The sequence below is a fragment of the Magallana gigas genome, chromosome 5, assembly GCF_963853765.1.
Source record: "Magallana gigas chromosome 5, xbMagGiga1.1, whole genome shotgun sequence".
NCBI lineage: Eukaryota > Metazoa > Mollusca > Bivalvia > Ostreida > Ostreidae > Magallana > Magallana gigas.
In genome coordinates this window covers 50,758,452-50,866,029 of record NC_088857.1, presented here as the reverse complement: position 1 = coordinate 50,866,029, position 107,578 = coordinate 50,758,452, and the positions used below count along the sequence as shown (strand labels likewise).

Below are 107,578 nucleotides of genomic sequence, written 5' to 3'. Positions count from 1 at the left end.
CCATCTACCAAGGACGCTTAGCATTTACTATAGTATATTCAAAGAGATTGATCTTGTGGTTCCAAAGTATACTTTGATCCAATTGAGCCAGTCTGATTACGTATACCCCTACCTTCTTTTAACACCCCTCTGACAATCGTGTATCTTAAATTTGCACTGTCCTATAATATTTTTTTGAATTCCTATAGGAATTTTCATTAATTGTTTTATTCATATACCGGTGTTTTAAAAACCATTTGTGGTTCCAGTCAATTGAGCCAGTCTGATTTTTCTTACCTTCTTTTTACACCCCTCTGACAATCGTGTATGGAGAAGATGATGTTTTCTTTATCAGTCTATAATTGAGCGAAACCAGTTTCAAGAAGTACCCAGAAGTATCTTAAATTTGCACTGTCCTATAATATTTGTTGAATTCCTAAAAGAATTTTCATTAATTGTTTATTCGTATACCGGTGTTAAAATCTATTTTCCTCTGGATAAAATGACACAAAATTGTTTATAAATTGTAAATGTATGCACAATATTATTTCCTTTATCATCTCGAGCTTACGGAAGTGTATTATTGCCACCTTTAACTAGGAATTTTTAATTTTCATGTTGGAATTTCCATAAAAATTGAAATCAATGATTTTAGTTGTAAAGTTTAAATTTCTAACATTGGTCTTGGAATTTCCGAATTTAATGTTGGCATTTTTAAATACTGTTTTTAAAGTAGCACAAATTAATGCGCTTCAATACAGACGTATGTTAGACGTATCAATTATCCTTGTGTGCCCAATTTCGACGGTCCTCTTTTCAGATAAAATGAGCAATAGTTTTGAAAGCTAAGACATTTGTCATGAATATCAATCATAGCTTGCTGTGTTAACATAATTTGATTAACCTTTTTACATTTTGTTATTTCAATATACAAAGTATAAATTCATCAACAAAATTACGGGGGTCGCCATTACTGGGTCCTAAATTCGACGATTGCTTTACATTGTCTTGTCAGTTAAATTTATCCTCACAACATTACTTGTTTTTCATTAATGAATCTTCGGTCCTTGCAGACGATACACCATGTGTTTCGTCATAGTGTTTATATTTTTGTGTTACTTCAGGGTAATGGTGGATTAATAAAATTTGCTGTTTTTTGTTAGGAAAAATTCATAAATTAATTTCTTACTTGTTCGAATTGCATTTTAATAAATACTAGGCCAGTTGATTGCTAGTCTATCATAGTATCATATGCATACAAAATTTCTTTTATTCCTGCGAAAACGAACGAGATGTAAACAAAAGATAAACACCGTCGAAATTTGGACCCTGTTGATTTTAGGACCTTCGACCATAATTTTGTTTTTTAGCGAGCGACCTAAATTGAATATTATATATCTCAAGCATTATTGACTACAATTCTCGTTAGTTTTATTCATTTAACTTGCTCGACTGTTGGTTTTATTTACATGTAGGTCTATTTTGTGTACATATGAAATTGATGAAATTAGTTGACCGAACAATCGAAATAACGTGCCAAAAAGAACAAGCCCGGTAAAATGATGTCAAGTGCTCGTGTACGATATCGATTCACAAGTGTTTGAACGAATTCAATCATTTTTATCGAGAAAAAAATTAATCAAAATTGAAAGTAAAAACATAATAAATCAAGCAAATCAGGGTTTTACCAAAGAGACAAGGTTTAATTGCAAAATTTGTGCGTTTACATACATATCGCGAAAGTTTCGTATTACGTAGCAAAGTTTGTTTAATCGCAAATTTTTCGCGTTACATCACTAAAGTAACGCATTTAAATCGCTAAAATTTCGCGTTTATTCTCGAAAATTACACATTTTCCCCCTATGAAATTTGAGCTTCATAATGGCCTTTCGTATGAACGTTGATCACTCAATGAGGGCAAAAGATGAAATGGGACCGATATTAGGATATTAATGATGTCTTATAATAATTTGTAACACATTATTTCTATAAACAGACCATCTTCCTTCTTTAAGTATTTTACTCTGAAAGGGAGAAATCATGTGGTTTACCCAACTGTCTTATCCAATTAAAAAGAGAATTGTGAATTTCGAATTGACGTCAACATTAAGCGAGCGGGTGCATGTCGTTTGAATTTCGTTTACAAATGAGAAAGAACTACCCGATACTGCTTTAAAATGAAAAAAAGGAATCTCCTTATGAAACGCTATTAGTATATGATGATTTAATTCAAAGTCTTTCAACAAAGTCCTATAATACACAATACGGATCAGTAAAATGCACAATAGGAAAAGAGCTGCACAAAATGTACTATAAAAAAATATAATAAAATGAAATAAAATAAAAATTAGCGATATCCAGTATTCCTCGTACCTACGAATTTATAATCTTGCAATCCGATGTTATTCCCTTAAGAAAAGATTGGTAAAGATATGCATAAGTTACAATTCCCGTTTTATAATTGATTATTTAAGCATATGTTTATAAATATAATGCATATCTAACGCACGACCCATCAGTCATTTTATATACATGTATATCTATTGCAAAGGAATATCAAGATTCCAACTCGTTACCACGATTTGGTCTAGACTAATAGCGTTATAACAAAGCAAAGTATAAAGATTAATACTATTGACTTTCAATCACGAAAGAGTTGTCCTCCATTAAAATGTTGGAATTTTTTCCTTGCTTTGCTAGCCTACAGTTGATTACTTAGCTGAACATTCTCAGAATTAAGAAATAGACTTTGTAATGCTTTAAAATATTGCATGGTTTAGAAAGCATGCAAGCTTTCTGCATGTAAACTGCATTTCTTCCTGGCGGGGTGTTGGGGGTGTTCCAAGGGATAATTTTGTTTGCCAGAAGGGTTCTGATGCCTATTTACGAAAAAAAAAAATTATGTATGAAATTAATAAGTTTGAATCTGGGAAAGGGGGGGGGGGGGTGATATGTTGTTAGGGTTATGCATGTACATGTATGTAAAAAAAAATCTGATCATTTATTTTATTTAGTATCAAAGTATCTTTGCCTTTGAATGGACATGCTAATTAAATATGAAAAAGAAACCAGCTATTTATCTTGTAGAATTCAAACACAAATAAAGTTCATGTATGTACCTTTGTTTTATCAATTACTAGTATATATTTTTTTAAAGTAAAGAGAATTGTTTAAATATAGCAAGAAAAAATCAGCAAAAAAATCTGCATTCTACACAATTCATTATTTCACTTTCATGAAATGTGCAATCACTGAACACAGCACCAAAACTTTATTGCAATAAAGCAATAACTTTCTTAGAAAGGATATATTTCTTTCCTTGTCCGTAATTTAAACACACAATCAAAAGCATAGTTCTTTAGGGGGTGGTTTTGTTGGAATCTTCCCAAGAGTGAAATGATTTGCCTGGAATTCTGCCAATTCTTCAGCAGTCAGTTTGTCCATTGGGGTGTATGTTTTGGAAGCAGCAGCTGTTTGCTGAGGACTTTGAAAGGAAGCACCTGCACTTCCTGTGGGATTTCCAAATGGATTTGCATTAGCTGTTGGTGTTGTGGTCGCATTGCTATTTCCAAATGCATTGTTACTGAGATTTGCATTAGCAGGTGGTTGAGAACCAAAGGTAGCACTAAATCCACCACTACTTGTTCCTGCACCAAAGCCTCCAGAATTTGCTCCAAAACCTCCACTACTTCCAAAGCCTCCAGAAGAACCTGAATTTACACCAAAGCTTCCACTACTTCCAAAGCCTCCAGAGGAACTGGAGTTTGCTCCAAAACCTCCAGATGACCCTGTGTTTGCTCCAAAACCTCCAAGAGATCCAAAGCCTCCAGGTGACCCTGAAACTCCAGATGACCCATCACTAACTCCAAAGGCTCCCATTGATCCAGAAGTGGTCCCAACACCAAACCCTCCAGTTGATGAAGAACCAGCTCCAAAAGTTCCTGCAGATCCGGATGCTCCAAATCCTTGTGTCCCAGTTGAACCAAAACTCCCTGATGACCCAAAACTGGAGGAATCTGCTGAAAAAAACCCCATGTACATGTATATGTTCTTGAGAGAAGGTCAAGAATGTGTAATTGAAATTGTAAATTACTTCAAACAGGAGGCTCATGGGCAGCATTGCTCACCTGGAAAACTAAGTCCAACATTGCAAACTGCAGCATAACAATTTTGGAGAAAACATGTCAGGATTTATTTTTTCCTGTTTACTTTAATGATGCCATCGAAACATCTTTAGGACCCTTCTTAGCCCCTTCAGGTAATGGTTTAAACAAACTTGATAATACCATATATAAGAAACCTTGTGTTTGATTTTACATGCTACTGTAGATTCCTAATCAAACATGAGGGGTAATTCTGTCTGCAAAATAAATCTAAATCCCCCTTTTCCCCAACAGATTTGCACATGCCACTCTTTTTTTATCATTTCCTGATAATAATCTACACATTGATGGGGGTCTGACCTACGATTTAATTATACAATAAACTTCAAAGCCCTTCACCCAGGGATGATTTGTACAAAGTTTGGTTAGAAACAGGCTGAATGTTTTTAGAAAGGATGATTGAAAAGTGAAAACTAAATAAAATGCCTTGTACAAAGGCAACAACAGACAATGATAGGAGGCCAGACAAATTTGATCAAAAAACCTCATAAGCCTTCCACTTAGGTGAGCTAAAATGTTACCAAATGAGTTTTGGCTTGAACCTCCTCCAAATGATGCTCCAAATCCAGATGATGAATGTTCATTAGCTGAGCTGCTGAACAGGGACACTGTGTTGTATGCTACAAATCAAGATTAAACTACAAAATTAATGAAACCCCATTTACTTATAAAACATGTAAAATAAACATCCATCTTTTACCAGAAAGATAAATATTGTCCTAGGGTTTATTGAGAAATTTTTTTATGTTTAACCAGATTTAAAAAGAAAATTAAATTTGTCCCATCGTTACTTGGACATAGGAGTCTGAACCAGGCCAAAAGTTAATCTTGGGATAAAATGTTGTCAGATGCTAAACTGACAACATAATCTAGTACATGTATATCCTGGTAATTACTGTAAAGTGAGAGTTATATAAAGGTTTACAAATAAATATCATTTCTACTTTGATTTATAAATTCTGTGATTCATAATCAGAGTACAATGTATAAATTTCTCTATGTTATGGTAAGTGATAACTTGGATGGACAAAAGAAGCTTAATTTTCAAATACTTACATCCACTGTTTCCTGACCTGTAGAAGTAAAAAAAAATGAAAGGGTAAAAAAAACACAAGGCTAATAAAGGTTTGTTCATTAATTAATACACATCAATTGACAATATCAAGGTATGTTCATCACTACTCCAGTTCCCAACACTATATGCACAATCTAAACTCATATTCTGTCTGGATATTAGTACATATACAACCTTTGGTGCCATCATAAGCATAGAAAGGCATAGAAAACAAAACTGCTTATTGGCATTCAATTTAAAGTTATGAAAAATGTAATCTGGATACCTAAAATCAACTTTATATTTTCCTTGAATAGATAATTCTAAAACTTACCTGTTTTTTCTTAGTCTATACTCATCAATTAAGGATAACTGAAATACAATAAACAGAAAATCCAAGTTATCATCAATATCGTAAATGCTTACAATTGAGTTTATTAAGATTCAATGCGACTGATACATACCAATTTCTGTTTAGTTCGCATATTTGCATTTGCAAGCATCTGTCTTTTTTTGCTGAAATCTGCCATCAAATTCTGAACATACTCTACCTACAAAAATAATCATTGTTAATAATAAAAATATATTTTATGCTGATTCCCCTTTTAAATTTGTTCAAAATTCCTGGATAAAATTGATGGAAACTTTGTCCTTCATAATAATGATATTTCAATTTTTTTTCAAATTAAAGAATTTGCTGCAACCCCTTCATCTCAAGATCATTCAAATGCTTTACAGTAAACACATCAATGTGTACAACACGCGAAACAATGTACTTACATATCCTTGAAAGCTGTTGGATTTTTGAGCCTCATAGGCAAGATGTCTTAGCTCTTCTGGAGAAGTGTCCTGAAAGTCTATCAAAATATAAAACATCACACTTGAACAATAGAGTGTTCTGTACTTGTGTAAAAGACTTTGAACTTGTCATTGTACAGTTTATCCATTATATTCTATATACTGTACATGTAATCGACTCGCAAGAAAATACTTACCAGGAACACAGGGACTGTCTTTTTCAAATCCAATGCAGGAAAATGGCCACATTTTATTTCTTTCCCATTCCTTTACTTCTGATATTAATGTGTTTCTACCAAATTTTTTGTAGAAGATTAGAAATGAAGATTTTATATAGATGAACATGATATGAAAATCTACTAATTTAAAAGTGAAAAACATGTAATCACATTATGTGCAAGAAAGCACTAAAAAAGTTTTTAAACACTAACAATTACGCTTCGGACAAAGGCAAAAATCTTCTATACTTAAAAATGACAGACAAAAGAATATTAATATAAGATAAAGCATGCAAGACAATTCTATATAATTCTTCATAGTCCCTGGAACTGTTTTCTTTGCATTAAGCATTTACCTATTAAGTAGACACATAGACGTTTTGTAGTATCATAATCACATGAATTCGTCCCCATCACCATCTATCCTTTTGATACTTACATTAAGTCATTTGGGGACACCTGCTGTACCACTGGCTTGTTCTGTGTTTTCTGATAGTCGTTGGCAGTCCATTTAAATGGATTGGTTCCACCCCCACCCCCACTAAACCTCGAACCCCCACCCCCTCCTCCTCCCCCTCCCCCAAACAACTGTCTCTGTGCAGCATACGCATAGCCTAGAATAGAAGATAACGCAGGTAATGCAGATAATAATTTTATTATCAGAAAGAGAGCAACAATTTTCTTTTATTTCAATATTTGAAGAATATAAAACAGCAAGAATATTGATAAAAGAGAACTTACCGGCATTCCCTCCTCTTGGATGTTCAAATTTGCAGTTATCACCGTACCTACAATATCCCTGCATGAAAAATTTACAGACAACCATTGTGCAATCGTTATGTTCCCTAGCTTCTTCACAAAGCTGCGAGTTCAAGCTCAATATCCACAATTCCTAAAAAGGGAACTTGGTGTTAAAAACTTCGTTGTAAGCTTCTCAAGTCATAAATGGTTATATCTAACATATGTTCGTTGTAAGCATGGTAAGGCATGGTCTATAAACCAAGCGAAAACTAAATAGTCTAAAAACGTTCACGTTTAGTTCGTGCACTTTCGATTCGAATTTGTTCACGATCCGGAATCTAACATTTGGTTTTAAATTTAGTTTTGTTTATTTATATCCGATCTCAGTAGACAATACATTTTTTATTGTCAAGATATCAAGATAAGGTAAGATTTAATTAAAAGCGTGCTTTTGTCACAGCTCAAACAATCTGCTGACAGCATGCATACATTTTCAATTGTTTTGCAAAAACAGAAATGTTCTTTTCTGTCAATTTTATCTCGTCGTTAAGCTTTAGGCTAAAAGGACCAATGAGTCATATACCAGCTTTAGCACAGATTGCTATTTCTTTCTTGTATATTTCATTTTAAGCATAAAAAGTCTGATTTATGCTATGCCATTGATGCTGATCCAAGTTTTCACTTATGGCATATGGAAGCTTTGTTTGTCTTTGAGATGAAATTAAGCCCTGTTCATGCTTTTTAGGCTGTTAACCAGTGCATATAAAAACTCATAGATATATCATGGTAGCACTAAAAAGTACAATAAGTTATTGAATGGATTTTTTCTCTCAATATGATAGCCCATATGAAGGCATGGACAGGGAGTGGCAACTTGGTAAAACCCTGGCGGAGTGCAACAGGTATATGCTTGACAACCAGATAGACTGTGATGTCACCTTCAGGGTGGGGGAGACCGGGGAGGTGGTCATGGCACACAAGTATGTACTGGGCAGTCGTAGCTCTGTGTTTTATGCAATGCTGTATGGACCTCTGGCAGAGAAAGGAGACATTCTTATCACAGACATGGAACCCCACACATTTCAATGTCTTCTTAGGTAATTGTTAAGATTTCTTTGCGGTAATAATTGGAGAATTTCATATTGTATGCAAGTTCATTTTTATACAGAACGCTAAGTATTTTAAATGGGAATTTTTATTTTATAATGTTCATGAATTGGAAATAATTTTTTTACTCAATTTACTAGTATTTAGATTTTTGATAACTAAAGTAAGTTTGAATCCAGCAACATTTTTATTTTTTAAATGAATTAATCCAAAAACAAAAGTGAATAGACATTAAAAGGTGCAGACATAATACTGTAAAGGTACTACATTTGGCTGTGTATTCTATTTAGCGCAATATTTGGCGGAATGCGGCTTCTGCTAAATCAAGTACATCGCTAAATGCCTTACAAATATGTATAAGAATAGTCACATTCAGAAATACGCTAATTCAAATCCACGCCAACTTGTTTAAAACTAACGCAGTATATCGCATACGCCAAATATAATACGTTTATAGTACATATAACAAGCTCTCATGGCTATAATTAAAAAAGATGTTTGATTTATTCATGCAGCACTTGCCAATAATCTGGCATTGATGTAGATTTTTGAAATGAACAAATTCTGATTTCAGGTACATCTACACAGAGGATGTGACTTTATCTGGAGATGATGTTCTGGCTGTTATGCATGCAGCAAACAAGTACGCAATGGTAGGATTAGAGGACAGGTGTGTCAACTTCTTGATGCAGAATTTAACTGCCGAAAATATTTGCTCTGTCTTGGAAAGTGCTCACTGCTTCAGCAAAGAGTCCGTCAGGAGCCACTGTGTGGAGTTTATTAAGGACTGTCCCGGGGCGTTTGAATCCGAGAACTTTCTCTCACTCTGTGCTGAATGTCTTCGCAAGGTGTTGTTGTTGGATGACTTGGTGATGGATGAGGAGGAGATATTTCATAGAGTCATGCATTGGGCTTCAGTCCAGTGCCAGAATTCAAACTTAGAGGACAATGGACCCAACAGGAGGAGTGTTCTAGACAACTGCCTCTACTGCATACGCTTCCCCATTATGAGTATGCATTTTTTCAATGAAACAGTTTGTAAGGCAAATGTGTTATCAGAGAAAGAGACAGAAGATGTAACAAGGCAAATGGCAGAATTGAAAATTTGTCAGACCAAATTTTGTGTTCGAAAACGTAGAGGAACAGACCAATACAGCTGCAAACGATTCTCCTACGACAGAATTGATGTGAAATGGGGACGAAAGACTGGGAGAATTGACTTTTATGTTGACATTCAAATCCTTCTCACTGGGCTCCTACTGTATGGAGGCCATCACACAAACACCCAGTCTCTGTCTGTGTATGCTGCATTGGAAGATAGTGATAATGATATAGTGTTGACAGATGTGACAAAACAAGTCCATGTAGAACCAGAAAAAACCATTTTCAACCTGAAATTCCCGAAGTCCATCCGACTGGAGCCTGATGTAAGGTACTCAGTGTTTGTACAGAAGGACGGTTGGGAGAGCCACTGGGGAGATGCAGGGATGGCCAGCGTGGTCACACAGGACGTCAACTTTTACTTCTTGACAACATACAAGTCGGAACAGACCAATAGGGCACGCGGGCTCATTCCAGGTCTATTGTTTACCAAAGGGTATAGAACAGATGTGGACCAAGAATCTCTGGGGGTGAAGAGAAAGCTGGAGGATGTTGTTCAGTTCAGTACTTGCTAGGACACATGACACAAATTAATGTTTTGTTTAAATTGCCTTAAGTTTAGCTTTTGCTACAATTTATTCTTCAAATTTTATGGCCAGACAGGTATATATGTATAATCTATATAATTTAACATTTGAAATGGTTGTATTTTTTAAATGATTATTTTTAATTTTACTTACTTGTTGTGAATGACATTCAATGATTTTTCATGGGAATTTCCTTTGCATGCATTAATAACATCACATTTTACATGTATACTCTTAGATTTATTGACAAGGGTCTCTCCTTCTGTATGTTACAAAGATGCTTTACACATTTCTCTACAATATTATAGATACACCAAGTAGTGAAAGAAATTCATTATACCAGTAATATAAATACATGTACCAGGAGATGTGTACATGATGTTTTCATTGTTGTTACTGAGGGAGATTTTAGAAAAATTAGATTTATATGATTTAAAATCATTTATTCATTAATGATACAATGTACATTTATCAGGTGGCCACCCAGTTTTTTTGTTTTTGTTTACATTTTTTTTCAAGTGCAGTAACGAGATTACTTATTAAGAAATACTTTTTTTTCCTAACTTTAATATAGATTTTATATCCTACATTACAATGATATTTTTCATTTTTAAAAAAACTTGTAAATTTGCTCATACTAAGAAATACTGTAAACACCTGTATCAGCTTTCTCCATATCATGCAACTGATTTACATGTCTGTTCTAGTATAAGGACATATGGAAGAGATAATGTATAAGGCACTTGCACCAATGGGAAGGATATTACCTTTTGCAAAATAAAACTCAAATGTCTAAAGTTATAAAAGATTTTATTTTGTAAAATGATGGAAACAAATAAAAAAAAATCAAATTCTTAGTACATGATGTAAATATGCAGGGTTAAGTAAAAAAAATTCATTGTTACTCCACCCTTTCTCAGGGATTAATGTTATTTGCTAGGAAATAAAATGCATACTTAACTTAAAACGAACTTTTTGTTGTTAATGAAAATGATAATTCTTCACAAAATAAAATTTTATACAGGGATCAATCAGTTCAGCTTATATTTACTGTACATTCATGTTTTAACAAATGTATTCATGACTTGAATACATTGTATACAATGATGTGCCTATTAAATGCACCAATCTCCATAAGAATGCGTATTGTGAACAAATATAATGAAGTCAGTTGCACACAGTCACTTGACCATAAATTAGTCCAAACAATGCATTCCTCATTTACAATTACCTCCCTTTCTCTCTTAAAAGAACTTTCATTATCATCTACATTTATCTTGTGTGCAACATTTACACAAACACAATGGCTGCTGTACATCATAGACTTTCACTTCTTCCACTTCTCTGCATGCTGAAAGGAGGTCATGGGACGACCCCCCTGTCCACATGTTCCCACCCCCACTTTACCGTTGACTGCATCAGGGGTTGCAAAGATGCTCTTTTTAACTTTGCCTTTGTTCGTTTTGGAGAAAGTCTGGAAACACGTGAAACAAGAATAAAAATACTCATAAAACAGGATAAGTTTTATTTATATAATGATAAAGTAAAACAAAAATAAGAGATTATTTATATTAAATAACTCAATTTATCTGTAGCCTGTTGTATACCACATAGGATGAACCACTAAAGTACATGATACACACCATGAAACTACATGTACCTGATGCATATCTTTGTTTATAAATAATTCAACTCAGGATTTTTTTTACATAGCTATAACATCCAATTCATGGTATTCAACTACATGTACCTGATGCACATCTTTGTTTATAAATAATTCAACTCAGGATTTTTTTTACATAGCTATAACATCCAATTCATGGTATTCAACTACATGTACCTGATGCATATCTTTGTTTATAAATAATTCAAGTCAGGATTTTTTTTACATAGCTATAACATCCAATTCATGGTATTCAACACTTGAATCCAAACACCACAGTGGGTGGGTGTCAGGAGTTACTCACTTTTGTATTGAAGTCCAGCCATTTGTTCTTCTCTGTCTCCCTCTCTTCCTCCATCTGCTTGAGGCGCTGAGCCTTCTTCTGTTGCTTCTTTCTCCTGTATTCCTTCTGATCTGCTATTTGATCTCGTCTACAATGACCAAAAACAACCGTTCCACTGGACATTTGGATTTTGACGAACAATTTACCGGTATATAGGAATTGTTAAGACTTGCAGAAGGAAAATGGATATTTAAATGAAGTGAAAAATGTATCTATTGACAAATGACCCATCAAGAAATAGTTGTTTCAAATCCATGCACTTCCTCAAATATAGATCATTCTAATTGGTTCAAAAGTCAAATAGATTGCGTGCTCATACATGTACATTTTAATTTTTACTTACTTGGACTTGGGCTTCTTATCTGCATCTTTTTTCTGTTGAGATGGATCAATCTTCCGTAATAATTTGACCTTAAACGAAAAACGATAATATGATTTAAATAACCCGGTAGCTTGTTTAATCTTTTCTCAAATCATATGTGGCCTTTAATTAATTAAGACAAAGTATATACATGTATCCTTGGTTATTCCTGGAAAATATATTTGTGGAACATTGAATAGCCAGATCATTTTAAGGTTTTCGATCATCAATCCGTTACATTACAAAGTACATGTGCATGTACATATATTTTTATCATCACGAAGATGTCATCTATTCTTTATACTTCAATGTCCTATATGTCACACTTTCTTAATAAAGAATGTACCATAAACTGAATGAATCTACAACATCATCCAAGACAACTGTCTTTCTCATTACCTCAGTTACATCTGTGTTTCCATAGCTGTCAAAAGTGATGGCACAAGTCCCATCTTCCAGTATTTCATCAATCTTTGCTTCATACAACCTTTAACAAAGAAGAAAATGAAAAGGAGTTTTAAAAATCATACAAAAATACAGAGATATATTGGTGGGGGTTTTTTGTGTGTAACAAAATTTGAGAAAAAAGGGGGAAATGTGTAACATTTTTTATTCACATCAGTTATTTTATCAACTTATTTAAAGAGTTTCCTATAGCAAATAATACCGGATATACTTTTTGTGTATTTCATATTTTGTGATGTGAAAGTGATCTAAAGTAATCGACCCCCCCCCCCACTCCCAAGGAAAATTAGATAATTGCTAAAATTATCAGATATACAGTATAGCAGTACAGTAAACAAAGGCCTTTGCTGGAGAATGTCCTCTGATAGTTGATATGTTTTAATATACGATAAAAGACTTCGACTTACTGTCCATCTTTGGACCACACAGCCAGACAGGGGTCTCCCACCTTCCACTCTGCGGGCGCAATGTCCTGTAAAGATCCAAGACCACTTCCTGAGGCACTGGCATCGACTGCGATAGCTGTCAACTGCTTGTTTCCGACTAAATCCTCCGTCAGATCAATGACTTCCTACAAATTATACAGCATTCTGAACATATTAACACACCGAAAATGAAATCTGTTTTATTCTATACAAAGATTTTGTACAAAAGTATCTCTGTTTCTGATATTTTCTTTTTTTATGCAATGCCAAACTTGACATTGCTAATTAAACAAGTACCATGAAGCCCTAACTTTGGTACAGAGTTGAGCCCCCTTCTGTACTTACTCATCAGGTTTCTCTTGACACAACGGAATTACAAGAAAATCCATGAAGAACTCGTCTAAAAATATAAGACTCTATACACATTAAGATGTTTTGGATTGATAATATATCCACTACTTTAGCACTTTTATTGAGCCCAACCCTCTTTAATTAAATCTGATCTCAGGTCTGGAATTTCAAATTATATGAATATTAATTAACATTTGATTTAATCAGTTTTATTTTCTTTTAAATGACTTTAAATTTTATTAAAAAAAAAAAATAAATTGTTAATTTTTGCCACTGCTCAAAACAAAAATGAAAAGAAGTAACAATTTTCATGAAACTGTGTCTAGAAACTGTCTATGCACATATCGATGAAAAAATTGAAATGCTTGATAATACTTGTAAACTTGTATTACATTCAGACATACTTCAGACAATCATCTATTTTTTCTGATGGATACAATATATTATAAGGTAATACCCAACCCCACCCACTAACACCTTGAGTGAGAACAGGTGTGTTCCACCATTGACTCACCTGGAGATCTTTTTTAAGCTTATTGAGATCCTCATTATCCGGGTCTGTTGTCAGTGATGCCTCCACCTACAAAAATAAACCTGTAGTAATATCTCATATATTTTGTAAACACAATAAAATACAGTCTAAAACTCCTGTTATAATTTCAAATCATGTCCTGCAAAATGGTGATATGATATTCTCCAGTACATGTAATATGCAAAATTGAAGCACTCATTCATGGTCTACTGACATGATAGGTACATGTACAGATTAAAAGTATATAGTAAAATCCCATGAATTTTATATTGTAAGATACTACACCATCATACATCATGCATATTATATGTCATACTACTTGCATACATTTCAAATTCTGTCCTGCACAAAGGCCTAATGGTAACGTTCCAATATATCATTAAGTATAACTGTTTAAGATAAAATTTGTGTAACTAACAGTATAAAACAATTCACAAGATTTTTTTACTTGCATGGTCCAATGATGTCAAATCAACAAACTCAAACTCTGATTTTTTTTCATTTAAAATTTTTTTTTAATTATATTAAAAAACCCTACTTTTAATAGAAAATTTTGTTAATTGTAAGACTAGAAACAATTCTTTAAGTCAGAACAGTCTATTTTGTATGGGACATCTAAATATCCCTGATTTTGTAAAATAAAATTGCATCACAAAGCACTTCTTGTGTGAATTTTCATATGTAAATAGGACTTTATTAAAGTATTTAATAAACTTCAAGAAATTCTCATTTGCAAAAAATTGTAAACCATAAAGAAAAATGATCTCCTTTCAGCAAGATACCCCTCCGTATATCTAGTATATATAAGTCGGGCATCTGTATATTAGAAGACTAACCACACAAACCCTCATATAGATCTCTCCCAGGCAGATAGGATCATGGGAGCTGAGGTTTTTTTGATGAGGGACTATGTGATATAGAGAGTAATCTATGTGGTTTCAATCTATAACAGCATGCACAGTTACTGTTTATAAAGATGAACTTTATAAAGAGAAGCACCTAAGTGGGTGAGCAATCATAAATTGTATATACACCATCTCCTCACCTACATGTACAGTCAACAAAGTAATCTGAGATTCCTCTGACTCTAAACTCCACTTTTATATTGTGACATGTGTGAAGATTCCATCTAATTCAAAGTGATGGTTCAAATGTTGGTGTTAAGGCCATTTCATAGAAGAATGCATCACATTGACGATATTAGATACAATATAAAAGAGTCGTATTTTAACCAACTGCTTGAGGATAAGGTTGTAAAAGGTGGGCTAAGTCACGACACCAACTGGTGTCACTGAATTCCCACTTTTTAATATGGCATTTGCTATGACTCCCATACATGTCATGATATAAGGAATAAGGAATCATTTTTTGAGTATAATGAGGTGATAATTTCGGTCGGGGTGTGATCAAATCCAATAAAGCCCGAAGGGCTTTATGATAGATTTGATCACACCCCGACCGAAATTATCATCTCATAATATTCAAAGAATGATTCCTTATTACTTATATTTATATAATATTAAGCCATCGTACGATTATATATTTAAATATAACTAAGCAAACCCCGCTGGCGCCTCGATTTGGCGTCATTTGTATTATGGGTTATATAGTACAAAATCGATACGTAGTGTTATCACAGGCAAAGACACTGGAAAATGTAAATATATAAAGTTAGAGTCAGAGAAACTCATATTATGATCCGGTTGTATGATATCGCAGTAGTTAAATCATTAAGTCAAAAAATCTATCAATACGGAAATATTTTCAGAAACTAATGTTATAAATATTGTGAAATTCCTCTATCATATACCTCAGTGATACCGAGTGCAGCAAGAGAATTAATGGTAACAAGTACGTGTATATATTAGAAAATCAGCAGGTCCAGTACAATCACTAGATTTAGCTACGTAGCTTGATTTACCTACATAGCTTTATTTACCTACCTGAAGTAGGTTTATTTAGCTACTCAATCATACTTTTGTCTTAAATGGGCATTTGAACTAAAGTTGCACTAAAGTGCAGCAGTAATTTTCAACTTTCAACTGATCTGAAAACAATTCATAAAAAAATCACTCTTAAAACTGCTGCTCTTTTTGCGCAAATGCAGTCAAAGTTTTAAAAGTTTTAGGGCTATGTATAACTGTTTATGTGTTACCAAACAGCTATTTTCTAAATGGAACAACAACGAAGAACAGTTCTGGTTAACATGATGATTGATTGGTAATAATTCAGCACAATATGAAGTAATCACACTTATCCATGCCTCATCGCATACTAGGTATCATACAGTTAATCAAACAATAGAAATGCATGTGTTTCTTAAAACTGCTCAAACGCAGCGATGTTTTAACTATTTTTGCTCTGGTTTGCTTTTATAAAACTACACAGTACAAAAGTCTGTTTTACATAAAATGCGAAATTGTATAAAGGTAGCTAAATAAACCTACTTCTGGTAGGTGAATAAAGCTATGTAGGTAAATCAAGCTACGTAGCTAAATCTAGTGATTGTACTGGACCTGATCAGTGAAAATGAAAGTTGAACAGGGTTGGCAAAAAAGCGGGAAATACTCATATTTCCCAGGACGGTGGGAAATACTGGTAATTCCCGGGAATTACTGGTATTTTCCGGGAAATACTGGGAAATAAAGTACAACCACATATTATAGTACTTCATACTTAAAACATTAGTCTTAATCAAATCTGTAGGGATGTAAACAATAGTACACCTTGTCAGCTTTATGACATTTTACAGTGTTCTTTGATTTTAACAAGTTTTGACTGGTCAGTAATGCATTAATTATCCTCTTATTAATACTCAAAACATGGTTCATTCATACACAATTGTTATTTTAATTGTTTTTAAGGCTTTAGTCAGGTATAGGTGCATCTGTACAGTTATCATAAACATGATATCAAAAGTTCCATTTTCTGGTTATTTGATAAATGTGAAAATGGGGCAAGAAAATTGTGAAAAATAAAGTGTGACCGTGTTACTACCTCAGTATGCAACACACCTAAGAAGAAGCCAATCAGCCCCACTCATAGTATATATCTCCTCAAAACAGGAGCACAAAACTGTCAAGTGTCAATTATTTGTTAAAACAACATGTGTGATTATTAAATTTTTACTTGTAATACCAATACTAATTATAACCAGAGGCGTAGCTTCCATTGTGGCAATGAGGCAACTGCCTCACTAGAATTTGTTTTGCCCATCAATGGGATTTTTCCTCCCACATAGTAGAAATTCCTTCTTTTGTAAATTTAAGAATTAAACAATTCTAATACATAAAAATGTTGATAATAAACTTTCATCTCAATGTGTTTGGGATGAAAATTTATCAGATTGGGCTCTTGATCCAATAAAATCTTCGAGTTGTTTATGTTAGTTGACAATATTCTCACAGAATTTGCAAACTCCAAATAACGCTAAATCGGCCCATTAAAATTTTGAAGTAAGACAACGATTAAAATAAAAATGTTCATTCATCTAAAATATGTTGGAAGTTTATAATTCAAAAATTTGTATACGACAATACTGTGAATAGATGCTGGTCTGAAATGTAAAATAATAAAACTTCGTTCCGGACAATGTGTTTTTTCACATTCTAAAACTCCCAAATTCATTTTTCGTAGGGGGGCTTCGCCCTCTGAACCTCCCACCAGGGCTCATCCCTGGACCCGCTGGGGGCCTCAGGCGGTCCCCAGGCGGTCCCCAGGCCCCCTGTCGCAATTAATTTGCCTCACTAGAATATTATCTCAAGCTACGCCCCTGATTATAACAGTTTATTTTGTGCTTTGAATTATAAATCTGTAAAACACAAAACTTGAAATTCAAAAAGCTGGACTAAAATTTGTACATTAGCAGCTATAGCAGCGATTGGGAAGGACCTGCGCCACGCGCCATAGTCGCATTTAAGAGAAAAATGGCGCATTAAATCATTTACTCTAAGCGCCGAAGTGCGCATTCAAATTTCGCATCAGTAATAAAAGTTTTAGCGATGTCCGCTGGAAATTTACTCTGTACTACTTACCTAATCGTCTTTCAATACATTCGTTTTAAAACATCAAATTTCATTGGTCGTGTTTGGTAAAACAGAAATAAACAACCAATAAAACGTTTCCACTCATTTATGGGTGGTCTTAAACATACCAGAATTTCCTCCGAAAGAGAAGTTGAAGTCGCCCAGTATTCTGAGTTCTCAATAATATAACCTAACCCTAAATGCAGTAAAATGATGATTATCTAATTGAAAAGACATTTTCATGGCATCAATTAATCCCTGTTGTGATTATTTAAACTCGCGACTGTCTTATCATGCTTATCATGCTTATCGTTAGGGGTTATAAATAATGGTGATGCAACCACAATGTTCATTGAAAATTACAATTGATGTTTATTAATTTAAGTGTTGATACTACCATTAGTTGTAACTTGTAATTAGTTAATAACTCACAAATATAATGTTTAGATAATAAGAAAAAAACTGTTTCCCTTTAGTTATCTTCAAAAGAAAGATTCTCTACATAACGGTAATAATTTGGTCAAAGGGTTTGACTAATACCTCCAAAAAACACAGAAGTACAGGGACTGATTTTATTTATCATTTAGCAAACACCATTACAAAACATTGCATCAATGAAATGTATAAACACATCAAATAGATGAAATTTAACCAATTGGTTAAGTTTTAAATTTTTTTAGAAGTTGTTTTGCTCTAAGTTTGTCCATGAAAATTTCAATTTTACAAAATGGCCCCAATGAATAAATAGATGGCCCTTTCATTATGAAAATGGCCCATTAAAATTAATAACTGGGGGGGCCATAGTCCCATTGACATTTTTGGCCTTCCCATTCACTGCTATAGAAGTCTTTGAGAATAGGTGATCTGGTGAATTTAAGATTCATAAACTGACAGTGAAATGGGAAAGGAATTACAGTCAAGTCGTACCCAACCCGACTCGCACCCAAACCAACTCGTACCCAAATATTTGAGTACGACTTCACTAGTCAACTCGTACCCACGGGGAAAAAATATATTTATACTAGGAAAATAAAATGAATGGCTTTTATTCGTATGTTGTAATGTTTTGTATATTATCGATAACATTAATATGCGAATTGTATAACAAATTTAAAAGAATTTGTTATAAAAATCTGGTATACTATAGTTTTGTACTTGAATGCGGACGGATCAAAGAATGATTATGAGCAGGTTAACTATCATCAATTAAAATTAAAATTAATTGCTTTATGTGATTCCGTTCAACCGATCAACCAATGAGTTTGTCAGCACAAAATAAACATGCTGCTCATAATTAAGAAGAAACACACATTTTCATCACTTTTGGAAGATCAACATGGTTCGAGAGAGGTGTGTTTCCTGCAATAAAATGGTAAGTAAATCACTAGGCCTATATTAGATATTGTTTTATAATTAAAACATATTTTTTTGAGTAATCAAATGGATTAGGCAACAGGCAAAGTTAATTTAAAGTTAAATAAAACATAAATAAAAAACATAACATATGAATGAAAACTATTGTATTTTATTTTCCTAGTATAAATATATTTTTCCCGTGGGTACGAGTTGACTAGTGAAGTCGTACTCAAATATTTGGGTACGAGTTGGGTTGGGTGCGAGTCGGGGGTATCAGGAGAAAACGTACCCAGGAGAAAACGTACCCAATTTCTAGGGTACGTTTTCTCCTGGAGAAAACGTACCCGGGTATGTTTTCTCCAGGAGAAAACGTACCCTATGAAAATAATAAATATACTACTTAATAGTTTTTAATACTTTTAAATACTATTTTACACTAAATATTCCGGAAAGTATGAATTTTATAGATATATGAATTTAATACTTTATATATTTAAAGGGTTTGGACATATAAGATAGTTTTCAAATGCTACTTTTATGCATATTTTAATGCATAAATATATAGAAATGCATTCATTTATTTTAGTACGAATGACCTGTCATACATTGTTATCTGTCTACTTCTTCTAAGTTTTCCAATTTCCATTTACCGTAAGCCTTACATATTTGAGTATTTTTATGCGAGATCCCGTGATTGCCTTTTAATTATAGAGATAATCAATTAAATACCTGAACAGTTATTATTATGTAATGTTATGCATTGCCTCCCCGCGCTAAGGAGGTAGAAATATTCACTCCCCACACATTATACATGTCAGTGCCATCGGAAGCAAATTGAAAGTGGGGGAGGGAGGGTAGGGGCTAGACTTATAAGGATTATTTATTTATGATCAGGAAATCACATATTTACTAAGACTGACTGTTCAGTGTGTTGTAGTTCATCTCGTAGTATTTTTCATATATATGAATCAAACAAATATTTAAAAGACTTGGACTTGATTTGAGCTAAAAAATTTCAACTTAGTTTTATAAATAATTTTCAATAGTTGATAGAATTTCAATGTTCGTTATAAGTAATCTCCTATAAACCTTTGAGACTTTCAAAGTATGGTCAATTCTTGAGACATTTCAGCAATGAAAACAAAAACTCTGAATATAGGTGACATATTATTTTTTTCGTTTATTTACAACCTATATATACATAAAACATGTAAAACGCGCTATCGACTTCTTGAGATATCATCATTTAGTTCTCCAAATTAGATTGCAGTAAAATTCATTATTTAACGGTTTCCTTTATTGTGGATCAATTGCCGACTCAGGCGATGTTCGTGTATGTGAATGTAACAAATTATTGTCTAATTAAACAAAATTATTATCTTAATAATTTATGTACGTGTTATGTATTTAAAAACAACAGCAACATTTGAACAATGTTTATTGTATATTTTATTTTGTTTCATCCAAGAATATTTATGAAAAATACAATTTATTATTTTCACAGGGTACGTTTTCTCCAGGAGAAAACGTACCCGGGTACGTTTTCTCCTGGAGAAAACGTACCCTAGAAATTGGGTACGTTTTCTCCTGGGTACGTTTTCTCCTGGGTACGTTTTCTCCAGCATTCGAGTCGGGTTGGGTACGACTTAACTTGATTCCTGGGAGAGTATGATAAATTGGTTTTTGATGCTTAGTGTTAATATCTTATATCCTAAACATAAGTTTTACGTTGAACTTACTAAAGAGATTAAGATTATAAATTTGTATTTCCCAGTTTAGTGAAAAACAGTAGTATTTACCGGGACGGGAAATACCAGTATTTACCACCGGTAATTCCCACCACTGGTATTTCCCGGCCAACCCTGAAGTTGAATCAGGGGTACTAAGGCCAAAAAAAAATTCTTTCTTGTATTTTAATAAATAACGTGTTCACCTCTGACCTAAAGATTAACATTCCACTGGCTGACTCCCTCCGCTTTTTCAAAAGCTAACCTAGCTGCAGGACTGTAGCTCCCGGTCTGAACAAATTCGGATGGACGACCTGGGAGCTACAGTGCCTCCCATAGTAAAAAACTGCAATTTACGGCGCACAAAAAAATGCGCTAGGTTTTGACTGATTAATCTCATTTACGATCATATTCTGTACAAATATTTAATCCCCAAAAATTCCTCGGACATTTTACTACAGATATTTTCACTTCACTTGCCTCTGATATTCTTTTAAACACCATCCCCAGCCCTGTCAATTAAAGTGGTGCAAGTTTGTTTACATTTAAAAATGGCGACTCTCGATCTCGACGTATATTAACATACTTCATTTTCCGAGGTCGGTTATCAGAAAGAGAAAGTCTGAGGTAAGTAAAGTGATGATATCAGTAGTAAATTTGCTGAAGAATTTTATGGTTCTAATTATTTTTACAGAATTTGTGTGAAAATAAGGTTAATAAGTCCAAACTTAGCGCAATTTTTTGTGCGCCGTAAATTGCAGTTTTTTACTATGGGAGGCACTGTAGCTCCCAGGTCGTCCATCCGAATTTGTTCAGACCGGGAGCTACAGTCCTGCAGCTAAAGCTAACCTTGTGTTGATATTTGGCCAATGACCCCATATCTTTTAACAAAGATCTCTGCCAAATCTGAGTTATATTCAATCCAATCCAATTCTACACGGTCATTGGCACAGAGAGTATTAACAAAGCATTCATAATCATTTAACCACATTATCTATTAATCTGTTTTTACCTGCTGTAACTGTAATTTATATGTTGCTAAATTTTCTTGAAGTTCGTCAGCCATTTTTGTTTCAAAGGAAATAGAAAATTATTAAGAACCAAATCAAAGTTGGATCATTCCCGGAATTCTAATGTTATTATTTTTGATTAACTTTAATCATTGGTCTTTTTAAAATAAATAACAATAAACAATGAATGCATGTAGGACCAATAATAATTTTTAGATTTATTTTTTTAATCGAAAAATCGCATTAGATCACGTGATATGTCAATTTTTTTTCAAAATGGCGGAAGTGTAAGTGGGTGGGAGATTTATTACGAAAACATTGCGATGGGAAATGTGTTTTGTTAGGTGCGCACTAACTACCAAACGAAGATGCATTTTTCAATACCAGATACACAAGATTTAAAAGACGAAACTGGATCATCTTACACGGTAAATGACAATATATCTTTGAACAGTGAGATGGTACAAGTCAAATGACATATACATATCTTGCGGATCATTATGACATATGTCTATATGGGCTCTACTTGAATATTTTAAGACCTTGGGAAGATAATTGCTGTTATCGTGTTTTAGTAAGTGATGTGACACCATGTCTACAACGATGAAATCAATATGTCTTGTGTCGAAATGTGCTTGATCAGACTGTTGATTGTAAAAGTAGCTTTCATCTTTAACTATAATTTAATAAATCCAGGTGATTTTTTTTTTGCTTTAAAGATAGTTGTTTTAAAATGTTAGGATGGGTAGACAGTTTTGATCGCAGGCTCTAGGGAGATCGGTTGGTAGAGCACAAGACTATAGAGAATTCTGGGGGCCAGGATTTAAACCATAGTCTGTCCCATCAGTGTTTCTTTCAATACATTCCATGTTGTGATCATGCACCTCTGGATCTGAAAAGGGAAGGAAATGGGATTTTGGTCTTTGAGGGCAAAGGTCATTTATTTTGGAGAAATAGGACAGACCAATTTCCATTGCTTGCACTAAGTAGCTTGATAAGTTGGTACTAGAGCACCTGCCAGAGATTTAGGAGGAGAGGTTTTGATTGGTTGATCATTTTTCTCTCATCCAGTTATAATACATGTATTGATATAACGCAATCCAAACATAATAGATCATACTTTATACTGGTATTATGATATTAATAATGTTGAGTAATTTGTATTTAGCCAGTTGTAAAATCAGATTTTAATATGCTATTGAAATCAGATTGCTCATTAGACATTAATAAACTCTAAAAAATCATAAACATTTTATTTTTCTTATATATGACTGAATTTTAATCCCATAATTATCAATTTATTCTCGTACTTTTTGCAAAAACAGTTAAATTTGATAAAAATAAATTGGTAAATTCCACAGGAGCTTGAGGACAGAACCGCCCCCCCCCCCTTCCTCCATTCCCTCACCGTCAAAATATAGACCCTTGGGCCTTTACTCTTCTTTTCATTAAATTATTCAAATACATTAATTGCACAAAATTAAATAGTATGAAATGTTATCCCTCAGCCACTAATACCCCTTCCTATTTAACAAAATCTAAAATTTACGGTGTTTTCTAATTAATGATATTTTGATATATAATTTGACATTGTTTATATTATTACTTCCTTATCAGTTTTTCTATCAAATTGAATTTGAAGCATAGAACAACTTTTTTAAGTATCTTTGAGAGCACCTCTAAGATTGACAGTTTTGAGATAAATCACTGGACCACAACTATACAAATGTAAAATTATTTAAATACTGGTAATTATTTATTCATTTACAGTGATTTATAACTGTTAACTGATCTTGATACAAGAATCTTACGGACAGGGTTTGATTATTAATCAATGAGGATTTAAGTGAAGATTCTTAGGAAATATTGATTTATTATGATAGCAATTTAGTTGATTTGCTTTCTTATTTACTTTACAGAGCTTCAACATTCACATCAATGGAGTGTTTCACTGCAGTGTCCGGTACAGTGCTCTGCACCAATTTCATGAACAGGTGTGTAAATTTGTCCATTAACATTTCAGTCTGAGCATTTCTAGATACAGCAAATTCAGAGTTTCAGAGTACTCAGGAGGACAGCACTATTTTCAAAAACTTTTTTTTAATCAGCTCAAAAAGGAATTTGGTGGACTATCAATGCCACCATTCCCTCCCAAAAAATTTCTATCATTGACGCCGGCCAAAGTTGACGAGCGGCGACAACTGTTGGAGAGGTTTATTCAAATGGGTGAGTAAGATCTCTATGAATGAATTAGATACACCTGTATTATAATTTGTATCTACCCCAGCTGTGAACACAGTCAATAAATTTTGGAAAATTACCAACTGAAGATAGTTTATTAACTTATCAGAAATGCATGCTTAGAGCAAGAATTATCATATACATGTATTTTAATATGAATTGATGGAAAGAAAATTATAACAGAATTAACTTATATGACATTGTTCAGAATTACAAGTATTATGTAAATACCATAATAGAACAAAACATTAAATATCAGTAACATTTATTATTAGGTATTTGAGCTGTATTTGTTTTACTTTGTAGTAAGCCAGGATCCTCAGATTTCAAATTCTGACACATTTAATGGATTTTTCCTTAAAGCTCAACAGGTACAGTGTATATTTATTATTTCATTGTAATTGTTATTAAATCTGTGACTGTCTGACCAGTCAACCACCGACACCTAATAGCTCAGTTTTTAGAGCACCTGACTAGAGATTCAGAGGGGCTGGGTTTAAATCCCAGTCTGGTCTGTCATAATTTTTCCCATCCCTGACTAAATAAATTGTGCAATCATGTGAATTTAAGAACAGTTTTTCAAATTCCATGTTTTGATATTGTGACATGAGAATTTTATGAACATAGAATTATGAACATAAAATAAAAGTTGATGGAAATGCAAGACACAATTTTAGATCAAACAAAAATGACTAATCCACCATTTCCCACAGACATCATATATGATCACAGTTAAACCCAATGCTTAATTCACCTTCCTAACTTTTATGACACAAAAAGAATATTGATGCTTTTAAAATGTATAATTATGGTAATACTGCTGATAAGGGCACAGTTCTGATTTCGTTTGTACCTATTGACATTGTGAGAAGCATGCAATTGAGGAAGTGTAAATATTAAGTACGGATTTCCAATATACATGACATAGGCAGGCCAAGCCAATAACATCTTTGTGATGTCTCAATCAGATTTTAAAGAGATGTTGTATAAAGATATTAATGAGATAAAGGGTTTTTCCTGGTTTTTCGTTTGTAATAGATTACAAGTGGAAATCCCATTATGCAGCTGGATTTGAAAAACTTCCTTTACCACCACCACAAATACCATTAATTACATTAAACACACTCATAAGCTTGTTTTGAATCCTTATAAGTAATGGATGAAATATATGTAATCTCAATTTGGAAATAACTCATACAGTATCAAGACGATTGGTTTCCTTCCCATTTCACTAGCTTGTAGTCTGTCTGTCTGTCTGCTGACCTGGTTTTCTGCTCCTATTCTCTCTATGTCTGAAACTTGCTAGAGAGCTTCGTAGATTAAGTGAAATCATTAACAATGAGTTGTTCATACTGACAAACTATGGTCATATTTCCCCATTAGTGGCGTATCTTTATAATTACCTCAATCATGGTTGATACCACCGGTACTTGTAAATAAATGGCCAGTACTTGCTATAGAAAACCTGTATTAATGACTATGTTAGGAAACATGCTATAGCTTTAAATTTATAGAAGATGGTATTCAAAATTTTAGAACTGCAATAAACCCTAGTCTTACCATAATATTTTAAATGCAGTTTGTGATACATGTGTCTTTAAAGTTATTTATCCATTGTTCTTGACTTCTGCAGGAGACGCAAAAAGAGGCCTCAGAGGCTACATCCCTGGATGTGTACCTGATGAACGGCCACAAAATCACGATCAAAATAATGTCAACAGACCAAACAGAAGATGTTTTAGAGGTAATCCTTATTAAATAGGATACTTTCCCATTTATCATGGCATGAATTCAGATTCTTTAATCAAAGGAGGAAGGAATATCTCACACTAAGTTAAATGGTTTACAACTTTAAATCAGTTTCATAAGATATACATACTAACAGTAGGTTTGTAAATGTGCATGGCCAAAAAAATTACCGTATCTGTACACGTAGATTCTCGCGCCAAAATGTCAAAATAAAAAGGGATAAGAAGGAATTATTTAAGTTGTTATTTTTGTTTGAGGAGTAAATCGACTCTGTTTTATCCATTAAAACTTCCAGTGTAGGGCATTATTCTCATGCCTTTTGGTAGATAGGTTGAGCCAGAGAATACTACTGTCTTATTTAGACTTTGGACTCACAGACTGAACTATGTGATGGAGTTGTATAGTACTAGTACATTGTACCAGTATTTTGAGAATATTAGTTTCTATTTCAGGATTTGAAATCACAGAACTGTTTACAGAGTTGTGTAGTACAACAGTCATTCTCAATGTATGACTTCATTTTGAAATATCACTGTCAGTCACTCAATTTAGAACCATTTTAACAAGAGCTTGGACTTTGGGTAGTTGGTGTCAAACAGCAATGTGAATAGACTTGTCTATTTCATTGTATGACACTCAGCCATTGCTCTTTGATATCAACAAGATTTGTCTGGCTATTGAGCTAAGACTTCGAAATCGATGTATATTTCACTCGAAACCAGTGTCATTTTAACTTGTTTTGAGGCAAGAAATAGATAGTAACATTTACTGAAAGTCCAATGGTTCTAAAATTATTATTTTTTGAAGTAACAGGATTAAATTATGCATATATTGCAGTTATTGATTTAAGGGGTTCATATCCTATTTATATACAATAAATTGCAGTGTATTTTTTATAGGCATTAATATTATGAAATATTTTAACAGCTGAATTTTTTATGTCACAGTGCTTTCCATATGTCGCTTATATGGGTTTTTGAGAATGAATGTCCATTTTTCTGCTATTGAAGTTGGGAAAGGAAAAAAATAAAAAACATAGATTTTTGATATAATACAACCCTAATATATCATCAATATTTTTTTAATCAAGGATTGATAAAACCTGTGGCAATGATAGCATCAAGCAGGGTTACCCAAACTTACCTTTGATAGAAATTGAGCTAAAAATGATTTTATATGAAACTTGAATTTTTAAGAGGCAACTTACTATATTTTTCTCAAATTAAAGTAATTACCATATACCCATTTTTGTTCGCGTGTCACAAAATTTGCGAAAATGGGGAAAATCGGTAACATTTTAAATTTGCGTCAGTCATTTTTTGCGATTTAAAAAGTTTAATTGTTATAGAAAATGATACAGGATATAATTTTTGCATATTGAATAATTTGCAATTTAAAAGAGATATTGAAAAAAGCCAAAATTAGATCATCGCTAAATTTTTAAAATATACGGTATCATACATGTATAAAGACTTTGATATGTTCTGGTGTCGATAAGCAAATTTGCCTCAATTTTTATTCATGCTGTACACTCAAATTTTTGGCAGTTTTATAAAAAAGAAAAATGTCCTTGCTTTTCAAGGTTTTAATGATAAAATTCTTTATGATTTGAAATTGATATAGAATTAGTTAATTTTTTTTACTATTTATTGCTTGAATGAATACCGCTTTTTTAATAAGATTAACATCAGTTTAACCCCCATGCAATGAATCTGAGCTAGATTAGTAAAAACAACAGGTATGTGGGAATAATTTTCAGTAAAAGAATCATAGATGATGTTCTTTTGGAAAACTACCGGTATATTATTTAAACAGTCTGGCAAACTTAATTTTTTAATAGCATAACCAGTGCAATGGAGTAGCAATTCTGAGAATGACTAACATGCACTATCAGTATATAAATAGTGCCTGTTTGGGAGGGTAACAGTTGAAATTGACACCCCGAGAAAACCATTGTCAACCGACGCGAAGCGGAGGTTGACAATGGTTTTCGAGGGGTGTCAATTTCAACTGTTATCCTCCCAAACAGGCACTATTTATTTTGTTATACTGAATGTCTTTTTTAAAAATTTTAAGAAAATTTTACTGCTTTTATATAGGAATAACGTGAATTCTACAGCGAACCGTACGCGCATAATTTTCGCGCATGTAACATTTTTTAATATTACCCGTTGCCAAGTGCGTTGCTAACGCTGAGGGTAATAGTAAATATTATTAACTGCGTCTTAACCAATCAGATTTCAGTATTTAACATGAAAGTATAACAATAGTATTTAGCAGAGAGATTGCCAGATAGAACTGTGTGATTGAATTTAGTACAACCAGTGATAGTAGTAGTATATAAAACATAATGTGTCCTTTTCAGGCTGTAGCTTCACAGATAGAACTGCCAGATGAATTTGTGTACTACTTTGGTTTGTTTCTGGTTCAGAAGGAGGATGGAGGAGATAATTCTAGTAAGTATTAGAACAAATTACTATATACTGTAAACATATTGTTTTTGGAGGAATTTGATTTTTAAAGGGGCATGGTCACGATTTTATTCAAAAATTATTTTTTCTGATTTTAATGTTCACAATGCTTCAGTAAGGCATTTTTAATAGGCAACCAAAATTTGAATGTCATTCGTTGAGTTATAAGCAAGTTACAAAGCTTGCAATTCTTTGCTATGTAAACACAGCTTTTGTTTACATTTTGAATGTTGAAGTGAAAATTCCAATTTTAGACCTAATGAATGTGTTAAATGTAAAGAACTGTTAATTTATGCTTAAAATGAATAAGAAGATAGACAAATCAGCTTGAAAAAGATTTTTTACTGGTATGTTGAACCAATGTAAATAACAACAGGGCACGAGCTTTGTTTACATGACAAAGAATTGTGAGCCCTGTATCTTGCTTATAACTTTACAACTGACCCTCAAATTTCATTTGATCAGTAGAAATGCTTTCCTAAAGCATTGTAAGTAATGAAAACAGAAAAATAGAATTTGCCAAAATTGTGACCATGCCCCTTTAAATATTTTATCATAGACTTAATTTAGTACATTTCGAAATGTGCCTATTTACATGCATGACATTTAGAATTGTACTTAATTAAGTAAAAGCTGTTTTCTTCTTTTAAAAAAAACCCCCCAAAAACCAAAAAAAAAAAACCTAAAAAGAATACTCAGCAAATGCCAAAATGTATAACATTTACGGTATGTCATTTTGTCAGTGGTAAATCATTAGCTTTACATTTGTTGTCATTGAAGTACTGTAGATTCCTTATATGACACATGTACTCAATTTTGCGATTCAACAGTTTTACATCAAATTAGGAGAATTTATAATTGTGAATGTCAAATTTTTATCATAGTTTCATTTATCGAAAAATAAAAAAGGAGATTTTAAAATCTGCGAGATATGCTTTAGGAATCTACAGTATTCTGTATCCAATCAGCTATGAACACCTTTAATGTATGATTTCTAAATACATGTTCAAGTATATGATGTATCGCAGATTTACTGAAGTATCTATTAACCTTTTCTTCTTACACAGTTGTGAGGAAACTTCAGGAGTTTGAATCCCCGTACATTTCTCTGAAGTATGCCAGTAATGTGGGCACCCACAGAATAGTCCTACGCAAGAGGTATCGTCTCCAGCTTATCACATTCATCAATACTGATAACTGAAAATGTCAATCAGATTAAAATACAGATATCTACAACTGACAGTAACCCACTGAAGTTCATCTTCTTTGATGTCATTTTGAACTTTCTTACTTGCATGAAAGATAAATTTATCAACCAATCACGATAATCTTTGCAAAGTTGACTCGGGGGGTAGCATTGTTTGAGAATGGTGTCACACTGTCACGTATGAAAAAAGCGGTTGGTGAAAAGAAGTTTCATTCTGACATTGTGAATTTATCACCAGTGGTCATTGTTAAACCTCTGTGCGCTTTGCGCTGTCGTAGAGTTCTTATTTTAAGCAGATTGTTAAAACATGTACATATATTGGGAAATGACTGCCAGTGGGTTCATAATGTGTCGTTAATAAGTACATGCATAAATGATAGAACACTTAATTGAAGTAGGTGACACATGTTCCGATTGTAATTAAACTTAAAAATATTTTAACCCAGCTAAATAGTAGGATGAACAAATTCATTGGAGGATTATTTGCACCACTCCACAAATGGTCAATTATCTATGCCTAATCAAATTAACTAATCTGTTGCTTTGTGTGACTGTTAGTTTCATTAATGAGCAAGCATGATGGATTAATTTGATGGAGGAAGACTGATCATTTCTTCCTTCTATACAATGTATTAATGGTCAAAATGTGTGTTGAACAAAAGAATGAAAATCATTTACATATAAATACGTGTATAATAAAAAACTATATTTGCTTTCCCTCTCACAAATCTGTGAATTAATTTTGGGTTGGTAGTTAGGGAAGCTTTCTTTTAAGGTGAGATCCAAGCCTTCATGTATTAAATTTTAAGTGCAAACAAAATATAGATTATAGAAATTTTTAAGATGAAGGTCAAAATTTTCATCAAAATCTTAAGTCTGCCACATTTGCATTGATTGGGATATGGCAAAGAAGAAATTTTAAAGGTGGCCATGTGTCCTTGTGTTATGGTTTCTGTTTTCTCTCAGTATCTGGGACCTGACGTATGAAGATGACTTGCTGGATAACAAGATCGCCATGAATCTCCTGTATGTTCAGGTACAGTATCTCATTTTGTTGTCAGTAAAATCAACATATATTTATATATAAGGTACCAAACATTTTGTCATGGTTTCTGTGAATGTTCATGATGACGTTGTTTATATTGATAATATTTAAAGCTATACACGCTATAATTTGCGTCAATTTTGAATGACCGTGAAAACGCATGTGTTTGTCTACTTATAAAAGTTATCCTTAATCTGTAAATTACAAGGGTGAATTCCATCTCGTTACAAAGATATATATTTTTAATTGTTTATTTTCCTGCCAGGAAAATATACCTTTTCATGAATATTGATGAAGGAAGAGCAAACCGACCTCATTGCGCATGTCCGTGGAGAACTAGGTGGTCGTTATTGTTTGCCTAATTAAATATCCACCTTGATTTTTAATATGCTTAACCGTTGTTAAATTGAAATACATACATGTATAATGAGTAAAATACGCTTGTCATTCACGATACCCTTACTTCTGCATTAACACTTATAGGATCTATAAATAGCACATAGGGGAAAAACACAGGTCTACGTCATTTTTTAAAAGTACTCACAGGCTTGTATTTGTTTCTTTTGTTTGTACTCGTATATCGGACAAATTTATGCTTTACTGAAAATATCTTTTCCTTTGTGAAACTATCACAATTATGAAGATGTTGACCTTTCACCAGTTTTGGTATGATAGGCTAAATTTAGCTGTCGATATCACGTGATAGATTGATATTCACGAGGAGGCATTACTTTCCTGGCAGGAAAATAAATATTTTTTATTGTTTAATATTTGATATATTTGTTACGTGATCGATTTGAGCATTATAATTAACAGAATAAAGGTAAGTTTTATTAGTAATCAAACACATACATTTTCCCCTTTATTCAAAATTGACGCAAATTATAGCGTGTATAGCTTTAACATTTGATTAAATTGTTGCATTCTTTTTCGTGTTTACAGGCAGTAAGTGACATTGAAAGGCAGTGGACCCTGGGTACAAAGGAACAGCTCCGTCACCTAGCAACTCTCCAGCAGAGGGGCTCCAAGCGGGAGGTAAAGTATCATTTGATGATAATAATACATTGTATAGAAAATATGATGTTTTAATCTGTGGTGAAAATTCTTATGATCTTTTGTGCCCAAGAGCATGCATGAGGCTGCGAGGGAAAGATTCTTGGTGGTACATGTAGTTAAATGAGGAAGAGTTAAAAACTGGTTCTTATTGCATTATTTACATTGATTTATTGTACTGTACATTTAAATTGCAAATAAAACGTTGTGTTCCTAAGTTGAAATAAAGACATTATTATGATCGTTCAGATGTACATGTATATGGGTAAAAAATGAATGCCTACAAATATTATTTCAGCAATGCATATGTATTTCAATATCTTTTCTTTGAGTGTAACCAATAGAAATGATTACAGTTTATCAGAGTGTGTATTTTTGTTTCAGTACCTGCGTCTGGCTCGGACCATGAAGTACTATGGATACATTCAGTTCAAACCCTGTGTCACAGACTACCCTCACCCTCACTCCCGAGTGTTTGTCGCTGCTGGGCACCGAGAACTCAACTTCAGAATACAGACAGATTCAGTAAGTCTATTTGAATATGTTACATTGTTTTTGGGCTTACACATTGATGAACATTTGTAACCATAACAGAAGCTAACTGTGAGAGCGTTATTTTAAACAGAGCACAATGAAAGAAGGAAGCTTCAAGATCACCAGGATGAGGTGTTGGAGAATCACAACGTCCGTAAGTGACCCACCCTCTGGGTACAATTTAAATCTCATTGTCACTTAAACCTCCATAAAGTTATGTCATAATAGCATCATAAATATCAGTGATAATTTTATGATATTGAGCATCTTGAGCATGAATGATAGGATTTTATGAGTCCTTGTTACTGATTTGAAAAAAACCAAACCAATTTTTGTTATAAAAATGATATGAAAACATTGATTACAAATGGATTGAATTACTGAAAATTACAGTGTGGTGTAAGATAATTTAGAAATTCATATTGAATACTGGAAATTGAAATTGATCCCTAACTTTTGACTTGGTAGATGTCTGAATCTAACGGTGAGATTGGGATAGGGGGACAGCTCAGTAAGGCCAAGCTGGAGTTGTCATTTGAATATTTAATGGCCAAAGATACACTGAAATGGATCACCATAACAACAGACCAGGTAGGGGATAGTGAAATTTAAATTAAATATTTGTATTTATAATTATTGGATCATAATGGATATCATATTCAGCGGATTTTTTGACAGAACTTTATCAATACCGGTAACTTTATTTATTTAAACTGAATTTTGAAATTTCTTCTATCCACTGGCTGTAAAATTATTTTGCTTGAAAAATACACCAATATGTTGTGTTATAACTTATGCTTGAAAGTTGTTGCATTTACAGGCCATTCTGATGAGTATGTGTCTCCAGTCCATGGTGGATGAGCTGATAATGAAAAAGCAGGGCAAAAAAATTAAAAAGGTGACAACTCAAATTCAGAGAGTAAATTGTTCTAAATCAGATAAGCATGGGTTATTGTACCATAGATAAAAATACCGTAGTTTTCTTGCTTTGTTTTCCACAGTTACTAGATATTTTATTATCTCTTTGCAGCCACAAGATAGATCAAAGTTGGATCCTCGCAGTGTTCAACAAGATAATGGTTACTCTGGCAAAAGTGCAGATGTAAAAATATATTTATTGATAAAAGCATAATACAGTATTTAAACCCGCAATCCTTTCTTTATAAACAGTTATGATAAAATTACCATTAATGTATGCTTCATGTAGATGCTCTCTATACATGTACCTGCTAGATATGAAATGCACATAAAAATGAATCATTTTATATAATTTATAACTTAATCCTTATCTTACTAAGATTCATTGATATTGATTTGAAATTAATTTTCTCTCATGATCATACTATTTAGACAGTATGAAATTGCAGTTACACATGATTTACCTGTTAATTTTATTTACCTGTAGGTCTTTATGCAGTGTTTGTATTTTTTTCCCCAGGGAAATCCAAAGGGCAAGAACAAAACATTTGTTGAGAACAATGCCTTTGATACCATTGGTGATGATGACCTTTAGAACTTGCTACCATGGTGACCACAAATGATCGATTTTATCTCCAAGAGATTTGGAAGATAAATTTCATCACAGCTTCTAGTCAGAGAAGAGTGCAGTTAATGCAAGAACCAATTCAAAAGTGTTCCTAAATGGAGGTGCTACATGGACTTAATGGTAGTCCAAATCATTTGAAGCATGTTAATGTGAGAATCATCAAGCATATACGTATATGTGCACTTGTTGTTGCACTAGATTATTCTATAGCTGAAGTGCAGCAGAAGATGGTACATGTCATTCAAATATCAGTCCAATTCATATATTTTTGTGAAAAGCATTCCAAATTTTTTTTTAGAAATGTCAGGTGAACATGCGATTACATGTTGTAATTTCTTGGTCCTGGTCAGAGTCAAAGCCAAAGAGTTGATTGTACATGTATACATATTCCTTATATTGTAATGTACTTCGTACATATGCACATATCGATTGATCAAACTTCCCCGTTGGGCCAGTAATAGGATTTTAGTGTATAAAGAGTATTTTATGCATTCTTTATGTGTTGTACTGGTACATGAGTGTACGTATGCAGGTATATGTATTCATTCATTTTCCTCAAAGCTTATTTCATATTACAACTACCGGTATATTTTGTTATTTGACATTGTTTAGCTGGTCTGAATTCAATTCCTGTGTCAAAATGGGATGGTTCTTTGAAAACTCATTATAACAATCATCAAGATTCATCACATTGTTTAATCCAACTTTGCATTGTCGGTATGTATCTTAGCAAATTTTCTAGCAGGGATGAAACACACAGCATTGTAATATTATTAATACATACTTATCTATTTGAGAAGTTTATTAAGGAAAAATACACTGACAACTTTTAAGGATTTATGAAAACCCGTTTTTACATGTTAAACTTGACTGTTCCATTAGAGATACTTCCTTATTAACACTTTAATTTTGGTAAATCTAATCAATAAGCAACACATTTTATGACTGAATTCACCATCGTTAAAAAACGATGACTTGATATATGCTGTGTACCACAGCAGTTGGTTCTGCTTTTAAGATATTGTTTCTGTGAATTTGTTACGTGGGTGTGCAATATATCTGCTCTAAAAAGAGAGAATGCTCATTTGCAAATAAAAAAAAAAAATCATTTTCATAACCTATAAAATTTCAGCATTAAATCAAGTAGAATATGTGCAAGGTTTTTTGTTTTCAATGATATACCCCAAAACTAAAGTTCAGAGTTCATGCAATAGTCATACAATGCAGGGCCCATCTGTATAGTACATGTATAGATGTTGTTACTATTTACCTGGACTCTCTATATATACATGTATAGGACCACCATGTTTGTATCCACCTTATCTGTTTATTTTATATTTATGATGTGCCATTATCTCTTAGTTTTCTTATCCAGTCCCTAAATCATCATTTTTCTTACACAGTTACACTGAGTCCCTGTTCACCCAAAACTTGCCATGTAAATTGTATCTCATAATAAAACATATTTGGTGTATTTAGTTCATAATTTTTAGTAAAATAATTGTAATTTTATCATATACATGTACATGTATTTATTCAGGGGCGTATATACTAGTTTATACGTCCCTGATTTATTTCACAATATGGCTCCTCATCAAGTAATCAAGTTACACATGTATGTATTAATTCACAATATTAATTCCTGAAGATACCCTACATTTTCTGTACCTTCATCTATAGAGATGCCTAATAGATACCAATAAATGTAAGAATAAGAATGTACTCGGAAAAGGCACTTGTTAAACCTATAAATGATTGAATTTCTGAACTGTTTACAATGTACTTATAAATTAATGTGGGAACTAGAGAGTTGTACTGTATTTTGTTAAATTTGTTGAAAAATTATATGTAAGTTGTTAGTGATGAATTCTTTTCCTATGTATGTTTTAGCACATTATTTTTTGAGTAGTTTAAAGTTTTTAGTATAATATATAAAAAAAAATTTAAGTATAAATTCTTTACAGAGTTTTTTTTGATTTTGTAAGTTGATAATTGTTTGAAAGTATTTTCTACATTTTTTCATGGTTTTGTTGTGGAGCACAAAAGTCTTTCTACCTTCAAGTAAACATTGTTATATTAAAAGAACTGTACCAGGAACACAAAAACATATTGAAGTTTGAAATAGCATATTCTTAAATATGTCTTTTGGTTTGATAATTACTACAAGTGTGCAGCATTTTGATGTGAATCTTGCATCCACGTGGAGACTTTCTAGTACAAATGTACTGACACTGGTTACTTCTTTTGACCAGAGACATTTTTTGTTTGCAATGCACCTGTAGTGCACTCGCCTGTGTGTGAAAATCAATACTTGCATGTGCATTTAATAACAGAAGATGTACTAGGGCTGAGTTTTAGAAAAGAGCTTGCATCAAAGTTGTAAATCTATTCAGTCTTTAGGAATTATCTGAAATCTAGATCATTCTTTTCCAAACCTTTTTAGTCTTAATTAATTTGAATGTTTTATTGGTATCAAGTTTAAACATTTGGTACTTTAGGAATAATAAGCATTTTATTTTGCAAGTTCTTCTATAAACCACATCCAAGAATTCTTACTGAGCAAGTGCCATATAGCGGTTATTGTTTGTTAGCGACTGTAGATGGGTAGTTATACCCTTTATCACATATTCAAAAGATTTTAATTTGTTCTATATCTAATTAATTTGTTGATCCCAAAGAATCAAAAAAAACTTATTGTTTACACTAAGAGAAGATTATTTTATCATTGTTACATCATTCCATTTATTTGTATATGTACAGATTTTGTTCTGAATAAGATGAAAATAAAGATTTATGTATAACAAACAAACTGCTTCAGTTGTATTTGTTTCTTCCCTATTGTTAATGGATTTTTCTGTGTGGATTTAAGCTCACCTGAGCCAGAGGCTCAATTGATCTTTTTTGGACAAAACTTGTCTGTTGTATGTCAATGTTGCTTCGTCATAAACTTTTCACTTATCATCTTCTTCTCAAGAACCACAAGGCCATTTTCAACCAGACTAAGCACAAAGCATCCAAAAGGGAAGGGCCTTCAAGTTTATTCAAATGAAGGCCATGTCTTCTTTGAGGGGGATATAATTTAGAATTATTGAAATTTTTTTTGTATTTTTAAAAAATGTTCACCTCAAAAACCATATTGACCAAGAAAAAAAGCTGTAACTTGTGTGGAAGCATTTTTAGGTAATATAGATTCAATTTTGTTCAAATCATGATCCAAGGTGTTACGGTGGGGTCAAATTTTGGGGTCCAATTTTTACATAGGAATTTAGTGAGAAAAATCTTCAATAATCTCCTCAAAATCCAATTGGCCAGAGAAGCTGTAACTTGTGTGGAAGCATTCTCAGATCAGGTACTGCAGATTCACGTTTGTTCAAATCAGGATCCCTGGGGGTTAGGGTGGGGCCACAAAGGGTCGATTTTTTTTTACATAGGAATATAAAGAGAAAAACCTTTAAAAATCATCTTTGCAAAATCAATTGGCCAGAAAAGCTGTAACTTGTGCGGAAGCATCCTTAGGTAGTGTAGATTTAAATTAAGGTAAAATGAGGCCACAACTGGAGGAGGGGGGTTGAATTTTAAAATGAGTAATAACTAATAAATTTGATTATTCTCAAAAACTTTGAAGTTATATAATGTGTGATAGCAAATGTTATATGTTATATATTACTTTTATCAAGAATCTTGACATTTGTTGATTCTTAATTGTTTATATTTATATGAATACAGCAATTGATTTTAATCTTCTTGAGAACTGCAATGCTCAATATGTAATATGACTGTGAAATCATCCAGGATAAAAGGGGCTCAGTGTTTAGCATAAGAATGTCTGGAAAATATTTGATAAATCTTTTATAAAGGATATATTTACTACATTTTTCAGATATTTAGTGCATGACTCAATGAAGCCGATTTTATCATGACTGTCATTGCTCAGGTGAGCGATGTGGCCCATTGGCCTCATGTTACTACATGTGTGTTGAGAATCCTTCTTCATTGATATGTATAACTAACTATACATGAACATACTCCACTGCCATTCACCATTGAAGGGATGAAAATTTTATTTGTAAGGGCTTCAAGCTTCTGAACTTTTGTATTATAAATAATAAATCTTGGTCTTGTTTTTTGCTGCAGACATTAAATTTCAATCCGGCTACCTATTTACTTTAGCAAGTAATGGATTGAATTAAAATTCAGATTTGTACTCTGGCTGGATTCTTTATAGGAAGTTTGATGTATGAATGGAATGCTATAGTATTACTTAAATTGATTTATCTCCTTTATATAAATAATCAAGTCTCGGTCAGATAAATGGTATTTGTCGGAAAACTTTATTGGATTTTTATGAACAAGCTCTTAATTCAAAACAGATTTTTTTTAACAATTCTAATAAAATGTTTTGTTTTTCAAAACTAACTATTCTAGTGTCATGTAAAATAAAGCTGCAATTAATTTGTAAAACAAACAAAATATCTGTGAGCCAATGCTCACTAGTGATGCCCCCGCTCTGATGTGAATATGCAAAATCGACATTTAACAGAAAGCTGGCATCCGATTGGTACAGAAATATATCCCACAATATGGCATGCCTAAACAAATAATGTGTTAAAATTTCAAGCATCTGCGAGAAATAGCTGCTGAGAAATCTTTGACGAAAATTTGTTTGAATAAACAAAGTACTCATTTAACAGGAAGTTGATGTCTGATTGATACAAAAATATATCCCACGATATGGCATGCCTATACAAATATTGTGTAAAAATTTCAAGCATCTGCGATAAACAGTTGCTGAGAAATCTTTGACGAAAATTTGTTTGAAAATTTTGGCTAAAAAATAAGCAAAGTCGTCATTTAACAGGAAGTTGACGTCTGATTGATACAAAAATATATCCCACAATATGGCATGCCAAAACAAATAGTGTGTTCAAATTTCAACCATATGCAATAAATAGTTGCTGAGAAATCGTTGACGGAAATTTGTTTGAAAATTTTGGCTAAAAATAAACAAAGTACTCATTAAACAGGAAGTTGACGTCCGATTGGTACAAAAATATATCCCACGATATAGCATGCCTATACAAATACTGTGGAAAAATTTCAAGCATTTGCAATAAACAGTTGCTGAGAATTCTTAGACAGAAATATGTTTGAAAATTTTTGCTCAAAATAAACAAAGTCGTCATTTAACAGGAAGCTGACGTCTGATTGGTACAAAAATATATCCCACGATATGGCATGCCTATACAAATTCTGTGTAAAATTTTCAAGCATCTGTGATAAACAGTTGCTGAGAAATCTTTGACGAAAATTTGTTTGAAAATGTTTGCTAAAAATAAACAAAGTTGTCATTTAACAGGAAGTTGATGTCTGATTGATACAAAAATATATCCCACGATATGGCATGCCTATACAAATATTGTGTAAAAATTTCAAGCATCTGCGATAAATAGTTGCTGAGAAATCTTTGACGAAAATTTGTTTGAAAATTTTGGCTAAAAAATAAGCAAAGTCGTCATTTAACAGGAAGTTGACATCCGATTGGTACAAAAATATATCCCACGATATGACATGCCTTAACAAACACTGTGTAAAAATTTCAAGCATCTGCGATAAATAGTTGATGAAATAAATGCGACAGAAATGTTTGTTACGGACGCACAGACAGACGGACAGACGGATGGACGGACAGACAGACAGACAGACACACAAGGGTAAAACAGTATACCCCCTCTCCTTCGGAGTGGGGGTATAAAAATTAAAAAAAAATTTGTACTACATTATACAAACCTCATAGAGAATGAAATTCTTTATCAAAGTAAACTTTTAAAACTATTTTTGCTACATCTACAGTATAAAACAAAAGTACAAACCAAACCTAAAATGTATAAAAATAAATATGTTTACTTGTCCACAAAATTTTCAGTATACTATATATATTTATATTATATAAAGAATATATATCTATACTATAAGATTATGCTATATATGTCCACCAACTGTATGCATTTGACATTAAAATGTTCTTTCAACAGATAATCATATGTACATGCTTAATGAATCTATGTTACATATAAACTGTAGGTTCCTAATTAAACACCAGGAATTAAAATCTGCATAAACTTGTGAGAAGCACATCTTGCAGATTTTAAAATCTTGCTTTATTTTTCTGACAGATGTAACTTCATGAAACTAAGATGAAAGTTCTGCAAATGCAATTTCTTGTGATTTGAGACAAAACGGTGGCATCGCAGAATTAAGTACTTGCATGGAATAAGGAACCTACAGTAAGCAAAATTATCGTGGAATGTGTTAATATAAAGTACTTGTATACATCAGAGACAGATCTTTGTTAATGCTCAACATTTGTAAAGGTTTTCCCCTTCATTGGCACTTGTATTCAAATTTTTCTTGACTATGTTCATGTTTAAGAATAGTTTTAAAAAACTAGATCACAGAAAACAATTAATGATGTACAATTCAACTCCTTTACATACTAATACTTAGTTTGATAATTCAAGCTCACAAATCACAACCAATGTAAAAAGAACAATCCTGAGACACTGTAAACTTAAGACTTAATAAAAAGGATTACACTAAACAGTAAATGATTATCTCTCCAAATCACCTTAAAGACTAGTACACTAACAGCAGAGAGATTGGAACTCCCATCTTCCATTGGTATTTTCATGTACCAAAAAAAAAAATGAAACGATGCAAACAAAACCTAGCTACTGTTGATAAACACATTTTTTTTGTCATAAGGCTTATATTTCCCCCTACTTCAATACACTGTAAATGGGAAATGTTAGCCTTTTTAATGTCTATGATGTAAGCAGTCGGACAAATTTTGAATGAAATAATACTGAATGAAATAACAACTACAAGTGTACATGGACATGTGGTATTATAAAATGCAAGAAGAACAATAACGTAGACATATTGGCTTATTTTTGATTACACATCCAAAAAGCATGATTTTGTCCCAATTCTCACAACAAGCTAAGGCAGCATACAAAATCTCCAAAAAAAAAGTTATGGAAAAGGATAATCATTGAATTGGTAAGATTCATTTTCAAATTTTAGGCCAAAATAAGCAAATCATCTGTGTTATGGAAATAATTAAAATCAATGAACCATCTGCTGTGCTACAAGTATAGGCTGACAGGGATAAAGTATTGCATACTTTTTCATGAATACATGAAAGCTTGTGTTCTGAAAGCACTGAATATTGTTTTGATATCCAAGTACAATTAAAAAAAAAAAACATCTGTGAAAAATCAAAATACTGAAAGAAATTTTGATGCACAATTTGCAATTATAATTTGACACAAATAGTTTTTTGATTTGTAAAAAACTCCATGGAATCAAAGTTGCCTTCAAATCCCATCCCCGAATTCTTCATCCCTCCGAACGGCATGTTTAGATCTCGCACTAGCCAGCAGTTGGCCCACACTGTCCCCACCTGTCAAATCAAAGATATAGTCCGACTCTAATAATGACTGTAGAATTATTTACTGATACTTAAGTGGTATGGGACATCTGTCGATATTAATGTGAATGTACATGTATAATGTACATTATAATTAAAATACTATCTTCGTTTAAAATTTTACAATATTTATTAAAAAAATATTTTCAATTTTTTTTCAAATGGTACAAAATTTTTATATCCCCAGTGGGATTCGAACTCATGACTTACAGATTTGTAGTGAACCCTCTAACCTACTGCACTACGCTGCTAGGTGACAACTTTGGGAAAGAAACTATTCTAAAATCACGTTTGATTTTATTGTTTATTTCAATAAATACTGTATACAGGAAAATATTCGCCCCCAATTTATTTTCGCCCCTTTCACCCTCGTTTTCAGAGGGCAAATTTAAGACTGGGCGAACTCTACATTACAAATAATATCTCTGTTAACACAACTGCATCTGGGCGAATTCAAGATGGGGCGAAACCGTTTGCAATTGTAAAAGGGAGAAAATTACACCTGGCGAAAATAACCCTGTATACAGTAGTCAAAACATGGAAGTGTCCCATACCACCTTAAACAAAATGTTGAAAGAGAAAAATATGGAACAGAGGATATTTGGTTTTCTTCATAATATAGAGTAGATATTAATGTGTAACTGACAGAGATTCAATTAAGATTCAAAATACATGTATAATGGATTTACAACTTTTGTAAGCAGACAAAAAATACCTCTTCTCTAAATAATTGACTAAACTTCTCTAGGGACCAAATTTTTTTTTAATGAGGTTTGAGTGAATAATTTTCTTGATTAAATTTCTTTGTAAAATTCACATTTTCCCAAATATCTGTTTTTGCCCCTTCATTTAGAGTTCCATTGATGCATATTTTGTACAGTACCTATAGACTCTATAGATTTTTTTGTACAGTACCCATAGACTTGATAGATTTTTTTGTACAGTACTCATAGACTTGATAGATTTTTTGGATAGTTCCTGCAGACTTGATAGATTTTTTGTACAATACCTGTAGACACCTTGAGACGCGGTGGAGCCGCGATGCATCCTGGGTCCACAGTGTGGCTGCTAACCCATACTCCACGTCATTGGCTCGTCGTATCACCTACAACAGGGGAGAGAACTCAATCACCTTATGTATAACTTTGATACAACATTGTATATTACACAAACTTCAAATAGAGAGGTTGAGATTTAAAACGTGTACGGGTACGCGTACGTGTGTTAAAACTACACGTACACTTTTTTGTAATTTATTAGTTGAGATTTCTTAATTTGTAGGATATAAACTTGTACGTAAATCGATGCAATTTTGTGACATGAATTTATTTAGTTAATTCCCAAGAAATGGTAAATTTCTTATCAATTTTAATGCAAATGAAGTTTAAAAATCTATATAATGTATCATAAGAATACATTCACTCATCAATAAGATTTTATTTGTTGTAAAAAGCTACATGTTTGTAATTACGTGTAGACGACACTCTACAAGTTTAGAGAACGTGTAGAAACCATGTCGTCACAAAAAACTGATGATGTAATACCCGAAAAATTTAGGTGATTCCTCTAGTTCACGTACACGTGCCCGTTTGAAATCTCAACCTCTCTAATATCTAATGCATAACAACTAAAAAATTACATGATTTATTCTCTGTTTAAATCATTTCTAACAGAAATATCTTTCAATGTTGTTTTTTTGTTGATTTGTTATAATTATAAATATCTTGCTTACTTCCTCTTCTGTGTCAAAGGGTACGATACATGTCACTGGGCCAAAGATTTCCTCCTTCATCAACCGAGAGTCATCCTTCACATCAGTAATCACGGTGGGTCGCATGTAGTAGCCCTGTCACAGAGAGATAATGCTGTTACATGTAACAGTCCTGTCACAGAGAGACAATGCTGTGTTACATGTAATAGCCTGTCACAGAGAGACAATGCTGTGTTACATGTAATAGCCTGTCACAGAGAGATAATGCTGTGTCACATGTAATAAGCCCTGTCACAGAGAGATAATGCTGTGTTACATGTAATAGTCCTGTCACAGAGAGATAATGCTGTGTTATATGTAATAAGCCCTGTCACAGATAGATAATGCTGTGTTACATGTAATAGTCCTGTCACAGAGAGATAATGCTGTTACATGTAACAGTCCTGTCACAGAGAGATAATGCTGTGTTACATGTAATAGTCCTGTCACAGAGAGATAATGCTGTTACATGTAATAAGCCCTGTCACAGAGAGATAATGCTGTGTTACATGTAATAAGCCCTGTCACAGAGAGATAATGCTGTGTTACATGTAATAGTCCTGTCACAGAGAGATAATGCTGTGTTATATGTAATAAGCCCTGTCACAGATAGATAATGCTGTGTTACATGTAATAGCCTGTCACAGAGAGATAATGCTGTGTCACATGTAATAAGCCCTGTCACAGAGAGATAATGCTGTTACATGTAACAGTCCTGTCACAGAGAGACAATGCTGTGTTACATGTAATAGCCTGTCACAGAGAGACAATGCTGTATTACATGTAATAAGCCCTGTCACTGAGAGATAATGCTGTGTTACATGTAATAGCCTGTCACAGAGAGATAATGCTGTGTCACATGTAATAAGCCCTGTCACAGAGAGACAATGCAATGCTGTTACATGTAACAGTCCTGTCACAGAGAGACAATGCTGTGTTACATGTAATAGCCTGTCACAGAGATACAATGCTGTGTTACATGTAATAGTCCTGTCACAGAGAGATAATGATGTATTACATGTAATAGCCTGTCACAGAGAGATAATGCTGTATTACATGCAATGGCCCTGTCACAGAGAGATAATGCTGTGTTATATGTAATAAGCCCTGTCACAGATAGATAATGCTGTGTTACATGTAATAGCCTGTCACAGAGAGATAATGCTGTGTCACATGTAATAAGCCCTGTCACAGAGAGATAATGCTGTGTTACATGTAATAAGCCCTGTCACAGAGAGATAATGCTGTGTTGCATGTAATAGCCTGTCACAGAGAGATAATGCTGTATTACATGCAATGGCCCTGTCACAGTGAGAGAATGCTGTGTTACATGTAATAGTCCTGTCACTGAGAGTAAATGTAGCCACAAATGTAATACATATGTACATGTACTCAATACTTGATTACGAAAGATAACATAAATTTCTAACTTAAGATTTGTTTTCAAGACTATTTTGTAAAAAAAAAAAAAAAAAAAAGGCATAACTTATATACATGACTTTATAATTTAGGAAATGGCACAAAATATGACAGTCTACATTTTTGATGGAGTCCTCTAGATTCAACTCCTCTTTTCCACAGGCAATTGTAGCCCCCTCCTTTTCAGCAATATCCACATAACCTTTGACCTTGGCCAAATGTTCTTTACTGATTAAGGCACCCATGAATGTCTTCTCATTCTTGGGGTTTCCAACCGTTAACTTTCTGATAAATAAAATTTAAATTGAAAATAAAAAGACATCATTCCCAGGAACATTTTTATCAATAAAGTCAACAAAACATTATACAATGCACATGTATAGAATTAACCAGATTGCCTGAAAACAAATGATCTGTTTCAATACCAAGACTTACTTTGTTTCGGACACAAACTTCTCCACAAATTTGGGGTACATTGCTCTCTGTACATAAATACGACTAGTACACAGGCAGATCTCTCCTTGGTTGACAAAACTTGACCTTCAAAATCAACAACCCTTAAATGCAGTGAACTCCAATAGCCCATGGATGTGATTATGAAATGTGAAGTGCAACAAAATACAAATACTGGTAATTGTAATATGGACATTTCTTTTTACTGTACCACATTCAGGTTTTTTTTCCTTTTTTCAATTTTTACAAAAAAATGTACAATTACAGCTTTGAATTTATTTTTTTTGTCCCCTCCTAATCTTTGCAGTTACAAAAATATGGTTGTCAATGAGTGTCTCTGTAATACCATTACATTACTACAGTATTTCTTTTCAGAGTTGAGTTTTGTGATTTTTCCTGTTTTTAATTATTTCAGGAAGATAACAAACCTTATTGTTGTTGACAAGCACTTTTCAAAGTCAGCATCATCAAAAATTACAGCAGGATTTTTTCCACCAAGCTGAAACAGAGATACATGTAGTAGAATATACAGGTACAACCAACTAAAGAAAGACAAAGCATCACACCCTTACCTAACTATATCCATGACGGAATGCTGTAGAATGTACAGAGGCTTCAATTATACACACTCTATCAAATGATTCAGATCTACTTTTGACCTTGGCATGCTTCAAGGGAACATTTATGATCATACTCTTTATCAAAATTTATTGATATAGAGCTTACTGAGATTTGAAATTTAAATAGATTTTGCAGGGATTCTATTAACAAATTCAAAAAGTAACCTTACTAAACATACTCATATAAATTTTGCCAGGTATTCAATTTTGTTTATTATTATTTGTTAATAATAAATGTTTACTTAATAATTTCTGTAAAATATCATTCAATCAAATACCCGGTAAATTTGTAAATTATTATTCAATCAAATACCCGGTAAATTTGTAAATTATTATTCAATCAAATACTCGGTAAATTTGTAAATTATAATTCAATCAAATTCCCAGTAAATTTGTAAATTATCATTCAATCAAATACCTGGTAAATTTAATATAATTCTTCTTGCAATGTATGTGAATTAATTGTGACATTTTCAATGTGGCTTAATGTCATCACAGCATTTTGTGAAACAAAGAATTTGCCAAAGTTACTTTCATCTGTCATGCACAAGGTATGATTTCTTATTTTTAACATCATTCTGAAAATGAAATAGGTATCTACTTTCTAGTAGATCTATATGTGAACTTCATACCTCCAGTGAAAATTTTTTACAATGTGGAGCACAAACTTCTCGAATTCTCTTGGCCGTCACTGTACCCCCAGTAAATGACACAAGGGGTACGTCTGGATGTTTGACAAGGGCCTCGCCTGCCCGGGGACCGACTCCAAACACAATATTGATAACACCTGGAGGCACACCTGAAGCCAAGTAATCATTGTAAACAAATCTAGTGATCACATTTCATGCTAATAATTTGACTGACAGAGCAAGTACAATTATGTGTACTGGTATATATACAAAATTTTACAATATACAGGATTAAAACAATGTTAAAATGGTTCATATTTTTCTTTTCCTTCCCAACTTTTTTTTATTTATGACCCTTTTCTGATGAATCAAAAATGTAAGAGTTACTGTATAAGAAATTGTTTTATCCTGCTATTAAGATAAATTTATTACAAATAGGTATGATAATTGAAATAGATATAGCATGTTTCTGAGGATAGCACTAGATATCTCTTATTTTGAAACACCCTTTAAAGTAGATCCAGTGTCCTGTGACGTCACACTTTTTTGTAAAACTTTGAATTCTTTAAAAATTGTGCAAGATAGTTTTATATATTTTATGTGAATATAATCACATGGATGTAATTAGAATTATTGGTAGGTTCAAGATATTTTTGCACTTAATTTTATTCTAAATTTCCAAATTTTTATATATTTTATCTATGCAAAGGGGAAATAACTCTTTTTCTGACTTTTCTCTCAGTTGTATGTCTAAATGCTATAATTTTTCTTATTCCAACGATTAATTTTAAAATATTTTTGTAATTCTAGTTTCCTGATAAAGTTGACATTAAAATTAAACAAGAAAAACTAATTTCTGCCTACAAGATTTTACATTTAACAAAAAAAAATACATTTTTCTAATGCTAAAATATGCTTTAGTTTATGTTTATCTGGCATCTCAAAAAGTGTGATGACATGTATATTTTTTCTAACAATTGACGACATTTAAGTCTATTAAGTCGAAATCAGTTCGGTTTTTTAACTTTCCTCAGAGAATTTTACGAGTATGGAGCTACCTTAAAGTTTTAAATGAGTCAGGTAAAAAAGTTCATTGCATAAATTGGTAGTTACAGGTTAGAGAAGATTCCTCACCTACACAATTTTTTTTATCATTTGTTAAATTTATCATGACTTGAAATGTACTACACATGCACCAAGAAATCCTCTACCAAATCACACAGATTACATACATAACAAATCACAATATACATGTATTGACAATCATCAGAACATACGGTATATCTGGGGTTTTTTGTGTGTCACAAAATTTGCGAAAATGGGGAAAATGTGTAGCATTTTAAATTTGCACCAGTCATTTTTTGCAATTTAAAAAGTTTCTATTAGAAAATAATACAGAATATTATTTCTGGGTATTCAATAATTTGCGATATAAAAGACATTGCGAATAAAGCAAAAAATTAAATCATCTCGAAAATTACCCTATATACGGTAATACAAGATCTGACTCATATACCTGCTTCTTTAAAAATCTCGCACAGTTTCCAGGCGGTGACAGACGTCATCTCGCTGGGCTTAGCAACCACAGTGTTGCCACAGGCAATAGCTGGGGCAACCTTAAAGGAGAGCAGGTATAAAGGGAGGTTCCAGGGGCTGACAAGGCCAGCCACACCCACTGGGTCATTGACCGTGTAATTCACTGCGTTCACAGGCTCCATTACGGAGGACCTACCATTGGTGAAAAGTTCATACACATACATACAGATCGAGTCAAACAATAATATTTAAAGAATGAATTTCACCAAAAAAGGGAAACATTTGTTTTTACAGATGGCCTTGCAAATTACCTGTTGACGTGATGAAGGACTGCGGTAGCAAAGCTCCTGAAATTGTGCATCAGGCGTGGAATGTCCACACTCTTGGATAACCACACAGGTTTCCCTTGGTCTCGAGACTCAAGCTCGGCAAACTCACTCTGTCTTGCTTCAATCAGGTCAGCAATTTTCAACATCAGCTTGGACCTCTCCAGAACTGGGGTGTTGGCCCATCTGAAATAGGATACAATATAAAGGTTGCATACCTACGATTTCACAGCATTCGAGTCTGTTAAATTGAAAGGTACATAGTTTCATGTGTATATATATGATAGCTCGTTAAATAAGATCAGTTATGCCACCCTCCTATAAGCACTAACTAGTGGGAATCATAACCCTTTATCTTAAATGGTAGATGGAGCCTTGGTTTTTATATTAAACAGTCATGAGTTTGAAACTTCCAGTACCGTGGTACGAATCTGCTGTAGCTGTGGTCAACCCCCTAACCTACATGTATTACAGAAAAAAATCTAAAGCGACCAATTTCAAGCCAATAAATTATCAACATCCATAAAACCTGAAGAAAAGAAAACTGCTACAAGAAATATATGTATGCATTTTTTACTCTTATATTCTCTGTCTCGAGTTTTTGCTTCCACCACTTTTTGCTTGATATTTTGATAATCATAAATACTGTTGTGCTCAAACTACGGTCATCCACTAATATGAAAAATGTCCAGATTTTCTGATTTGAAACGCCCCCTCTACTGCTTCAGGTTTCAATTCACATCCAAAAATAGAAAGTCTACGGGATTTTGCATTGCATCAGAAATTAATAAGCCCGGATGATAACATTGAAAAATGCGCGAGGTATCCCGAGTACTTCCGAATGGAGAAAAGATGTAAACATTTCCCATTATAAGTCTCCGTAAGTTTGTTTTCGTTCCTGTGAACTTTTATGAGTGAAAATGATTGTTCAATGAAGATATATCTTGGATATATTCCCTTTCATCGATTTCAACTGTATTCTTTCACAGGTATGTGTATTTTTATTAATTTAAAAAATCATCAAAAAGTGATGGAAGCAATAACTTGGGACAGACTATAGTAATTTCAATGTAATATTAGACTTAGTCTAATATATACATTCATGATAAAGTAGGTACGTGTTTTTCAATCAATCACTGTGATTGGTCAATTTTTCTATACATAATAAGTGACATATAACAGGTTGGGACCAATCGCCCAAATGGGATATAATAGCCCGTTTGGGATATGATAGCACAAATGGGATATAAAGTGCAAAAAATAAAAATTTTTGATTTTGAAATTTTTGATATAAATCCGCATTAATGTGTATCAAATGCAACAACATTTGGTTAACAAGTTTTTTAGCCGGGCTCTGCTGAAAGCAGAGTTCTGGCTATAGGCAGGCAAATCGCCAATGTTACTATAAATAGCACAACTTCAAAAGTAAACAAAAAACCAAATAGCGTCAAAGTTAAAGCTTCCGTTATACCAAATAGTTACACAAAGAGCCACGTTTTGTCAAAAGGGTTAGCTTTTTGTTTCTTTTTTTTTAATTTCGAGAGAATTGTCTATCTTTTTTAGTTTTCCTATTAGTAACGTGTTTTGAAAACAAGACTATGCATCTTGGACACATACAATGCGCATGAATTTCCATGAACTACTTTGTCGCGCATTGAAGAATATATGCTTGCTGCAAAATTCATTTTTGTTTATAGCGGCTTACAAAATTTGGTTGCTCTCTGACGCTTAGCCGACACTAAAAGCACGAGAGAGAGAGGGGGGAGGAGAGAGAGAGATTTTCAGTCTTGACTACACAATATGCATAATTAAAGACATGCCAAAAGAGCCCGGCTTTCAGTACTTCAATACTTTGATTTATTATACTTTCATGTTAAATACTGAAATCTGATTGGTTTAGATGCAGTTGATAATGTTCTTTTACCCTCAGCATTAGCAACACACTTAGCAACTGGTAACGCCTGTTTGGGAGGGTAACTGTTGAAATTGACACCCTGAGACAACAATTGTCAACTGACGCAAAGCTTTGCGTCAGTTGACAATGTTTTCCTCGGCGTGTCAATTTCAACTGTTACCCTCCCAAACAGGCACTATTTATATTCTATAAGTCTATAGTTTGTAAGATTGATCCCCAATAAATTTTGGATATACTGAGGGATCAATCTCCGTAATAGTACGGTTACAGAAAAAGTTGTTTACAAAAAGTTGTTGCATTTCAGCTATTCTAATGCGGATTTAAATCAAAAATTTCAAAATCAAAATTTTTTATTTTTTGCACTTTAAAGTTATATCCCAAACGGGCTATATTATATCCCATTTGGGCGATTGGTCCCAACCTGTATAATCCATCGATTGCATCAAAAATACATGTGCGGCATGTAGTGACCTCTGATATCCACTTTCATAATAAACTACAGTATAACTGTTAAGATTTGTTAAAAACAAAACACGTAACATGGTGACGAGAAAATTCGAACTGGGGACATGTTTTTCTTTTTTTTACTTTGGAAATGCCGCCTTCGCGGCGTTGACGGCCTCGTTGACCTCCTTCTCGCCGCTGTCCGGAATTTTCGCCCACACCTCCCCTGTCGACGGGTCGAAACTGTCGATGTAATTGTCCGTGGACACAAACTCGCCGTTGATAAAGTTTGACACAACCACTTTGCTCTCCATTTTTCTTTAAAACTTTTTTTAATGTATGGCGCGCCGTTTTTAGCTTTTTAAAATTAAAATTATGGTTCTGAATGGATTAGGCCTAGTCACATGGTGACCATACCGTAAATCATCAGGTAAATTTAAAATACAACTCTAATGCCTTTGTATTATATTAAAATATTTCTGACATGATGCATGCATCCTCACGACTCCCCCATTCCCTCCATTTCCTACTTTCCCTCTTTTTCTCTGCCTTAAAATTGTTGAAATTGATCTTGTGAACGGATTTGTCAATTGTGCTTAATATAATGCTTACATGCATATATTGTATGTGCAAATGAAATTTATTTAAACAATAAAAATGTTTGCTTTGGCGATTCATTCGGGATATGAAGGTAGCGACATTGCAGAAAAAAATACATGTGTATTTTTTTTTCTGCAATATTGCTGCCTTCAGAACCCGCATGAATCATCAAAGAAAGCATTTATTGTTATATTAACATCTCTCTTTTAACTAATTGATAAATTGGTTATGAAAAAGAAGTAAAATTCACTAAATTACTGTTAATGTAAATAAGTACGTTAGCTAAAAGAAACAGCCAAATCGTCTCCTGTGAGACTTTGAGTCTGACATCATCATGAGTACATATTTCGTGCAGTCCGGTATATTTTGTAGGTCACTGTAGGTTTACAGCAATCGATAAACAGGGCATGTCAGTCAAATTCAGATCTGTCATTTTCTTTTCAGTTTCAGTCGCTGTAGATTTCGACCAATCGTTTAAACGGGGCATGTAGATTTTTAGTCTGACTGTTTCTATAGAGCTATGAATAAACTATAAGTTTTCGTAAGAAATAGAGGGAATTATACTTGTAGATGTAAATATATCATATTAAAAAAAATGTTGCATTCATTTAACATTTAACAGAGTCGTCGGAAGCAAATTGAAAGGGGGATGACTAGACTTATCAAAATCTTGACAAGTATTCTCAGCGAGATTCGTCGAGACTGAAATTTTTTTGACGGACGTCTCTTCTGAGATTACTTGACAAGCAAAAGAAAAAAAGGGCTTTGGTTATGTATAACTTCGCAAGACCCCCCCCCCCCCCCCGTTCCGACGCCTATGTTTCATGCATCAACTTTGACTCGCTTCTAAGACAGAAATGATGCACTGTCTTATTCCTTTGAGTTATTTCATAGAATTTTGATTAGAGAATTCGAAACATGTAAACGACAGGTAAATACAAAAATTGACACTAAACATAGTGTGAATTTAAATTCTATTTGCAATCAGTAAATGCTCTGTAATTACAGAGAATAACTTTGTAATGAAGACACCAAATCGTGCAGTACTTTTTAAGTTCAATAATAAGATCTCGGTCGTTCTACAACTGCGAACCCCTAGGTCAGGAAGATTCTTTTCCAGTAATTTTCTGCTTTGGATTTAATCTCCTGCTAAGCGCACTTTTCTAAAGACGGTAATATGTTCTCATGAATTTGAGACAGGAGCAAGGATTCCTTGAATCAATTGCTATCGTTCTCACTAGACATAAAGCCAAGGCTAACATTTCAAGATAAAGTAGAAACAAAAGACTACTGTGTATATATTTATAGGTTTTTATTCAACACAAAGATAAGCAGTTAAGGAGCGGTGCCTGGTCTGGTCGACATCCCCCTGTGGAGAGAATAAAAAGAAAACCATTACTCTACAAATTCTTTAAATTGTTCGGTGTCATTTTGATTGAAAAAAAAAAAAACAAGAGTTTTAAACCATCATGTTTTTTTTTCTATGCTACTTATTCATTTATCAAATCAAAGCAGGAATCAGCGTGAAATTGTCCAAGCGAATCAATAAAGGAAACACACCTGTCAGTTGGACTCCAAGCGGAAGTTCTGGCTATATTTAACCGGCGAGGCTACCAGTGGTGTTGGTGGCGATCATAGCGAGACCGAACAGGGAGACTGTAAAGTAAAATAAAAACTTCAGTTAGTATTTTCCTAGTTGTAATGCGAAATGTCAGGTTCTTTTGTCAATATTGGATGTATCGAATATGCCTAAACTTACGATGCACCATTATCTGAACAAGCACTAAGATACTTACTCAAGCTGAGGAGAGATGAGGTCTGGAGTCCGTTCACTGTCCTGGCGATGGTTCTGGCTGACTGAGCACGGTTGTACTGGTCGTACCTCTGGTAGTAGTTGTCATAGTAACCACGGGAGGCTGCGCCACCGCCGATGGTGGAGGGAGCATATCCCATGCCGCCGCCATACATCATGGAGCTGCCGTAGAAAGCGGACACCTGCATGATGGCGATGGCGAGGAGGCAAGATGTGCCGAGGAGGATGACTGCCTTGTTCATGGTTGTGGTTGGTTGGTGGACAGGACTGAGCAAGTGACGATATTGCCATCGATCCGTCCGCTTATATACTCTCCTGCCTCCCTCCAGCAGACGATAGTGACGTAAGTTTATGTCGGCATTGCAAAAAGAAGACGGAACAACATTTGAACTGCATGTTCGCTTGCAGATGTCGTAACTTGAACGTTTCTTACCCGTGTATTTCGCGCTGTGAGAGGATTACGTAATGTTTTTGGGTCGGGTGTGTTTTTGCTTGTCCGCGGGTCATAATCGATGCAAGTTTAAACTTCCCTGATTACGATGAACATCCTTTTGGCAAAAAACAATACGGGTGAAATCGAACAACTCCTTAACTTATACACCTTTACACTTTTTTTTCAAATGTTTTGAAGAGTTTACTTGACTAACAAGGCTAACAAGGATATTGATCCTCTGAAGAGGGTTATATGACAATTCCAGAGACAATCAAAAATATTGTGCTAAGCTAAAAAAATAATAATATCATAAATAGACAGAGTAATGGTTAATATAATCTAATCGGGGTTTATTTCCATAAAAAAGAAGAGCAAGTCTTTTTGTTATTTTAATAAAAATTAACACATGCTTGCATGTATGAAAAATTCTTTAATTACCGCTGATGTTATTTCTATGCATCATTACATAAATATTGTTAAATGTTGGTCCGCACTCGGAGATTTGTCCCAAAAAAATATCCGATAGAATTTTTTGATATAAATCATGACATATATTGTTAGTGATTGTTCGTACAAATTGGAGATTTGTAAAAAAAAAAAAATATCTGATATAATTTATGTTTTGAAATAAATCTTTACTACATATATTGTTAGTGTTTGTTCGCACAAATTGGCGATTTGTAAGAAAAAAATTATCTAATATGAAATTGCAATTTATTTTTTATAATAAAACCTGCTATATAATTACTTTTAAGTAGTCAGATAGCAAATAAAATATGTCAGATAAAGCAGTATGAATATTCATGGTCAACTATTCACTGCATTGTGTTAACTGTCGTACTGTATAAACCTTATTTTACTTGTTTACACATTTGCGGCTATTCATACTCGCATTAGAGTCAGAACGTCAACAACTATCATATGTCCTCTATTTTCCCGCACATTACGGCTTTCTAAATGAATTAAATAGAAAACGAAGCAGTTTTATGACATTCTATATTAAATTATAAGATATGTAACCCCGATACATATATTTAATTTGACATCATTTTAAAGAGGAGGCTAAGAGCTTGTTTAATGTCGATTTTGGAGAGACTGTAGGCATTCTAGATTTATATCATTACGTGTATAGTAAAAAACGGACTCCGAGATTTGTTGCTTATTTCCTTCGTATGTCATAATAGAAAATGACAGCATAACGCGTTATACTTCATCTTGTTTACCAAACAATTAAGCCCCAATACACACTATCAGACGTAGGTATTGTTATGAAGCATCTTAAATTTGAAAGAATTTTTTCTTGAATTTCATAAAGCTGTTGGCACATTTCGTTTACTAAATTTTGACCTAAACAATGAAATGCCTTCTAAGTGGGTTCATATGGAAATACTGCAAAGAATGTATAACCCATATTTGCAAGTTCCTTTTAAATTCGCCAAAATCAATAACTTGATACAACTAAATATGTATGAGTTTTTTTGTTTTTTTTTTACACAAAAGACCATAACAGATATGTTTTTTTTAGCAAAAGGTCATTCCTGTGGCGAAATACTCATTTTTATAGTTTTTGGAAAAACATATACTGATTATATAAGAAGAAACCAATATAGCAAAAGTAGATGGGTAAGTGAATAAAGGCATGACTGGAGTGCATTGTTCAAACTGATGTTAACACTTTGAATACAATTTTTACTTATTTAATTTTTAAAATCAACTTCCTTTCTAAAGAAGAAAGCTAAGTACTTATACCTAGTAACAACAGCAATAGTACATAGTTTGGTCGTTCTTTTACTAACACTGTTAATAATAACAAATAATAAGTCTTGACGTCACATAGTCACGAGGAAACACTAGTCACGTAATATCAAGCAATACTGAATCTCTCTCCCCATTGGTCAGTTTGTCTTTCAGGCTACTTAGTCATGTGATTATGCATCATTACCATGACCTACTGTCTATATATGACAAGCATCAAAAGGTCGTGAACTATTGATAAAAGAAGGTATACCCGCTCTTAAACAAGATTTTTTTTCATGCAGAGTTCAGAAACATCTCGAGTACACCAATATATGCATTGAACTACAATATAGGAGGAGCAGGTTTTGTCACAACCTCTAACACTTGAAAACAACTGTTGATAGATTTTCATATCTACATTACGAATAACAGAATATATTTACTTGTTTAGTCAACAAATATGTTACGAATGCGCAATGTATGTACTATTTGAATGTATAACTCCAAAGAAAAGAAAGTATGTCTTATTGAATAATTTATCCAATGGAATTTTTCATAAAAGGTGCTTTGGAGAGTCTCTTACATATTCCTTGCCATTAAAATCCAGTTGTAATTTTTATCATTACGTATATCACGAAGCACTATAATTTAGTTTTGCGTAAAATTGAACCGATACAGAACTGATATATTGAATAACTTTACATTTTTAAAGAAGAATGCATATAGCAGCGTTTCATCTTGTAGAGATGCACATACATGTATTCATAATAAGCCATTGCTTAAACACATGTAATCATGTATATGATATACAACAAACATTTTGTTGTTAAGAACGTACCAAGTATTATTATACTCATATTTGTGTTTAATGTTATGTTGGGAGATAACTTAAGACTTGACAACTCGTCCTGATATCATTTATTGGACATCAATCACAAAACATAATCCATTAAATTGTACAAGAATAATAGAAAATAAAAGGGTATGTCATTTTATTGAAAGAAACACATATTGTAAACATCACGCAATAATTATGGCCGCCCATCCCTGAAATAAAAAAAATAAAACAAAATATAATAATATCGACTGTGTGAGAGCATAGAACACAGAATACTAGTGCCAATAAGACACTTATATATCTTCATTATTTTCTTATTCCTGAAGTACCTGAATCAAATAAACTATAAGTTTTATTACTGGAAATTTTAAACCAGTTATTTTTTAAAATGAATTATCTTAATTATAAATATGGATTATAACGGACATTATACATACCTGAACAATACAACTGATTTGGAAGTAGTTTTATGCATTTTAACCAGCAATAGCACCGGTGGAGTTGGTGAGCAAAAGACCAACAAAAGTACTCAACACTGAAAGAAACGGAAACGGGCATTAATCTTTCAATACGTACATGTTTTCTACGATGATATTGACAACATTTATTTTCTGATTAAAAAACCCGATTTCTAAACTTTTCTAAAAGAACCATTAAATCAAATAACCGTAAATAATTAAGAACGCTTTAATTAAAACACACATTCATTTTAAGTAAAATCTAGCTGATTATATCCCCCATTCCCCATCCCCATCCCCCCCCCCCGACGAATACTTACGGAGGTTAAGAATTGACCCCAGCCTGGAGTCATAAGTGGCCTGTCGGATGGCCTGCACAGTCCTCAGTAGGTTCTGGGCCTCGTTGGCATCTGTGTATTGCTGGTTAATGTTGAGAGCGTACAGGTATCCGTCTTGCTGGGAGAAGGAGGGTTGGCGGGCGTTAGCCATCTGGTTGTACATGTTGTAGTTGGGTCGGTACCCGGTCTGGGGCCGGATCACCATCACCTTCTGACACTGTAAGGGGACAACATTTCAGGGATTAGTTTACTTACCTTTCTAGCCACAACTCGCATTATCAATTATTGTTCCCCCATGGACATAAAGACAAATTTCCCTGTTTTTAGTGTTACAAAACCTGCCAATTGACAACTGGGTCTATCTAAGTAACGGCTTAATTGAATATTCTTGTACAATAACTTTCCTACTATTCACTTTTGTCAAAACCAAAATGCAAATTAGCCTTTTTATGAACTATTTGGCAGTTGGAGAGGACAATCAAGGTGGTCCCTACCGCATGTACTTTGCAAAACAGAGTTTTCATAGATTAAGATATCGAATTATAAACTTTCCCTGATTCATAAAAAGCTAAAAAGTGGATACCTAGACAAATTTTTTCTATGAATAGTTGGTCTCCAATATTTTTTTCTACATTTTGACAACTTAAATACATGTATTTATTGAAAATATCCATACCCTTACCCCAATTGGAAATAAAAAGAATATTGTTAGATCAATAATACTTAAAATATGTAACAGATTCAAATGAATCATATCTTGATCGAAGAATAAAGATGCTAAAATTTCACAAAAAAACTTTAAAAATTAAAAACTCAAAACAACAATGTTGTAAATATCCTTTCTTGCATCTTCCGAGAAATTGATATAAATCAAAACGGAGGAAAAAGCTTACATGAACCACAATGACGACGGCTAACAACGTCCCGACGATGAATAAAATTGCTTTATTCATGGTGGCGAATCCCCCTTTGGGTTGTTGCTATCAAATTGGAGATTGACGAACTATTGGCACAGTAGTTTAAATACCCCTTGATATCACGTGATTTCCGTTGTCGTTAGAAAATTAACGTTTCGGGAGAACATCTTTGTAATTATGGAATAATGCGGACACGAAAGATAGATGAGGTTTATGGATAGCGATATTCCGGGGACCGGGTTAGCTAACAGTAAGTAAGTCCACAGTCGTCAATCAGTACCCACTCTAGCTATCTGTGTACGCCTGGACGAGGCCAGGTTGCCAAATTACGAGTGTTATGTGAATCACTCTGATGAACTCAGGCTGTGTTCCAACTTAAGACTTTTCCCCCTAAATTCACCAAAAATAATTAAACATCAGAAAGAAAGAAACATGTTTCTTTGATAATTTTTTCTATTTTTTATTCATATTTTCCAATGTAATTTTAACAACATGCAAAACAAAGAGTACGCTATTTGAGTTGATAATTTTTATGACTATGTGTGTACACTGATGCATTTTCTAAGCCATGTAAAGTTAAATGGAACTATGTAACCCTATCAAAATTAAGATATGAAATCAAATAGTTCTTAACAGTGGTGAAGGGTAAAATCTCCTTAATGTGTAACAGCAATGTTTCCTCGCGCTTTGAACGTAAGGACAATGGGTACACAAGTAAATGGCCATGGTACCGTCTCGTTGTGCAAACTGTCAGCGGAGATTGATGCGCGGAAACACTGTTACACCAGAAACGAAAGCAGCTCTGCGTTCATCTACTGAGGTTACAAAACCCGTCACGAAACGCTGCAGGCCCAGAGGAAACCCGCTACGCAACAACCCCATTCATATATAAACCAAAGGCATCCATGTTCTGAGATCTCCCTCAAACAGCAAAAGCAGGAGATTCGTTCGAACATAGAGCTTTGAAGATGAATAAACAGTTTTTCTTCTTAGCCGGCGTCTGCCTGTTGGCTTATGTGGCAGTGGAAGTGAGCGCTCAGTATGGAACGATGGGATACCCTGCCGCTGGAGGCTATGGAGGATATGGAGGGGCGGGAGGATATGGAGGGGCGGGAGGATACGGTGCCATGGGAGCCCTAGGAAACATTTACGGGGGTAACTCCCAGGAGAGGGCCAAATATCAAAGGAATCTGATCGCATACAGAATGGCTCTAAGGGATTGGCAGCAAAAAGCCTCAAGGACCATTGTCATTAGAAACGCTCTCAATGATTTAGCCCGGGCATCAACGTTCACAAAATGGACCGCCGCTGGTAGGGAATTTATGTTCTTGACGTTTGAAAAACGCTTCAGTCTGCACGCGGTATTCTTTAACTTACCAATTTTGTGCATCTTTGTATGAAGAAGACAACAGGAACCGATGTTTTTTTCCGATATCTTTAACAAAAATTGTTGATTGAGCATAACAATTGGTAAAATTGGTTTAGATGCCGTGTTTTAAATGTTCATCATTTTCTTCTTGTTCACATTATATATATTTTTTTCTACATTTCAGTACCCGCCGTTCTTGCTTTGCTGGCATTCTCCAACTCTACAGCTCTTCCACTTATTGGATAAACTCCCTGTTTCAAAATCTACGATTCTCTTAACATTTGGTAATCATGTTTTCTGTTTTACTTTTGTTATTATGGTAAATATCTTTGTTCACACATGCAAGAAATTTGGTGGAAATGGCAATTCTTTTCCGATAAGTTTAGAGCAGTCTCAACTTTCCAGCAAATAGAACTAAAATATTAATTCATAGACATGAACATGCGCAAAATGAGATACTTCAAAACTGACATAATTACATGAAAAGGGAACATCGTTAAATGAATGATTTTTAGAGATCAATTTTTAACCTCTGCTACGACTATCTAATACAGCATTTTTAATAAGAATATCAAAGATCCCCTTTTTATCGTTGAACTATAAAAAATCACGCGCAATCACCCCCTCCCCTTTATAATATTTTTTTTGATGGTATTGGACATCATGACCATATAAGCCCTATTGTAAATAACTGAAGACTGATATTATCTGAATTACTTTAAAAGGACTGGAACCCCTCCATTATCTAACCTTTTTGCATAAAAAAGAATAATCATAACTAATATATTTTTTCACATCGATAATGTTTCTAAAAAGCTTAGCCTAGACGATGAAATCATCAGATGTAATACCTACACCTTTAGTTCTGAACCGGATTTAAGTTTTTCAGATTTTACCTTCATATGAATTTTCAAAAGCATATTTTTACTAAATATTTCTATATTTTCCAAAAAATTATACGGTGATTTCATTTTCAGATGTTCTTTAGAAAAAAATTATTTTATGTTTAAATGTCCCTCTCCACCTTGTAAATATCAGTATTGCAAGAGCAAACCACATTCTATGCATTTACACATACGGTATTACTATAAATATGATGCATTTTTATATTCTATTTTATTTCAATTTCAGGGGTGGTGATGTTGCGATGCGCGGTTAGCAGAAATATTACTTTTATGTCATTTTATTTTAATAAACACTTATGTTATATTTTGGTCATCTTTATTTCTATGTGCATGTGTTCTTGTGTATACTTGTTAAAAAACTCACAAATTAACCAACACCCTGTGAATCGAAAGGATATTACCGATACGAAAGGATGCGAGGGGACATAATGATATATTTTTTAATTACATAGATACGATCGGTACAATCGGTAAAATAAAAAAGTGAATCTGACCCTATAACCAGAAATTCGTTCACTTACCCCCCCCCCCCCATTTTTTTTTTAAATTCCCCAAAACACCCCCCCCCCCACCCACCCCCAGACATCCCCTTAAACGGACATGAGAATGAAATGGACATAGTATCTGTCTTTTAAAATTTGATATTTAATTAATTTTATAAAGTGATAAGTACCCAAGCTTATAGATTTTGTAAAAATATTTATTGATTTTAAACGCTTATTACTCTCAAGGATGTACATGTTTTTAAAGTACTTTTTGACTCGCAAACCAATAAATTTTAGGATAATCTTGCAGAGTACCTATATTTTTTTTTATACAATAAACGCAATTTTATAAAGCTAGTATTACTATTAATTTGTTTTTATTAATCATTATTAAATTAATAATAATCCATAGCTATGAACACGAGAGATCAAAAACAGACTGCTATCAGCGATATAGCTTTATCGCCATCGAGTTATCTTTTTGATCTTTTATATCATCCAAGCAAATAAAAGTAAATCATGTTTATGGAGGGCATAAACACTGCGCACGCAGGGTCAATTCTCCTAAAAGTAAAACGTAGCATAGTGTTTAGAATATACATATATGTATAAGAATAGTGAAGCAAAATTAATTATGAACGATATAATTAAGATATGAGAAACAACAAAAAATTGTTAATATATTTATTATCAATAGAATAAAAACTTAACAAAACAAACCCAATTTTGATAAGGCAAAAATTATAATCAATCCAAGTTATACTTTACCCAGCATGATCAATGTCCATTTCAGTAGGATGTATTGCTTAAGTGTGGTCCCTGAGAGACCGGTGATACCAAGATCACGTGATCATCTGTGTCCTACCCATATGGCGCTGTTTAACCAATACGTCATAAGTAGATTAAGAATATGTAAATGAACATGTAAATGATTATATTAGATAATTATATTTATTTCATTTAATAGAGAATGGGAAATTTAGTGAAATAGAAAAAAAATATTTAAAAACTTTTAAGGGGTTTACGACACTTTGAAATAGTTTCTCAAATCAGCAAATATTTGCTTGATTATTATAGATACCATGATAGATAAGAGGTATATGAGTCAAACAGACGAAAAAATTTGCAATTTTAGATAGAAAATTGTTTTCAAAAATTAATTGTAGAATATGAACAAAAGCCTATTGCGGATTTGAACTCAGGATCTGCGGTTCACAAACCCGACACTTCAACCACTGAATTAAGACGATGTTCAACCAAATAGATTGATACGAACAAATTAATAAAACATTTTTTGACGTAGGGTTTTAAAAGGTAAAAGTCGAGGTGTAGTGAAGTACCTATATACGATACAATATTAATCATCCATACTCTTTTTTTCGCATTGGACACAGAGAACTATTCCCTCAACATGAATATTTCTGTCTTCGTAATTTTAGTGTACTAAATGTAACAATACCATACATGCAAATACAAACAAAGAAGGGGGAATTACTTTTCCAGACAACATGGAATTATGTGTACCATATACAATTCATTTATTTCGATAATATAACGAGTTTTGTTGAAAGTTTTCTTTACACATAAGAATCAGATATGTAAAAGAGTTCATCTTAATCTAATATTTTAGCAAATATTAGGATTAAGTTGAAGCATGCAAGTCATATAAAAGAAGGTATTCATCATAAATTATACATGTATACAACTATGAGAACTTTCCAAAAACTAAATGTATACCAGAAGAATACTAGTAATCCTGTAAAGCAATACACGTATATTGTAAAGACTACAAGAGAAATTAAGGAACAAAATAAATTCTTTAGAAAAAAACCCACATATGCGCTTTTACGTGGTGCATGGTTTGAAATCAACTGTATATGTGAAATATAAAAATTTACGTTGAAACAAAATCAAGTCAATCAAATTCAAAATAGAAGGAAGTATGCTAGCCATACATACAACTACAGAAACATGCCCTGTGGGGGGTTTCAATTGCATAATCATGTAAGCATGTTGCACCCGACAAAAAAATCTCCTTCCCTGTTCATAATTACCCGAAGTTAACATCCGTTACTTCGGGCAGACGACACTTACCATTGCAAACAATGACGTAATACGCGCAATCGCATTCGTCGTAACAGCTCCAGAAACTGGATATATAAGGCCGCGTAGACCAACACATCAACAATCTCCTCTCATCTCTTGAGTATTCCACTAGTCGGGGATTCGCTTCCAGTACACTTCAACCAGCACCATGAACAAGTCCGCCATCTTGATGATCTTGCCCTGCGTTATCGCCGTGGCCATCGTTGTTGTGGAAGGTCAGTTGATGACCTCCGGAGTCGGGTACTCTGGCTTGGGAGGATACGGGAGCTACGGTAGCTATGGAGCCGCCGGCGTCAGCAGACAGCAATACCAGCAGAGGTACCTCCAGGAGTTCCTCAAGGCTCGCCAACAGAGAAACCAGCTGAACGCTTTGGCCAAACAGTCCACCTTCGCCAACTTCGTCAACTACAGTAAGTCAAACTGAACTCACCTTAAAAACAATTTTTTGTTCGTACATGTAACTGCTTTCTATTCCGGAGAAATATCAAATCGTCTATCGTTTTACTTTCCTCTAACGTATCCGTTCTCCATTCCAGTTCCCCTGGTTCTTCTCCTGACCACCCTCACCAACAACACCGCTCTCCCCATGATTGGTTAGACGTACGTCTTGGTAACGTTCAAGGGAAATAACTATCTAGCAGGTGCGTGTTCTTTCAGCTACCACTGATTGCGATAATTAGTAACGGCTTTATTGAAAATTTTTTTTACAATGACATCTTACATCACCATCGTGTGTTCTGACTTGAATTTTTGAACTTAAGAATTTTTGTTCTCTTTGCAGGGATAGGAAGACCAGATCAGTGGGCACGTGATGTTTCTTTTTTGCCTGTTAACGAATAAAATATAACCTAAAACATAAACTACTGTCCTTGTTTTATTTGTCAAGAAATACGATTGTTGTGTGGGTTTGTAATGAAAAAGAGAAGAATTAATAGATAATCTGCACTAAATTTGAGGCTACGAAGCAATTAAGCAGTTGCCTTGTACTCATATACTCGTATCATTGTAATTACGAAGAACGAAAGTCCGTGAACATATACGATAAATCGTAGATAAATGTATATTTTTTTTCTACGACAATTGTAACGAAATCTCAGTGTATTACAAGGAAAATATAAAGAAGTAATAGCAAGATATTCAGAGTTTTGAAAGGCTTTAAGATAACAAAGTGGCGAAACAAGGTTGATAATTTATGATCACGCTTTTTTTACCCAGAGATATGGAATTATTTAAAACCACATTTCATGTGTGTTGTCAATGATCTTTATTTTTAAAAATAGACGCTCAATGCAATTTATTTGAAAAAGAGATTTAAAAACACTGTAAATTTGTCATTGCATTGGCTGTCAAATTCATAAAAATGTGGATTGTGAAAGCAAATTCATTAATCATGAAGTTAAAGTAAATGATACATAATCATTTTAAATTCTTTGAAGATTAAAATTTATATCTTTTGCACGGAATAATCATTATGATTAACGGCAATAAATCTAACAGAAGCCATTTATTAAAAGTCTTTATGTTGGATTATCTTGGGGACTCCAACACATGACCCGAACTCCTTCTAGTGGATGCGTGGTCCTCTTGTAAAAAACAAACCAACAAAAAAATATCAAAACATAGATTTGAGGATTAACGCATTTAGATGTACATTATAAACGACACATAGCAGTTTTAGTCTTGGCAAACAATTTATTTCAATGTCAAGTGGCATGATACTCGGAGGAATCTTAAAACGTAAGGTTTAGTTGTAAACTATCGGATTAGTTGACCATTACACGCCGACTGGTTATTTAAATATGCGTATTCCCAGCCAAACGTAAATGGTAACCAAGGCGATTACTGGTACATTGCGAGATAGTTCTATGCGGGTTTTGTTTTTTTATTCGCTTTGTTTTGCGTTTGCTTTATCGTAATATTTACCAAAAAATACCCCCCCCCCCCCCCCGGAAAAAAAATTATTACCTTCACATAATTGCGCGAGAATATATGTTGAACATCTATACTACTATATTAAAATAATAGACTCGAATTTTTTAGCTTTAATCAGGGACGTATATACTAACGTCAGTAACGTTAGTATATACGTCCCTGCTTTAATACCGAGAAATCGGAAGAGTACTGTCTTTTGTTTTATACATTTTAAACATTATTAGCACTAGAAGATTACCAATTTGTTTTTATTTTTTCTCAATCAAGCTTCGCTACTTAATAATCAACGAAAATTCCTTTAAAAAATCCGGAAATCATATGGATTTTTCGGATTTTACAATCTTGCGCATGCGCATTACATTCACGCTAAATCACGGGAGGCTCTTTAGTTTTTGTTTCCACAATTGCACATTTGCATGGATAAACTCAAAAACGATATTACAAATACGTGTAAATTTTCATTGCACATTTGTCATATATATATTCTGATTATTCTAACTAAGCAGAGTGTAATGAAATTAAAAGCATTATAATAATTGTAGGCTTAATGCTTATTATGTAAATAGGAACAATACGGTGTGTCGATGTATCTATTTCGTAAATCAGCCATTCTCCAGAAATGGTTCCAATTATGATATAATGTTGTCGCCAGCATTCATCACAAAATTATTATTTGCCGTTTAATATATTTGGCTGATACTTTTCTCGGGAGATATCTACAGTAAAAATTACAAATTTTGATACCAAACAACATGCATTTGAAGTGTCAAATAATGTCAAATTATTTCAATAAAAAATCGGTTTGTGTATTTTTCAGCATGTCGCACGTGAATATTTCAATTTTACTACAATACTAAATAGCATTACGGTGATGAAAGAGACAATTAAAACTCATTTTTTATTTCAGCATCACATAGCGTGTTTTGTCAGTAAACACCTGTTGATAACAATCTTTTCTTTCTTTTTTACCCCCGATTTATATATTGTCGCTGAAACAGTCCTGATTTCCGTAACACGTGTTTGACTTAAAAGTAAGCGATGATATTCAAAACAATATCTATTGATATTATAGTAATTGAATGTCATAGGCAAATTAAAAGAAAAATATATACAATTTACAATCGAAAATCTATGTGTTTTTTTAATCATCGATTATAAAATTGAAAATTGAGTTTGACGCATTTCAAAGCCTGACTTCCGTAACGCCATTTTCAACTAAATTCATGGCATTTGAAAAACTTATTCATGATGCCTTTGGAGAACACAGTGTTCCGAAGCTATCTATCATCATCTGTAGAAAAATAATATAATAGCATGGTACAGTGAGAGGAAAATTTACTAAAACCCCTGACCGGCATAACGTATGACATCCGTAACAGTATTTTCAATCAGTGATATATGGCTCGGTTTTCCATCGATAATAATTTGGATTGTTCAGCGAAACAGAACATGAGTTTAGAAAGTAAAGGAACCTTGATATTCTTAACTGAAGCAATTAATATTTTGATACAAAGTGCATTTTTGAGAAAAATATGATGTGAGTGTGCTAAACTATCGAAAAAATATGAATCATTATGTGTAGATTTATCTGTTTTAGTTTATTTTTATTTGCAAGAGATATATCAGTTGCAGATTAAAACCAATTCACCTAAGACAATTTATCATTTGACAATATTTTTTAAATATTTGCTGCAGCGTTACGGATATCAGGGGAAAAAACAGATTTGGCATCTGTTCATTCCAGTGCTTCTTATGTATATTTTCCACGACGGATAATCTATTCTTATGTTTTAAAATCAACAAAGTGGTCATTTTTCATGTAATATTAGCATAATATGCTATTTATAGTTTACTCTATTGAAATATAGTGCATCAAGCTTATTGTTTTCTACCACATGTGATTTGATAAAAAAAAATATCAGGTGACCAAAATATTTTTGGCTTTTTAAGGTTGTATTAATATGCATGCAGGTTTATATCGAAATGGTATTATTCCCGGATCAGAATATTTGATAAATACTCTGTTCATGATTTTTTTTTTCTAAACATGATTAGTTACGGATGTCAGTTTTTTTTAAGAACTAATACCCGAAATTTAAACTAGTAAGAGTTTATATATACTTGCGAAAAACAGACCTTATTTAGTTGACTTATTAGTAACAATACATATACATATGTATATATATGCATTAATACATTATATGCGTATATACATTAATGCAAAGCAGGCAAACATGGAGAAACATAAGTGAAAATCCGAAAAAGGTGAGATGTGGATTCAGTCAACCCATATTTTAATGGGGATAAGACCCCAGTTCCTCCAAATAAAAAAGGAAGTTTAGGAAAATATAACCAATAAATTTCATGACTATTTAAAACATCATAGGAGTAGATATTTGTGAAATTATAATCTCTGACATCCGTAACGAACCATCCAAGCTTTTTATCAAATATAAAAAGACAACTGATTTATATGTTTGATATTTTTACCGGTATATTTCATAACTGTGTTTGGTACATCCATCAGAGCGTGTAATTTTAACACAATTGGGTATTTCACTATTTTAGACAGATATTTCATGTCAACATTTTTAAATCTAAGTAATGTTGATTACATACTAATTACAGGAAAGAATTTTTTTTAAAAAGCGTGCTTATTAAGTTAAAAATGTATTTTCTACAATGAATAACCTGTATTTGATTTTTACTCTCTAATATTTGGTTGTAAAATGTATTGGAAAAAATATTCTCCATGAAAAAGGTCATTTGCTAACTTCCGTAACTTTGGGCCATTATCTTTAAAAATCCCTCTGACATCAATTTGAGATGTACAATTTCTCAACAACTCTATATTAATGTTCTGTTGTTTCAATATTTTAATTAAAATCATTGAACATATGAAATTGTTCCTAGTTTACATTTGAATTTGAATGAAAGATGATGCATTATTTTCTTTTTTATTGTTGAAAATAAAGATTTTCTTAAAATAAAGATATTTTTGAATATATGTCCCCCTTAAATTTAAATTCTTCATGATTCTGTCAAATATGTCATTCGTAATCAATATGATATCAAACAAAAAGGCTAGTGATGTTTACTGTTATTGTACAGGCCGAGGATTAGTTGCATTAGTTCACTTCTGACTTCCGTAACAGGGTTTTTAATATGGTATTCAAAATCAAATATTTCGTGAACGAAGAAATTTTGGTGAGTCAAATTTCATAATTATATCGGCGAATAGTTGTACTTCAATATTATTACAATTAAAACACGAATATCAAAAGTTCATTTTTCACTGAAAGCAATCCCATATTTGGAACCATTTCTGGAGAATGGCTGAAATGTCCGATATCATATACGATGTCAACCCGTGCACGCACGGGCCGAAGTCTAGTATTCCATGAATTTACAGCAAATACATAAAAGAATAAAATTATATATTAGTTGTAATTTAATAAAACTTTTATTTAAGGACTGTATAAAAATGCTTTTATTCAATTCAATTCACATGTTATGAAAATAAAGTTTTATACAGGTTTTTGCTTTAAGACCTGAACAATATTTTAGGAAGTAGATAAATTACACGATAATTGCGGACATAAATTGTTAAAAATAATCGAAAACTGGTTGAATGTTCTGAACTCCGACAATATAACATAAGTTGGCAATAATTTTTTTTTTAGTATAAATGGGATGTGATTGATTGCGGAAGTACATGTAGGTGCAGCTAAGTTACTAATCACTCGGTTTCCCCATTTCTTTGCTTTTTTTTTTTTTTTTAATATTTTTACCTTTTTTTACTTTTTAAAAATATTTTTCTCTCGATTTTACCGCTTCAACACATAATAAACAGTAAGTGTAAAATAAACAAACACATATTATATGTATTAAGTGAGTTTATTGTATGAATATGAGGATTACAGTCATATTGAAATAAAGGACAGTGATTTTGTTTTCGTATCAACTTTGTATTAAAACCTTTTTCACACGAGCTTGAACTTTGGGTAGTTGTGTCAAACAACAATGTTACGTAGGCCTGTCTTTTTCATTGCTGGCCACTCGGCCATGGCTCTTTGAAATCAACAAGATTTGTCTGGCTTTTGAGCTAAGACTACGCAATCTGTGTATATTTCGCTTGAAACCGCGTCATTTTTAACTTGTTCTGAGGCAATAAATAGATAGCTGTATCCAACCGAAAGTCCGAGGTCTTGTTAAAATGGTTCTTATACAGAATAGCAAAAGAAGGTGATCATAAGAACTGACAGTAAATACTAAATGTAATACAATCATTGTGTAATATGGAAACTACTCTAGTAAAGTCTGTCCCATCACTCTTTGTTGATTATTAATCAAAAAGACATACTTGTGAAAGAAATACAGTTGAAATCGATAAAAGGGAAAAAAAATCGGGATATCTCCCTTTAAAACATTTTTCATTTTTCACTCATAAAAGTTCAATGAAAAGGAAAAAGATTTCTAACGGAGATGGGAAATGTTTATAGAGATAATCTTGACATTTTTTATATAAGTGGATGAACCTAGTTTGAGTACAAAGGTAATTATGGTTATCGAGATATCAAGCAAAAAGTGGTGAAAGCAAAAACTGGGTTGGTTCTTATTTTGCATGATTATGTATGTCTTATATGGTACACCAGTTCAGCCGAACAAATGGATGAATGAAAATACGGTCATATTGATATCGAATGATATCAATGTGTGAGGAGTTTGTGTACATCAGAAAAGAAGCAAGTAAATTCAACGAGATTCATCTCCATTCCATGTTATCAACAAATTACTTAGCTGCAGGTCTGTAGCTCCCGGTCTGAAAAAATTCGGATGGACGACCTGGGATCTTCAGTGCTTCCCATGGTAAAAAACTGCAATTTACGGCGCACAAAAAATTGCGCTAGTTTTGGACTGATTAATCTCAATTCCGAACACATTCTGTACAAATATTTGATTCCAAAAACTTCCTCAGACAATTTACTACAGTTATCGTCACTTTACTTGCCTCTAATATTCTTTTAAACACCATCACCAGCCCCGTAAAGTGAAGTGGTGCAGATTGTTTACATGTAAAAATGGCGACTCTCGATCTCGACGTGAATTAATTAATATACTTTATTTTCCGAGGTCGGTTAGCATGTTTCAGAGAAAGTCTGAGGCAAGTAAAGTGACAATATCAGTAGTAAATTGTCTGAAGAATTTAATGGTTCTAAATGTTTTCACAGAATTTGTGTGAAAATAAGGTTAATCAGTCCAAAACTAGCGCATTTTTTGTGCGCCATAAATTGCAGTTTTTTACTGTGGGAGGCACTGTAGCTACCAGGTCGTCCATCCGAATTTTTTCAGACCGGGAGATACGGACCTGCAGCTACAAATTACTACAACTGGCGCCTTATGTCACAAAACACGTGTTACAACCAGGATCGAACACGCGCCCTAGGCAACAATATAGCGGACTTATTGATCATATTTTTGATAATAAGAATTAATAATTGCAATTCATGATTAAATTTATTGCCTTCTCTTAAACATGAGATAAATGAATATGCATGTACACTGAATCACAATAAATCATACACTACATACTACTTCAGTCATGCCATTCTTCTGCTTATAATAAAAAAGATTAAAAAAGAGAAATGCATATTTTTAAAATATCAACTATAAAACACTGCAAGTCCAATGTTTGACAAAATGCTACGATTGTTCATGACATTCATAAAATACAAAGCCAGCTATTCATTAACAACATTGTCCTATGATCAAATTTAAAATCTAGCATTAGAAAACCAACTCAAGTTATACAAAATCCTTTAACATTAATCGCTTTAATTGCAGAAAATGATTTCATAAACTGTCAGCTACAGAGTACACAAATCTTACCGTTCTAATTAACGATTCATTAATAAATGTACAATCTTTTCCCGAAATAGTTTGGCCATTTTCAGACGGACAGACGAAAGTTACGAGAAAAACACAGTATTACATATACTCCTTAGGAGTGTGTTTGAACCTGAGCAGTCCAGCATTTAAAAAATTCTGCAAAGGTGCCGCTTCCTGATCACACGAGGACGTAATTCATGCGAGAGTTGTGTAATCCCGACACGAGTCCCGTAATGGAGAGAGCTTTATAAGCAGGTGCTCGGAAGAACTCCTCACTTCGAGTCAAAGTCGCCAATCACAACCATCCAAAATGAACAAAATTGTCCTCTTTCTTGCTATCCCATGCGTCATTGCTATTGCTCTGAGCGCCATGGAGGTAGAAGGCTTCGTGTACGGGATGCAGACCCCAATGTTCGGAGCCCAGCAGCAGGCGTACAGAAGCCAACAGCTGCTTGCTATCGCCCAGAGAAACCGACTGAACAACCTTGCTCGTGTGTCCGAATTCAGCAAATTCGTAAACTACAGTAAGTGGTTTAGTCATGCAGTATTGTAAATTGACAGTTAATATAAGCAAAAAGAGATTCTAGTCATTGTTAACTGTGAGTTTTTAATACTATCAAAACGCATCAAGTTTCAATTTACTAAGATATTTCAAAATTAACCGTTTCTCTTCAATTCATAGAATCAATAATGAAATGCAGAATTTAACCGTTTACATCTAATCGCCAAAAATTGAACCAAATTCTGTTTACATGTACTATCAAGACTGACTTTTCTGTATGTAAGCGCCCGCTGTAATTAGTTTGCTTTTCTTTTTAGTCCCTCTCGTGCTGTTGTTGACCACCCTAACCAACACCTCATCCATCCCCATCATCGGATAAACACTCAATAGAAAGAGGAACCTTTGGTCTACCATCTGAAAGGTGAGGTGTTTACGTTAACATGAGATTACTTGGTGAAATACTCCACGACTTAGCTAACATAAGATTAGTTAGTGACACACTCCACGACAAAGCCTAACATAAGATTAGTTGGTGATTATACACCACGACTTAGCCTAACATAAGACTAGTTAGTGACATACACCACGACTTAGCCAAACATAAGATTAGAGAGCGACATACTCCACGACTTAGCCTCACATAAGATTAGTTAGTGACATACGCCACGACTTGACCTAACAAAAGATTAGTGAGCGATATACACCACGACTTAGCCTATCATAAGACTAGTTAGTGACATACACCACGACTTAGCCAAACATAAGATTAGTGAGCTATATACACCACGACTTAGCCTAACATAAGATAGTTAAATAGTGACATACTCCACGGCATAAGTTAGCCTAGGAGTAATTGTATCATTATTGGCAAACTGATGCAAGTAAAAATCAACCCGACATTTTAGAAATTCTACGTTTAGAGTATGTTAAATATTTTGAAAACTATGAAAGGCATAGGTTGTTGTTTCTATTTTAAAACGATACTAATCTCATTTAGAAGGAAGCCGTGTATAAAGATATAGCAAGGCATTCAAATTTCAAAGCTGAAATATATTGATTTTTCACTTTTACTAAATGTAGTTTAAAGCAAAACAAGTAATATCTGAAACTTTAATAAAGATCTGATGGTTAATTTGTGACCACCAAACCATCTTTTATATTCCTATATACACTATTTAATTTTTTAACATGTATTCTTTCAGGTGAAATGGATTTTTATCTGCGACCGACCAAAGAAATAACATCTTCACTCTGAGGACAAGGCAAAGAATGCCCTCTCTTGTTCATGATTAAAGAAATAAATTATAATAAATATGATCTTATGCTTTGCTGTTGAATTTAATTAATTAGAATAATAATTAATTAATTAATTCAAACACAAAAATTGTATGCAACAGGAACTATACATATGTATATATCTATCATATGAACAAAATGTTGGCCATTTTAATTGTATTTAAACTTAATTTTCATTAATTAATTAACTGTATTTAAATTGAATTTCAAAATATTGAAATAGTAATCATCAACCGTAACTGATAGCAGTTTTTGTATCGTGACAAATGTCTGCAACTCAATCTTTTAAGGCCGTTTCATAGACATTATAAATAGAGATTCAACTCCCAATATGATAAAAATATTGTTCGAAATCTAACGTTGAAACTGTCTGCATTTTCACAACTGTATTACTAGGATAAAGGAATTAATTTATCGGTAAACATACGACGTCACGAAGGGAATAAACCATATCAAAGAGATGTGTTCGTAAAAAAGTTCCTTCATTTGTACAGTGGATACTATGATTTTATTCAGATATTAAGACAGCGACATCTATTGTCAATGCAATGCCTGCGGTGTGGGGGACACAACCAATCTGTCATCGCGTCACAGTCCGCCTTGGAGTCACATCCTGTAGAACGTAAACAGTATTATTACCATGGCAACAACTCCCCTCATATAAAGACAGAAATCTCTTAAATATGTCAATAGCATACATACATTTATAATCTTCATGTATTGCATTAGCAAACTACAGAACTGATAAATAAAACGTTCGCACAGAATATATTTTTTTCATAACGTAGGCTCGTCATTCTGCAATTCATTGTGCACGTGCTATCCGTCTAATCTCACTTACGGCCCTCTCTGAGCTCACACGTGCACTGCCCGTTGGCGCACACAACGTGTGAAAACTCATCGCATTGTGTGCTGACGCAGCTACTGACTTCCGTGCACGTCTCTGACCAAACTAGGCCTTAAAGAAATACAAAAACAGGACACCTGTTATCTCGGAAAACTGGGTTTTCATATTCATTCACATATGTATTGCAATTGATAGTATTATGCATCTAAAAATCTATGCAAAGGACAGTTTTATCTTAATTTGGTATTTTTTAACAAATATTGATGATATGGTATATGTAATGAATTGAAAAACATTCAATAAACACAAAATAAAAACATATACATGTGTACAAGAAAGAAAAAATATTTAAATTTTTTAGGTTAGTTTGTTAGTTTAAAAATGTCTTGCCATATATGTTTTGAGTAAGAATACATACTGATCAAGCTACAAATGTACAGAACAAAAAGCTTCATTGAGAAGAGTTGGTGTCGATTCCTGCAAGTTGTGCCGAGAAATATTCCGAACAGCTTAGTATATCAGACCTAGATAATCACAAAAAGCGTGACTGATAAAATAAAATTTGGTCTGATAGTACAAGCAAAGTGCACACAGCATTCATATTAATGACCAACACTCTCTTCCTTTTGGTGTTGTGCCTGGAAGAATTACAAATACAGAACCTGTCTTTTATTTTGAGTTCACTGTCTATCATCTGTGTTTGTAAGATTTGAAGGTAAACAACTTTGCATGGAAACTTACGTTCTTTGTGATTACAATTAAATTTGGAAGCAATGGTTGTATTGAATACTAGTAATGTTTTTTAGCCAGATGCATTAAAGGGACTTGGACACGATTTGAGCTCAAAATTTAAAATTTTATTTTATCCAATTTTAATGACTAAAATAGTTAATTTGGGTACTTTTAATGCTTTGCTAAAATTTGAAAGTGAAATATTGAGGTATTGAGCAAGACACAGAGTTTGAAAATCTTTGTTTTGTAAACAAAGCTCGTGCTTTTTTTTTTTGGTTTACATACACATGTATGTTTTAATGGTATAAGTCTCAATCAAATAATGCTTTTTTCAGTTTATCATATTATCTATAAACACACTGAATCAGTTTACCTTGTTTGCCACGAGTCATTTGGTCAAAGAAATGGCAATTCCATACTTTACATTATTTGTTGACTCGAGCTTTGTTTACATAATAATGATTTCTTACCTCTGTATCTCTCTTATAACTCGACTTCCTACTTTCAAATTTTGGTCAATCATTCAAAATGAGCAAGTAAACCATTTTATAATGGTAAAATGGAAAAAAAACAGGAAAATTTTGTTTTAAAATCGTGTCCAAGTCCCTTTAATGCGGCTAGAATGTTTTAAAACTTATTGAAGAAGAATAGTTTAATATAAAACGAATGGAAAGTATTCAGCTTAGATATTATTTAAAGCTAAAATTGTGAATATTTTTTTTTCTCTACGGATGGTAAAAAGTCGCTGAAATAACTTATCTTCATCTAAATTGGAAAATATACTTCACTTTGTCTTTTATGATAAATTGAAATTTATATATATTGGATAAAAATCCGAGAACAATTTATTCTCAATGAACATGAACATGAAAGCATCATCACGATTTGTGGGCGTTCGTCCGTAATGCCGGATTAGCTACGGAAACGACCCGGCATCATTCGTGGCGTTATGTATTAACCCGTGGCTTTTCCGTCGGTTATCTTGTCGGTAATACTTGTAAGGCTGCGACAATTTTTGAACATGTTCAAATTTCCATTATAGATGAAACCACCGTAATACTTTCTTAGTAGAACTTACTAAACCGTTTTAGAATGTACAAGTCCGTTTTAACTCTGTATAAATCCGTAGTTATTCGTATGTATCAATTTGAATCCATTCTGTAGTTTACCGTACGAACGATCATTAAATTTTCCGGTGTCAACCGTAGAAAATATTGTGTAGTAGAACCGTGGAGTTGATCCGTGAATTTGTGACTGGGCGTTAAATACTGATTATAACAATCTTCGGTCCGTAAATCTACTTTTATTTATAACTCATATTTTTTTCTATACATTATAATGTTCATTTAAAGTTTGAACAACTTTTCATCCTTTACATCGCAGATTAAAATACGACAAATTTTAAAATTGTATATGCTATATATGTAGCTGTTGTCTCCTTATATACCTCCCCATCAATGTAGATGCAAATCAGACCCCCCCCCCTCCCCTACCGGTCGAAATATAGATCCTCTCTGAAATTCATATTATAACAAATCTAAAACACTCTTATCATATCTCCCTTTTATGATTCAACCTTACATAATACTATATAGTAAGCTATTTGCTTGATTTTTCCTAGACACATCTATTATTTGTGTTACTTGGTTCTTTCGGATATATACAACACTATTTTCATTTTGTTTTTACTTTGTACCTTTTGGAGGGGAGACAGTCCTTCATTTAAATAAATTTCAGTGTCATTTACTCGAAAATGCTTTGGGCTAAGTTTGGTTAAATTTGGTCAAAAGACTTTAAATAAAGCAAAAAGTTAATAGACAAACAGACACAGACGCCGGAAAAGCTAACTTTGAGTTTTTTTTCAGTTAAGGTGAGCTAAAAAGACAATAACAGGAATAGTTTTGACAATGATTTTTATACATCAAAGCGACAACGGCAGCGGTTATCAACACAGTGCCTAAACTCTTGGGGACAGAACCAGTTCGCCACCGATAGACAGTCCTCCAGGTAGTCACAATCTGTAAATTAACAGAAAATATTAAATATTTAGTTAATGAAGCTTGCATGAAGCTCAATGTGCGTGCATTAATTAAGAGGCGCATGCGTACTAAATCTCTCTTCCGAAAGAAGTATGAAGACCGTCAAATATGATCTCTACGAATCCAGATAGAGCTCATAATTTACAAATAGTTACAATGATATGATATGAATGATATGATTTTATAACTACATGTATATCCATCCAACTCACTGATTTGTAGCTCAAAACATTAAATCTATACACGCTATAATTTTCATCAATTTTGATTACTACTAACGGGAAAATGCATGTGTTTGATCACTTATAACAGTTACCTTCATGTTGTTAATTATAAATGCTCAATTCGATCACGCAACAAAAATATCAAATATTAAACAAAAAAAATATGTATTTTTCCTGCTAGGAAAGTAATGCCTCCTTATGATTCTTAATCTATCACGTGATATCGAAAGCTTAATTTTGTCTATCATACAAAAAATTTTGAAGGGTCAACATCTTCATAATTGTAAAAGTTTCACGGAGGAAAAGGTATAGTTTTTTCATCAGAAAAGCAAGGTTTTAGTTGGCGGAAAGGACTACTGGTTTATACGATATGGACCTAATATGACCCCCTAAAATGAACATCATCAGTTTACTGTAATTCTTTGCTTCCTTTGTACGGATATACATGTGAAGTTTTTTCATAATTTTCATTTTGATCCAAATGCCCACAATTTTGAAAAAGAGCATCAAAAAGGAGAAACATTTTCTCGCACTTTTCGCATTTTTGACGTAAAACAGCTTATTAACAATCAGTTATTCTTTCAGAAAACATTGAGCGATTGCTTGAACCAACAAAATATTTTCATCATAGATAAATCTATCCAAGACTTATAAGTGACAAAATATTTGTTCTTGTTCAAAGCGTCAACCTATGTTTTTCAATCAAAAAAAGAAAGATAAGAAAATGTCCATTTTTACAAAATAACGTCACTTCTGACGTCATATACTGCAAAGTATTAAATATTCTAAAAATATGCATCACACATTAATGTACCTGAAATACTTTTAAAAACTACAAATTATAAGGGCCAAATTAGACTGATATCAATTAATTAACGTCACTTCTGACGCCAAATACTGCCAAAGTATCAACTATTAAAAAATACATTACAAATTAATGTACCTTTTTACACTTTTAAAAATTGCGAATTATATGGGCCAAATTAGACTGATATCATATACCTAATGATTCTTTGTCATATATACGAGTACAAAAAAAGAAAATAAATGTATATTATATTTCCTTTCACCAATGACGTCGGCCTATGTATTTCCTCTAAGGGCTATTTTTAGTTCGTGTACAAAAAAGAAAATAAATGTAAATTGTATTTCCTTTCACCGATGACGTCGGCCTATGTATTTCCTCTAAGGGCTATTTTTAGTTCGTGTAAGTGTTATTCTTTTACAACATGCAAAAGAAAGAGTATCGTAAATGAAAAAAACATTTTACACCCATAATACACGTGTTAACTGTTAAGCATATTCAAAATCAGGACCGATATGTAATTAGGCAAACAATAACGGCCACCTGATCTCCTGCAGACATACGCAGTCAGGTCGGTTTCTCTCTTCCTTCATCATTATTCATGAAAAGGCATTACTTTCCTGGCAGCAAAAATAGGCAATTAAAAATCTATATCATTGTAACAGGATGAAATTCACAATTGTAATTTACATAAAAAAGATAACTGAATAAAGTAGATAAACACGTGTTTTCACTGTCATTCAAAATTGACGCAAATTATTGCGTGTATCGCTTTAAAACAAGTCTAAATCTTGTGAATCCAATATTTTCCTGCATATATGGACACTACAAACTGATGAAGTCCCATAAAACCCCTGATAATCACAGCTTAATCAAATATGCAAAGATGAATGACAGTCTACTCATAACGGAACCTAACTCTACACGTATGGCCTTTACAGCAACGAAGCGATAGGTTCCACACTTCTGTTGCTAAGTTAACCATAATGTTCCCGAGCCAATAACTACGAAATAAGTCCCGTTACTCCACAAAGTTCAATTTTTCTGTTTAGTTTTGTCGTTGTGAATTAGTACATAATGCATCATGTTATTTACAAATGACGAAGCTGAAATCTACTCACATCCATCCCTGAGCTGACAGGTACACTGTCCGTTCACACAAGCGACTTCGGACGCACTGTCACATTGTGTGGCCTGGCATCCATCGGCACTCGTGCACGTCTCGGATGCTGCGAGAGCTATATGAATAGAGCCAAATCACGTGAACAGCCATCATAAAACACAAGCCACACAGCAGATATATCACTAATGGCTTGAAACTGTGATGAATTTGAATTCACTTCCTAAATTTATTCATCACAAATAATAGTTTTACCCACTGAGCAACGAGCTCGTGTACTTTGCGCAGTTTTTGCCATGCCATTGAAATAAAACTTCAAATACTTATAAACGCCTAACTTAACCAATGAAGTTGTTATTAAAAAAATTCAAACAGCTTTACTGATAAATCATACTTAAATGTCAACATGAATCATTTATTCATAATTCGTTCTCAAAATGGTTACATTCAGAACTACGATCAAATAATAACGATGCATGTGACAAAAAAAACAAACTCAGAAAATACGTTACCGACAAAAGCTAAAACAAGAGCAAGGACAATTGAAACTCTCATGTTGTCTGTTTGATAATGATAGTGGCGTCCTGTGGGTCATTATATATACGGTATATACATTGTCCATGAACCGACGTAATTCTGACGAAATTACTATCTTATACTCATTTGTTTTAAAGTGTCGCATTGATACTATACTACAACAGCACTAATAACTATTAGCTTAATAGATTGTGTATTGAAATTATAATCTTTGCAAAATAGTTAAATTTGAAGCATATACTTTATGTACAATACGATATAAAAAGATGTTTAATTGGTTGATTGGTGATTATTTTAAACAGAGGTCACCACTGCATGCATAGTATTTATAGATTAGGTTCCGAAAACAATTCAAGGACAATGATAAAAGCAAAGTAATCCGAAAATAGGAACAAATCTATTTACAATAATGGATAAGATATTGTAATGTTTCTTTCAGTTGCTTAGTAGAGCAGCAATAAGCAAGCGTTAGTATATGCGAGTATTTATATGCCAGAAATACAAATACTATGAAGGAATTGTTGGGTAAACTGACATGTACTATTCTGCTGTAAAGGACAGTTTTCAGAGTTTTCCACTTCATTGTCAAACAAAAGTTATCATTAAAGATAAAATACTGTCACCAACCAGTAGGTGTGCCTGAGGTTTGTTAAAACAATACATTAAATTGGCGGAATGGATGATGATTTAAGGACACACGAGACGTTCCTCAATTTTATATAATTTTCCTTGATATTTTTGTCCTTATGTATTAACATTTAAACCTGTTAATTCCCAAAAATTCAGGGTACATTACCAGGCTCTTTTCGGAGCTAGAATATTTCGAATTTTCTTTAAAATAGCATGCAAAATACATTTGAATGCTTATGAATAAAGCCATTCAAGACATTTTGAATTGAACACTTTATATCTAAACAAAAAAGAATCATATAACATAAATATATAATTATAAAATTACTAAGTGGAAATCTTCACATTGTTGAGATAGGAAAAAATAGAAAAATGGAAGATATGTCGCGTCTGACCTTAACACGAGAGCCGAAGTTTTAGCACAGTCGTAGTGAAGTCCCATAGTATGGGGAAATCGTAAGGCACTAGGAACAGATGATTGCCCCTAAATTATGAACATTACGAGCTTTTTGTTACCAGGTTGTTACCAGGTTATTGCTCTGATTGTATTGATAGAATAACAATAGCATTGTTAAAGAATTTATCAATGCCTACGTTTTAATGCAAAATTCGCGGGGAGTTTCACCCCTTTTCACAAAGTCCTATATTTTTATTAAAACGTCTATTCATTGTGGTAACTGAACAGTGTTAAGTATGATTTAAGGTACTATAGCCGAGAAACCACAAAAATAAGCGAGGTCGGAGAGCAGAATCGTGCGGTGTATGTAACAATGATCGAGGGTGAGCAGGTGTCACGTATAGCCCGAGATATATAGAATTCTTGGCACAATTCAGCAACCTTTAGATAAAACACGAACGGTTTATATAACCAGCTCTTCAACAAATACGAAAAGACCTTAGCAAATTTACAAAAACATTCAAATTGAGTGATGGGACAAATACGGCATCAGTTTGTATAAAACAAAAAAAAATTATAGAAGTCACAGTCAATTTAACCCCTTAGCGCCGATCAACGTGGTCTTCTCTCATCAAAGCAGCGCACAGCTTAACAACTTAAACACATGAAATAAAGGCAGCATGAAAACAAAAATACACCACATGCATAAAACTATTTAAAAAATCCTAAATTACTTTAACAGAGAGAGAGAGAGAGAGAGAGAGAGAGAGAGAGAGAGAGAGAGAGAGAGTGAGAGAGAGAGAGAGAGAGAGAGAGAGAGAATCGGGTCATGCTATAAGTACATACGTTTTAAACACGATACATGCATTTCATATGAAGGACTGCTTTGTTCCTAATTAGTTCTGTTTAGTTTTTTTAAACCATAAATGGTTCTCATTTATTAATTCTCTTCATTGTTCTAATCTTAACGCAATATAAAACTACTCATATCAAGAAAATTTATAAAATACTCTTTTGAAACATATTTAAGTGTGTTGAGAGATTACTGTGACAAAATATGTCATCATTCTGTATTTTATTGTCTTAACCAGGTTAATGATTATGAAAGGTAAATAAATGTCACATTATTCTACGAGAACGCATGGGTTAGAAATGTAATTCGTGCGGACCAAAAGATAACGCGCGATGCCATATTTAAGGGTTCACATACGGTCTCCTCCACTATAGTTTATCTAAACAATATGAAGGCTGTCGCTGTTTTGCTCGTTTTCCTTATTGGTGAGTAGAATTAGGTAGTCTCGTACGGACAGAATACTCTAGATGTATTAAATCTAGCGTGCACGAAAGATGGCGGAATTTTGGATTTTCTATAGGTTAAAATAGATTTAATTTTTGAATTGACATATTTATACACATCCATGCGTAACGTTTGGCGATGAACTTGGTTTAGTAGAAGCTTCTCTCCGCCAAAAATAGTTAAGTAGAACGCACAGCCAAATGTATACATTTATAGTACCTTGGTTCCTTATTTTACGCGGGTACTTAATTCCGCGATTCAGCCGTTTTGTCATAGTTTCATGCAGTTTACATACATTTATGTCCGAAAAATAAAAGCGAGATTTTAAAATTTGCGATTTTACGCGGATATTAATTCCTCGAGTTTAATATCTCAGTCCTCAAGAGTGGTCTTATTTGCAAAAAAATAAAAGAGGTTTACATCACGAAACCAATCAATCAACAATTTAGCAAACCATTGATTATGATTACTTACCTATCATTATCTATCCGCCTTTGACTGAGTATACATTGTATTTGTTAACATCTTTTAATTCAAAAGGTATAGAATACTCTTCTTGGAATTTTGTCTTGACTTTAATATTTAAAATTGCTTACATCTTGTCACCATAAGGCTACGTCTACTCCGAGTCCTGCACAAACTCAGTCAGTGAGTGCCAGCACACATCATGTGACAGCTCATCAGAACTCCACTGTGTGGACGGGCTGTGTACCTGTACAACCCCAACCAACATGGGTAAGAGAGAGAGAGAGAGAGAGAGAGAGAGAGAGAGAGAGAGAGAGAGAGAGAGAGAGAGAGAGAGAGAGAGAGAGAGAGAGAGATTGAGAGAGAGAGATTGAGAGAGAGAGAGAGAGATTTTGAAAAACAACGAGAGAGAGAGAGAGAGAGAGAGAGAACAGTGTTTTAATAAATGTTGTAATTGAAATAACTAATAGATACAATTGTCTTTACTCTCCATTGCAGCCTGTAGGACCCAACAGGACTGCCTGAACATCGCTGATTGGGACTGCCCAGCCAACAGACGCCATTGCATCGACAATATCTGTAGATGTTCGAGATTCTAAATAAATGTTTCTAGCTGAATATACGGATATGTTTGAGTTCTTGTTGAGGAGTTGATCAATTTATTAATTATGATAAAAAAAAATCAACGAACGCTTTATAAACTTGCAGATAAAAAAAACTACTACAGGAATATATGACTAGGTCGCGTGCCAAGAGAATGAAAGAAGGAGAAAATCCTGTAATATAAGATTAATTCCATATCATATATGATCAGTAACAACAAGTTAAACAATGTCATAATTATATACTAGTAGTTACATCCAACAAGGATGAGGCTCCCTATTTCTTACAGATTATTTGTTCATAGTTCTATAGAAACTGGAAAGCTGAAATCCACACGCCCCTTTTATCTACAGCGACCTAAGAAATCAAAGTACTGAAAGTACTGGAAAGCCCTAAGCCCTAGCTACTTTTGTTAATATTTTCAAATCATAACTATTCTGAAAATAAAAAACAAGGTTTCTTGTAAATGCATGAAATGAAGAAAGACCCTGTCCATACCATTTCAATCAATTCGAAGAGAGGAGTTTGTAATGTATATTAACTGATTAGTCAGCCCACGGACTGACTAATTAAGTTGGGATACAATTTGATTGCGCTTGAGTACAGTGGAATTCTATACTCTGTCCCGAGGTTTTGCTTCCACCACTTTTCTCTTGATATGTCGATAATAATAAATACCTTTGTACTCATACTACGTTAATCAATTAATATGAAAAATGACCAGATTATCTGTTTTGAAACGCCCCCCCCCTATACCGCTTCAAGTTTCAATGCACATCCTAAAATAGAGAGTCTACGGGGATTTTGCATTGCATCAGCCATTAATAAGCCCGGATGATAACGTTGAAAAATTGCGCAAGGTGTCCCAAGTACTTCCGAATGGAGAAAAGATGTACACATTCCCATGATAAATCTCCGTAAGAAATTTGTTTTCGTTCCTGTAAACATTAATGAGTGAAAAGTGATAATTTTTCAATAAAGATATCTTGGATTTTTTTCATTTCATCGATTTCAACAGTACTTTTTTCACAGGTATGTGTATTTTTTTTTTAATTAAAATATCTTCAAAAAGTGATGGAACCAATAATTTGGGACAGACTATAGGAAGAAATTAGACAGTCAGTGTTAAATAAATTCGAAGTTTTGAAACTGGTCTGTTTTAAATAGGTCAAACTGCTCATCAGACTGACCCTGGGTATCGTCTGCAGCCACAGTCCAGGAGTCCGCATGTATATATATATATATAAACATATATATATATATATATATATATATATATATATATATATATATATATATATATATATATATATATATATATATATATATATATATATATATATATATATATATATATATATATATATATAATTTGAGAGGATATTGATATTGGCAAAGGTTATCGACGGGACGATGAAATTCAAACGCCGATCTTTGCAAAGTTGAAAGTTAAATTGATAAGTTGGTGTGCATTCCTACATTGTACCGCTGTACGCATGTCTCCTACTCTACAACAGTCATAAATAAACAATAAAATACCTTCTTTGATGATTTTGTGCGAATTATGAGGTAGCGATCAATGCAAAAAAATTTTGTTTGCATTGTCGCCATCTTCATATCCGCATGAATAACCAAAGACAGCTTTTTATTGTTTAAATGTTCTATCTTCTGACTTTGTTGACATTAATCTTACTGATAGTAAAAATCCCTACCATTTTCATTAACTTGATTAAACATTGCAGATTCCCTTGAGGGTAGAATCTCAGATGGGAAATTTTTTTCTGTTTTAAAATATATTAGAAAAATAACAGATCATCTGGATTCACAGATGATCTTTGTAAATTCTTCTGAAGAGACCTCAAGCGTCATATTGTCTCTGGTATTAAAGGTTAAAAAAGCGTCCTATTTCAAAATGGCTTGGGGTTATCTCTTTCTTGCCTAAGGGACATAAACCAAGACAGTTTTTAGAAATTTGGCATCCTATTACTCTGTTAATGTTTTAAACACACTTATTTCACACAAACACGAATTTAAAATGTATCATAGTATAATATATAACATAATATAGTATAATAAAGACATAAGATAACTTAATTTGCGGATGACACATGCCTGATTCTGAATGGTTCACCAGAGTGCTTTTTCAACTCTACTGATTCCATAGATTTTTTTTTACAAAATTATCAGAAATTCAAAAAATCTACTTAAAAACTAAATAAGTCTTCACCGGGTCAAGGAAGGTTTTAGATGATTCAGCCTAATGATTACAGAATGATATTTAATAGCGTTACATGTACTAGTGCTATTTCTAAGATTCTGATACTGCTTTTTATTGAAAAATCAAATACCGGTATTCACCGAGAAATCTTTCACCCCTTTTTTGTCATTGTATTTTAAAATGATCTTATTGATCATAAAACGTACCAAAGTCATATATGATACTTTGAATAATAGTTTTCCTACTGTAATAGCAAGGTGAACAAATGATTTGTTAGAATATATTGGACACCATTTATGTATTCAAGACTGTATCAATGTTTACCTCTGATACTGTTCAGTGGTTGAAATATAGCATTATACACAGAATTCCTCTGTAAATAATTAATAAAAAAAAGATCAAGATTACTTTCTGCAAACGTGATACTGAAACAATACAACATGTTTTATGTTAAATGAAAGAATATTACAATTGTAGAAAAATCTGAATAAGATTACTCTAGCTGAGTTACTGTATCATTTTAGTTTTCAATACAAAGTACATTTGAAAAAAAATGTTTTGGTTCAAAATTTTCAGCTTTATCGATTTGAAAAAATGTATCAGTTTTGGAATGTTTGGAAAGATTATCAATTGTTTAAGTCAATATATGATATGTAAGATGAAAACAACCTCTTAATTATATAAATTTATATATCTTTTCTGGCGAATGAGTGTGAAATGAAAGGTGTATAATACCAGGTGATAATAAAGAGCATATAACATTTATCAAAGACAAAACTTTGTTAACAGAGATGTCGGGAAATAAAACTTGAATGAGAAAACCTATATGTGTAAGTTTTATGAGTTATTGTCGATAATTGCCATGGTTGTTCGATATAAAAGCAAATACAGAAACCAAGGTGAACCCTGGGACCAGCTGTTCACCTGTAAAAAATTTATCCTTTTCATTATACTTTAACATAATTAATTGAAAGTCCATGTGTGCACTACTGGTAAGCTGAAAATATTCACCGGCAAGCTCAGCAGTAGTCCCTATCAAATCAGGCAGCCGTGACAGAAAGGGTGGACTATTATGTTGGCAGCAGCCAGCTTCATTCTGAAAAAAAAATTAAACCTCAGAGCCAGAGACACCAATCAAATTTTTTTTAATCAATCCATATTATATCTATACTACTATATTAAAAAAATAGACTCGATTTTTTGGGCTTTAATACCGAGGAATCGGATGAGTACTGTCTTTTGTTTTATATATTTTAAACACTGGTACTTGAAGATTACCAATTTGTTTTTATTTTTCATCAATCACACTTGGCTAATTCATAATCAACAAAAATTCCTCTCAAATTTCCGGAAATCATCTGAATTTTTTGGATTTTTCAATCTTGCGCATGCGCATTACATTTACGCTAAATCACGGGATCATCTTTAGTTTATGTTTCCAAAATATCACATTTGCATGGATAAACTCAGAAACAATATTACAAATACAAATTATATTTCCGAAATTCAACATGGTGCGTAAATTCAAAGCGAGGAAAAAAGTTGGTGAAAAGTGTTAAATTCTTCGATCATTAGTATGAATTAAATTTTTAGATGAAAGGTATTTACAGTCTCAAAATGATTTTTTGTGAATGTTTTGACTGTTATTTTCAATGCAACTTCATTAATTTTCTCAAAACTCGTTTCGGAGCGATTCTGCAATTTTTGCATATGCTACGTTACGGGTGTAAATATCGGAGGCGTTTTAGCTATGGTGAAGGCCTGTCCCGAGATTTCAATTAGATTTTTCTAACAAAGCAGAGTGTATTGAAATTAATTGCATTATTGTAGGCTTAAAGCTTGGTGCTGTAAATGTCAACAATACGGTGTGTCGATGTATCTATTTCGTAAATGTCCGATATTATAATTATGTTTTATGCCAACTCGTGCACGCACGGGTCAAAGTCTAGTAAAATATAAACCAGTGGGGCAATCCAAAATATGAACGAAAGTGGTAGGTGGGTTAAATTCAAAACGGCGACTATTGAGATGATCTGCAAGGAATCTGTGACGTCATAAGTTTAAGCTAATACCACAAAGTGCAAGCGATGGCCAGCTACAATGCGTAAAGGTCTTCGAGGGTCAGAGAGTTATTAATTACAGTAGAAATATTTAGCTATAATCCAAGTAATATATAAATACAGCTAGGCATACATTTGTGTGTTCAAAGAATACAAATTAAAAAAAAATAAACCAAAAACGACTCTGTAGTATAAATAGCTGCAATAATGTAGCCCTCTCCCGAATTTTTTTTTTTTTTTTTTTTTTTTTTTGGAGTAAACATCAGATATAAAAAATCGGAGAGGGCTACATTATTGCAGCTATAGTATAATATATTGTACATACATAAAGCATTTTAAATTGGGGTTAATACATATTCCAATGTTATTTCATCAACTTCATATAGCACCACTTTGTCCTCGACGCATTTTTTTATTTAATCTAAAATGCTTACTATGAGATGATATATATCTTCATGTTTTTGTAGCTCTAGATCGCCATCCACATATAAACAAATGGAAGTATAAACATGTTCCTTGATTTAGGCATTGATAGCAGAAATATAAAAGGTCTTAGATAATTAAGGTATGGCCATTACCTTCTATGTAGCCGTTAAATTCAATTCATTTGCCTAAAAACTTCAAAATAGTAAGTTTTAACATTTCTATATTATTATAAGCATTATCCTCACAACAGGCTCTGCAACCAGGGCAAACAACATTAAACTAAAAAATATATGTTAGATATAATACTTTAAATTAAGGAATGTGTTTACTCTTGGGCACATTCCACTATTAGGAACGAAATCTACCTATTGTAAATTGTAGTTCTACTACTATTACATTTTTCATTTTCAAAAGACTAGGTCAATGACTGGGTCTGAGTATTTATTGAAAAATCCTTCAAAATTGACCGCTTTAAACAGGTCGGGTACACTACCTTATATGGATAGCATTATTTAACACGTGACAGTATTTTCGTCAAACAGATTCTCCAATCCAGTGAATGAGTTGCAATGCATGACGGTCTACAATGTGTCTACGATTCAACAAACGCACGTGGTTTTTGTCTGTTTTATTCACAATATTTAATTGCTTGCCGGAATGTTTGTACATCTTGATTTTTACTTTAGAAGGTAAAAAAGGAAAGATTACGTACCATTAACTTTGTTCCATGCTCACATTGAAAAATACTGTTGTTTTAGTTGATCAATTGTTGCTTCAAAAATGATCAGTATCAAACGACTGACAAACATACGCATACAAGTACAAACAGGTTTTGATAAGAAAAAACTGCACAGTTGTGTATTGGGGACTTTATCATTGTGCACTAGAAATAAATACAGGTAACTGTACATTTGTAACATACGTGAATAGCCACGGTAGTAGAAATGCACAAATATACAAACGCAGAAGCGCAAGCTGTGCAGCATATAGTATTTTGTCCGTGAAGCAATCTGATGAATGTCCCTGAAGAAAATATCAACGCGGATTCTAATAATGTTGCTTTAAATATGGGATGTCATGTGAAAAAAAACGGTACTCGCTGCTTCTAGTTCTATAGGACGTACCTCTCTTTTGAACAGTGACAATGGGGTATTTAAATAGGTTGATATAAGTCCTCATATGCAATACTTTTTAAATGTGAGCATAGAAATTGAAGTTCAGACATAACTGTCCATATTAATTTCATAAATTCTGAAAAATCATTCATATTGAGTTTCCAAAGGACAATTCAAAATGGTATATATTTTCAATACGCTTTGTATACACTGAAACTTGTAGTAGCCCACAATGCCTTGCAACTCTTTCACCTGATTGGTTTGTCGATAAAAGTAAACAGATGGCTAATTTAGTATGCAAATTTATGCCGACGTCACAAAATATAGTGGTCTCGACCTGTTAAATAAATAAGAACTACTTTATTTAAAAATAATTAGAAGTCATAAAACAATTTAAAATATCGAAAACAGTGAAATATGGATATTTTTACTATTTTTATATATTTTAAGAAAAAAAGTAAAAGTTTAAATTCAAATTATTCTGAATTTCCTCCCTTAAATGTTTAAATTCTAGCACTTTTTGATCAAGAATTAAAAAATCAAAAAACCCGATTAAAAGGATCTAAAAACTATTTGTTGTCTAAAATAACATTTATTGTCTATATTTTGTTGGTATTGAAATTTATTGAAATAAATAAAATGTTTCAACAATTGCAATAATACACTTCCATTGAATGACCTGGATTTTTAAAAAAATGGTTCATGCATAGTTTTATTAAAAATTGCTTGATGGTTTTAGTGAAAAACAACAGTAAAATGAAACGTGTAGAAGGTATGCCATTTGGTCAAATAAAATATACTAAAAGTTTTGAAAGTGTGACTGAGTGGTAGGGCTATGCCATTAAGTCATTTTTTAGTCATTTTCCTGTCACTTTAAAGTTTACTTTATTGCTTTTATACAATATCTTTGGAAAAAAGCTAAAATGAATTTAAATGAAGGTTATTGATGGTAGAAAGTAATTGTTTGGTAAAGTATTTTTTTTGTTTAAGAGTTGATATTACTTTGAAAAGTATGTTTACAAAATGATGAAACAATCATTTTCCTCTGATGAGAAGGTCAAAGTGTAATATTCTTTGAACAGAATTGTCCTGAAACAGGGTTAATATTCTTTATCAAACAGGCACTACCGTAAAATGTGAACGTTCGTGAAGAACGAATATCGAAGAAAAGATTACAACCCACGGTGTTTTACAGTGTTATACCTTGTGTTAGTTGGCAATGTTCTTGTTTATGACCTGTATTATAAACAAGAGACAACTGCTACATGTATATGTACCGTTCACTTTTACATATTTAAACTATCACGTAAAGTACATGTTTCATTAACGATATAATAAACTATATCTTTGGTATTACGTACATGCCATGGATAAAATATCAAAATAAAAATCGATCGATATTTCATTTGGAGATCAAGAAAGTACGATATACACTTAAGAGACACAAAGAAGAAAAATATTTTATTAAACTATGTTTATTTGGCTTGAAAAAAGTGATAAGTATAACTTTACATTTACACAGATATTTTGGGAAAAACAATTACCACCTACGGGTTGTTTGAATTAAAACAATTGATACAGATATCTAAAAGCATAGTTGATTGCTTGTAAATTAAGCCCATGAATCTAAATTAAGAACAAAGATGAAAAATAAGAAATATATTGAAAAGTGATATATTCTTTTTCTATGTTGATCAATTAAAATGAAATAACGTCCGAGATTGAATTTTAACTTTGCATCTGTTTATTACGAAAGCCGAGAAGGATCATTCGAGATTCGAGATTCGAAATACGAGATTCGAAATACGAGATTCGAGATTCGAAATTCGAGATTCAATATCTAAATTAACCAATCAAATCAAGGATCTGAAAATATGTATCCTAGCGACATCAAACTGTTCTAAATAAAAACCATAAGTACATGCTCTTATATACAAATAAATGCTATGTTCACTTCTCCCTACCTTACTAAATAATTATTTGTATTTACTTTTACACAGAATATCTAAGTAGACTAGTAATAATGCAGTGTGCTTCGCGGATTTAAGTGATTTTGTTTGCCCTGGTGCATTTCCACCTGATGCGTTTGAACCCTAAGGTATTTCACCACCAGTAATAGTTTAAAACCCAGGTTTATTCACCCCTTTTGTGTAAAAATGCGGTTATGGTAGAGAACTTCATAAGCGTAGCTAATTTTTTCTGTAGGGCGTCCTAGGCCAATTTTAAAAAATTTTACTCTGTAAATTTAATAAGCTCCATTTTCCCGAGGAGGGGGTCCAGATCCCCTGACCCCCTCCTTTCTAGATCCACGCATGAAGATTAGTACATGTATCTAAATAATCTAAATATAAATAATCTGTCCTGTTTCACTAATAAATATAAGCATTACTTATCGTTTTTTGGTATGCATACAGTGATACACTAGTACTATGATTATAAACAAATCATTGAGATATTATCACATCATACGGAATTATTAATAAATACAATTTTTTTCCTTTTCCTCAGTAAACAACTTATTATGAGTCTTACTTTTGGAATTGTTTTCAATATAGAAGGATACCTACTCTCTACAATTAAAGGTAGGGATGATAGGGTGCCAATTTGTTCACATTGCCGATTTCTTGTGCAGAGAACAGTAAAACCTTTTATTTGATTGTGCATGAATATTTCAAAATTAATTGTTGTACATATATTTTGTTATAATTCATTCATTGATATATCAACAAGAAAGAATAAAAGCATATGTTTCACAGCCAAGTTAAGTTTCTCTGTAGTTTCCTACCCCCCTACCCCCCCCCCCCCCCCCCCACCGCACCAAAATTGACAATAATTACATATAAGTCATACAAATGTTTACTTTTTTTGTAAGTAAATCTCTAAAGATGTAAATAAGCACTGCATACAAAGATCTGTGTATTTAATCTACTACTACATTACACTTAGCCAGATAAAAGGTAATCAGGATGAAGCTACAAGGGGTGAGTGGTGCAAATTTACCAATTTGTCGCCATACACACAGAACACCAAATAAAGAAACTGTGAGTGGTGTGTGGAATGCATAAAAGATGGCGGCAAATTATCTCAAATAATCAGTGCAAAAACCCACAAATAGGCTGTTATTTGTTACATATCCTGCAAAAACATTGATAAAAAATGTTATCGTCCCATAACATAGCCGATTAAGTTAACGTGTACATATGGTCAACGTACATGTAATTCTAATATACAAGAAGGCGGACGTATCAGGCGGGGATCCAGCAAATTAAATTTCAAAAATGATCGGTTGAATTACATTAAATGCTTTGAAAATTGTTTTAAGGTAGTCCATCCATAACTAAGGTGAATTTAACAATTTTGATTGATCTATACTACATCAAATACATATTTTGAAGCTATTATGAGGCTGACCTAAACCAAACTTGGGTGCATGTATGTAGTCAATTAAATGAACTTTTTGCACTTAAAACTTTTTTAAAGAGTTGTCTGCCCTTTAAGAAAATTTTAAAAAATCATATTCTGAAAATATGTATGGTAAACTATGAATTATTTTAGCATATTCGAAGACATAGAAAGCTTTTGCAACTTTTAACCAAGAGAAATGTGAGAAAATTACTTGTACTAAAGAAATATATTTAAAAATGCATTTTTCCCATAGACTTCAATGTTAACTTCAACATATGATAAATTTAATAAAATTATTTTTTTTTTAAGATTTCAAAGGTGAAACTTTATTATTTAATAAACTCCTTAAAATTACATTAAGATTTTAGTGATCAAACTTGCAATCTATTAGATATGAAATATGATAGTTATGGATGGACTACCTTAAACTATCGCACGGGTCAAAATGCATGATAGAAGCTATGATTGTACAGTGTAATTGGAAAATTTCTCTTTCTCTCTCTCTCTCTCTCTCTCTCTCTCTCTCTCTCTCTCTCTCTCATCACCTAGCATTTCCTTTTCCGTGAGGGGGTTTGGGGTATTTGTGATGTCTTACATTAGCTAGCGAAAATGATCTTTATTTAGAACAGTTTGATGTTGCTAGGATACAGGTTTCAGATCCATGATTTGATTGGTTAATTTGGATATTGAATCTCGAATTTCGAATCTCGAATCTCGTATTTCGAATCTCGTATTTCGAATCTCGAATCTCGAATGATCCTTCTCGGCTTTCGTAGTTTATAGACCTCTACTAGGAACAAGCAATTTTCATTAAATCAAACACAATATGAATAACGCAACAATGGAGAGATTACATGTGCAATTAAGTTTCGCATAATCATACATTCTAGTTTCTTGAAAAACTTTTGAAGGTTAGGATAATATATTAGTACTTAAATCGTAAATGATAATATGATAAATGATAATAAAAACATATTATCTTATAAACATTTTCACGATAATAAACTATATTAAATAAATTGTCTTGTGTACATTTTACTATATTTTACGATCAATTAAGATAGAGTAATAAATATAAATATATAACAAAAAAAAGTATTTTTTTAAGAGATATATATCAAGTCAATGTTATTAGCTATATGATAAACAGAGGAGTTAACTTTCCTTTTTGCAAATATCATCCAAGGAATAGTTATCCCAAAAAATGGGAAAAAATATTCAAAATATACAAATAAGTAAAGTACACACAATTTTTCCGATATCAATATGTGAAACTAGGTGTGACGTCATACTTTTATAAAGTTTTTAAAAAAACGTTGTTTGCTACTATTTACGAAATATGTTTATATATAAAAGAAATCAAGTTCCATTTATTGAAAGAGGAATATACAATCATTAGTTATACATGGTTAATCCTTATCTTAGTGTGACGTGATTTCCAAGTTGTGAATCCTACAAATATAACAATGTTACAAGTTCCATGTCATCTTGAACCGATATGCGTAAGAAATCATGCAAAAGTAGAGAGATAAAAATTGTAAGCTATATAAAACGTTGTAAGTGCCAGCTACTAACACACTTGGACGATAAGCCCTACAAATGAAGTGCATTTTTATACTGCTGTGTATACTTGGTAAGTAAACGAAAACCAATTTTAACCGGCAGTGCATTTTAACTATATACTATTTTTTCGTCATTTTTTTTTTTAGAAAAATGCATCGCTAAAAAGAGATATTGGTACATCTGTTTTCAAAGATTCATTTGATTAATTGTATAATCACATCTTATACAGATATCAAATATATTAGGCAGCAGGTGGCAACTCATATTAAGCCTCTCTCAAATACAATTTCAAAAATCCATTGTCTGATTAATGCAAAAAAAAAAATGTTTAACATGAAAATTACGATGGATTTGCTTAACAAACGTTTCAAGTATTAGTAAAGAGCTTCGTGAATGATTACAGGTTACGCCTGGAGTGAGACCTGTTCGAGCGCCAGCTCGGAGTGTCGTCACACGACTTGTGATAGTACTTCTGAACTGCACTGTATCGACGGATTTTGCACATGTACTACAGCGCATTCAGTGCGTAAGTAACCATCATATCTACGACTATTAGTATGTAAACTTCTTATTAAATCACGTTTTGATTAAAAGTGCAAAATTATTTAAGTACTTGGAACAAAACAAATATGAAAAGAAATGAAAGTTGATGGAGAGATAAATAGATGATCGAAATATTCGCCAATGAACAATGAAATTCTTCTGAACGTTTACTCCATTTGATAAAAATCAATACTTACATTCTTCTTTGTTTTTCCATTAGATCAAAAAAAGTATTGAGATATCATAATATCCTGCATTCCATGCAGCGTTTGATCTGTTGACGTTCTTTCGTTTAAGGTTGTACTTCTCTACAAGATTGCTTAAATGTGGCCGACTGGGATTGCACGCAGAACAGACGACATTGCATTGACAACGTTTGTAGATGTGCTCGAATTCACTAATTAGACTGATCATTTCTTTTAATAAAAGCTTATAAAGGACATAAATAACAAAAACATTTTAATCGGTCTTTACAGTATCTCTTATTAACTTTAGCTACACAATTTAATATTAAATTGAGAATTTGTTCCTTGGTATACAGTTTTTGTCAAACTTTGTCATTCCAGACAGGTGATGAGGTAATGCTGATAGAGTTTCTTCCTATGGAACTGATCATTTTTTTCAGACCAGCCATTTACACGAATGTAACATTATATAAAATAGTGCCTGTTTGGGAGGGTAACAGTTGAAATTGACACCCCGAGAAAACCATTGTCAACCGACGCAAAGCAGGGGTTGACAATGGTTTTTGAGGGGTGTCAATTTCAACTGTTATCCTCCCAAACAGGCACTATTTATTTTGTTATACTGAATGTCTTAATTTTTAAGAAAATTTTACTGCTTTTATATAGGAATAACGTGAATTCTCCAGCGAACCGTACGCGCATAATTTTCGCGCATGTAACAATTTTTAATGTTACCCGTTGCTAAGTGCGTTGCTAACGCTGAGGGTAATAGAACGGATTATGAACTGCGTCTTAACCAATCAGATTTCAGTAATTAACATGAAAGAATAACAATATAAAGTAAACCACAATGCAGGAAATGTGTTCATGCTACCGAGGGTCTAAATTTGGACACTTTTAGGGGGATGTGCGGCCATCTTGATCATTTGAGGATAAGAATGTAAACATTTCTTGAACTGGCTTGATTCTGCCCGAAAATGGCCAAAACGTTGCCAAGAGATATAGATGCAATAAATATGAAGTCATACACGTCATTTTGTTTGAAAAGTATGTATATAGGATCTGTCGAACTGCGCAGCTACAGTCTTATTTTGAAGATTTAAAAATTAAAAAAAAAAATATCAAGGGGATTCATTGGTGTCCTCTCTACAACCAGTTGTAAGGAAAAGGTCTATGCATGCTTATTTATGTTGGAACTTTGTCTCAAAGTAGGATACCCTATTCTTAAAATTGGCATAAAAACCATATATTTGTCTGTGTCTATGGAGGTACATTGAAGATATATTCTAATTGGACTATAATGCATACTTTTTTAATTTAAAACAATAACATTTTTAGACCCCCTACCACACCTTTAAAAAGAATTTACTTCATACTTTTAGAACTGAAAAAAAATCTCCATAAAACATGGGACATGCATAGAGATGTGTATCAAATTCAACACGGATTGTTTTGAAGTAACATTTTTTTCTATGAAAATAAAATTATAACGTCAACACAGGAGTTCTAAGTAAAGACTGGATTTTTACTGTTCTAAAAAGATCAATTACCGACAGATAAGAAAAGGATACCCTATTATGAGGCAAAGTTGCACATAAATATGCAAGGTTAAAATTTTTTCTTAAGAAATGGTTGTAAAGAGGACACCAATTAACACCCTTCATTTTTTCAGATTTTTAGATCTTCAAATTAAGTCTGTAGCTGCGCAGTTTGAAAACTGTTTTTAGTGAATAAAAAGGCATTGTCCTGTTTTAGTATGCATAATTTGCATACAAAACATCGTGTAGAATCACCAGGCTGAAGCTAACAGCCACTAACAGCAGCCACTAAGCCCGTAGAAGCTAGCAGCCAATAAGGAAATTCATCAAAGTACTGAGAGTACTCGAACAAAATTTTTTATTTTACTTAATTATCGACATATTTTAATTAATATCAAAATGATTAATGCTCAATGATTTGTACGAGCATTGGCGACTTTCGAAGCAGTAAAGCTCGCCTGGATAAGAGTTACAAATGCGTCTTTGTTGAATAGAAATGAAATACGTTTATACGGGTCATAAGTTGTGAAAATAATGTTATCCTAAGTGTAGTCTGATAATAGAAAAACTATTTGCATCGTATAAAGTGATATGCAAACGTATTATGATATAAAAGACATGATAAAATAAAGTAAGTTAAAAGGCATAAAATGACACAAAAATAATAAAAACCAAAAGCCAATACAGTGTGGCAAGATAATTTGTTTACATCAAAGTTAAACAGGTGTGTTTAAAAATTTAACCTGGGCCTTTTCATTCCCCGGAAACAACATCAATCGCAAATTAAAAAGACATCGTATTACATAATTATGTATTACGAATATGAGACAATAAAACACCCAGCATTGTGATTTTATTCTCATAAAAATATTATCATATGTCGCAGTCAAAAACAGCAAAAATCATCAGGTGAAATTGGGATTATTAATTAAAACCTATTTTGGGTAGTATCTACCACATACGACCATTTACTTCTATCGCATCAAGATTTGATGCACACTTCAAAGATAAGGAAGATAATTGACCACTTTTAAACCCTACATCATTGTTAAATGCTAAAATATGACAAAGTTCAGGTGAGCTAAACCGACCCTTTTCACTGTGAATGTTGTATTCGAAGGTTCACGTCAAAACATGGCCGAGACAAAATAATCCCAATTTCACCTTATGATTTTCGCTGTTTTTGACTGCGATATATAATAATTTTCTTATGAGAATAAAATCACAATGCTGGGTGTTCTACTGTAATACGATGTCTTTTTAATTTTCGATTGCTGTTGTTTCCGGGGGAGTAAAAAGTTCCGAGGATAAATTATTAAACACGCACATGTTCAACTTTGATGTAAACAATTTATCTTGCCACACTGAGTTGGCTTTGGGTTTTTATTGTATTTGTATCGTTTTATGCCTTTTAATTTACTTTAATTTACTGTATCTTTTATATCATAATACGCTTGCATACATGTATCACTTTATACGATGCATATAGTTTTTCTATTTGTATCAATAAGTCAACACTTAGGATAACATTATTTTCATAACTTATGACCCGTATAGACGTATTTCATTTCTATCCAACATAGAAGCATTTATAACTCTTATCCAGGCGAGCTTTACTGCTTTGGAAGTCGTCAATGCTCGTACAAATTAGTGAGCATTAATGATTTTGATATTAATTAAAATATGTCGATAATTAAGTGAAATATAATTTTTCTGTTCACGTACTCTCAGTACTTTGATGAATTTCCTTATTGGCTGCTAGCTTCTACGGGCTTAGTGGCTGCTGTTAGTGGCTGCTAGCTTCAGCCTGGTTGTAGAATCTGATATTTAAAGCCTTCATATCACTTGGCATAAGTTTTGGTTAGTTTCGGGCAGAAATAAGCCAGTTCAATAAATGTTTACTTTCTTATCCTCATATATACAAGTTGACCGCATTTCCCCCTTAAAAAGTATGTTTTATAGTCACAGAAATGTGCTTGCAAACTGTCATGCATAGGCGTTGATTATCAAAAGAAGACTAATGTATTTTACTTGCCATCTGCAAATAAAACCTAGGAAGGGGTATTTTTTTTTATTAGTTCTTTATCATCTAAATTTCATCATGAGTTCGGGGACTATGGGGTAACTACTACTTATAGGCACAAAACGACATCTCTGCAGTAAATTAGGGTAACGGCAAGGGGCAAATATTGTTTATGTAATCCCTCTCAATGCTTCTTCGTGTTATATTTTTAAAACACTTCAAGAACAATTCAACTTCAAAGCCATTTTGCTCGAGCAATTTATCAATTGCAACGGATACCGGTTATAAAATAATTTATGATCCTATGTCGAATTTGACTCTACTTTGTCGACAATAAATGGCACTCCAAATGCCTGATTTGAGTTCTCGTTGATATTGTGTTACATCCGTGAAAAAAATGGAACGTAAAAATATTACAACTTTTAATGTTTAGATTTTGAGGCAATGAACATATTTCCCCCCACTGCAGTTGGCCCTCAGTTGATGGTAGAGGTTAATAAATAATATAAACGACATGCATTAGTAATGAAATCTTTATCCTAAATGGTTGCCGCGGGTTTATCCTGGTAGCTAAAAAATGTGGGAAAACCGAATCAATATCGCATTTTAACGTACAAGCGGGGTATACATGAGGTTTCGATTATATTCCGACAGTAGTTCATTGCCATTTTAAAGATATTCCCATGATGCATTGTTAATGGGAACCATTACGTTATCAAAAATATAAATTGATATATAAAAGTGGCATTGAAATTGACCCATTCATTGTTTCCCCCCCCCCCCCCTAGACTATTGAAATCCAGTCCATATACCAATGTTACAGTATATGTTTATATTGATATGTTCTATAATACAGTGTATGATAATTCCGAATAACATTGAAATTTACATTTAGAAGTCGTTTATATCGACACAAATTTGTTTGTCTAACATTGTGGATATAATATCAAATACACATATCTCGAGTTGTTTAAATACAGCAGGGATTTCATATTTGATATGTTTTTTTCTCTCAAAGACCTATCTATTTAAAACAGAACACCTGGCGCAAGGGCTGAAAATTTACCTTCTTAATCACAATGGCCATACATTTTCTTGATAGTTTCTCTGTTGGATGCAAATAATTAGGGAAGAAACAATTAGATAAATTTATTTTTCCTTAAAACGTTCTAAAACGTTTTCATCACGAATTTATGAAAAACAATTTCCTTCAATGATTCCAGATTATAGATAACAAACCTAGCAGTAGTTTTACATGAGAGGTAATGGCTGACCATTAACAATGAGCCATCTGAAAGTCATGGGACGGAATGAGAGTGAAAAACGACCCTTTTACGTTACCCCAAAGGCTGACGACAAACACAATTGTTTGTTGACTCAACCTTCTAAAGAAGCCTGCAAAAAGGGCTGTGTGTAGGCCAACAAATGCACATTGATTAGATAAGACATTTGATCATGAATAGTTAAGATTCAGACGTCTAAAAATCGGATATTATCACATAAAAAAGGTAAAGTTACAAATTACATTTGTGATATTCTTATTCAAAAATTCATTTATAAAAATTCATGTGAGATATATTTCATACATATAGATATGCAATTATATGCAAATCATTAATCCTGATATATATAAGGAATAAGAACCCATTTTTACCAAAAAATATATTATTTGTATATTTATTAAGAAGATAGTAAGCCTAATCTTAAAAATAGTTATATTATTTGTAGTAGTTTCTAAACCAAAGAAATGATAGTCGCTATGTATTTTTCTTTAGATTTCCTGGAAAATGCTAACTGGTAACTGAAGGTGATCTTTTAATTTAGGACTAGAATCTAATATTATGGCTCAAGAAAATGTCCGCCTCGTTGAAATACTGAATACAGATATAAATAATATTCATATTAATACTTGCTTTGATTTACCCCGATGATATTTTAGTTTAGAAGTAGGACCTAATATTATGGCTAAAGATAAGGTCTGCCTGTTGAGAAAAACGTGTTTTCACGCGTAGTCAAACAATAAATTAAGTACTAGCACATTGATCATGTATTGATCTTCATCAATATATCATTTTCATTCAGGGGGTAGGACACAATATCACAGTACAAGGAAAGGCCTTTCATGTCCACTCCAACATCAAGAAGATCAACTAAAAAATCACTACAAGAATCAATGTTAAACTCATTTCATCCATATACTAGTATGACCAGTTGTTTCAACGAGGCGGACCTTTTCTTAAACAATCATATACTGGGACCTACCTCTTAAATGAAAAGGTCATCGGATTAAAATACTGTGAATTATATTTGCATACCACATTTCAATGGGGCAGACCATTCTTGTACTATGATACTACAGTAAAACACCTGAAGGTTTGAATCCTTCACACCTGCATGATGATGTGCATGTATAACACTTGGTTCAAGCCATTGTTTAATAATGACAACAATCAGTTTCTTTCCTGTCTATATAGTATCGACCAGCAATATTAAAGTTGAAATAAAAAAAAAAAAAAAACAACCCAGTTTTAAACTGTAATAACTATTGTAATTTATTTGTGTTGACCAAACTACATGTATGCATTTTCATGTACACTCTGTGCTGGATATTTACGAACGGGTGTGTACTCCTTTAAAAGAACTACAAATAATACCGCTTATTTTGTAACAAAATACTCAAAATTGAAAAAAAATAAAAATGAAAATATACCCCGGACCTATTATATCAGGCAGACCTTTTCTTATACGGGCCAGACCCTCTTGGACCAAAGGCGGATCTTATTGTTAACATTTAAGGGCCGCCCGGGCCATTTTACAGGGTTGACCTTAAACTATACGACACCGGTCACATCCGCCGTGTGCTCCTTGTCATAATTTGGAAAACGTGAAAAATCGGTTGACAATTTGGTGATTGATAATGGTGATTGATAATGAGTTTTATTTTAGTTGCGGAATAACCTCCGAGCTCGAGAAATGATTTAGGTCATTTTGACGGCTGTTCCGTGTAACCCCAACGGTTTTGTTAGTAATGTTTACATTACTTCTGACCTGATAATTTATTGATGACGTTCGTGGTATATTGGACTATTTGACCACAAACCGTGAAAACAATACGATAAATAGTAAAACATTCAAACATTCTTTTTATGTCTTTCTATGTCCTTATCGTAAGTACTTAATTGTGTTGAATCATTGAAACCATCCATAATTACATTTTGTTTGGTCCTCCTTTGCAGGACCTAGATATCACTTGAAGCTTTAGTCAAGAATGACGTTAACTCGCAATGAAAAACACATAATCTGCTGATGAAAATAAACCATACATTACTAGACGCATACATTATATTAAAAGAACTTCGAATATGGTGTTATATTTCATTTTCTTTCCAAAATAAGGTCAATGACCACTTTTTAAGTTAACTGCTTTTGAATATTTCTTATAATTCATAAATATTCCTTAAAATTTAACACTATAATTAAATTGTTCTTAATTGTAAGACTACTGAAAGTGAATAAACTCCTTAATAAATGAAAATAGTTCATACGAAGGGCAATATGGCTAAAGAATAAAAAAGTTTAAGGCAACGATTTAAAAAAACCAACATTCCAGTCTGAATTTTCTTTATCAATATTCTAAGCACAAACCATTTCTGATTCAATTTAAAGAAAAATCTAAATGATACTAACTCTAAAACATTTATCGTAGTAAACAACTTATATTGAGCTTGTTATTTTATTTTTATACCCGCACTTTCTAAAGAAAGTTCGGGTATATTGTTGTTACCCTGTTCCGTCCGTCCGTCCGTCCGTCTGTCACGTTTTACTTTCTCAAACTGCTCTTACATCTTATAAACCAGGAAACTGAACTCTTGGAGTTTGATTTGGGGTATCATGTTGTTTTGTAAAAAGGTTTCAAAAATTCTCTGTTAGTCCTGGGGGTCAAATAATTGGTAAAAAATGACGTTTTTTCACAAAAAACCTTCTTCCTCGAACTCCTCCTACATTTTCAAAAGAAGACAAATCATCTTTTGGAATATGTTTTAGGGTATCCTATAGATGCGCAATAAGGTTTCGGAATTTTCAATTTTGTCCTGGGGGTCATTTAATGGCTAAAAAATGACGTTTTTTTTTTTTTTACAAAAAAACTGGTTTAAAAAGCGTCATTTTTTTTAAGCAGTAGCCAAATGATCTTCTAGAATATGATTGGGGGTGTCATATTGGGGCATGATCAGGTTCCAGAATTTTTTTTTTAAGTAAGGGGATCAGTGGGCAACAAAAAATGACGTTTTTTGGCAAAAAAATATGGTTCCCAGAACTCCTCTTACAACTTTTGGAGTAGCTACATCATCTCTTGGGATATAATAGGGGCTGTCTTATAGATGTGCAATAAGGTTTTAAAAATTTAAATTTCATCCTGGGAGTCAAATAGTAGCAGAAAACTGACGTTTATCACTAAAAAAACAAACATTGATCCAAGAGCTCCTCTAATGATTTAATGGATAGACAATCATATCTTGGGATATGATAGGGACTGTTCTATAGATGTGCAGTAAGGTTTTCAAAATTTAAATTTCATCCAGGGAGTCAAAATGTAGCAGAAAATTGACGTTTATCACTTAAAAAACATAGATCCTAGAACTCCTTTTATGATTTAATGGATAGACACATCATATCTTGGGATATGAAAGGAACTGTTCCATAGATGTGCATTACGGTTTTGAAAAATTAAATTTAACCATGACTCCCATTACTTACCGGTACATACCTTTTGATGTCCTTTAAGGATCAAGAATATATATGGTTAAGGGGTGGGGATCTCAACCGTTTTCGAGATATTCGTGCACTTCCTGTTCAAGGGGGGTCATGACCACCCCCGGGGCCCATGACCTACATACCGTTTGATGCCCCTTGACACAAGGAACAAGAATATATATGGTTTAAGGGTGGGGATCTCAACTGTTTTGAAGATATTAAGGGACTTGCTGTTTGAGGGCGTCAGGACCACCCACAGGGCCCATGACCTACATAACATTTGATGCCCCTTGACATCAGAAACATGAATATATATGGTTTAGGGGTCATGATTATAACAGTTTCTGAGATATATGGTAATTTCAAATTCCTGGGGGGTGGGGATGACCCCAGGGGTCAGATCTAATAAACCCTATATATTGCCAGTAACAGCCAATATATGATTATGAAAACCCTATATTATTATCTTTGTCCGTTTTCAAGTTACCATTTACAATAGAGTCTATGATTCTTTCTACAAGGTTCAATGTTAGACCCCACACCCTTTTGACACCCCCTCCCCCCCAACCCCCGAAAAGTGGTTGTCTAACCCAAAATGAGAAAAATCAAACCAGGGTGCACAACTAGATTTGCAGGCCTATCATATCCTAGAGTTTTGTACAATAATGTTCTGCCATCTCTGAGAAAAAAGTTCAGAGCGGGAAAGAAGAAAAGATGAAGAATATATACATGTATTAAGAACCGTACAAAAACAATAAGTCTCCAAACTTCATTCAGGAGACTTAATAATTAATAAAGATTAAATAGAGATAGGATCATCAAACATCAATAATTTAAAGATAATTGACAATTTCTGATTCTAAGGGGGTCAGGATGACCCCTTAGGGTCATGACTTACATGCCATAATGATCTGATGCGCCTGCATGACCTAAGGAGGAATAATATCTTTGGATTAAGGTGGGGATCTCAATGGTTTTTATGATATTTGATAATTTCAGGAAGAGCACTTGGGATCATGACCTACATACCATCTTAAATGCCTTGAACAAAGAAACAATAATATAATATGTACATGATATATGATTCAATTTAAGAACCCAGATATAGATCAATCATCTGTTTTGTAATACTTCCTATGTATATATACATGTACATGTATTAGTTTGTGTTTTATTCTATACTATTCATGTTCATGACTGTAGTATGGCTTAGTCTTATTATACCCGCACTTTCTAAAGAAAGTTCGGGTATATTGTTGTTACCCTGTTCCGTCCGTTCGTCCGTCTGTCCGTCCGTCCGTCTGTCCGTGCGTCCGTCCGTCTGTCACGTTTTACTTTCTCAAACTGCTCTTACATCTTATAAACCAGCAAACTGAACTCTTGGAGTTTAATTTGGGGTATCATGTTGTTTTCTAAAAAAGTTTCAAAAATTCTCTGTTAGTCCTGGGGGTCAAATAATTGGTAAAAAATGACGTTTTTCACAAAAAACCTTCTTCCTCGAACTCCTCCTACATTTTCAAAAGAAGACAAATCATCTTTTGGAATATGTTTTAGGGTATCCTATAGATGCGCAATAAGGTTTCGGAATTTTCAATTTTGTCCTGGGGGTCATTTAATGGCTAAAAAATGACGTTTTTTTTTACAAAAAAACTGGTTTAAAAAACGTCATTTTTTTTAAGCAGTAGCCAAATGATCTTCTAGAATATGATTGGGGGTGTCATATTGGGGCATGATCAGGTTCCAGAATTTTTTTTTTAAGTAAGGGGATCAGTGGGCAACAAAAAATGACGTTTTTTGGCAAAAAAAATATGGTTCCCAGAACTCCTCTTACAACTTTTGGAGTAGCTACATCATCTCTTGGGATATAATTGGGGCTGTCCTATAGATGTGCAATAAGGTTTTAAAAATTTAAATTTCATCCTGGGAGTCAAAAAGTAGCAGAAAATTGACGTTTATCACTAAAAAATCAAACATTGATCCAAGAGCTCCTCTTATGATTTAATGGATAGACAATCATATCTTGGGATATGATAGGGACTGTTCTATAGATGTGCAGTAAGGTTTTCAAAATTTAAATTTCATCCAGGGAGTCAAAATAAAGCAGAAAATTGACGTTTATCACTTAAAAAAAAACATAGATCCTAGAACTCCTTTTATGATTTAATGGATAGACACATCATATCTTGGGATATGAAAGGAACTGTTCCATAGATGTGCATTACGGTTTTGAAAAATTAAATTTAACCCTGAGGCCCATTACCTACCGGTACATACCTTTTGATGCCCTTTAAGGATCAAGAATATATATGGTTAAGGGGTGGGGATCTCAACCGTTTTCGAGATATTCGTGCACTTCCTGTTCAAGGGGGGTCATGACAACCCCCGGGGCATATGACCTACCTACCGTTTGATGCCCCTTGACACAAGGTACAAGGATATATATGGTTTAAGGGTGGGGATCTCAACTGTTTTGAAGATATTAAGGGACTTGCTGTTTGAGGGCGTCAGGACCACCCACAGGGCCCATGACCTACATAACATTTGATGCCCCTTGACATCAGAAACATGAATATATATGGTTTAGGGGTCATGATTATAACAGTTTCTGAGATATATGGTAATTTTAAATTCCTGGGGGGTGGGGATGACCCCAGGGGTCAGATCTAATAAACCCTATATATTGCCAGTAACAGCCAATATATGATTATGAAAACCCTATATTATTATCTTTGTCCGTTTTCAAGTTACCATTTACAATAGAGTCTATGATTCTTTCTACAAGGTTCAATGTTAGACCCCACACCCTTTTGACACCCCCCTCCCCCCCCTCCCCCGAAAAGTGGTTGTCTAACCCAAAATGAGAAAAATCAAACCAGGGTGCACAACTAGATTTGCAGGCCTATCATATCCTAGAGTTTTGTACAATTATGTTCAGCCATCTCTGAGAAACAAGTTCAGAGCGGGAAAGAAGAAAAAGAAGATGAAGAATATATACATGTATTAAGAACCGTACAAAAACAATAAGTCTCAAAACTTCATTCAGGAGACTTAATAATTAATAAAGATTAAATAGAGATAGGATCATCAAACATCAATAATTTAAAGATAATTGACAATTTCTGATTCTAAGGGGGTCAGGATGACCCCTTAGGGTCATGACTTACATGCCATAATGATCTGATGCGCCTGCATGACCTAAGGAGGAATAATATCTTTGGATTAAGGTGGGGATCTCAATGGTTTTTATGATATTTGATAATTTCAGGAAGAGCACTTGGGATCATGACCTACATACCATCTTAAATGCCTTGAACAAAGAAACAATAATATAATATGTACATTATATATGATTCAATTTAAGAACCCAGATAGAGATCAATCATCTGTTTTGTAATACTTCCTATGTATATATACATGTACATGTATTAGTTTGTGTTTTGTTCTATACTATTCATGTTCATGACTGTAGTATGGCTTAGTCTTATTTTAAATTACATTAAAAAATTGTCAAATATATGACTTGGAACCCCCACTCCCAAACAAACTCAAATATAAACTGTTCTCTCCCCCCCCCTTCCTTGTCGAATAATCTATTAAAATCAAAATATAATTTGGGTGTCTAAAAACTTTTATAAACTGGTAAAAAATGTTATTCTTAAAAAAAATTACATTACACCTTGCATAATTGACAAATGATCTATTGAGATACGATCAGAGGTCATATTTCTACCTTGGGATCAATAAGTAGTATTCATTGACAAGTTAAAATTCATTAATAACAATAAATGATTCAAATTATAAATGTTTATACTCCACATTCATCCCCCCCCCAATCTAACCTGCTTATAAAGATTCAGTCTTCTTAATACATTCTTACATGTGTACAGTAGCAAATTTTAAATCATTTCTTGATTGCTTTTTCTCTCGTGATTCACATTAACATTTTGGAAATTGCTTAATTCAATTTTTAAGATTTATAAACAAAATGTTATATGCATCACTGCCATGTGTATTCACCTATTTGGGGCAATTGTAAAGTCTCCTAAACAAAGCAGTGACATCATTAGGCTAGGAATTACCCACATGGATCAAACACTACTGTATAACATATGAATAAGATAAAATACATTATTTAATATTTCTAGTTCTAAAATGTCAGGGTGTCTCCAAGGGGGCATAATCTTACAATACAATTTTACGCGCAATGACACAAAGAGCAAAAATAAATTAAACGGTTTAGGGATGAGGATCTCAGATCTCAGAAGTTAACAAAATATACAGTGTATCATATCATTTCCTATTTCATAAAGGCGGGAGGGCGGGGGGGATGGGGGGGGGGGTTTAAAGACAACACCTGGGGGTCATTAATGTACTTTACACCAGTTGATGCATCATAATGACTTTAGAAGATATTTTGTATTTTCCTGTTTCGTGGGGTCAGAACAGTCCCATAAGGTCATGACCTACATTGTATTTGATGCATTATAATACATTAAGAAAGAAATACTCCTTCCTTCCTATTATTACTCATATAAAAAATATAAGTGTCTACACTTACTTACATATGAAATACACAAATTTAATAAGAAATTGTTTATACAGGGTCAATATGGGGTCAACTCAACAGTGCATGCAGTCTGACAAATGAAAAAAATAACTTTTGCAACTAAAATGACAGAAACTTTACAAATGCGATAGGATATGTAACGATGATAAGCTTATTTAAATATTAAAAGATGATGATACAGTATGCTGTCAAAGGGAGATTACATTTAGAAAGTGAAAGTAGAACTTATATACATGTGCATGTATGCTGGCAGGAATCTCATGCTGGCATCTTATTATATTGTGCTACTGCTACTACATGTATTATGCTTACCTAAATTGGTCAACATCATAATTAAAACACAATAATGAATTCCTTTAGCTGATCTTAACTACCGTAATCCTTTTCTGCATACGGAACATGTATGGGTGTTGCTAAAACGCGGAACGGAAAACGGAACGGAATGGAAAATATCATCACGTTTATCCCTTAAAAAGGGTATAGACTGGCCAGAAACGATTTACTTTGTATCTTTTATTTATATCTAATGAATGATTATCAACATGTTGCTATCTTATTAATATTCATATGAATGTCTATCAATTATAGCATTGTATTCATTCGGCTTTAGTTGAGTACGAAACGGAAAAATCAAATGTATACGAATTGTGAAACATTAACATGATTAAACGAGCAAATTAGCTTAACTTTTTACTTATTTCTCTTATATGGTATTGCTGGCATATTAGCGTAACGTACGCAGTTAGTGAAAGCGTTTTATGCGTGTTTTGAGTATTTTTAAATTATTTTCAAATATGAAGTACATGTATATACTTACATCAAAATTGAATTTTCGGTGTTCTAGACGATCTTTTATCATACAGACGATACAGTATCATTGAGATGGAAGAAAAAAACTGTAGGACTGACGACATTAAAAAATTAAAATACAGTAAACATTAAAATACCCGGTAATTTGTGAAACTAGTAATTTGTGAAACTAGTATTTTTAGCAATGCAATTTTGTTTACGTTTGCATTACAAAGCATGCAGTTGTTTATTCCAGCAGCTATATACATATGATCCGAATAGAGAGCTCTAGACGTTGCCTGGTTTGATTTTCCGATTATATATTGGGACTATAGTCTGTCGATCCCAAAATATTCATGCAGCACATTTGGACGATTTATAATGGAAAATGTTGACATCTTTTCTCCATTTGGAAGTCACTCAGAAGACCTTGCACAATTTTTCAACACTATCATCCGGGTCTGTTAAAATGAAAAACCCTGTAGACTTCTTTATTTTTAGCCGTGTATTTATACCAGCTGATAAGCTAGAGAGGACGTTTTAAAGAAAGAATAATGAGAATGTTTAATGCTTCTAAAAGAGAATCGCTTGAACCCTGAGGTATATATAAATATACAGCAAAAAGTGAATCGAGGATATTTTGGGAC

At 33.1% G+C, this 107,578-nt stretch overlaps 10 protein-coding genes, 2 long non-coding RNA genes and 1 other non-coding gene across 14 annotated transcripts; 7 read left to right on the top strand and 6 right to left on the bottom strand.

The window, feature by feature from the left end:
• Positions 1-2,188: 2,188 nt before the first annotated feature.
• Positions 2,189-7,303, bottom strand: LOC105347373 (nucleoporin NUP42). Of its 2 annotated transcripts, none has more exons than XM_011456442.4 (9): positions 6,954-7,303; positions 6,652-6,826; positions 6,192-6,286; positions 5,977-6,053; positions 5,661-5,747; positions 5,531-5,568; positions 5,199-5,215; positions 4,664-4,762; positions 2,189-3,998 (listed from the first exon to the last, which is right to left on the bottom strand). In XM_011456442.4, exons 1-9 carry the CDS (start codon positions 7,036-7,038, stop codon positions 3,322-3,324), a joined length of 1,350 nt encoding a protein of 449 aa, XP_011454744.3. In that variant the 5' UTR covers positions 7,039-7,303; the 3' UTR covers positions 2,189-3,321. The 2 variants fall into 2 exon arrangements, with proteins under 2 accessions (XP_011454744.3, XP_011454745.3); XM_011456443.4 differs by having other exon boundaries at positions 2,189-3,995.
• Positions 7,304-10,775, top strand: LOC105347374 (BTB/POZ domain-containing protein 6). The gene is made up of 3 exons (XM_011456444.4): positions 7,304-7,379; positions 7,796-8,050; positions 8,635-10,775. Exons 2-3 carry the CDS (start codon positions 7,809-7,811, stop codon positions 9,734-9,736), a joined length of 1,344 nt encoding a protein of 447 aa, XP_011454746.2. The 5' UTR covers positions 7,304-7,379; positions 7,796-7,808; the 3' UTR covers positions 9,737-10,775.
• LOC105347375 (survival of motor neuron-related-splicing factor 30) lies at positions 10,542-22,125 on the bottom strand. Its single transcript, XM_034445905.2, has 7 exons — positions 22,009-22,125; positions 13,871-13,936; positions 12,988-13,151; positions 12,515-12,602; positions 12,098-12,165; positions 11,716-11,842; positions 10,542-11,222 (listed from the first exon to the last, which is right to left on the bottom strand). Exons 1-7 carry the CDS (start codon positions 22,060-22,062, stop codon positions 11,076-11,078), a joined length of 714 nt encoding a protein of 237 aa, XP_034301796.1. The 5' UTR covers positions 22,063-22,125; the 3' UTR covers positions 10,542-11,075.
• Positions 22,126-22,276: 151 nt separating this feature from the next.
• LOC105347376 (sorting nexin-17) lies at positions 22,277-36,661 on the top strand. The gene is made up of 15 exons (XM_011456446.4): positions 22,277-22,434; positions 23,926-24,000; positions 24,115-24,232; positions 24,554-24,618; positions 25,881-25,991; positions 28,362-28,452; positions 29,535-29,625; positions 30,641-30,710; positions 31,662-31,754; positions 32,157-32,297; positions 32,398-32,460; positions 32,775-32,897; positions 33,127-33,204; positions 33,337-33,408; positions 33,745-36,661. Exons 1-15 carry the CDS (start codon positions 22,375-22,377, stop codon positions 33,817-33,819), a joined length of 1,326 nt encoding a protein of 441 aa, XP_011454748.1. The 5' UTR covers positions 22,277-22,374; the 3' UTR covers positions 33,820-36,661.
• A 1,505-nt stretch (positions 36,662-38,166) lies between these two features.
• LOC105347377 (2-aminomuconic semialdehyde dehydrogenase) lies at positions 38,167-50,772 on the bottom strand. The gene is made up of 10 exons (XM_011456447.4): positions 50,578-50,772; positions 48,060-48,260; positions 47,729-47,940; positions 46,216-46,382; positions 45,392-45,462; positions 44,946-45,050; positions 44,630-44,795; positions 43,074-43,187; positions 42,351-42,446; positions 38,167-41,314 (listed from the first exon to the last, which is right to left on the bottom strand). The coding sequence occupies exons 1-10, from the start codon at positions 50,745-50,747 to the stop codon at positions 41,168-41,170; spliced, it is 1,449 nt and encodes a 482-aa protein (XP_011454749.3). The 5' UTR covers positions 50,748-50,772; the 3' UTR covers positions 38,167-41,167.
• A 1,558-nt stretch (positions 50,773-52,330) lies between these two features.
• Positions 52,331-53,137, bottom strand: LOC105347378 (uncharacterized). Its single transcript, XM_011456448.4, has 3 exons — positions 52,830-53,137; positions 52,594-52,689; positions 52,331-52,402 (listed from the first exon to the last, which is right to left on the bottom strand). Exons 1-2 carry the CDS (start codon positions 53,086-53,088, stop codon positions 52,631-52,633), a joined length of 318 nt encoding a protein of 105 aa, XP_011454750.1. The 5' UTR covers positions 53,089-53,137; the 3' UTR covers positions 52,331-52,402; positions 52,594-52,630.
• A 2,782-nt stretch (positions 53,138-55,919) lies between these two features.
• LOC105347380 (uncharacterized) lies at positions 55,920-57,703 on the bottom strand. The gene is made up of 4 exons (XM_011456451.4): positions 57,544-57,703; positions 56,633-56,867; positions 56,292-56,389; positions 55,920-56,063 (listed from the first exon to the last, which is right to left on the bottom strand). The coding sequence occupies exons 1-3, from the start codon at positions 57,601-57,603 to the stop codon at positions 56,331-56,333; spliced, it is 354 nt and encodes a 117-aa protein (XP_011454753.1). The 5' UTR covers positions 57,604-57,703; the 3' UTR covers positions 55,920-56,063; positions 56,292-56,330.
• Positions 57,704-58,470: 767 nt separating this feature from the next.
• On the top strand, positions 58,471-60,145 carry LOC105347379 (uncharacterized). Its single transcript, XM_011456450.4, has 3 exons — positions 58,471-58,878; positions 59,121-59,220; positions 60,068-60,145. Exons 1-2 carry the CDS (start codon positions 58,536-58,538, stop codon positions 59,180-59,182), a joined length of 405 nt encoding a protein of 134 aa, XP_011454752.3. The 5' UTR covers positions 58,471-58,535; the 3' UTR covers positions 59,183-59,220; positions 60,068-60,145.
• Positions 60,146-62,499: 2,354 nt separating this feature from the next.
• Positions 62,500-63,292, top strand: LOC105347381 (uncharacterized). Its single transcript, XM_011456453.4, has 3 exons — positions 62,500-62,842; positions 62,969-63,073; positions 63,214-63,292. Exons 1-2 carry the CDS (start codon positions 62,581-62,583, stop codon positions 63,028-63,030), a joined length of 324 nt encoding a protein of 107 aa, XP_011454755.1. The 5' UTR covers positions 62,500-62,580; the 3' UTR covers positions 63,031-63,073; positions 63,214-63,292.
• Positions 63,293-70,455: 7,163 nt separating this feature from the next.
• LOC105347382 (uncharacterized) lies at positions 70,456-72,072 on the top strand. Its single transcript, XR_010714419.1, has 3 exons — positions 70,456-70,777; positions 71,073-71,176; positions 71,958-72,072. It is a non-coding gene; the product is annotated as an uncharacterized lncRNA (long non-coding RNA).
• Positions 72,073-75,526: 3,454 nt separating this feature from the next.
• Positions 75,527-78,486, bottom strand: LOC105347384 (uncharacterized). The gene is made up of 3 exons (XR_010714418.1): positions 78,331-78,486; positions 77,820-77,936; positions 75,527-75,648 (listed from the first exon to the last, which is right to left on the bottom strand). It is a non-coding gene; the product is annotated as an uncharacterized protein (transcript).
• A 2,021-nt stretch (positions 78,487-80,507) lies between these two features.
• On the top strand, positions 80,508-81,762 carry LOC105347386 (serine protease inhibitor Cvsi-2). The gene is made up of 3 exons (XM_011456455.4): positions 80,508-80,660; positions 81,292-81,414; positions 81,643-81,762. Exons 1-3 carry the CDS (start codon positions 80,624-80,626, stop codon positions 81,741-81,743), a joined length of 261 nt encoding a protein of 86 aa, XP_011454757.2. The 5' UTR covers positions 80,508-80,623; the 3' UTR covers positions 81,744-81,762.
• Positions 81,763-92,464: 10,702 nt separating this feature from the next.
• On the top strand, positions 92,465-93,532 carry LOC105347387 (uncharacterized). The gene is made up of 3 exons (XR_903382.4): positions 92,465-92,604; positions 92,938-93,060; positions 93,375-93,532. It is a non-coding gene; the product is annotated as an uncharacterized lncRNA (long non-coding RNA).
• Positions 93,533-107,578: the final 14,046 nt, after the last annotated feature.

What these genes read in the sequence shown, in the direction of transcription:
- LOC105347374 (XM_011456444.4), top strand. Translation starts at nt 7,809, where the DNA reads ATGGACAGGGAGTGGCAACTTGGTAAAACCCTGGCGGAGTGCAACAGG. An exon ending in ACATTTCAATGTCTTCTTAG is followed by an intron (nt 8,051 to 8,634) that starts GTAATTGTTAAG and finishes TTCTGATTTCAG; the next exon opens with GTACATCTACACAGAGGATG.
- LOC105347380 (XM_011456451.4), bottom strand. Translation starts at nt 57,603, where the DNA reads ATGAATAAAGCAATTTTATTCATCGTCGGGACGTTGTTAGCCGTCGTC. An exon ending in CCGTCGTCATTGTGGTTCAT is followed by an intron (nt 56,868 to 57,543) that starts GTAAGCTTTTTC and finishes GTCCCCTTACAG; the next exon opens with TGTCAGAAGGTGATGGTGAT. An exon ending in GGGGTCAATTCTTAACCTCC is followed by an intron (nt 56,390 to 56,632) that starts GTAAGTATTCGT and finishes CGTTTCTTTCAG; the next exon opens with TGTTGAGTACTTTTGTTGGT.
- LOC105347386 (XM_011456455.4), top strand. Translation starts at nt 80,624, where the DNA reads ATGAAGGCTGTCGCTGTTTTGCTCGTTTTCCTTATTG. An exon ending in TTTGCTCGTTTTCCTTATTG is followed by an intron (nt 80,661 to 81,291) that starts GTGAGTAGAATT and finishes TGTCACCATAAG; the next exon opens with GCTACGTCTACTCCGAGTCC. An exon ending in TACAACCCCAACCAACATGG is followed by an intron (nt 81,415 to 81,642) that starts GTAAGAGAGAGA and finishes TCTCCATTGCAG; the next exon opens with CCTGTAGGACCCAACAGGAC.
- LOC105347373 (XM_011456442.4), bottom strand. Translation starts at nt 7,038, where the DNA reads ATGGTTGTCTGTAAATTTTTCATGCAGGGATATTGTAGGTACGGTGAT. An exon ending in TCCAAGAGGAGGGAATGCCG is followed by an intron (nt 6,827 to 6,953) that starts GTAAGTTCTCTT and finishes CTTCTATTCTAG; the next exon opens with GCTATGCGTATGCTGCACAG. An exon ending in GTGTCCCCAAATGACTTAAT is followed by an intron (nt 6,287 to 6,651) that starts GTAAGTATCAAA and finishes AAAATTTGGTAG; the next exon opens with AAACACATTAATATCAGAAG.
- LOC105347375 (XM_034445905.2), bottom strand. Translation starts at nt 22,062, where the DNA reads ATGGCTGACGAACTTCAAGAAAATTTAGCAACATATAAATTACAGTTA. An exon ending in ATAAATTACAGTTACAGCAG is followed by an intron (nt 13,937 to 22,008) that starts GTAAAAACAGAT and finishes TTATTTTTGTAG; the next exon opens with GTGGAGGCATCACTGACAAC. An exon ending in GGCTGGACTTCAATACAAAA is followed by an intron (nt 11,223 to 11,715) that starts GTGAGTAACTCC and finishes ACGTGTTTCCAG; the next exon opens with ACTTTCTCCAAAACGAACAA.
- LOC105347379 (XM_011456450.4), top strand. Translation starts at nt 58,536, where the DNA reads ATGAATAAACAGTTTTTCTTCTTAGCCGGCGTCTGCCTGTTGGCTTAT. An exon ending in CACAAAATGGACCGCCGCTG is followed by an intron (nt 58,879 to 59,120) that starts GTAGGGAATTTA and finishes TCTACATTTCAG; the next exon opens with TACCCGCCGTTCTTGCTTTG.
- LOC105347376 (XM_011456446.4), top strand. Translation starts at nt 22,375, where the DNA reads ATGCATTTTTCAATACCAGATACACAAGATTTAAAAGACGAAACTGGA. An exon ending in GGATGGAGGAGATAATTCTA is followed by an intron (nt 28,453 to 29,534) that starts GTAAGTATTAGA and finishes CTTCTTACACAG; the next exon opens with TTGTGAGGAAACTTCAGGAG. An exon ending in TCACCATAACAACAGACCAG is followed by an intron (nt 32,898 to 33,126) that starts GTAGGGGATAGT and finishes TTGCATTTACAG; the next exon opens with GCCATTCTGATGAGTATGTG.
- LOC105347378 (XM_011456448.4), bottom strand. Translation starts at nt 53,088, where the DNA reads ATGAACAAGGCAGTCATCCTCCTCGGCACATCTTGCCTCCTCGCCATC. An exon ending in CTCATCTCTCCTCAGCTTGA is followed by an intron (nt 52,690 to 52,829) that starts GTAAGTATCTTA and finishes TTTACTTTACAG; the next exon opens with TCTCCCTGTTCGGTCTCGCT.
- LOC105347381 (XM_011456453.4), top strand. Translation starts at nt 62,581, where the DNA reads ATGAACAAGTCCGCCATCTTGATGATCTTGCCCTGCGTTATCGCCGTG. An exon ending in CGCCAACTTCGTCAACTACA is followed by an intron (nt 62,843 to 62,968) that starts GTAAGTCAAACT and finishes TCTCCATTCCAG; the next exon opens with TTCCCCTGGTTCTTCTCCTG.
- LOC105347377 (XM_011456447.4), bottom strand. Translation starts at nt 50,747, where the DNA reads ATGGAGAGCAAAGTGGTTGTGTCAAACTTTATCAACGGCGAGTTTGTG. An exon ending in GTCCTTCATCACGTCAACAG is followed by an intron (nt 47,941 to 48,059) that starts GTAATTTGCAAG and finishes CACCAATGGTAG; the next exon opens with GTCCTCCGTAATGGAGCCTG. An exon ending in TAGAGGACTCCATCAAAAAT is followed by an intron (nt 43,188 to 44,629) that starts GTAGACTGTCAT and finishes TCTCTGTGACAG; the next exon opens with GGCTACTACATGCGACCCAC.